Below are 144,179 nucleotides of genomic sequence, written 5' to 3'. Positions count from 1 at the left end.
GGCCTGCTGAGTTCCTCCAGTATTTTGTGTGTGTTACTCAGATATCCAGCATCTGCAGATCTTCTCTTGTTTGTAAATAAGCATTTGATGGTCGGCATGGATTTGGTAGACTAAATGGCCTATTTCTGTCATGTGTGACTCTGTGATTTTAAGACCTTCAAGACTACATCTGAACTGATCTCTCTTTGTGAACGTACAGGAATGTATATATGAAAATATTCATGATTGAAAATGTATGTGGAATTTTATGCATAAAAACTTACCACATCCTCATTTTCTGTCTTCTGTTCTTGATGCAGATTGACCTCTGAAGCTGATGCCTATCAAGCAAAACATCCTGCACATTACTTTAGACAACTTTTCAGAGTTTCTTCATTGGCTTTGGAACTCCATGAGGATTTTGATACTGAACTGCAAAGCTACGTTTAGTGTTTTCCAGTAACTCAAGAACTTCTGCAAAATGTAACCAGCTAGCTTCTTCCATGATCCACAGATAATTGGATGTTTGGGGAAAATAATGGACGTGGGGTTGTGCTGGAATGAGGTGTCAATATAAGTGATCAATCATGATCTTTTTGAATGGTGATGCAGACACGAAGGTAGCATGTTAGTTCCTCATGATACCAAAATCTGGATTTAATCCTCACCTCTGATGTACATTTTTCCCTCTGTGACCACTGGAGATTTCGTTTTCCTTCCACATTCCAAAGATATACGAGTTAGTAGGTTTATAGCCAATGTAAATAGTTCCTAGTCTGTGGGTGAGTCATAGAATATAGGAGGAGTTGATTAGAATATAGGGAGAATTAAATAGAATTAGCATAGGACTAGTGCAGATGGGTCCTTGATGAATGACATGGTCTTTTGGGGCCTGTTCTGTGCATATTACTCCATTAATCTAAGGAACCAGTCAATTCCTGTCTCTAGTTCTTATCCTCTGATGATTGAATAGTGAGCAAATACCCACTGCCTAGGCTTCGTTCTGGCCATTTTGCAAGCAGCATCAGTGAGTATTTGAGGACCAGAATTCATTAAGGAGCCAGCAGTCTTCAGAGAAAATGAAGGAAGTGCATGTAAAAGAAATCAACTTAATAATACTGAGATATTTAATGCAACTGGGATCGGGCAGTTTCACTTTCAATACTTGTTTTAAGGAAAGGAGATGATTGGTAATTTTATTGTAAATTTACTGCATATTGCATTCTTTCAGCATTGGTGCTTATACCACACTTAAAATAATTATCATTATTTCACGCATCCCTTATGCTATTAAACCAGTGATAATACAAAGCTGGATGTTGACTAAACACCAATTTACTGAACTATTGGAGGGTGGATTGCATTAAAGTAAAGACAACCCATCTTTTGCGCATTGGGGGCCACACACTATATGTTTGGAACAACATTTAGAGTTTCAACTCTGTAACTCTTATACCTTGTAGATTAATCTCACATCTCCTAACTGAGAAGCAGTCCTGGTGGCAGGGCATGTACATTGTCAGGTCTCAAGAACAACCACATTTAAGTTGCACTTTCAATATTAAGATGATCTTGAATGGCTTTGCAGAGATATATTAAAAAATATGTGAGAGATTAATCCAAGGGAAAGTATACAGTTACTGCAGGACATTTCAATGGTGTTGATATGTAGAGAGATCCTGGGGTCCAAGACAGAAGCTGAATCTGAATCAGAATCAGGTTTATTATCACAGACATACGCTATAATATTTGTTCCTTTTTTGTAGGAGTACAATGCAAGACATAAAAAAATTGCTGTAATCTACAGAACATAAATAGTGCAAAAGAGGGATAACAAGAAAGTGGTTATTGGTTATGGATGGTTCAGAAACCTGATTGATGAACGAATGAAGATGTTCCTACAATGTTGAATGTGAATTTTCAGGCTCCCTAAAAGTTGATGCATACATTGATAGGGTGTTAAAGAAGATCTATGACATGCTTCCCTCTATTTGCTGAGACACAGAGTTCAAAAGTCTAACTATCATGTTGTAACTTTTAAAAATCTCTGGTTCGGCCATATCTGGAGTATGGCATTCAGTTCTGGTCACCCCATTATAGGAAGTATGTGGAGGCTTTGGAGAGAGTACAGAACAGCTTTACCAGAATGCTGCCTAGAGGTTTTGAACTCTGGTCTGATGCAAATTATTTTTTTAACTGCTCTTGGCCTTTCCAGGTTAATGCTATTTATGGTTCATGAAAAATCAAGCATTTCTCATTGTCCACTGCAAGAATGTCCGCTTCTGTCCTCTGAGTGACAATTGTGGTCCAAACTGTGCAGCCTGTCATTCACCCATGTCATGCAGCTGCCTGCTATATCTTTCTCCTTCATACAGAACTGAGTGCTCGTCCACTCTCTGACTCCCTTATGAATGCTATTCTGTATACCAAAATTGTTTCCTTTCACTTTGTCTATGACATTTTCCTAATCACTGCCTCCTTGCCCACCCTTCAACTTGCACTAGTAACACTCAGTCTTAGTCAGCCTTTTTAAGAGGCTTCAACAGAAAGATATAAACCTAGAAATTTAATTGTGTGCTGTAGCTTTCGTTAGGATGGTTTGAGATTCAGTAGAAATGCTCAAGGTTCAGAGGAATTAATCAGCACTTCCATGTATGCCAGTGTACACTGGCTGACTCCTGAGCATGTGATGTACCTTCATACAAAGTCTGCCAGGTGAACAGCCTTGGACTTGATCAACCTGTAATTCATGTCCAGCTTTACTGATGCAGATGCAACTCAGAGGATACCTATACCAGAAATAAGCATGGACCTCCATTGGAAAAGTAGACCTTCATAGGAATAGGAAGCCCTGACCAAGTATGAATTATACTGAACTGACAGAGATTCTGCCTCTGAGTACAATCTGTTTGCACTCTAACTTGTTGTCCAGAAAAAATAACACATTTTTATCTTCATTTACATGTGCTCTGTTATATGCTGAACTATAATGCAACAGTTACACTATTGCCATTGAGTCTGGAGATTGTGTGCTAAAACACCTTCACCTCCACCTTCTTCTTATGCTGCCCCTCAGGATCAAGGATGACTTACTTCCAGTCCAACTGGTTAATGAGGCCAATGTGGGAACAGTGGACTCCACTGCAAAAGGGGAAGGTACAGGCAGAGTGGGTAGTTTGTGAGTTGACATGCCTTTGTGTAATGATGCCTGGCCTTGAGATTCTCCATTCTATCCCAAATGTTTCTTCTCCACTTTTTCAGAGGTCATGAGCCAGAGAATTCTCAGAAGCCAGTGGACACATGACGTTTCTTCAAGTATACATCAAGCACGTGCTTGAGTACTTTCTCCCATCCCGCCAGGAATCTCTGCTCATGACAGAGCTAGGAATAGAGAATCCCCAAAGTCTTGAGCACAGAAATCTTGGCCAACAATCCAGAGCCCTAAGGGAATGGAGCACCGTCGGTATAGCTGTTTTTTGGATGAGGCATTAAAATGAGGTAGAATCATAAAGTAATTATGCACATAAAATGGAGTCTTCAGTTCAATGCCCATGCTGATCAAGCTGCCCAGCTAAACTAGTTCAATTTATCCGTGCTTGGCCAATATCCATCGAAAGCACAGGTTCCCAACCATTTTTATGCCATGGACCACTAGCATTAACAGAGGGTTCTGTGGACCCCAGGTTGGGAATCTCCACTCTAAAATTTTCCTACCAATATTCTTACCTCAAGGTGTTTTAAGTATCATCGTTGTACTTGCATCATCTATTTTCTCTTGCAACTTGTTACATATGCCCACCATACTCTGCATGAAGAAATTTCTTCTCAAGTCTCTTTAAAAGATTACTCCTCTCACCTTAGATCTATGGCCACTAGTTTTTGGTTCCTTTCCACCCGCATTCACCCGCATGACTTTATACACCTCTATGAGGCCACCCCTCATTTTCCTGCGTTCCAAGGAATAAAATCCTGGCCTACTTAATCTCTCTTTATAATCTAGGACCTTGAGTCCTGGCAAAATTCTCACTACCTCTTTCAGATCCCATCCTTTTCAAGTGAGCATTAATCCCAATGTATTAGTGCGAGAAGAGAGAGGGAGTTACCCATTTTCTCCTGACCTATATTTTCCTTTCAAGCAATGCTGATGAAACACATTATTTGGTGATTATCACATTTTTGTTTGTGGGAACGTGCTGTGTGCAAATTGGAACTTTGCTTCCCACACTGCAACAGTGATAAAACTTCAGAAGTGCTTCATTGGCTGTGAAGATTTTTTGGATACCCTGAGGTTGTAAAAGATGTTATATAAATGCAAATTTGTCTATGCATCTGCTTTACCTCAGCAATTTGGGGCTTGTAGATTCTGTCTAATTTGATTAATCGTCTGTAGACAATTTCTGCATACACACACTCTGATCCACAGAATTTATCATATTAAGCTCCAGAAAAAATATTCTTCCTCACTCCGCCAAAATCTTGCTTGGTGCTTTTGCATATGATTGTTGCTCTATACTTGCTTTACAGAAACTATTATGGTTCATGCAATATTTAGTTATTCTGTGGTATAACCTCCCACTTCACATTCCCAGTCCAAAATAAGAGCCTGCTTTTACTTGATCACCTTTCCTGACCTGTGGGTGCCCTTGACTTTTCACAGACAAAGTGTTTCCATGTGCAGAGAAACACAACAGACAAAATGCACGCAGTAAGAACATGCAACATGGGATTAGTGATCTGCTAATTTGCTCTAGTGAGGCTGCTGGATATTAGGAAGGGATCTTTAGACTTAGTTCCACCTGAGATAACACTAACCTAATCTTGAATACCGCTTAACTAAAGGCTCGTTTTTCAGTTGGAGACTTACCCTTTGGAGAAGATGGTGAATTGTACTTCAAGTTAACACCATCCTGTGTAGTTCAAGGATCACAGACATCATCTTGCCATTGGGACACGAGGAAAATGTCATTAACATGACACTTTTCCATGGTCACTAAAGTAATTTTTTCTAGATAAGAATTTCAAAGTCATTCCATTGCTTTTTGTGGCACTTTGCTGCATAGACATCTGAAATTTTATGAGTTCCAGTAAGTATATTTCCCAGCTTCACTTTACACCATTGTCCTGTTCTGCTCATCCACACAAGTTTGGTCTCACTCGGTAAAACTGATTGAACTATTGCTTACCATTATAATCAGCCACTAGATGTAATTTTTTTAAATGTTGCTAACATTATCAAACCAGTGCAAGTATTATCCTCCTGTGTCCATCGAATCTTTCATTCAGAGCAGTAGAATTTTACTGTTTGATTTTCTTTGGAAATACAATATTTATCAATATGATAGTGTAGAGATCTTAGCATTAATTAATGTTCTTCAGTGCATCACAAGGGATTTTGATCTAAAACCACAACCAAAACATAACTGTGGCCTTTATGTGCATGTTACGCACTTTCAGAACTTTAGTCCTAGGTCTGTATATGTAAGATGCACGTATATAGTGAGGCTTATGCTGTAGCGGCCTATGGTCTGTGATACATATCAAGTTTTAATTGTGTACTTGATGCATATGATCAGCACAGCAACATACTCAAAATTCTGGAGGAACTCAGCAGGTCAGGTGCCATCTATGGAAAAGAGTAAACAGTTAACGTTTCGGGCTGAGACCCTTCTTCAGCACTGCACAGTGCGCTCATGATGAAGCAGAGCTTCGCCAGTGATCAAAGGCCTGGGCTGATACATCAGAAGGGTACAGACTTTCATGGAGCATAAGACACTGGCAGCCTAGCAGATTTTATTCCATAGCTCTGCCATGATGGAGCTAGTGGTGGAAAGGTCGTTGTGTATGCTGTAGCCGGTTCTATCACGCATTACACCTTGGACCTTGTTCAGGATGGAAATGTATAACTGGGACCACTCATCACCATTTTATTCCCTCTTTTAGGAAATAATGAATTTGGATTCATATAGAACACTCAAGTTAACTAACATTACAAAATGCTTCACTGAGCCATCATTGGACACATTTTGACAAATACCACACGAGGACACATTTGTACCAGTGATCGAATGCTTAGTCAAGGAGAAGAAATTTGAGCAGGACAGAAACAAGATTGTGAAACCATGAAACGAGAGAATGAGCAAGAGGCTAGAGTAAAGCAGTAAAGCATTTGGAGGATTATAAGGCTAGAGATAATTACAGAGATTGGAAGAAGAAAATCCAGGGAGGGAGTTGAAAACTAAGATAAAATTTTTAAATTTGTAGCATTGTTCAACTGGCAGCCAATAATGTCTTCAGTTTTCACATAAAGAAGGCACGGCTTGCATTCTTGCGTTTGTTACTCATTTAATTTGGTGCTCATTGCTTAACTACAATAAAATTGATGAAGGGGTTTGGGAGTTTTTTTGTTCATTATTCCATCACCAAATCAAGGGGGAGCATTAAACAGGATATCCTTTATAACAGCAACCAAGTCATAAAGAACCACATTTAATACGGCTTTACGAAAGCCCTTGGTTATTTGTTTGAACTTTTAGGTCTTAAGGCTACAATTAAAATGTTATAACGGGAGGAAATAAATAAACCAGCTTTTAACAGAACAGTTATTAATACTTTGGCAGCTGTAGTGAGCAACCATTTCATAATACCAGTTGGTTAGAGTAATAAGATGTGTTTGTTTAAGCTATACCATATTGTTTGTAGCTTTGTAATAAAACGATTGGAACAAATGTTCCTCCCCCAAGGTCTTCAGAATATGTTGTTTTTTATTAGTTTAGTAGAAGATTAACTCGAGTGTCTTCTGCTTTTCCATATGGTGAGAAGGAAGCTCCAAAAATGTCTCCTTCAGTCTGTTTTCTTTCATAATCTGGATGCTTTACACGATATAACTAACTCTCCAATAATCAATTGTCACTCAGTCCTACTTTTAGCTTCTTTCTCGCTATCATTTTTCCTTTTCTTCATTTTACCAATGCTTTGCATTATGGAAATAAGAGCTCCCCTCACTTATTTCATTCTCAATCTTGTATTAAGCACTATATTATTTATTGTAACTTCACAATATTAAAAGCAAGAGCCAGGCTCAATTTCCAACCTCAGTTCCTTGTTTCTCAGCACCATTGTCCTCCTGATCTGTTGATCACCACTTCCTCACCCAGACTCCAGATTTACAAATATTTTGATGCTTTCTGCTCTTCTGTTTAAACAAAGCCGCTTTTTAAAAAATTCCCTGCTGATAAAACCCAAGGGAAGTTCTTGTGGACTTTCCAGTGCACTTTTACCTTACTTTTGATCATTTCTCTGCTTCCACAGATGCTGCATGATTCACTGAGTTCTTCCAGCAGTTTATTTTTTGCCTCAGTTTCCAGCAGCTGCAGTTGCTTGTGCCACCTCTCTACCTGACTTTCTCTTTGACCCAGTCTTGATCATATCCATAACTATATATTTTTTAATTTGTGAGAATCAAATTGTTTGGCTGTTAATACGACAGAGTTGTTATATTACAATCCTATCCAGTTAAATAAAAACATCAAATGGATTGAAATGAGGAACTTCCAATAGCTAATGGGTGAATGAATCAAACCAGATAGTACATTCAAAGAGAAGATGCTGGGATATGGAAGAGGTCAGGTTCCATCTGTGCAGAGAGGTGCAGGTAATGTTTCAGATCACCAACCATTCATCAGAAAGCATTGACCAGAAATAGTAATGCTGTGATTTGCTGCTGCCTGACTATTTATTTTTTTAAAAATCTGAGGTAAGGCATCAATTGAATATTATATTGTAACTGATCTAAACAGACCTTCACTAAGGAGCAGACAAAGGGAATATGGTGACCACCATAGTTTGCAGTCTAACTGGTCATTGATAAGGTTGGACAACAGGGCAGTGTATCCAGGGGAGAGAGCTTGCCAGAAATGGTCAACCACTCAGAGAAGAACGGTTACTTCCAGAGTCCTTGTATCAAGAGAACTGAACAAATGTAAGGTGTCAGCATCTCTCAGATGAGGGCAGAGACAATTTGGGCACTAGTAGCAAAACACGTACCACTGCCAGATCTGAGTGAAGGTATCCCTGTAGAAGTCAAAATCTACTTCAGCTGAGGATCCACACTTGCCAAAATATCCCTCCAACACTGATTGTTCTTGCCTTGCAAGATTAGTGTTGGTTTATACTAACTCTCTCCAATTAAAGACCATTCAGACTTGCAGATTTACAAAGAAGAAGAGGAGAAAGAAGGGGCTTTTCTGAGAAACTGATGCAGAAGGCAGCCTCGTGCTAGCTGAAGACATTACCACAGATGAGAGAGGGAGAAGGAGAAGGAGAAAACGTATATGCACCATCATCCACATTGATGGCTAAGGAATGTACACAGGTTCCTGTTATGAAAAGTATGATGTTTTTAACTGTACTACAATAACACAAAAATCTCTGTTAAGCTGACTTGGCAAAGGCATAGCGGGCTGTTAATGATACTATTTATTTTAATATCATTTCAATCTGGACAACAGGAATGTGGCTGCTGAGTAGTTTTACACAGAAGAGTTAATGACAGGATTTTCAGCTGGGCTTTTGGTTCTCGGTGTAACCACTAAAGGCTTCAAACCAGAGCAAGTTTGATGTCAAATAAAGGGATAATGAAATATTTCAAAGACTTGGAGACACAAGAGAGACTACAGATGCTGGAAATCTGAAGCACCACACACAAAATGCTGGAGGAACCCTGTGTGTCAGACAGCATCTATGGAGGAAAATAAATAGTCCTGTTGAAGGGTCTCGGACCCAAACATTGACTGTTCATTTTCCTCTAAAGGTGCTGCCTGCCCCATTGAGTTCCTTTAGCATTTTGTGTGTTATTGCAAGGATTTCTTTTCTTATGCCCTTTAAAAGAAGTTCCAACAGCAGATGATACTTGGTCACAAAAAGAATTATCTGGGTTATGGAAGCGGGACAGTGGTGAAACTTGCATCAGGAGAAAGTTGCTGAGATTAGATCACCATTGAAAGCCTCTTCATACACTGATTAGTAGGAAGAGCTGAGCACTGCCATTAGAGCACGGCTTATGGTTGAATTCTCCAGCCATGACATCCTTGGTTGTGTCACGAGTCTCCAGGTAAAGAGTCCTGCTGTTGTTTCAATTACTTCTCTCTCTTCCTTGTGGGAAAAAATCCTTTTTGAGGCCATTTTTCAGATATAATCAATTTTCGCTTTCCCACAGCTGCTGACTCTCCACTAAGTGATGGTTCTGGAAGGTGTTGATTCACAGGCAACCTCTTCATAGAATGATTTCTCTCAATAGAGGGGTCGTAACTGATACCACAGAAAGAATTCTTGGGATCAAAATGAAGTTGGCAATGCAGCAGAGTCTTTCCAACTCCAGTCGGTAACAGCCTTAATGAAAAGCTTCTATACCACGTCAGCGGGGAAGAAAGAACTCCATCCATTTTGTTTTATGACCTCATATGCTTCTTAAAAGCTTTATGGCCAACAACAATTTGTCACATTTAATTTAAAAATATAATGAATTTGCTTGTGTTAAGACTATAAGACCATAAGACAAAGCAGCCCATCAAGTTTGCCCCACCATTCCATCATGGCTGACCTATCCCTCTCAAGCCCAATCTCCTGCTTTCTCCCTATAACCTTTGATGCCCCGACCAATCAAGAACTTAACAGTGTGAGTGAATGAGTGAGACCTCTGTCAGTCAGGGTCGACCATGCATATTGTACCCTCTCTGTCTAGATATGCAAGCCTGGGCAGTACGATATGAACAGCAAGCTGTTGCCCATATAGCAAGCTCCCCCTTCCACGCATCTGATGAACCCAAAGGAATGGCAGGGACTGATACAGTTCCGTACCAGCAGTGTCGCAGGAGTTACTAGTTAGCATTGAACTCAACATAAGATTGCCTTAGGGACTCCAGCTCCAGATTTTTTCCCTCAGGGTTTACTCCCAAAGCCTTCCCCACAACTGGGTTTAGCCGTAATGCAGTGGAGGCTTGAGATCAGAGTTTTCCTTCTCCTAGATGAACTCCTAACCATGGCAGATAAACACCATTTGCCCGAATGGATGAGCTTTAAGGGGCCAGTAACCCACCTCTATGCTTCCTCCTGTCAGTAGAAACTGTTCCACTGAGCTTAGTAGCTAAGCCACACATGAAGGCCAGGCACTGGACTTGGTTGTCAGTGGTAATCTGAGGTGCACATCATTGGAAGCATTTAATAGGTGGTGGGAGCTTGTCCCCATTACCACCCCCTGACTATAGCAACCTGAAGGAACCAGAACTTACCAACCTCCATTTCAAATATACCCAATGACTTGGCCTCCACTGCCATCTATGACAATGGATGCCACAGATTCCCTACCCATTGCCAAAAGAAATTCTTCCTCATCTCTGTTCTAAATGGACATCCCTATTCTGAGCTGTGCTCTCTGTTCTTAGATTCCCCAATTATAGGAAATCTCTTCTCCACGTACCCTCTCTTTGCAGACTGGGAGACCGCTTTGCTGAACATCTACGCTCTGTCCGCCAGAGAAAGCAGGATCTCCCAGTGGCCACACATTTTAATTCCACATCCCATTCCCATTCTGACATGTCTATCCACGGCCTCCTCTACTGTAAAGATGAAGCCACACTCAGGTTGGAGGAACAACACCTTATATTCCGTCTGGGTAGCCTCCAACCTGATGGCATGAACATCGACTTCTCTAACTTCCGCTAGGCCCCACCTCCCCCTCGTACCCCATCTGTTACTCATTTTTATTCATACATTCTTTCTCTCACTCTCCTTTTTCTCCCTCTGTCCCTCTGAATATACCTCTTGCCCATCCTCTGGGTCACCCCCCCCCCTTGTCTTTCTTCCCGGACCTCCTGTCCCATGATCCTCTCGTATCCCCTTTTGCCTATCACCTGTCCAGCTCTCGGCTCTATCCCTCCCCCTCCTGTCTTCTCCTATCATTTTGGATCTCCCCCTCCCCCTCCAACTTTCAAATCCCTTACTCACTCTTCCTTCAGTTAGTCCTGACGAAGGGTCTCGGTCTGAAACGTCGACTGCACCTCTTCCTACAGATGCTGCCTGGCTTGCTGCGTTCACCAGCAACTTTGATGTGTGTTGCTTGAATTTCCAGCATCTGCAGAATTCCTGTTGTTTGGATAGATTTCAATGAGATGCCTCCTCATTCTTCTAACCTCCAGCGAGCACAGGCCCAGAGCCAACAAACACTTCTTGTATGTTAACCCTTCATGGCTGGAATCATTTTCATGAACCTCCTCTCAACCGACTCCAATGCCAGCACATTTTTCATAGATAAGGGGCCCAGAACTATTCATAATACTCCACGAGGACTCCCAAGTCACTTTGTACCTCTGATTTTTGAATTTTCTTGTCATTTAGAAAATGCTCTATGCCTTTATTCATTTTTTGAAAGTGCATGACCACACACTTCCCTGCACTATATTCCATCTGCCATTTCCTTCCTATTTACCCAATCTATCTAAGTCCTTCTGCAGACTTCCTGTTCCTCAACATTACCTGCCCCAGCACTTATCTTCATATCATCTGCAAATTTGGCCATTAAACCATCAATTCCATCATTCAAATCATTTGAACGTGAAAAGAAAAGATCCCAACACTGACCCTGGTGGAACACCACTAGTTACTGATAGTAACCAGAAAAGTACCCTATATTCCCACTCTTTGCTTCCTAAAAATCAGCCAATCTTACATCCATGTTAGTACCTTTCCTGTAATACCATGGGCTCTTATCTTGTTAAGCAGCCCCATCTATGGCACCTTGTCAAAGGCCTCCTGAACATCTAAGTACACAACATTCATTGACATCCATAGATCTAACATATCTGAAAATGAGCAAATTTTATTCTAATGGAGCAATAAACCATGGTCAAGACATTGAGAGAAGTTCTCTTCAAAACTGTTCCCTGTAAATTCATGTATTATTTCATAGAACTATTTACTTCCTCTAAAATTAGCCACTGTGGTTTCGCTAATTTTATGCTATTTAAGATTAGTGCCATGCAGCCAGTAACAGAGTAAGTGTGGTCCTCTCTCACTGTGAGAACAATATCCACAGGGTTAAATTTAGAAAAGAGAATTCCTCCACAATGGTGTTTCCATATATCAGCCGTTCAGTGCTTTTACCAAAGGCCACTTGGTACTGAGTTAGGCTAGTTTGGTGCTGTTGCCTCTGCAGTTTTCATTCAGGAATACAACTAAACTGCACCAGCTCAAGTATTATCTATCAATCCTTGTCTGTGATTCTTCTCATTAGGTCAAAGTCAAAGTAAATTTATTATCAAGGCACGCAGATGTCACCACGTACTACTTGGAGATCAAGGCACTTAGAGGAAAATAAAGAAATAAAGTAGAATTTAGGGAAAAAATATACATAAAGGCGGACAAACAACCAATGTACAAAAGAAGACTAATTGTGCAAATAAAAGAACATTAATACCAAGAATATGAGTTGTAGAGTCCTTGAAACTGAGCCTATAGGTTGTGAAATCATTTCAGAGCTGAGCTGAGTGAAGTTATCCACACTGCTAAAGGAACCTAATGGTTGTATGGTAATAACTGTTCCTGAACCTGCTGATGTGGCACCTAAGGCCTGCTGCCCAATGGAAGTAGCCAGAAGAGATCATGGCATGGATGGTGGGGGTGGGGGGGGGGCTGGTGTCAATCATGATGTCGGCAACAGTACTCCTTGTAAGTGTGCTCAATAGGTGGAGGGCTTTGCCTGTGATGCACTGGGCTGTATCCACTACTTTCTGAAAGCTCTTCTGTTTATGGGCATTGGTATTTCCATATCAGGACATGATGCAACCAGTCAGGATACTTCCACTGTTCAGCTAAGGTTTAGATGACATGCTAAGTTTACACAAACTTCTAAGAAGTTAGGGTTGCTGTTAACCCTTCTTTGTAATGGAACTTATGTGCTGGTCTCAGAACAGATCCTCCAATATGGTAACGCCAAGGAATTTAAAGTTACTGACGTCTACTGGGGATTGGCTCTTGGACATCCGGCTCCTTCCTTCTCTAGTTAATAATCAGGCCTTTGGGTTTTGCTGACATTGAGTGAGAGGGTTTTTGTTGTGGCACCTTTCAACCCGATTCTTAGTCTCTCTCCTATATGCCATTTCATCACCACCTTTGATTCGGCCACCAACGGCGGTGTTGACAGCAAGCATAAATATGGCATTGGAACTGCACTTAGCCTCACAGTTTAGGTATAAAGTGAGCAGTGCAGGGGGTTAAGCACACAGCCTGTGCAGGTGGTGATTGTGGAAGAGAAGTTGTTACCAATCCATATCAACTGGAGTCTGCAAGTCAGGAAATTGAGGATCAAGTCGTAAAGGGAGATATTGAGACCTAGGTCTTTAAGCTTAGTGATGAGTTTCAAGGAGATGATAGTGTTGAATGCTGAGCTGTATTCAACGAAGAGCATCTTGATACATATGCATTTTCATTGTACAGATGTTCCGGAGCTGAGTGAAGAACCAGTGAAATGTCATCTGCTGTTGACCTGTTGTGATGGTAGTCAAACTGGAGCAGATTCATGTCACTTCTCAGGCAGGAGTTGACATGCTTCATGACTATCCTCTCATTAGGTAAATGTCTCAAAATGGGAGGTGAAAGACAAAAGGTATGATTAACAGTTGTAGTATATGTATATGTTTTAAGGTTCCATGTTAAATGTTTCAACTGAGGTACAATATTCTAGACTGAAACAAATATGAAATATTTGTTGTCAGACTGCCAAAGCTGCACAAATTGGAATAAAATACAGCAAAGCCTCTATTGATTCCTAATCAAACATGCAACTTTAATCACTGCTCCTTCTGAAAATTCACAGTGAGGGTCACTGAAATTTCTGTCATTTCTCTACACGGCACTTTATCGCTGTCAGCGATCTGTGGCAATCAACATGGTAAGCAAAAATAGTTTCAAGAAGTGATTTTAAAAAGTTTGGCAACAGTTTGGGTTTTGCAGGAGTAGTGGCAAAAATAAATGCCCAGTTCAATTAAAACATTAATCCTGAAATAGCACTGGTGGAATTATTCATTCAGTCGTTAGAAGGGGCGTTGCAGAGTGGGGCTGATTGGATTGGCAAACCTTGCAGATTTATTTGTCTTGTGTAGGAGTGCTGGTGCTATTCTTAAATGGAGACATTTCTGATGCTCAAGGACCATGCCCAATTTTACTTTCACAACCATAATAACACTGATACAGATCACAAGATCACAATGTAACTCCTGGTCTTAACTAAACAAGATTATCACTGTTTGCTCAGCAATGGATTGACAAAGGCATTTGGTACACTTGCCTACCTCTGTCAGGATACTGAATGCCAGTGTTGGATATCATGTTCTAATTGCACCAGGTGCTGTTGAGTCCCCACTTAGAGTATTGTGTGTAGTGTTATGTGCTAGCAGGAATTTCATTAAGCTGCATAGGCTTCAGAAAAGAATCTTTTGGATGTCACTGGACTGGAAGAATCTCCATCAGGATAAATTGGATACGCTGAGGCTTTTTCTCCACAAGAAGAGGAGGTTGAGTAGTGAACTTTTAGAGGTATATAAAATCATGAGGGACATAGATGCTGCCTGACCCTCTTGAGTTCCTCCAGCATTTTGTACATGTTGCTTTGGATGATCACAGATTTTCTTCCCCCTCAGAATAGGGGAGTCTAAAACTAGAGGACATCGATTAAGGTGGAAGGGAAAATATTTTAAATGGATCTGAGAGACAACTTTTTCCATACAGAGTTGGAACAATCTGTCTGAGGAAGTGCTACTCATGGATACTGGTATATAGATAGGAAACATTAAGTGCGATATGGGTCAAACGCAAAAGAATAGCTCAGGTAGACACATTGGTTAGAATGAATGAGCTTGTTTCCCTGCTATATGGCCTTATGACTGATAGTTTCAGTTGGTCTCAGAATGTCTGGAGAAGGGAAAAGTTATTAGCAAGGCAACCGTGCTCTTGAGAAAGCTGTCATAAAGGATCATACATTCTCCATGGTGTGGGCTTCTCTCTTCCTCATGTCAGTTATTGAGAGACACCTGTTCAACAGGATCACTAGCATCTGGAAACAGAGATGTCATCTGGCTGACTGAACATCCAATCAAAATGTAGAAATGTCATCAACAGCAAAGAAGGAAAAAAAAAGAAATTTAGCCAATATTTTAGATGAATGAATACAACAGCAAGGTTAGAACTTGTACACCTGTAAGAAGGATATTGAAATATCACAAAAAATATATTTAATTATTATATCTTGAAATATTTGTTAATCCATTATAAAACACATCTTTCATGACCAATGGAGTTGTCAAGCAGTAATTATGCCATGGTACACCATTTGCGATGTTCTATCTCCTCACTTACAGACCCCAGTCAGTTCAGGTTGGCAACAACATCTCCTTCACAGTCCCCATCAGTACAAGTGCACCACAAGGTTGCATGCTTAGCCCCCTTGTTCTACTCAAGCTTTTGGACCAAATAGGATAACATCACACAATTTCATTCATCCCATCACTGAACTGTTCCCACAACTGAACTGTTCCCACAACTTATGAACTCACTTTCAAGGATTCTTCATCTCATGTTCTCAATATTTATTGCTTATTTATTGATTATTATTTTTACTTTGTCTCCTCTCAAGCTGGTAAAACCTGAGGTACAGGCATAGCCAAGCACACTCATTTCCTAATTGCTGGGAACTTTCGGACTATTCTAGTCATGTTTAGTTTTGTGGCTTTCTGAAGATATACATTAATATGGCTGTGCAGGTATAATTGTTTAATTCTATTGTGTAGTGATGTTGGGATGAAACCAGTTGTAGTTATTACTATTGGGGCAATGTATATATACCCTGTTAATATTCCATAGTCTTTCAATTTCCTCTTATTTCAGCATATTTCTGGTGCTTTTCACTTATTGATTTCTGTATGTTATGTGTGTTTTGAATGGCTATATCTATAAAGTAAGTTGTTCTTGCTTGTTTATCCTATATTGTTATTTCTGGATGACTATTATGGATTATCTGTAACTATAGATCTGTCGTAATATAATCTCTGGGATTCTGATGCTAAAGCTGGATCAGGTTTGTATTTTTAGCATGGTATGATTTCTTTTATGAATTTGTATTTTAAAGCAAGATTTTTCTGAATGATGTTTGCCACTTGATTATGCCTGTGTAAGTATTACCATTATTAATGTAACACACATCAAAGTTGCTGGTGAATGCAGCAGGCCAGGCAGCATCTCTAGGAAGAGGTACAGTTGACGTTTTGGGCTGAGACCCTTCGTCAGGACGAACTGGAAGAAGAGCTAGGAAGAGATTTGAAAGTGGGAGGGAAAGGGGGAGATCCAAAACGAGAAGAGAAGACAGGAGGAGGAGGGATGGAGTCAAGAGCTGGACAGGTGATTGGCAAAAGGGATATGAGAGGACCATGGGACAGGAGGCCTAGGGAGACAGAAAAGGGGGAGGGGGAAAACCCAGAGAATGGGCAAGGGGTATAGTGAGAGGAACAGAGGGAGAAAAATGAGAGAGAGAAAAAGAATGTGTGTATATAAATAAATAAATAACAGATGGGGTACGAGGGGGAGGTGGGGCATTAGCGGAAGTTTGAGAATTCAATGTTCATGCCATCAGGTTGGAGGCTACCCAGACGGAATATAAGGTGTTGTTCCTCCAACCTGAGTGTGGCTTCATCTTTACAGTAGAGAAGGCCATGGATAGACATATCAGAATGGGAATGGGATGTGGAATTAAAATGTGTGGCCACTGGGAGATCCTCCTTTCTCTGACAGACAGAGTGTAGGTGTTCAGTGAAATGCCATCCCCTTCTCACAATTCCTCCGTCTCCGCAGCATCTGCTCTCAGGATGAGGCTTTTCATTCCAGGACGAGGGAGATGTCCTCCTTTTTTAAAGAAAGGGGCTTCCCTTCCTCCACTATCAGCTCTGCTCTCAAACGCATCTCCCCTATTTCACGCACATCTGCTCTCACTCCATCCTCCCGCTACCCCACAAGGAATAGGGTTCCCCTTGTCCTCACCTACCACCCCACCAGCCTCCGGGTCCAATATATTATTCTCCGTAACTTCCGCCACCTCCAACGGGATCCCACCACTAAGCACATCTTTCCCTCCCCACCCTCTCTCCGCTTTCCGCAGGGATCGCTCCCTACGCGACTCCTTTGTCCATTCGTCCCCACCATCCCTCCCCATGGATCTCCCTCCTGGCACTTATCCGTGTAAGCGGAACAAGTGCTACACATGCCCTTACACTTCCTCCCTTACCACCATTCAGGGCCCCAGACAGTCCTTCCAGGTGAGGCAACACTTCACCTGTGAGTCGGCTGTGGTGATATACTGCGTCTGGTGCTCCCGATGTGGCCTTCTATATATTGGCGAGACCCAACGCAGCCTGGGAGACCGCTTTGCTGAACACCTACGCTCTGTCCGCCAGAGAAAGCAGGATCTCCCGGTGGCCACACATTTTAATTCCACGTCCCTTTCCCATTCTGATATGTCTATCCAAGGCCTCCTCTACTGTAAAGATGAAGCCCCACTCAGGTTGGAGGAACAACACCTTATATTCCATCTGGGTAGCCTCCAACCTGATGGCATGAACATTGACTTCTCAAACTTCCGCTAATGCCCCACCTCCCCCTCATACCCCATCCGTTATTTATTTATGCACACACATTCTTTTTCTCTCCCTCCTTTTCCCCCTTTACTTCTTCCCTGGGCCTCCTGTCCCATGATCCTTTCATATCCCTTTTACCAATCAACTGTCCAGCTCTTGGTTCCATCCCTCCCACTCCCGTCTTCTCCTATCATTTTGGATCTCCCCCTCCCCCTCCCACTTTCAAATCTCTTACTAGCTCTTCTTTTAGTTAGGCCTGACGAAGGGTCTCGGCCTGAAACGTCGACTGTACCTCTTCCTAGAGATGCTGCCTGGCCTGCTGCGTTCACCAGCAACTTTGATGTGTGTTGCTTGAATGTCCAGCATCTGCAAAATTCCTTGTGTTTGCACCATTATTAATGTGTTTTTTTCGTTTGCATTTGTCACCCCTGTTGGTGGGATCTTTTGTTGATTCTGTTATGGTTATTGGATTTATTGCGTATACCTACCAGAAAATGAATCCCAGGATTCTATGTGGTGACATATACAGTATGTACTTTGATAATAAATTTACTTTTGAACTTATTTGATTGCAAGACGCTTCACCTTCAGAGTATTTTGCAGTAAGAATAGTTCACAAACACATGACGTTCATGTTGTTTCATTTCTTTACTATGATGATGCTGGGGAAATCTGTAAATCAATGAGAAGGGCTGAGGTGTTGATAACAGCTTTGGAACTCCTGAGTTAAATTACACATGTGAAGAAATTTCCTTTTGCTTTCTCATCAATACACCCTAAAATCTGGACCATAACTTCTGGTATGGACTTTTATCCATAAACTCTTGGACAAGATGAGGATAGGATGCCGTCTGTGGTTGTGTAGGCTATTGACAATTATTTTTCTGAGTTACATGGAGGAAAAAATCTGGAAAAAAAAAGCTTTATAGATAATATATAATAAGGAACCCATAACGAAACTAAGATTGCTAGATGTTTAGATATTAAGGGATTTTGGGATTGCGAGGAAATGAGAACTGAAGTGCACAATTATTCATGATTTTGAATAACAGAGCAAGTTTGAAGGGTCAGATAATTATATTCTATTCCTAATTCCTGAGATAAGTAATCTTCTCCAAGAAACGGGGATGTGTCTATCACTTGATGGAAATATTATGAAGTACCTCTACAGAGACGAAGGAGACAGAATTATATAATTTGCTTCTGATACAATGCAGTGAATGTTGTTGCAGGTTGCTGGATGCTTCAAGATGGCATTATCAAAGTGATGAACTGGACTGAAGCATAGCAGATCAGGTTGAACTCCCTGACGTGTGAAACTTTAGGAGGACTACTATGGAAGGAGAGAGTGTGATAAACTCTGTACTTTGTAAACGGACAGATGCTGGTGCTCAAATACGTAAGCTCATTCAAGGGCAGAGCTCTGAGAATATTAAAAAGAGAACGAGGTTGATTTAGTTCTCAAATGGAAAATAGATTATAAAAACAAAGAATGTGTTCTTAAAAAAGATCTGATTTCCTCTAGCTCACACACATTCCCTTCTGGAATTACAGAATTGCATGTCTCCTGCCATGTATTTGGATGTGTTCTGTGACTCAGTCTCACAGAGCTAATAAGAATTATTGGTGATGCTTGTTCTTCCATGTAGGCAGTCCCTTGGGATCAACCATGACTTACTTTCATTCTGGTTCTGCAAGTCTTTTGTAGAGAATTCTTCAAACTCTTAATCAACATATTCTTTCAATAAATGGCCAGCTAAAAGATACACTTCCCATTGAAAGAAATAATCCCCAGTCTTCTGACTTCACAGATGCTATGGGAAACAACCCTCAAATGCAGCAATGCTGCCCTTACACGCATATGGAGGGCAACTTGTGCTGAAAAAAAGAACATACTCTTGAATAAATTAACTGGAAGAGATATAATCTCAATGAGAAGTGACTTTAGGTTCAGTCAAGGTCAATCTACAGAGTAAGAGCAGTGACAACAAAATGAGTAATTCCAGAAGAAGGCTAATATTGCAAGGAGTGTACTAAGGCATGCAGGCTTTGTAGAGATTTCTGAATTTGATAGCGGTGCTAAGATTGAGTTGGGTGGGTGGGGGGGAGAATATGCATGTTGAAGTAGTGGGTAATGGGCTTTCTGGCAATTTCTGGTGTCAGGGTAGGCAGATTAGCTCAGCCCATATCTTCCCAAATATTGGAAAAATATGGAATTTAATTAAGTGATCCGTATGGAACCTGGACCTATTCCTGCTAAATAGATATCAGCAGTTGCCCTTTGACCAAATAGAGTATCTGTAGAAACTGAACTGAACCATTGACTGGAGGGAAAGCTGTTGCTCATAGAAGACCAGATTAATAACTTAAAAGAAACTTTCACATACTATTTCCCAAAAAGTGGTATACTTTTGAAGAGATGCGATGGAGTTACTACAGTAGGGAGCTACATTCTGTTGCCCATTGCAAGTCCATTCTTCTTCTTCAGACTGTACCTAATTGAAGGCCCCACCTCAGAGGTAACTTTTCCTACAAAGCAGCCTTGGTGTAGTCCTGCACCTTCTTTCAACTTTCATTACAGGTCCATGTATCTCATGTGATGTCTAAAGCTGTTGGCTGACAGAACTCCTGCTGAGCCAAGACTGACCCATACAAGCACTTGCAGTGTCTAGTAGAATCTGCAAGTGAGGAGAGAATCCATGGTGACTATTGCAAACATGGCATCTTCATAAGAACCCTGGTAACAATAATACTTCCCCACAAAACACCATCAATGGAAATCCTTCTCTTAGAAGGTCCCTTGGGTAAAAAGATGACTTGCTTCCACCCCATTCTGTGGCACCTGGGTTGGTGTATGAAGCTAACACGGGACCTGCAGACTCTACCATAGGCAGGAAGCACCTGACAGGGCAGGCAGCTGGGTATTTTGCCATGTTTTGCCCTTCATCAGTCACTTGCTCTGTTTGCTCATGATGAAAGTTCTCAGTCCTTCTCAGAATCCTTTGCTTCATATACATGATCATGGGCCAAAGATTCCCACAAGGCAATGAAAATGTTTCGTTTTGCAAGGAAGGTTTGAAAACATACTCACAGTCTTTTTTCCTGTAGTGGTGGGATTTGGAGTACTCCACCTGTTTTGAGATTCTGTTATTAAGTAATGAGACATAGGTTCATACAGTATGGAAACAAGCCTTTCAGCCCAACTGGTTCATGCAAACCAAGAATCTCACTTAGACTAGTCTCATTTGTCTTTTCTGGCTAGCCACACCTATTGGAGCTGGCTGAGTGTAATTAAATCCTAAGTGCTGGTGATGCTGTTCTGGGAGAAGTCCCTGATGTTCTGTCACTCACTATGCCAATGGATGCTGAGGCTTTGCAAAAATAACTGTATTAGCTTCCCTCCAGTGCTTTGAGTTATTTGTGGTAGGGAGGACACATTTTGTGAAGGTGACTGGGATTTCATTTAGAATTCTTCACACCTAGCTTTTTTCACTTACATTTACACTCACATTTAGCTCATACTCACACTAATGCTCACACTCTCATTCACATGACCAACTCAGTTCCATCTCTGAGAATCAAAATAAAGGCTCATTGTTAGCACTTACTTTTAACAAACCACTTTACATATACAGAAAAACAGAAAAGAATTAACTGTTTCACCAAAGAATAGTTTTATATTAAAAATGAAACAAGTGCAGCATAAAGCCATAAACTAACAAAACGATTCACTCTATTAAAACAGGGAAGTGCTTCTCTGCAGCTTCTAATGTGAAACTGCTAAACACTAAACACTTCAGAAAAAAAATTAAATGACTTGTGGATAATTACCGCTATTGCCTCAAATCTCAGGGGTGTCGTTTGAAGTGCTAGGGAGCCCAGATGGCTAAAAAATGGAATTTTGTAGAAAATTACCGACATTATTCATGGCAACATTATCAATTACCTGTGTATCAATTATACTAATGTTGAATTTGAAAAGGTTGCTAAAAACTGCATTAAGAATCGGATCAAAACAATTGACAAGGGGGAAATCTCAGAGTAATTGCTATTAACAAAATAAGTGTAATTTTCTGTGCTTTATTAAAAATTACAACCTTTCATAACTGTCAGCAAAAGGACATTTCATGGGTAAACAGTCAGAGACAAAGCAGGAATGATTAGAACTGTGTGTTTAACCGTATCTCTGTAATATGAAATGATAGCTTCTTCTCTGCCTTTTTAAGTATAGCCCAGCCTACATTATACAATAATGATATCTAAGATTCTTGCCATATTTGATGATTAGGCTCTTCAAAGTATTATTTAGACTGAAAATTGACTGATGCTGGGACAGGAAGGTCCTGAGCTTGATTCCCAGATTCCTAGACTTAGCTGAAGATTATATAGCCGCAGATGGCTGCAATCCTCTGATCCAGGAAAAGGAAGGTTTATCCCTCCTGATGGTTTTCCAGTGATCTCCGCTGGACAGTTTGTGTGTGTGTGTGTACATCTTTGTAATCACCAAATTAAAAAAAAACTGGCTCATCAAACTTGATCTAAACCGAATGACTCAATATTATAACTAGACGCTTAGTCCTCATCCTCACCTCTTCCCTAGTTGTAACCTACTGCAAGCAAGAAGCAGGGAAATATCACTGAAAGCATACCCTGGCAGAGCCCCCTCTTGGGTCCTGACAAAGGGTCTCGGCCTGTAACGTTGACTGTACCTCTTCCTAGAGATGCTGCCTGGCCTGCTGCGTTCACCAGCAACTTTGATGTGTGTTGCCCCCTCTGTCTCAGTTTGATGAGACCAAGCCAGGAGATCTCACTCTAAATGAGGAGAGGATGTGGAGAGGTGCAGAATGGCATAGTGAAATGAGGCATTAGGAAGTAAATTCACAGATAGTGCGTTCTTACTCCTTTCTCTCAACGGAGTCAGGGCCTGTTTACATTAATCTGATGAAAAATACAAAACTGTGAATGCTAGAAACCTGAATTAAACAGTGAAATTACCAGAACTACTCAGCTTGCCAAGCTGCATCTGGGGGTAAGGAAACAAAGTTAAAATTTCGGAGCTTTTTAAAAGACAGCTCATCAATCTGAAACATAACTCATTTCTCTCTCTACAGAAAGTGTCTGATCTGCTAAATATTTCATGAACACGACCCTCAGATCTTAACTTTAATATCTGAGTCTTTCTACTTGGGGCCAGGACTTAAGAGCGTTAGAACAGTTTGCCTTGCACTAACTATCTATTTTCAAATACAAAATACAAAAGATACTTTACTTTTTCCCCCTCGGTAATTCACCTGGTTTCCCTTAAAATGTGTTAATGCGCTTAGCATCAATCACTTACTGAGGGAATAAGTTCTACATTTTCCCAAATACCCATTGGGTATGTTGGTGACTGTCTTATATTCATAACTCTGAGGGTTGCTTTTTCTCGTTTCCTTGGCTGAGCAAGTCTAGGGAAAACAGTCTCCGGTCCCGCCAAACTCATGAGACTGAGATGGCTCTCCCGACCCAGACCCCGGTTTGTGTGACTGCTGTGTAATTTGCTACCCTGTTACAAATTAGTGCCTTATAATATTATTATGAAACTCAGGAAAGCTCCATTTGATAAGATTAGGGTAGATTGGGAACAGGAATTGGGGCTTACCATTTCTGTGGATGATTGGGGGCAGATTTTACAATTAGTTAATACTTCCTCTATTTGTGCTAAACATTCCCTAATTCAATTTAAAGTGGTGCATAGAGCACATATGTCCAAAGATAAGTTAGCGCGTTTTTACTCGCATATTAATCCTTTCTGTGATAGATGTTCGGGGCAGATAGCCTCTTTAACTCATATGTTTTGGTCTTGCCCTACTTTGGAAACTTTTTGGAGAGATATTTTCAATATTATTTCTAAGGTATTAAATATAGATATCTCTCCTCACCCTACTACTGCTATCTTTGGACTACCTAAAATTTCTAGTAATCTTTCCCCTTCAGCCCGTAGAATGATTGCATTTCTTACTTTAATGGCGAAAAGATGTATTTTACAACATTGGAAAGAGCTTAATGCTCCAACTACCTTTTTTTGGTTTTCTCAGACGATTTTATGTTTGAATCTGGAGAAAATTAGAAGTAACCTTTATGATTCTTCATTTAAATTTGAACAGATTTGGGGACCTTTTATTCGATATTTTCATTTAATGTAATATTTACCCTTCTTGTTTTTTTTTCACTGTTTTAATGGAGGTCGGGATTGAGGACGTGATTTTAAGTTTAACTCTGTTTGGTTTCAAGTTAGCCCATTGCTTTGCTTTGCTTTTAGTTAGTTGCACGGTGGGTTTTTTTTGGGGGTTTTTTTTTTCTTTTTTTCCATTGATATATATAAAATCTAGTATACTATTATGTTATCTTGGTTTCTTATGCTTAAATTACATTGTTTGTAGTATTTTCTTTTTGGTATTGTTATCTTTTGGAATTTTATTATACTTTAACATTGTATTAATGTTTATATGGCTTACCTTTTTTGTATACTTACTCAATAAAAAGATTTAAAAAGAAAGAAAGAACAAATTAGTGCCAGGAAATAACAGACAGTACACTGCATACAATTAAAGGAATTGTATTTATGAATCTTAACTAAAGGGTTAGTCAAGAAAACCAAAAAGTAAAGGGCCTGTTTTAATTAAACAGTTGAATGTGAAAAGGGCCCATATTAATCAAGCCGTCATCTTGAACTTCTCTGTCACTCACGTGCTGGGCCCTCAGTCAGCGTGAAAGCTCATGCCACCTTCCGAACATAGCTTGCAATCCATCTCGGACAAACGGGTCTCCCACCGGATCGTATTCCATGAGCGGTTCTCCCCAGTGCCTTCTCTCTTCATCTGCCCCAGACAAAAACCCAAGACCAACCCTATTGTCCCTCACCAAGAAAACCTCCTCCTAATTGGATGGCGCATATTCCACATCATCCCTTATCTTCAACAGTAACCCAAACAGGCTGAAAGCAGAACAGACTGCTCTTTCAGAGCTGTTAAATGAAAGACCTACAGCATAACAGTAAAGATATCAACTAAGATATTACACTAACAAGTGGAAACATTCTTCCTTTCTGTAACCTATCAAAAAAAAATTCAACCAAGTCTCTGCTTTATTAGAATCAAGAACCTTCTCTGTTTTATGGATAAAATTACAATGTCATGCTCTTTATTAAAATTAAGATGACATGATAACAGCCTTACCTAGCAGGTCCGGAGCTCCAGTTCTCACAAGCACATAGCTCAAATTAAAACAACTAGAAATAACTAGCAGGTCAGGCAGCATCTATGGAAGGGCCACAGAATTAAAGTACATACATTCCTTCATCAGGATCACAGACTTGAAAAATTAATTCTGTGTCTCTCTCTATAGATGATGCCTGACCTGCTGAGGTCCTCCAGCGTTTCGTGTGTGTTACTTTGGAGTTCCAGCATCTGCAAATTTTCTCATGTTTGAAAAACTAATTCTGCTCCTCTGTCTACAGATGCTGCCTATGATGCTGAGTTACTCTCGCATTTTGTTTTAAAATTTTGAGCACCAGCAGATTTTTGCATTTAATTTGGGGTTCTCAGTTCACAGACCTAAATGTGTGTAGACCCTCGTCCAACCCACCTCTGTTGCTATCATTTTCTGCGAGGTACACCCAACTGTGAAATCTGCCAGAGGGCAACTATTCCGTTTACTTGTTGGCTGTGGCTCGTTGGTAGATCTCCTGCTGCTGAATCTCAAGTTGTGGATTCTTGTCTACCATCACAGAGAGTAAAGCAGAATATGCAATGTGGTGTAGGTGTGCTGAGAATGAAACAGTTGAAAGCCCATTCATACAGAAGTGGCCATTGTGAAAAGAAAAGCTGGGCTATCACTTCTCCCCAGAATATCATTATGTCAGGCCTTGCACACTCCTTTTCCTATACTGTAGGTAAGGAGAGGAAGGGCGATCAAAAATATTACTGATAAACATATCCTGAAAAATCCCCTCCAGGCAACTGAGACCAGCTCACAGACAGTGTTACTTGGAAAGAAAATAAGATAGAGTTAATGCACCCACAAACCGTATTCTTGCCCTGTCTCCACTAGCATAGATGTGCTCTGGTGTGATAAACAAGTACAGATTAATGGAAGACATTATACGTCGAAAGGACGATTTTAGAAAGGGGAAGGAGGTCCTGCACAGTGAGTATAGGGAGCTAGGGAAACACCTGAAGGAATGGACCTCCAAAGTAATAATCTCCGAATTACTCCCAGTGCCACATGCTAGTCAGGGCAGGAATAGGATGAAGGTACAGATGAATGAGTGGCTGCGGATGTGTTGCAAAGAGCAGGTTTCAGATTTCTGGATCATGGTATAAGTTGTACAAAAAGGATGGGTTACTGCTGAACCTGAAGGGGGCCAATGTCCTTGCAGGTAGGTTTGCTAGGGCTATTGTGGAGGGCTTAAACTAAGCTGGCAGGAGGATGGGAACTGAAGTGATAGGGCCGAGAATAAGGCAGTTGGTATACAAGTTGATATAGTGTGAAGTGAGACTGTCAGGAAGGACAGGAGGATAATGGGGCAAAATTACAATCAGCAGGATGAGGTGAAGTGTAACCTGGGGGAAAACCAATAAGGGTGATGAATACATGACTGAAGGTATTATGTGTGAATGCATTCAGTATATGGAATAAGGTAGATGATCTTGTAGCGCAGTTAGAGATTTGCAGGTAGAACATTAAGGGCATTAATGAGACGTGTCTGAAAGAAAATTATAGTTGAGAGCTTAACATCCAAGGATACACATTTTATTGAAATCACAGACAGGTAGGCAGAGCGGGTGGGGTTGCTTTGCTGGTGAAAAAAAGGAATTAAATCCTTAGAAAGAAGTGAAATAGATCAGAAGATGTAGAATCCTTGGGGTAGAGTTAAGAAACTGCAAGGGTAAAATGATCCTGATGGGAGTTATATACAGGCCCACAAACAGAAGCCAGAATGTGGAACAGAAATTTCAACGGGAAATAGAAAAGGCATGTAATAAAGAGAATGTTTCAATAGTCACAGGGGATTTCAATATGCAAGTAGATTGGAAATATCATGTTGATGCAGGATCTCAAGAGAAAAAAATTGTAGAATGCATATGAGATGGCTTTTTAGAGCTGCTTGTGTGTTTGAGGCTGCTGGGGGGAGGGCAATTCTGGATTGGGTCCAATCACAAACCAGAGAAAACCTGCAGATGCTGGAAATCCAAGCAACAGATACTAAAATTCTGGAGGATCTCAGCAGGTCAGGCAGCATCTATAGAAAAGAGTAAACAGTTGATGTTTCAGGCTGAGACCGTTCATCAGAACTGGGTTGGGTGTTGTGTAATGAACCAGACTTGATTAGGAATCTTAAGGTAAAGGAACGCTTAGGAGCCCATGATCATAATATGACAGAATTCATCCTGCTGTTTGACAGAGAGAAGGTAAAGTGAGATGTATCAGTATTACAGCGGAGTAGAGGGAATTACAGAGGCATGAGTTGATTGGAAGTTGAGACAAGCAGCATTATTGCAGAACTGCAATGGCTGGAGTTCCTGTGGGGAAATTTGGAAGGCACAGGATAGATGCACCTAAGGGAAGGAAGAGGCAATTGTGGATGACAAAGGAAATCAAAGATGACATAAAAGCAAAAGAGAGGGCATATAAAATAGCAAAAATTAGCTCGAAGATAGAGGATTAGGAAGCTTTTAGAAAACAACTGAAGGCAACCAAAAAAAACCACAAAGAGATGAAGTATGAAGATAAGCTAGTCAAAAATATCAAAGAGGATATCAAATGTTTTTTGCAGATAGATAAAGTGTACAAGTGAAGTGAGAGTGGATATCGAACTGCTGGAAAATAACACTGAAGAGGTGGTAATGGGGTACAGAGACATGATGGATCAATTTAATAAGAATTTCATGTCGGTCTTTACTGTGGAAGATACTAGGAAATTCACAGAAATGCGGGAGTATCAGGAGGAAGAAGTGAGTGTAGTTGCTGTGTCTAAGGAGAAGGTGCTTGGGAAGGCGAAAGGCCAGCAGGTATATAAGTCACCTGGCTAGATGGACTGCACCCTGTGGTTCTGAAAGAGGTAGCTGAAGAGATTGTGGAGGCATAAGTAATGATCTTTGAAGAATCACTAGATTCTGACATGGTTCCTGAGGAGGAAAATTGCAAATTTCACTCCACTCTTTAAGAAGGAAGGAAAGCAGAAGTAAGGAAATTATAGGCCAGGTAGCCTTACTTCAGAGGTTGGATCGATGTTGCAGTCTATTATTGAAGATGTGTTTTGGGGTACTTGGAGGTACATGATAAAATATGCCAAAGTTGGCATCATCTTCTAAAGAGGAAATCTTACCTCGCAAATTTGTTGGTATTCTTTGAGGAAATAACAAACAGGATAGACAAAAGAGAGTCAGTGGATGTTCTTTATTTATATTTTCAGAAGGCCTTTGACAAGGTGATGCACGTGAGGTTGCTTAACAAGAGCCCAGTGTATTACAGGAAAGATACTAGTGTGGATAGAAGATTAGCTAATTGGCAGGACACAAAAAGCCAGAATAAAGGGGCCTAATCTGGTTGGCTGCTGGTGATAAGTGAAGTTCCACAGAGCTTGTAATGGGACCATTTCTTTTAAGATTACTGTATATGCCAATGATTTGGATGACGGAATTGATTAATTTCTAGCTAACTTTGCAGACCATAGAAAGATAGGTGAAGTGGTAGGTCATGTTGAGGAATCAGGGCATCTGCAGAAGGATTTAGAGAGTTTGGGAGAATAGGCAAATAAATGGTAGATTAAATAAGACTAGGGAAGTGTATGGTCAAGTTTTTTGGTAGAAGGAATAAATGCATAGACTATTTTCTAAATGAGAAGAAAATTCAATTATCAGAAGTGCAAAGGGGCTTGGGTGTCGTTGTGCAGGATTCCCCAAAGGTTAACTTGCACGCTGAGTCAGTGGTAAGAAGGCAAATACAATATGAGCATTCATTTTAAGAGGCTGAGAATATAAGAGCAAGGATATGATGCTGAGGCTTTATAAGACATTTGACGGACCGCACTTGGAGAATTGTGAGCAGTTTTGGGCTCCTTATCTAAGAAAAGACGTGTTGGGATTGGAGAGGGTTCAGAGGAGGTTCATAAGAATGATTCTGGAACTGAAAGGATTAATGTGTGATTAACTTATGATGACTCTGAGTCTGTACTCACTGGAGTTTAGAAGAATCAGGGAGAGATCTCATTGAAACCATATCAAACATTGAAAGGCTTAGATAGAGTGGATGTGCAGAGGATGTTCTGAGAGTGGGCAAGGCTAGGACCAGAGGGCACAGCCTCAGAGTACAGGGCTGTCCATTTTGAACAGCTGTGAGAAGGAATTTCTTCAACCAGGGAGAGGTGAATATGTGGAATTCCTTGCCACGGATGGCTGTGGAGCCCAAGTCATTGAATATATTTAAAGCAGAGATTGATAGATTCTTGATTAGTCAGGGTTAAGGGGAGAAGGCAGCAGAATGGGGTTGAGAGAGATAATAAATCAACCATGATGGAACTGTGGAGCCATCTCAATGGGCCAAGTGGCCTATTTCTGCTCCTATGTCTTATGATCTAAGACAGAGTCTCTTGAGTTGGCCGCATATGTTAATGATAAACTCTTTTCAGCACAACTTACGTCATCCTGGCCTTTGCCCCTCATTTTCTACCTCTGCTGCACTTCCATTGTAACAGTAACTGTAACACAATATTCAGCATTCTGCTGTTGCCTTTAGCTTGTGCTCATGTTTTGAAATCACCTATATGGATGCTTGGTGAAACTAGATTGTTCACTGTATCGCTGTACAGGTGAAAATAATAAACTAATTTCAATATTTAACCATCTCACTCAGTTTTTATAAAATAATAATGGCTCTTTCTGGTCTGGGCTCCTGTTCTGCCTCTTGTGTACCAGACACGATGGTGCTCTGGGAAGGCTAGTAGATATTAGATTATTAGATTATGAGGACACTCAGTCCTCTTTTATTGTCATTTAGAAATGAATGCATTAAAAAATGATACAACATTCCTCCAGAATGATATCACAAGAAAACACAGGACAAACCAAGGCTAAAACTGACAAAACCACATAATTATAACATATAGTTACAACAGTGCAAAGCAATACCATAATTTGATAAACAGCAGACCACGAGCATGGTAAAAAAAGTCTCAAAGTCCCGACAGACTCATCATCTCACGCAGGCAGCAGAAGAGAGAAACTCTCCCTGCCATGAACCTCCAAGCACCACCAACTTGCCGATGCAGCACCATTGGAAGCACTGACCACAGCGGACTCTGAGTCCGTCCAAAAATTTCGAGCCTCCGACCAGCCCCTCCGATATGGCCTCTCCAAGCACCATCCTCTGCTGAGCGCTTCGACCCTGCCCTGGCCACCGAGCAACAAGCAAAGCCGAGGACTCGGGGCCTTCTGCTGTGGAGATTCTGGACCACACAGTAGCAGCAGCAGCGAAGCAGGCATTTCAGAAGTTTCACCAGATGTTCCTCCGTGCTCTCACGTCCGTCTCCATCAAATCAGGATTATGCACAGCACCCTAGTTGACAAATAACAGACATCACCACCAGAGTGGCCGCTGCGAGCTGCGTCGCGCCGTCATCTTCTCCTCCCTCCCGGTCTTTTGGTGCCAGCCAATTCCATGTGACTGCAATTTTCCACCCTCCCATTCTCAACTCCACATTTTGTTGCCATCCTTCAGACGAGATCTTAAGATGAGTGCTTGCATGGTACCTGAGGTAGGTGTGAAACATCAAGTGACACTTTTTCAGAAAGATCAAAGTCAATGCTTACCTTTCAGTCATAACCACTAAAACCAATGATCACATTGCTGATTGTAGCTTCTTGTCATGCACACATTGGCTGTAAATTTCCTGCTCTGCAAAACTGACAGCCTTTCATTAGCTCTAGAAATCTCCTGGTTGTCTGAGAGAACATAAATCCAAATTGTTCTTTATTTTCAAAAATGATGAAGTCAGATCATCCCACCTTTTGTTATTGAGATATTTTTCGATTGGATGTTTCTTTGTAAAAAAAAAACATCAATTTCTTATATAAAAAAGTGGATGTTCCCTGATAATTTGTCATTGACTCATTTTACATACATTATCCTGGGAAAATGTGACTGGTTCATTTATCCACATTATTTATCCAACAAAATGTTTAATGACAAATATGGATGGATTGCCAACTTGGGTTTAATAGCAGTGAGCTGCTCCACATTTCCCATTAGCTCCTGATCAGCAGCTATATTTACTTTCCATTATAATTATGGGATTAAATAAGATATTTTTTTCTCAAAACAAAACTTTGAAATAATTTTCAAAATAATAGCTTCTGTTGTACATTGTCATATTGTATTCAATATGGGAAAATAGTGATGGAGAAACTTGCCTCTCACAACCTCTCGACATCTCATAATGATTTTGCCATCCAGCTCTTAGTGAAAGTAATTTCCTGTCTAAACCAGAATAGGATGTAATGCACAGGGTGCCCACAGTTCAGAAAGGAGGCCCACCTGAAATATGCCGCCTGATGTGATGGTTCCAAGAATGGTGCGACACTTCTCCATGTTCCTTGGTACTTCTGTCATGCTTGCCAATGCACCATGTATAACCTTGAGCATATTCATTCACTTACCCTTTGGATTGCGCCTTCAAAATCTTAATTCATATGACCATAAGATACAGGAGCAGAATATGGTCATTCAGCCTACTGAGTTTTCTCCATCATTCAATCATGGCCACTTTTTTCAACCCCTTTCTCTGACTTTCTTACCTTAATCCTTAGCCCTCTTCCCAAGCAAGAACCTATCAACCGCTGACATTCCAATGTTAAATATATCTAATGACTTGGTTTCAACAAGCCTCTGTGGCAAAGAATTCTACAGATTCATCACCTTCTGGCTAAAGAAATTTCTTCCCATATCAGTCTTAAAGGGACCGTTTATTCTGAGTCTGTGTCCTTGGCTCCTGGACTCTGGTACTGAAGGAACCATCCTATCCAGCCCTTTCAGTAACTGGCAGGTTTCAATGAGATCTCCCCTCATCATTTAATCTACCATCAAGTGTAGATCCAGCGATATAAACACTTTTCATATGTAAACCTTGCATTCCTGGAATCATTTTTGTGAACCTCCTCTGGTCCATCACCAGGGCCAACACATCCTTCCTTATAATTAGGGGCTAGAATTGCTCACAATATTTCAAGTGCGACTAATGTCTTAAAAAGACTTAATAGTACATGCTCGTTTTTATATTACAAAGTGCATAACCCCACAATTCTGATGCTCTATTCTATTTGCCACTACTTTGCCCATTCTTCTAACCTGTCCAAGTCCTTCTGCAGATGACTTGCCTCTTTAAAGCTATCTGTCCCTCCACCTATCTAAGTATCACCAGCAAACTTGGCCATCTTTGCTGACCTCAGCCAGTGATGATCAATCCCCTCACCCACTGAGGCTTAAAGGAAATCAACAAAATGAATTAGATGTAGTGCCCACATACAGTGGAAGAGGAGTATAATGTGACAGCTGTGCATATCTTTGGGAACTGTCTATCTCTTTAAACATTCTTCTATTTTTCTGCTCTTTCTAAATTTCAGTCCACAAAATCTTCGTAAGTAGATTGCTTTGAAATTTATGTTTAATTTTACTGATTATTTGCACTCAAGATATTGACATTGTTGGCTTAGGCGGACTTTATTGTCCATTTCAAGTTGTTGAGAAGTCTTTAAGAAGTTGTTGCACTGGAGTTATATACTACAGGCACAATCAGATACTTCAGGCAAGGTACCTTTCCTGAAGGACCCAAATGAATTAATTGTTTTCCACAGTATAACAGCTGGTTATTCTATGTTCGGGCAATGCACAGATCATCAAATTTCCCCAAATATATTTCTATGTTTCAATCATAGTGCTCATTCTATAGAACCATTGTGTAAGCATTAGGCTGTTGTACCTCTGGATGCCCACTTCCAACATGCACATGCTTCGCATGTATCCAATTCCACAGCCAATGCAGGTCTCCTTATAAAGATTCTCTCAGCAGGCTCCACATCCACGTCACATCCCAGCCTTCATTACTGGGATGGAACTGGGGCTCTGATGTTATCTGCTTTCAGGTTTTCATTGGGTTTGGTCAGTTTAGTAGCCAGCCTAATGTGGAAGAACTTGCTCATCATCGCCATGTCCCTAAGCGGGACTGTGGCTCAATGCCATTGAGAAGTGGATCAGTGGTTAAGATCCAGAGATTCAAGCCTAAATTCACAGCTAATATTTCACTGCAACAAGTTTTGGTACAACAATGAACCAAGGCATTGTCTCCCTCTCAGGTAAATATCAGTTCCTGAAGAATTAATTCTGACAAAAAGGCAAAAGGTTTGATTAAAAAGTTATCCAACAGCCTGCCAAATTAATAACCCAATAATATCAATACCTTGCCAAATACAACACATAAAACATTGATTGTTTAATTGTTTGTCCTTCTGTGTCTGAATTGGTCACTACTTCCTTCCCTTTTTCATCAATGATATCTATTCCTGACAACCTTGGAAATAATGAAAACCCAGAAGCACAGCCATTCCGTATTGAAACTCTGAAGCATCTGCTAAAAAGTCGGGCTTATCACAAAGGGAGGACTTGAATCCACAGTCTCCTTGTGAGATAAGGAAGTATTACTGCTTCTTCTCGCTACTGCCATCAGAAAGCATTAGGTCCCATACCACCAGGCTCAGGAATAGTTATTACCCTTCAACCATCTGGCTCCTGAAACAGTGTGGATAACTTCACTCACCGCCACTCTGAATTGATTCCAAAGCCTATGGACTTAATTTCAAGCACTCTCTAACACATGTTCTCTGTACTATATATTCATTTTTACTTATTGCACAATTTGTTACATTGGTTGTTTATCAGTCTTTGTGTGTAGTTTTTTTTCATTGATCAATTGTACTTTTCTCTTCTACTGTCAACATCTGCATGAAAGTGAATCTCAGGGTAGTATATGATGACATATATGTATTTTGATAGTAAATTTACTTTGAGCTTTGAACTGAAATATTCAGGAAACTGACAATTCTTAGGCATGATATAAACTGCTGAAGGAACTCCGGAGAGACAGAAGTAGTCACATTTCAGTCAAGACCTTGCATCTGGACTGGCATCCAGACTTCCTGACAAATTTAAGATGGGGGGGGGGGGTGACTGTTATTTCCATCCTCAAGTTATCTTTGCTTATTCTTTGAAAAACAAAGGAGGCTGCTATGTCCATTGGGTCCATGCTAGCTCCCGGTGAAACAATCTCACTAGCTCTATTTCCCTTTCCTTCTTTCCTGTACCCCTGCAACTAATTCTTATACACGTGTTTATCAACTGACCTTTTTGTCATAGCCTACGTCTAGTGCAATTTACAGTAATGAATTAACTTAGCAACACATCCTTAGGATCTGAGATGAATTCTAGAGGAAACCCATGCAGTCAGGAAGCTGGCATGCAAATTTTACAGACAACATGCACGGAACCTGTGTCCCTAGAGATGTGAGACAGTAGTGCCAACTACAGCTTTACTCTGCTACCCTTTACTGTAATCTTGTTTCAGCTGTACAAACTAAAGTGATTCATACCTTACCTGCCGCATTATCTGAACGATCTTTAATGAAGGATACGCTCAGTAAATCATCTCACACAGCTGGACAATCTATGCAACATTTTCAGTCAAACAAATCAAATGAGGGAGACTCTTAATAGTTTTTAAGAACATGGAAGCATTGGTACTACTCAGAAGCCATTTGCTTTCATTTATACTTACAATAGCCTTAAGCAGAACCAATCAGTATATTCTTTGGAATTCCGCTTTTGGTGACACCTTTCCCAGGATAGTTGTGATCTCGATGTTAAATGAACCCACCATTGCTTGTCATCTGCATGGATTCTGCCTTGATCAGTGGACGGTGACCTGTCAGTAACCTATCCGGGCTGATAGAGATCAGAGCTGAGATTTCTAAATGGGACAAAGGAGTTAATGATTCCATGTTATCTGTTTGGAGCAGTTGCATTACTGACAGCACCAAATCTATCAAGCTCAGAAATGACTGCATCAGTTGTTTGTATAAGCACTGCCAGAGAGGCCTTGTGTGAACATTGCATGCTGATCCCTTCAGAACTGGTCCTGGCCCACCACCCTAGGCTGAACAACAGGCACCCTAGGGGCACACTGATTTCAGAAAGACCAGTGACATGTGATGACAGTGCCCAGTTCTCTTTTCTGTTCAGCTTTCACCACTATATTCCTACAAACCTTGGTGAACAAACTTCTACTCCTCGGTCCAAATCTCAGGTAGTCAGGATGTAAACTCCTCCTCCCCATCATCCTCAACATGCTCCACCCCGACCCCCCCCCCCACTGCCCAGAGTTGTGTGCTGAGCCTATTGCTATACACTCTGCCCATCCCTGAACACCATTGTGGCATCATACAATCCCTTTCTTAATGTGCATTCGGTTGACTCTCCTTTATGGGGATGTGGCATGGAACTGGTGGATTTTAGTATCTTTTAAATGCCTATTTCGTGGAATGACTGGAACAGCTGAGCCAGTGTCCAATTCCATTTAAATTAATTTGTTGTTCAGTTCTGGTGTAAGTCATGTTGCTTGTCTATAGTTAGTTTTCATATTGTAAATCTCAAGGCTATTCAGGCCAGTGTCATTTTCATTTTTTTAGATTATGAAGACACGTAGTCCTTTTTTATTGACATTTAGTAATGCACACATTAAGAAATGATACAATATTTCCTCCAGTGTGATATCACAAAACACAGGACAGACCGAGACTGAAAAAACTGACAAAACCATGTGATTATAACATATAGTTACAACAGTGCAACAATACCATAACTTGATGAAGAAGTCCATGAGCACAGTAAAGTTCAAAGTCTCTCAACTGTCCCACATCTCACGCAGAAGGAAGAAGGAAGAAAAACTCTCCCTGCCATGTCGACCACAATCCAACTCTAAGTCATCCGAAAACTTCGAGCTCTGATCAGCTGTCCGACACCGAGTACTGAGCGCCATCTCTGTCCGAATGATTCGACCTCCTTCTCGTTCTCCAAAAGCAGGCAAGGCCGGGGATTTTGAGGCCTACCCTCCGAAAGATTCCCGACCACACAGTAACGACAGCTGCAAACAAGCGTTTCAGAAATTTCTCCAGATGTTCCTCTGTGCTTTCACGTCCATTCTCCATCAAATCAGAATTGTCCACAGCCCCTATTTAACAGATACGATATCATTTTTCACCGGAGGGCTGCGCACGCGCAGGCGCGCCGCCATCTTCTCAAATTTTATCAGATTTTTCATCAGCGGCATGTATATTAGCACTCTTTTTGAAATTGCAACTTGACATTTTAGCTTTTTCTCTTCCCTGTGCAGTCCACTTATTTTTGTCTGCACAACATGCTCTTTGTACATGTCCTACTTTTTTACATTTTCTGTAAGTTTCAATTTTAAATCTGCATTGGTCTGGTGAAGGTGAGCCCCTGCCACAACAGTAACAACATTAGTTTGGCCAAGCCAGTTTCTGTGTGGATTTTGTAATTTTGTTCGTGGTTACTTTTATTCTTACCTGCAACTGAATTGTGTCACTGTCTGCTATTTCCATTGACACAGCTATGTCAACTGTTCTTTTAAATGTATGTTATACTTCAGTTAGGAGCCATTTTTGAATACTTTCTTGTAAGATTGCACAAACTAAATGATATCTCAGTGCATCATTAAACTCATTATCAAACTGACAGCTCAGACAATTTCTTCAATCCAGCCATGTCAGCTGTGATAGATTTCCCTTCCTTTTGATTCTGCTTATGAAACCTAAAGCATTTTTCAATTAACATTGGTTTTGGTTCTAAATGCTCCTGCATTACATTCATGATATCAGCAAAACTCATTTTGGCTGGTTTGGTTGGAGCAGTCAAACTTCTAAGCAAATTGTATGCCTTTAAATACAATGCACTCAGCAAAATTGGCGTTCACTTCTCATCAGCTATTCCATTTGCTTTAAAATATTGCTCAATTCACTCAGTACACAATATCCTGTAATCTGTTGTGTAATCACACTAGTTAATCTTGCCAATGTAGTCAGCCATTCCTACACTTCTTTTTAAAAATGTTTATTATCACCCAGTATTCATTGTGTATGAACCTGTGAATTTGTCTGTTTTCTACTTTTTTTAAAGTCACCAGTTTCTGTCTGTTCCTGAAGAAGACTTTTCTTTTTACTCAACCATTTCTCGGTGCACTTTTTTAAAACTTGAATGTCTTGCTGTGCCTCACTGGGCAAATAGTCGTCTTCAGTTTGTTTTAAAAATACCTCGTTACCATTGTTAAGTTTTGTAACTCCAAACCATAAATGAATTGAAAGCAAAAACATGGAGCCAGAATAACGTATCTTAGTTTTATTTTTACTTTAAGCAAGGTGCACATGGTGGTGTGACAATTACATACTTTTCCAAATAACCAGAAATTAACTATTTAAACAAACAAAAATGCTTAATCAACAATATATCTACAATATTACTCAAATATTAAATAAACAACAGAGTTTTTTAATTTATTGAGGTTTTTATGTGCTGCATAGGATCTGAAGTATCGATCAGTTCTCTTTTACACTTGTTTAATGAAAATGAATCTTTTACTGGTGAAAGGTCTGTGGAAATCATCTACCCTTTCTCATGTAGGGCAGAGGAACAGTAGCAGACTCACTGGGGTGTGAGGTGTGACCCAGTGTAACCCGGTGGGACACTAAGAGAAGAGTGGCCTGAATTTTCAATTCAGAGCAACAGACAGGAAGTGCTGGAGGAAATCGACAGGTTTAGTAGCAGGTGAGGCTGCATCTATGCAAATGAATAAACAGTCGACATTTCGGGCCGACACCCTTCATTAGAACTGGAATGGAAGGGAGAAGATGCCAGAATAAAAAAGGTGGGTGGAGAGGAAGGAGGACAAGCTAGAATATGATTGGAGAAACTAGGTGGATGGGGAAGAGGGGGTGAAGTAATAATCTGGAGATGATAGTTAGAAAAGGCAACTGGCTGGAAAAGAAGGAGTCTGATAGGAGAGGAAAATGGACCATGGGAGAAAGGGAAGGGGTACCAGGGTGAGAATATAGGCAGGGGAGGAGAAGAAGTGGGAGGCCAGAGTGAGGAATAGTAGAAGAGGGAAAGGGGAGGGAAAATACTGGAAGGAGAAATCGATGGCTACCTGGATGGAATATGAGGTGTTGCTCCTCCACCCTGTGAGTGGCCTCATCATGGCAGAAGATATGGACTGATATGTTGAAGAGGGAACGGGGATCCAAATTAAAATGGTTGGCCACCAGGAAATTCCACTTTTGGCGGATGATGCAGAAGTGATCAAAAAAGTAGTCGCCCAATTTACGCTGAGTGTCACCAATGCAGAGGTGGCTACACCGGGAGCACTGGAGACAGTAAAAAACCCAACAGATTCACAGTGAAGTGTTGCCTCACCTAGAAGGACTGTCTAGGGCCTTGATTGGAGGTGATGGAGGAGGTAAATGCGCAGGTATAGCATTTGTGTCATTTGCAGTGATTTGCAGAGAGATCGCTGGGGAGGGACAAATGAGCAAGGGAATCACAGAGGGAGCCATCCCTGTGGAAAACAGAGAGTGTAGGGGAGGTAATGATGTGTTTGGTTGTAGAATCCTAATGAAGATGGTAGAAGTTGCAGAGGATGATATGTTAGATTGAAGGCTCATAAAGTGATATCAGTTCGCTGCTATCTAAGGCAAGGTGCCCTCACCTCACATTACTGAGCAACACATTGACCATGACATATATGTTGGATTTAATTGCACATTGACCACAATTCAGTGCTTTCTCCTTCATCAGTGAAGAACTTGAACCGCTTTATGTTCAACCAAGTTCCATTCACCCAGTTCTTCAGTGTTCATTGACGCATATTGGCTACCTAGTCAAGGTACATCCCAATTTTATCATCCATCTTTACAAATCCCTCAGTATTCTCTTCTCACCCAAATTCTGCACCACTGCTCACCCTATCTTCCTGAGAAAGCCCTGCATTTTTCAAACTTTAGTTACTTCCCCAGTTCAAGCTGTTCAAATATGGGCAGCTCTACTTTCAACCATTGAAGTTCTATGCTCAGGAATTCCCTGCCCAAATCTCTTTGTATCTCTGCCTCGCTTTTTAATTCATACCTCAAGACCTTTTAAGCACATATTTGACACAGGTTCAAACCTTTTTGCTTGGAGAGTGGAAGGCTGAGCTATGAATTTATAGAGCTATATATAGACATAAGATAGGGTGAACGAACTCAGTCCCAAGGAAAGGGAACTGATTTTCCTAAAGTGACTTGGTAAAACTGCATTTCGACTTTAGCATACGAAGGACTTGTGTATGGGTGCTCACAGAGGCTTCAAGGTCTCAGTTACAATCAAGAGCCTTTACGAGGGTATAAAATGAGCTGGCCCATGTTATGTAATTAAACGTTGTCAAACATTACAAGCTGGGAATCCTATTGTGGAGTTACCTACTTGTAATTACAATGGTCCATCACTTGAATAGTCCCATCGCACCTCTTGTCCTTGTCTCTGTAGCCTTTAATGTCACCACCTTTAAATGAGGGGCAAATCACAGATGTGGGACAAAAACATGAATATTCAGGCATTACAGGGTAAATATAACAACTCCATAGAAATGGAAAAGAAGGTCAGGATTGAATTTGGGTAACTGGAGCTTTGAGCTACATAGCTGCTGCACTAAGAGTTACACCATCTCAGTATATTGTTAATTGCTGAACAATGGTCTTTGATTTGTTGGTTAACCTACTAAGAGTGATGGGAATTCTATGCACACTTTATTAATTAACCATGTGGTTGTTGTATGTAGAACATAATTTCCTAGGGAGACAACTGGCGATGAAGAGTGATTCCAATCATTTGGAATGATGACACTGTTAATGTGATACCGTATTGTGTGCACTTGCACAAGGAATTAATGTGATTCCAGAGTAGCAAACGGTTTTCTCTGGAGTGAACCATTAAGGAGGCTCGCATTCCTTTGATGTCACAGGTGAGCTTTTTTTCTGAGAGAGCAACAATCACATTGATGCCTTGATATGCCCTCACCCTCGTAGTGTAACATTTCATTGACTGTCAGCGCCTTCTCCCATCTCTTGTCCTCATGACAATGACGCCCTCCATTTGGTCTCACAACTAGAAGCAGCCAGAAGCTCCCACTCTTCTCGTCTTCTCTCCTTCCCTAGTTCAAGCCAGTTATTCTACCCCAGTATAAACTAAGTAGTTAGAAGAGTGATCCCGTTGCGGGCCTTTTCCCTGGGATGTTGATGGTTGGGGAATGGACAGTATTAATGTCAAGGATAAATGCTTAGACTCTCCCTTCTTGGAGATGGCAATTGCAGGCACTTTTGTGAAGTGGGTGTCCTGTACCATTTAACAGCACGTTACGTAACATGGTCCAGGACTTGCTGCATGCAGACATGGGCTGCATCATTTCCTGACGAGTTGTGAAGGGAATAGAACACTATGCAATCATCAGCAAACATTTGATGGAAATTGATGAAGCAGCTAAAGAGGATTGGATCTGGGACACTGCCCTCCGGAACATAGTGATGTTCGGTGTATGGGAAAGGTTGACCTCCAGCAATAACAATCACCTAGGTAACACACATAAAATGCTGGAGAAACTCTGCAGGTCAAGCGGTATCTATGAAGAGAAACATCATGGGCAGAATTATCAGCTATTTATTTCACTGAGTTCCTCCATTTTCTGTGCGTTACTCTGGATTTTCAGCATCTGCAAATCTCTTGTGTTAATGACAGCCACCTTACTTTTTTGCCATTTGATGTCTATTTACGTCAATTTCCCAGGAATCTTTGAAGCCACACTCAGTCTGAATGCCAAGGACATTTTCACTGGACTACTGGAATTCAGCTCTTTGGTTCATGTTTGCACCAAGGAAGTGTTGGGTAAGACTGGGCAAAGGTAATTCAGTTATTGGTGAGTAAGTGCGGTCTGAGTGTACTGACTATTCCTTGACAGCTTCAGCTTCCCCTTTTATATTTTTATGCCTTGTCTCAGAGCTTTTCTCGGGGTTATTCTAAGATTCTGCCAGCAAGGCTGTGAGTTATTTTAATTGGCTGAACTTTTAAGCTGACTCTCCCACAGCCATTGCCACAGGCACAGTGGCCGCCCATCCAGCTCAATGCGGTTTGTGGGAACGCTGAAAAAATATCTGTCACGTGTGCATGTGTAACCGCCACTATATTCCTCAGGCTCCCACTTCCTCATTCTGGATAAATCATTTCTGTTCACTTCTAAAAACTTCACACTCCACCACCAACCCCCCAGAGTCTAAATCAGTGCTCACCCTTTATTTAAAAGTACAATACGTTGTTCTACCACGGAATGCAGCATGAGACTGAGGTCTCAGGGATTATCTTCTTAGGAGACACCTTACAGTTGGGCTGAATGCTTTTACACATCATACCTATTCAGCATTTGCACAAACACACAAGCAAATGCACACAAAACAGACAGACAAAGATATACATACATGAAGTCATGAAAACACAAACATAAGTAAATAGACACACATGCAAAGGACCAGGCTGGCATGAACTAGATAAGCCAAAGGGCGTGTTTCCCTACTGTAGTGCTCGACAGGTCAACGAGCTGGATGATGGAATTGGTGGCTTTATGGCCAGGTTTGCAGACTCCAAACAGATAACACCGGAGGCACGATTGTACCCAGGTCTCTGGAGCTGTGAGTATGCTTACTCGCAATACTACTGTGTATCACCACCACACATTCTTGTATCTTGTTACTAAGGCAAGTCATATTTATATGTTTTGCTTAATAATCCACACATTTTATTCCAGAGAAACAAGTTAAAAATAGTTAGACTGAACTGACCAAATCACAGTCATAATAAGAGATGCATGTTCTAACTATACACTAGGTGACCACATTATTAAGTACAGGAGTGGAACTCGGTGTGATCCTCTGCTGCTGTACAACATCCACTTCAAAGTTCAACATGTTATGCAGTCAGAGATACACTTCTGCACACCAAAGTTCAAAGTAAAGTTTAATATCAGAGTATAAGTATGCCACCCATATCTCCCTGGAGTTAATTTTTCTTCAGGCATACTCAGCAAATCTATAGAACAGTAACTACAACAGGATCAATGGAAGATCTACCCGAAGACAACTAACTGTGCAAATGCAAATATAAATAAATAGCAATAAATAACGAGAACATGAAACAACAAGATAAAGAATCCTAAAGTGAGATCGCTGGTTGTGGGAACATGATGGGCAAGTGAGTGTAATTTTTTTGTTCAAAAGCCTGATGATTGAGGGCTAGTAACTGTTCATGAACCTAGTGGTGCAAGTCCTGAGGCTCTTGTATCTTCTACCTGATGCCAGCAATGAGAAAAGAGCACGGACTGGGTGGTGAGGATCTCTGATAATGGATGCTGCTTTCCTATGACAGCATTTCATGCAGATGTGCTCAGTGATTGGGAGGCCTTACCTGTTATGTACTGGGCCAAGCCCACTCGCTTTTGTAGGATTTTCTGTTCAAAGGCATTGGTGTTTCCATGCCAGGCCATGATGCAGCCAGTTGTAACATGTGTTTGATTTACTGTTGCCTTCCTGTCAGCTTGAACCAGTCTGGCCACTCTCCTCTGACCTCGCTCATTAACAAGGTGTTTTCACCCACAGAACTGCCACTCACTGGATTTTTTTCATATTTTTTGTACCATTCTCTTTAAACCCTAGAGACGGTTGTGTGTGAAAATCCAGGAGATCAGCAGTTTCTGAGATACTCAATCCACTCCATCTGGTACCATCAGTCATTCCACAGTCAAGGTCAATTAGATTACATCTCTTCCCCATTCTGATATTTGGTCCAAACAAATGAGCCTTTTGACCATGTCTGCGTGCTTTTCAGCACTGAGTTGCTGCCACATGATTGGCTGATTAGATATTTGGATAATGTGGTTACTGAGTGTATTTTAGTCTATGGAACATGATGGATAATTTATCCATTAGTTGTGAAATGTTTTGCAACATTTGGATCAGACAAATAATCCTTCCTCAATTTCATTCCACCTTTCTTTTCAGGAAGTTTTCCAATGAAAAAGCTGAAATAGCATTCCATTAATTTGTGATCTGTTGTCATTGTCACCATTATCATTTTTAAAAAACCCAAGCCTTTATTGAGCCAGGATGGTATCTACAACTACTGGCTGGCTCCCCTTCCATCCTCCAGACTGGAGTGATATTGTATCAGGGTTATCTGGAGAGAACATAAGAACATAAGAAATAGGAGCAGGAGTTGGCCATCTGGCCCTTCGAGCCTGCTCCGCCATTCAATAAGATCAGGGCTGGTTTGGCCATGGACTCATCTCCACCTACCTGCCTTTTCCTCACAACCCTTAATTCCCCTACAATGCAAAAATCTATCCAACTTTCTCTTAAATATATTTACTGAGTTAGCCCCCACTGCTTCATTGGGCAGAGAATTCCACAGGTTCACCACTTTTTGGGAAAAGCAGTTCCTCCTCATCTCTGTCTTAAATTTACGGCCCCAAATCTCGAGGCTATGTTCCCTAGTTCTAGTCTCACCTACCAGTGGAAACAACTTTCCTGCCCCTATTTTATCTATCCCTTTCACAATTTTATATGTTTCTGTAAGATCTGCTCTCATCCTTCTGAATTCCAGTGAGTATAGTCCCAGGTGACTCAATTTTTCCTCATAGTCTAACCTCAAAATCTCTGAAATCAACCTGGTGAACCTCCTCTGCACCACCTCCAAAGCCAGTATATCCTTCCTCAAGTAAGGAGACCAGAACTGCACGCAGTACTCCAGGTGCGGCCTCACCATTACCCGATACAGTTGCAGCAAAACATCCCTGCTTTTAACTTCAATCTCTCTAGCAATGAAGGCCAACATTCCATTTGCCTTCTTGATAGCCTGCTGCACTGGCAAGCCAATCTTTTGCGATTCATGCACAAGCACTCCCAAGTCCTTCTGCACAGCAGCATGCTGCAATTTTTACCATTTAAATCAGGTGAGAAGCATGCTCCTTCTGCCAAACGGTTCTAACTGAGGCATTGGGTAGGAATCAGCATCTTGAGTTAATTATCCCATATGTCAGCAGTATGCAGGAACCACATTAGCCCGCTGTTTTTTCATAGCAAACTAGATTCTTGATGTTAGTGCTGTGTGTCGCACTTATGAGCAGTGAAATGATTTTTACACTGGTGAAAATATGCCTAGCCAGAATGTATCTGTTTATGAGGGAGAAGAAACAAATAACCCACTGTTTTCTTAGACTTTTCTCGAAGTGCATTAAAAAGCAATGCAACATTTCTGCATTTGGCGTATCATGAGAAACCTGGACTGAAGAAATGGTGTTATTTTTGGGATCAGCCCATGAATTATTGCCGTTGACCACAATAATACAGTGTTAGCTAGTACGATTCCCATACTCTAATCATGCAGTGACACAATTCCTGTGAGTAGGCTATGGTGTTCAATGGGGTAGGATACAGAATCTGCCATTTCGAATGGTCTTAATTGTATTTCTGTAGCCCATGTCCCAACCAAGATATCGCTGCCCCACTTTACGTACATTCGAGCAGAGAGTCAGGATTTGCCTGAGCTATGATGACATCATAACTTTCTCCTTTATTGATCACAATGCTGGAGGTTGTATTCAAGTAATTGGCAACTGATTGTGATGGCTCATCCATAATGAAAATGGCAGAAGAAGAACAGTGTAGAGTGGAGTATCTGAAATATGGATTTTATACTAGAACCAAGCAACAAACAGCAGCCAATGTGTGCATTATGTGTGAAAAAGTTTTTTCAATTGAGGCAATGAAATTATGAACACTCCTTGGTTTCAGGCTTCAGTTCTTTGCAGGAATGGAACCCGTTCTCAGGGTTCCGCGACTGGCCGTTATTCGACATTCCAGGGGTGTGGTGTGTGTGATCTCACCGAAATGTGAAAATCAATGAAGTAGTGAATAGTTGAACTGCTAATGTATGCTCTAAAATTGTTGATGAAAATTGTTTTTACTGTAATTAAATATGTAAATAATTTTATTTCTAGCTTTAAATAGATTTGAATACTTCTGCAATTACTTGTACACTGCTTTGAATTTGCAGTTCCTATTTTCTTTCACTGTGCATCATAAATCAAAATTGTTTATATGATGACCGGAATGGGAGATGGGGTGCTGGGAATGTGGTCTGGAAGCCAAGTAGGTGGTAACCCAAAAATGTTTGGGAACCACTGTTCTAAAGTATACAAACTATAACCATTTGGGATGGTATGGTACCATAGTGGTTAGCGTAATGCTTTACAGTGCCAGTGACCTGCGTTCAATTCCTGCCCTCTACCTGTAAGGAATTTGTACGTTCTCTCTGTGACCGCACGGGTTTCCTCCAGATGCTCTGGTTCCTCCCACAGTCCAAAGCCATATGGGTTGGTAGGTTAATTGGTCATTGTAAATTGCCCTGTGATGAGACAGGGTTAAAATCGGGGGAATTGCTAGTGCCGTGGCACCAAGTGCCAGAAGTGCCTATTCCGCGTTGTATTTCAATAAGTAAATAAATTAAAATTAGATTTGTTCTCCACTTGAGACTATATAACCATAAGATATTGGAGCAGAACAAGGCCATTCAGTCCATCGAGTTTGCTCCACCATTCAATCATTGCTGATTTATTTTTCCTCTCAAACCCATTCTCCTGTCTTATCCCTGTAACCTTTGGTGCCTACACTAATCAAGAACCTGCCAACCACAGCTTTAAATATACCCAGAGATTTAGCCTCCACTGCCATCTGTAGCAATGAATACCACAGATGCACCACAATTTAGCTGAAGAAATTCCTCCTCATCTTTATTCCAAAGGGATAGCCATGTAATCTGAGGGTATGCCCTCCTGTTCAAGACTCCCCACCTACAGGAAACTTTCTCTCCACATCCGCTCTATTTAGTCATTTCAATGTTCGATAGGTTTCATTGAGATCCCTCTCATTCTTCTACACTCCATTAAGTACAGGCCCAGAGTCATCAAATGCTCCTCATATGTTAACCCTTTCATTCCCAGGATCATTCTCATAAACCTCCTCTGGATCCTCTCCATTGCCAGCACATCCTTTCTTTGATAAGAGGTCCAAAAATGCTCACAATACTCCAAGTGTTTGACAAATGCCTTATAAAACATCAGCATTATAGAAACATAGAAAACATACAGCACAATACAGGCCCTTCGGCCCACAAAGCTGTGCCAACCACGTCCTTACCTTAGAACAACCGAGGTTTTACCCATAGCCCTCTATTTTACTAAGCTGTATGTATCTATCCAGGAGTCTCTTAAAAGACCCTATCGTTTCTGCCGCCAGCAGCCCATTCCACGCACTCACCATTTCCTGCGTAAAAATCTTACCCCTGATATCTCATCTTTACCTACTTCCAAGCACCTTAGAACTATGCCCTCTGGTGCTAACCATTTCAGCCCTGGGGAAAAGCCTCTGACTATCCACACGATCGATGCTTCTCATTATCTTGTACACCTCTATCAAGTCACCTCTCATCCTTCGTCACTCCAAGGAGAAAAGACCGAGTTCACTCAACCTATTCTCATAAGGCATGCTCCCCAATCCAGGCAACATCCTTGTAAATCTCCTCTGCAGCCTTTCTATGGTTTCCACATCCTTCCGATAGCAAGGCGACCAGAATTGAGCACAGTACTCCAAGTGGGGTCTGACCAGGGTCCTATATAGCTGCAACACTACCTCTCCGCTCTTAAACTCAATCCCACAATTGGTGAAGGCCAATGCACCGTATGCCTTCTTAACCAAAGAGTCAACCTGTATAGCAGCTTCGAGTGTCCTATGGACTCAGACCCTAAGATCCCTCTGATCCTCCACATTGCCAAGAGTCTTACCATTAATGCTATATTCTGCCATCATATTTAACCTACCAAAATGAACCACCTCACACTTATCTGGGTTGAACTCCATCTGCCACTTCTCAGCCCAGTTTTGCTAGTTTATATACTTATTTTTATATTCCAACATTGCATTTGCTTTTCTTACTGTTGACTCAGCCTGCAAGTTAACCTTTATGGAATCTTGCATGAGGACTTCGAAGTCCCTTTTTACCTCTGATTTCTAAACTTGCTCCTTGTTTAGAGAGTAGTCTACACCTTATTCCTTCTACTAAAGTTCATGGCCATAACCTGTCTAAGTTATTTTTCTTCCACAACACCTCCTGCCCCTCCACCCATAAACTTGGCCATAAAACTTTCAGTGCCATCATTCAAGTCATTAACATACTGTATAATGTGAAAAGATGCGGCCCCAACACCTAACCCTGCAGAACACTGATAGCCACATGACTCTGCTAAATTAATTCCAGTCCTTTACTCACTCTTCAGTTCTTTTGATCCCACCCAATTCTTATAATTTTAGTCCACATTCATGCCATCTAACTCATTGTTTACAGATGGTATTTTGGTGAAGTATAATCTTTCATGAATTTACCGATGATGGCCAGAATTGAATTTTTCCGACTTAATGACGAGAAACAGCTCCAACATGTATCTTGGAGGGGAGCGATGCTCACCGCATCCCCGTGATGCAATGACCTTTCTTTAACCCTATCACTTGCTTTCATCCCCCTGTTCTGCTGTTTCCCTGTGGCCACATCTCCTTCTAATTCTAATGTACTTAATAAGGCGTCACGGGCTCAAAGATGTACGTATTGCACTGCCTTCGAGTCTGTGACTTCTTATTAAGTATTTTTTGAAATCTATTGAAACTGCATCTCCTCTATCTGCTTTCCTGCTTTTTCTTTAAATATTTCTATGAGGTTGGTCAATCACAGTCTGCCCCTTAGAAATTTGAGTTAACTATGCTGATTAGCTCTGGTCTCTGCATGGATTTTAATTTCATCCCATATTGCACACTCCAGTGACTTATGAACAATTGAGCTGACTGACTGATTTATAATTCCCCGTGTTATCACTGACTCCCAGCTCCTTTGGCATGATTTCTTTTCAGAGAATTTTTCAGAATGATGCGCCGATGGGAATCATTGTTTGGGTTTTGCAAGGATATCAATGATCTGTTGCCATTGCCTCGTCTAACTGAAACTTGTTTCTTCAGTACATTCTCTTCATCCACAATTATCTCTTTTAACTATTCTGCACTACCTCAACATATCTCCCATACAAAGGCCTTCAGTCCAAAAGGTATTATAAATGGTTCAATAAAAGGTATAAAAAAGTAATGAAAAGTATTAAAAGGTCCAATAGGAATTCCTTATTCATGACTACCTTATATTAATAGGCCACAGTTTTGGTCTTTCCCATCTATGAAAGCGCATTTTCTTGTAATGGATATTCTTTATAATCTTGAAGGACTCCACCAGGCTATCTCCTTTTGAGAGCAAGAGCACACATTGTTTAATCTTTCCCGTTAGCTGTAACCAACCAGTTCCAATAATACTTTACTAAATCGATCCTGAACATATTTCAATGCCCATATCTCCTTTGTATAATATTGACACATTATAACATAATCCACATCCCCATTGTCCACTTTCCCTATAAATGTTGAGGCAAAGCACGGAGGTCAGTTCCTTGGCTAATGCTCATCACCACTCATCATTTCATTTAGCAGACTCAATGAGCCGAAGGGTTTCGGCCCAAAACATCGACTGTACTCTTTATCTAGATGCTGCCTGGCCTGCTGAGTTCCTCCAGCATTTTGTGTGTTGTGCTCAATGGGCCAAATGACCAGATACTGCTCCTGCATCTTCTCAACTTCTGATAGATCCTCCCTAACCCAGTCTTTCCTCACCATGCCTGGAGAACATCTTTCTGTATCCTTTTGTGCTTTTGCATTAACCCTGTTCATTTGTGCTCAGTCTTTCCAGCACCCTTGTTTCCAATAGGAACCTCTGTCACTGTTTAAAATCAAAGTATTTTATTGATTTATAGAGTATTACAACATGGAAAAAGGACCTTCATTGTAACTCATCCATGCTGACCAAGATGCCCATCTACACCAATCCCAATAGCCTGCGTCTAGACAATATCTATCTCAATCTTTCCTATCTTTATAAATGCCTCTACCACTTCCTTTGGCAGCTGTTCTATAAATCCATCATCCCTCTGTGTGAAAAGCTTGCTCTCAGGTCCCCTTTAAAGATTTACCATCTCAGCTTCATCTATGTCCTTTAGTTTAGGTTCCCTTACTTTAACTTATTTATCCCCCTTGTGATTTATGGATCTCCAAAAGGTCATTGACTGGACTCTTATGCTCCAGAGAAAAAAGTCACAACTTAGCCAACTCTCTTTATAACTCAAGCCCACCAGCCTCAGCAATACTGTCATGAATCTTTTCTGCACCCCGTCCAACTTAATGACATCCTTCCTATAGTGAGCCAACCAGAATGTCACACAATACACTAAATGTCAGTCTCAGGCTCAAAATAGAAGTAAAATGTTAAGCACTCAGCAAGTCAGTCAGCATCATTCGGGAGAGAAACAGATTTAATGCTGCAGGTTAATAAGGACAGAGTATTGTTTCAGATTTGACCATGGACCAGAAGGCTAATTCACCAACCCTCTCTATGAGTGCTACCTGACCTTATTCAGCTCCACAAACAACAATACTTTTGATCTGACTTTTGATGGAAGATAGGTAATGATCAATGGAACTTATTCGGGCTGGTGGTCTGTGACTAGTAGTGTGATGGAGGGATCTGTACTGGGAGATCTGGCATTTGCAACACAGATACAGTAAATGACCTGCATAAAAATTTAGATAGGTGGGTTAGTAAGTTTGCAGACGATAAAAAGATTGGTAGTGTTGTGGATTGTGTAAAAGATTACCTAAAGATAAAGTGGGATATTTATAAATCATTTGCAGTTATAGACAGAGAATTTGTAGATGGAATTTAGTCTTGCCAAATAAGATGTGTTACACTTTGGGAGATCAAATGTACGTTTGTAAATAGGTAGTACATTGTTAATGGTAAGACCCTAAACAATGCTGAAGAGTGTGATGCATATGAGCTCAAGAAACTGCAGAGAGCTGAGGATACAGCTCAACACATCACAATGAGACACTTGAATGGGCCTCTTGTATGATAAGATGGACTCTTGACCTCACCATCGAACTCATTATGATCATGCTCTTTATTGTTTATCTGTACTGTACTTACTTTGGTAGTAGTTACACTTTATTTCTGCATTTTATATTTACCTAATTCTACTTTAATGCAATGTGTAATGATTTGATCTGTATGGACAACATGCAAGGCAAACATTTCACCGTATATTGTTATATGTGACAATAATAAACCGATCCCAATATCAATACAGAGGGACCCTGGGTTGTAGTTTAAAGCTCCTTGAAAGTGACTGCACAGCTAATAGGATGGCAAGGAAGGCACCTGCCATGCTCATCTTTATTATTCAAGGCATTGAGTTCAAGAGTTGTGTATTAATTTTGAGGATTCATCAAACTCTGATTAAGTTACATTTGGAGTGCTGCATTTAATTCTGGTTGCCCCAATATAGGAAAGATGTGAAGGCTTTAGCAAGGGTATTGAAGAGGGTTATCAGGATGTTGCCTGGATTAGAGGGCATATGTTCTAAGAACAAGCTTTTGCTGTCCTCTCTGGATTAGCAGAGTTTGAGGGGAGACCTGACAGAAGTTGGTAAGATAATGACTGGCATTGATAAAGTTGACTGCTGTTATCCTTTTCCCAGGTCAAAATGTCTAATACATTTGATGCATGGTATGGCATGCATTTAAAGTGAGAGCAGATAAGTTCAAAGGAGACGTGTAGGATGTGTATTTTACACAGAGAGTGGTGCATGCCTGGAGTGCCCTGCCAGGAGTGGTGGTGGAGTCAATTACTACAGAGGTGCTCAAGAGTCTCTTAGATGGGCTCATGAATGAGCAAAGAGCGGAGAGGTATGGCAGAAGCATCTCTAGGTCCATTGTGCTGACATCCAGCACTGCCTGACTCTCCCTGATCAGTGCGCCGGTGTGCATGCTGCTGACGCATCATTGCACTGCCAGTTCAACCTGAATCATCAAGTTCTCTGACGACACAACAGTGGCTGGCCTCATCAACAGCAACGACGAGATGGCATACAGCAAGGAGGTAGAGCATCCGGTAAAATGGTAAGAGCATAAAAACTTGAGTCTTGACAAGATCAAGACCAAAGAGATGATTGTAGACTCTAGGACGATGCAGGCTGATGACTCCTCACTGCATAGACAAGCCTCTTGCATGGAGAGAGTTAGGAACACTACATTTTTAGGAGAGCAAATAACAGAGAATTTCACCTGGTCCCTCATCACCATTTCGTTGGTCAAGAAGATACAGAAGCGTCTCCACTTCCTGAGGATTTTTAGGTGAGTGAGGCTCTCCCAACCCCTTTTCTAACCAATTTTTACAGTAGCACCATCGACAGAGGCCTGGCCTGCTGCATCACTGTCTGGTACAGGAATTGCAAGGCATCTGACCGCAAGTCTCCACAAAGGATTGCAAGGACTGCTGAGAAGATCATTGGAGTCTCCCTTTTCCACCCATCCCAGATATTTATCGGGAGTGCTATGTATGCAGAGCTCTTAGCATTGTCAATAACTCCTCCCATCCTCCACCATCAGACAGGGCATACCACAGCATTACGACAAGAACTGTTAGGATGGGAAACAGCTCCTTACCCCAGGCTGTGAGACTACTGAACTCGCTGCGACCACCCAGGTCTCATCACATATGAAGCACCAGTAGAGTTATACTGTTTACTTTTCAACTTGTGTTGTAAATGCACCTTATTATGTGCTAATTTATTTGTGGTAATATTACTTTATATGTTATGTGCGTGTGTTGTACATACTGCGTTGCGCACCTTGGTCCGGAGAAACGCTGTTTTGTTTGGCAGAACGTGTACGGTTGAATGTTTGTAATCTGAACTTGAACTTGATTGTGTAGGCATAAGGGATTAGTTTGGTTAAGCATTTAATTAACGGTTTAATTTTTCAGCACATCTTTGTAGACTCTTGGGCCTCTCCTGTGCTGTACTATTCTATGTTGTATCTTCGCTCCACTAGCCTTGCAGGTTTTCAACAGGCTTTGAGAACACAGGAAACCCAACAGCTGTACACAAATACAGACAGATTCAGGGAGGAGAACTCTGCAAAATTTATGAGCCAGAAGGAAAAGGAGACATTCATACAAGACCTATGAAGTAGCTCTCCATATATTGTTACCCCAGTTTAAAAATCCTACGGACGATAGCCTTAACTTGAAACATTGACCAGTCCTGATGCAAGGTCTCAAGCCAAAATGTCGATCATCCCTTTGCTACATAGATGCTTCTTGACTTTCTAAGCTCTTCCAGCAATTTACTTCTTTTTGCTTCATATTCCAGCATCTGCAGTCTCAAATACCTCCAAGACTTCTGGATTATTCTGTCTGAACTCTTTTCAGCCTGTGTAAACCTAGCTTTTTGCTCTACTTGTCATAGAATTCACTGTATAGAAAGAGATCAGTAGTTTCATGTTTATGCTTCATAAACATCCCCTACCTCACTTCTTGCCTCCCGTCAGCATGCACTTCTCTTCCTTCCACCTCATAGCTAAAGGATGTTTTGTTTGAATTTGGATAAGGTAGAGAGGTACAGGAAAGAAAGTGATAATAGGAATATATCAATCTGCTTATGGGGAGTTCACAGTCATGTTAGAAAATGTTTGAACAAACTCTCTCCAGTAATAAATAATAATTTAGATTCTTAAATAATTTGGGTATGTTCTATGGACTGTGTAGAATTGATATCAGTTTTATTTTATATGGTTAGTGCTAGTTCCCTGATCATTTGACAAAGTTGAATCTTACCTAGCGTTACTTGGGCTGTACGGTTTGAACTGATTCCTGGAATAACGAGACTGACATGTGAACAAGTGTGGGGTCAATGAGGCTTATATTCGCCAGAGTTTAAAAGAATGAGAGGAAGTTTCATGGAAGTCCATAAAATACTAACAGGACTTGACAGATTAGATGCAGCAAATAAGTTCTTGATAACCAAGGGGACCAAGCCCAGTGATCGATGTATAAGGATAAGGGGTAAGCCATTTAATGCTGCGATACGGAGAAATCTATTTTCACGGAGAGAGGTAAACAAATGAACTTCTCCACCACATAAAGTACTGGAAGCCAAATCACTAGATACAATTAAGATGGGATTAGATATTATTCGTCTGGCTAAAGAGATCAAGGGATATGAGGAGAAAGCAGAAAATGAATTTGGATGATCAGCCATGATCACACTGAAGGGTGGAACAGGTTTGAAGGGCCAAATGGCCTACTCCTGCTCCTATTTTCTGTGCTTCACCGAAGAGGTCAGGATCATGAGCAGAATGGAGCTGAGGCACAGTTATCGCTTCAATCATCTGTACATGACACTGTCCACATATCTGCTGATGGTGAGTGTGTGGAAGTAGAGGTCAAATATACACTGGTTCGGTCTGAGTTCTGAGTATCTGTGGGGCAAGTACAACATCAACAGGACAAGATAATTCAGCATAACATACGATAAATCAAAAATCTTGTTGGTTGCACTGTAAAACTAATTCCCTGGTTGAATGTGGAAGTGTATGTCACTACGAGAGAACCTACATAGGACCCAGTGCTTTTTCTTCCTTCTTCTCAAGGGCAATTAGGGATGGTCATTAAATGCCAGTGACACCAAATCCCATGAATCAATAAATAAAACAAATCATTTTGGGGTTCTTGCTGTTATTTTTCTGTATAAACAACTTGCACACCAGCTCTTTGACAATACTTAGAAGATCAGCCTCCTCAAGGAACAAAAGCTTAAGCACTAATCTGGACCGCAAGCTGCTCTACATTCAGTTCTATCCCATCAATTCTATAACTGGTTTTTAAATAGAGAGCCTGTTACCATATCTGAAGAGATCAAATTATAGCCATGGCTTTTGCCAGTACCATCTCTGAGGTAAATCTAAGGAGCAGGTGCACAAAAGTGGGGACAAAGCATTTTCGGTTCTTCAGCCTTTATCTAAGTGGAAGGATAAAGTTTTGGTTTAACATCTCAACTGATCAGTGATACATATACACTCAGCAACCCTCCTACTACTCTGATATGTCATCTTTTCAAATCTACTGCAATGCTTATTGAGGAGTTATATAGCATGAGAACTGGCCTTTTGTCATGTTTACACACTGTGAGCCTCCTCCTAGCTAAGGTCAATATATAATACCTGATTCCTTGAGATATAAAATCTCATTTTTCTCATTTGAGATATAAATATCATATAAAACCCATAAAATCTGTAGTAGATTATGGATGTATGAAAAATCTGTGTAATATTTGATGAGCCTTTCTTGATGAAGGGTCCTTGACCTGAACCAGTGGCTGGTTTCTCTTTCCACAGATGCTTCCTGTCTGGCTGAGTTCTACCATTATTTCTCTTTTTATTTCATATTCTAGCAACTGCAATCTGAATTATTTTCCAGTATTATTATCAGCACTTGTAGATACCATTACTCCTTTTAGAACTTTCACTTCAATGCCTCACAACGATCACAGCATTGAGATTTCATTTAGAAAAAATTTAGAAATAAATGTTGTGCTTCTTAACGGAAAGGATAATTAATGTCAATTAGAACTAGCTATGAAGTGCAGGAAGGCTGACTGCATACACAAGACACCAGTGAGGACATCTTATTTAGCCTGTTACTCTGAGGACATCTGCTAGGCCTATTGATTTAATACACTTCATCAAAAGATCTGGTTAATTGAATCTGCTTAATAAGACTTTTGATATACAAAGAATTTCTAAATGTTGTCCGCCTGATTTCCGAAGTGTAATTTATTAGTCATTAATTGTGAATATATTTAAGGCTTGGATGAAGAGTGCCTCTTCAGGATTAAACATCTCCATGATAAAACTAAGCTATGAATTCACACAAGGGCACTGGAATAACAGGAGACAAGACCTCAGAGACCTTTCAGAACCATCTTCAAACATGTAATATTGCATCAGTGACAGGGCTGCCAGATGAAGTCTGCAGTTTAAGTTGTGTTAGTTAGTCGTAACCATCAAGACATCTACTGTAGTAACATTTCATGGCCATTTACTTATAAAACTGAAGTTGGGCATCATCTATTCTCCATGGAAGCTGCAAATGAATATTTTCCTTGGATTCATTCAATATGTAAGCAGCTGCTTTTGCTGGCACAGAGCTCACCCAGCTCACCAGCTTTTTCATAAGGAGGGAATTTGAGAATGCCCTCTTCCTGTAAGCTCTGGTGTGGTAAACAACCCACTTGGACAGGTCGTTGTTGAATGCAGGATGTGAGGAGAAAATCTTTAGAAATTTTGCTTAGAAGCAAAAGGAAATCAGTTGCTCTACTTTAATATCTCAGTGCTCCCTGCCCAATACTAATGGGAGCAGGTTGGCACATGACTCATTAACATGGTGCTTGGCACGCATGATCACAAGCACAGGAGTGGTGCCCCTCCTCTTGAACAGTTCAATGTTCCCTTGTCATATGCAGATGCAATAAGAAGTGTGTTCAAAGTTCAAAGTTTGTTTATTATCAAAACACATATACAGTATGTCACCAAATATTACCCTGAGATTCATTTTCTTTCAGACATTCATAGTAGAGCAAAGAAGTACAACAGAATCACTGAAAAACCACACACAACCAAAGACTGATGAGCAATCAATGTACTAAAGAAGATAAGCTGTGCACACACCAAAAAAGAAACAAACGAATGTTACTGAATGCATGAGTTGTAGCATCCTTGAAAGTGAGACCATAGGTTGTGTTCAGTGATCAGTTCGGTGTTCTGGTGAGTGAAGATGTCCATGCTGGTTCAGGAGTCTGATGGTTGAAGGGTAATAACTGATCCTGAACCTTGTGGTGTGGGATCTTAGGCTCCTGTACCTTATTCCTGATGGTAGCAGTGAGACTGGTCACAGCAGTGAGGAACATTGTTGGCAGGGACACATGATAGAGTTTAGCAGGAGGGATCAGAAGGATGTGGATGGGTATATGAGTGACAATTGCAGGATGCCAGAGTCAGGGATGGTGGCTGGTCATGGAGGAAGCTTTTTAACTCGTCCAGTTACACAATGAGTGAAAGTAGCTGCACCACTGTGCCATCTGCAGTGAGATTGTGCTATCCTATCAAAGGTGCATGCTTTCAGGTGAGGCACTAATTGCCCTTTGAAATATATAGTATATTAAAGGGTCAGAGATGAAAAGTCCAGTTCCATTGTTTTTGATTTTCTTAGACTAAAACCTTGAACAGAGGATCACACTGCTCCTTTACTGTTTATCACAGTTCGCCTTATAAAAATTGACAGCTGTGCTCCCTTGCTATCGTGAATACACAGTAAAGATTCTTCATTGACTGCAAACCTCTGTACTGTCCTGAGACCATGAAGAGCACAGTAAGTGTTCCATTATTATCTTTAGCGGTTTTGACAATGATACTAGGATACTGAGATATTGTACTGTGCAGTTGCTAGATTACTTCTTGTGACTGTTAACTAAAGAAAAAAACTTGCATTTCATTATTTTCCTTAACTCCCCCCCCCCCCCCCACCAGGCATGGAATAATTTAAAAGCAAATAAAATTGATCCTACAGAAGTCCCTTTTCATAAAATCATTTATTTGGATAATATGTTCTGTACAGAAGCACAGAAAGTCAGCATTACGGGGCAGCAAGTAATTAGGAAAGCAAATAGAGTCTTCATTGCAAAAGGGATGAGGTTTAAACGGGAAGCCTTGCTGCATTGATGAGGCCACACCTGGAATACTGTGTACTATTCGATTTCCTTAATTAGAATAGAATAATATTGGGTTAGAGGTAGTTTACATTAGACTCACTAGAATGAAGAGATTGCATAAGAGGGAAAGTTGTAGTTGTTCAGAAGAATGATTTTTCTTAAGTATATATACTGCTTGACATTGAGTAAATATCCAGTTGATGTTTCTCCTTGAGGGAAATCTGGAACATGGGGGCATAGCTTCAGAATAAGGGTTTGCATATGTGAGTTGGAGATGAGGAGATTTTGTTTTACTCTCAGAAGGAAATAGAACATACCATGGAAAACAGAGCAGTTCCGCATTGGAACAGGCCCTTCAGCCCACAATGTCTGTGCTGGACCATGATGCCAAATGAAACTAAGCCTATCTGCCCACACATGATCAAAATCCCACCATTTTCTTCTTTATGTTCACGCATTTGACTACACGCTCCTCAAATGTGGCTGTAATGGGGTGACCAGAACTGTGGACACACTCCAACTGTAGCCTAAGCAAATTTTTATACAGCTGTAACATAACTTCCTGACCTTTGTAGTCAATAGCCTGAATCATGAAAGCAAGCATGCCACCCACGAACATGAGAAAGTCTGTAAATGCTGGAAATCCAAAGCAACACATACAAAATGCTGAAGGAACTCAGAAGGTCAAGCAGCATCTATGAAAATGAACAAGAAGTCGATGTTTCAGGCTGAGACACTTCTCCACCCACCTTCTTTGCCACCCTATCTATTGCATGGCCACTTTTAGGACATTGATGTTGCTAAGGGTACTGATATTTACTACATACATTCCCCTTGTGTTTGATCTCCCAAAGTACAACACTTCACACTTGCCCAGATTAAATTCTGGAATATATTATTGGTGTTCTCTACCTCGGATAGCTGGGTAGGATAAATCATTGAATATTGTCCAGATGGAGATGGAGAAACTTTTGATATGTAGTGGAGCCAAGATTAACATGGAAAAAACAGGATAGTAGGTCTGAGGCCAAGATCTGGTCAACTTTATAGGATAGTGGAGCAGGCAAATAGAGTCAGAGAGAGAGAGAGAGAGATAGCACGAAATCAAGATGTCTGGCACTGGCCATCAGTCAGCTGTTTGCATTAATCCTACACTAACCCCACCTTCTCATTGACTCCTCCCAGGTTCTACCATTCAGTTGCACATGAGTAGCAATATATAAGGTGCCCAATTAAGCTACCAAAGAGTAATTCATTGGGATATGGTAGGATATTGAAGCAGCCAAATTAATCTTATGAGGGAAAGTTATTGGAAGGTATTTTAAGGGGCCAAATATATAAGTATTTGGATAGATATAGACTGATTAAGGATAGTTAGCATGGCTTTGTGTGTGGTAGGTAACTAATCTTAGAGAGCTTTTTGTGGAAGGTACCAAGAAAGTTAACGAAGGCATATCTGTGGATGTTGTCTACATGGACTTTGGTCTTGCAAGGGAGCCTGGTCAAGAAGGTTCAGTCACTCAGCATTCAGGATCAGGTATCAAGCCATATTAGACTTTGGCTTTGTGGGAGAAGCCACACAGTGTTACCTCTCTGACTGGAGACCTGTGGCTAATGGTGTGCTGCAAGATAGTTGCTGTGTCCTTTGTCATTTGTCATCTATAATCAATGATCTGGATGATAATGTGTTTAACTGGATCAGCAAATTTGCAGATGACACCAAGATTGGGGTTGTAGTGGACAGTAAGGAAGGCTATCATAGCAAGGGGATCTGTATCAGCTGAATAAATGGGCTGAAAAATGGTAGATGGGATTTAATGTAGGTAAGTGTGAGGTTTTGCAATTTGATAGGACTAACCAGGGTAGGCTTTACACTGTAAATGGTCGGGCAATGAGGAGGGTGGTAGAATAAGGTGACCTGGGAATACAGATTCATAATTTGCTGAAAGTGGTGTCATAGGTAGATAAGGGTTGTAAAGAAAGCTTTTGGAATATTGGCCTTCATAAATCAATGTATTGAGAACAGAAGATGGAATGATATGTTGAAGTTGTATAAGATGTTAGTGAGGCCTAATTTGGAGTATTAAGTGTGGTTTTGGTCGCCTACCTACAGGTTGAAAGAGTGCAGAGAAAATTTTCAAGGATATTGCTGGATCTGGAGGACTGGAGTTGCAAGGAAAGATCAAATAGGTTTGGACTGTATTCTTTAGCACATAGAAGAATAAGAGGAGATTTGATACAGGTATACAAAATTATGAGGGGTATAGATAGGGTAAATGCAAGCAGGCTTTTTCTACTGAGGTTGTGTGGGACTACAATCAAAGGTCATGACCTAAAGGTGAAAGGTGAGAAGTTTAAGGGGAAATTTTTTCACTCGGGGGTTGTGAGAGTGTGGAATGAGCTGCCAACATAAGTGGCCCATCCGAGCTCGATTTCAACATTTAAGAGAAGTTTGAATAGCTACATGAATAGTAGGGATATGGAGGGCTATGGTCCCAGTGCAAGCCATTGGGAGTGGGCAGTTTAAATGGTTTCAGCATGGACTAGATGGGCCAAAGGGCCTGCTTCCCAGCTGTAATTATTTCTGACTCTATGAATCTATGTTATCACAAAAAGAATGTACAAACTCCACACAGAATCAGGTTTAATATCACCAGCGTATGTCGTGAAGTTTGTTAACTTAGTGACAGCAGTACAATGCAATACACGATAATACAGAAAAAAGTAAGTATATCAATTACAATAAGAATATATATGCATATTAACTAGTTAAATTAAAAATAGTGCAAAACCAAAATATTAAAACAAATATTAATAGTGTTCAAGGGTTCAATGTCCATTTAGAAATTGGATGGCAGAGGGGCTGAAACTGTTTCTCAGTCACTGAGTGTGTGCTTTCAGGGTTCAGTACCTCCTTCCTTCCTGACAATAACAGTGAGAAGAGGGCATGTTCTGGGTGATGAGGGTCCTTAATAATGGACGTCGCCTTTCTGAGACACCAGTCCTTGATGTTTTAGATAGTACAGGGGCTAGTACCAAAGATGGAGCTGACTAATTTTACAGTGTTTTGTAGCATCTTTCGATCCTGTGCAGCATTCCACCGCCCCCCCCCCCCACCCCATACCCAGACAGTGATGCTGCCTGTCAGAATGTTGGGACCAGCATAGATCCTCAAATTTTGGCACCCAGGAGCTTGAAATTGCTCACTCGCTCTACTTCTGATCCCTCTGAGTATTGGTTAGTGTTCCCTTATCTCATCCTTTCTGACGACCACAATCAGCTCTTCGGTCTTACTGACGTTGAGTGCAAGGTTGTTGCTGCGACACCATGCAGCTAGCGGGTATATCTCACTCCTGTACGCCCTCTCATCTCCATCTGAGATTCTGCTAACAATGGTTGCATCATCAGCAAATAAATAGATGGTATTTGAGCTATGCTTAGCCACACAGTCATGGGTATAGAGAGAGTAGAACAATGGGCTAGGCACGCATTCCTGAGGTGCTCCAGTGTTGATTGTCAGCATGGAGGAATATTAATATCAATCCACACAGATTGTTGTCTTCTGGTGAGGAAGTTAAGGATTCAGTTGCAGAGGGAGGTACAGAGACCCAGGTTCCATAGCTTACCAATCAGGACTGTAGGAATAATGGTGTTAAATGCTGAGATAGTCAACAAACAGCTGTTTGCAATGTCCAGGTAATCTAAGGCTGTGTGAAGAGTCATTAAGATTGTGTCTGCCGTAGACCTATTGCGGCGAAATGCAGATTGCAGTGAGTCCAGATCCCTGTTTAGGCAGGAGTTGATTCTGGCCATTACAACCACTCAAAGATGTGAATGCTACTGGATGACAATCATTAAGGCAGCTCACGCTGCTCTTCTTGGGCACTGATATAATTGTTGCACTTTTGAAGCAGGTGGGAACTTCCAGCCGTAGAAAAGAGACATTGAAAATTTCCTTAGATACACCTGCCAGTTGGTTGGTACCTGTTTTCAGAGCCTTACCAGGTAATCCTTTGGTGCCTGCCACTTTGAGAGGGTTCACCTTTCTGAAAGACAGCCTGACATCGGCCTCCGAGTCAGAGATCACTGGGTCACCGGGTGCAGCGGGGATCTTTGCAGCTGTAGTTATATTCTCCCTTTCAAAGTGTGCGTAAAAGGCATAACAGAGAATACCTGAAGCCAGGTTTGAACCCTAGTCTCGGATACTGTGAGGTAATGGCTCCACTAGCTACAGCACTGTGGTGTCCTTGAATGGAAATTAGTTTTTTCTTCTTCCTTTTTTTGTGTTGCATTCTTATTTCATAACAAAGAACCAAATGTAGTCACAGAAGTTTCTATTCTGCAAGGCACTAAAGCTCACCAAGTTAAGAAGAAGAAATTGCTCTAAGTAACATCTATTTGAGTTGTTTTGTAGGCATTAAGATATGTATTTAATTTCTCATCATATCGTCAGAACATACCAAAAAGCAATCATGCCCTATAAATTACTTTTTGTAAGATTGTGATAGAGACAAATACGACAACTTCAGATTCAAGCACAGCAAATGAAGAAAGGAAGACATTTACAATATGTATCTAGGCACATTGCGACCTCAGATGCCCATAGCTGTTTATAGTCAATGGAATTGTGCAAAGAACTGTCATTCACCTCTCCCGTCTCCTCTCACATTCAATGGTTTGTTGTTGAAGTGTAGGTACTCTTTAAGAATAGCAATCCGTATTGAAGTGAGAGAAGAGAAGGGGAATGGTGAGACAGGAGCCTGAGATGATGGTTAGACTAAGAGGGGCAGCTTGCGCCAGGTAGGAGAGGGGAGCTGGGGTAGTGTTGGGTGCCAGTAGCAGGTGGGTGATAGACAGAGGCAGACAAAGGGAAAAAAAGAATGAAGAGAGACTGATAGGAGTGAGGTAAGAGGAGGGCAAAGTGAAGATTCTCAATTACTGGCCATCTCCCATCTCCACTTTCAATCCTGATGCAGGATTTTAGCCTGAAATACTGATAACTCTGTCTGTCTCGCAGATGCTGCTAGACCCATTGAGTTCCTCCAGTAGATTGTGTGTTGCTCCAGATCCCAGCATCTGCTGTCACAGAGTCTGCATAAAATGGCAGCAGGTTGACCTTTAACAAAATCGACTACAAAGATCTCGTGATGACTGGCTTCGCCTTGTCAAAGATTTTTTGTTGTCAACCATCAGTTAAAGGGAATTGCTGATGCTCACCAAAAACAATATCGAGAAGCACAGAGTCACAGAGGGATACAACACGGAAGCAAGTCACTCAGCTCATCGAGTCTACACTGGCCTTGACCACTTACTGACACCAGACCTACATTAATCCCAATCAGAAACAGGAAGAGCAAACAAATCACACTGAAGGATTTTAGTAGATAGGAAGAAAGAGAAATAATACTCAGTTTTCAAAATCAAAATCAAGGTGGAGCTTATTGTCATATGCACAAGTATGTCTATGCAAAGGAGTAATGAAATATGGTGACACATAGCATCAGATAAGCATCATCCACTGGAAAAACATAAATTGAACATTATTTAAATGCAATTTTTAGAGGAAACAACACAGTTGCAACACAAAACACAGTCTAATTTCGTTTACAGTTGTCACAGTGTTGCTAAACTGTAATGATTAAGGTTGTGCTGGCTGTTTCAAAAACCAAATTGTAGAAGGGAAGTAGCTGCTCTTGAACCTGGTAGATATATCTCCCTCCTGATGGTAGCTGTGAGAAGATGGCTTGTGAGGATTGTGGAGATCTTCGTTGATGGATGTGGTTTTCTTGAGACAGTATCTCCAGTAGATAATACTGGTGGGCAGAGAGGGATGTGCGCGCAATATACTGGGCAGAGTCCAGGACTCTCAGCTTCTTACAGTCCCGCACATTTGAAGTATTGAAGCCAACCATGGCGCAACCAGTCAAAATTCTTTCAACAGTCCATGTGTCAGTGTGTTCAATCAATAGTTTAAGCAGTTTATATCTTCCAAATTGAAAATCAGCGCTAATACGTAAGATTAAAATAGAAATTGAAGTAAGTAAATAAATAACCACTTTAAAAACGAAAGTTACATTTGAAGTTTTTTGAAATACTAATCTGGTTGAATTATAATTAACACACCTAACATTATCTCCTACCAACGGGGTTGGAGAATATTTTAAGGTTATTAATATTTACTTACTCGCTTAACCTTATGAAACATTGCGTAATATTTATATGACAATTTGCAGAAGGGAAAAGAATAGAAGAACTGGGAGACGCAAACATGAGGAAATCTACAGATGCTGGAATTTCAAGCAACACACATAAAAATTGCTGGTGAAGGCAGCAGGCCAGGCAGCATCTATAGGAAGAGTTACAGGCGATGTTTCGGGCCGAGACCCTTCGTCAAGACTAACTGAGAGAAGAGATAGTAAGAGATTTGAAAGTGGGAGGGGGAGGGGGAGATCTGAAGTGATAGGAGAAGACAGGAGGGGGAGGGATGGCAACAAGCGCTACACATGCCCTTACACTTCCTCCCTCACCACTATTCAGGGCCCCAGACAGTCCTTCCAGGTGAGGTGACACTTCACCTGTGAGTCGGCTGGGGTGATATACTGTGTCCGGTGCTCCTGATGCGGCCTTCTATATATTGGTGAGACCCGACGCAGGCTGGGAGACCGTTTCACTGAACATCTATGCTCTGTCCGCCAGAGAAAGCAGGATCTCCCAGTGGCCACATATTTTAATTCCACATCCCATTCCCATTCTGATATGTCTGTCCACGGCCTCCTCTACTGTCAAGATGAAGCCACACTCAGGTTGGAGGAACAACACTTTACATTCCGTCTGGGTAGCCCCCAACCTGATGGCATGAACATCGACTTCACTAACTTCCGTTAATGCCCCACCTCCCCTTCGTACACCATCCGTTATTTATTTATAATTATTATTAATTTTTTTTCTCTCTCTCTTTTTTTTCCCTCTGTCCCTCTCACTATACTCCTTGCCCATCCTCTGGGATTCCCCCCTCCCCCTTTCTTTCTCCTTAGGCCTCCTGTCCCATGATCCTCTCATATCCCTTTTGCCAATCACCTGTCCAGCTCTTGACTCCATCCCTCCCCCTTCTGTTTTCTCCTATCATTTTGGATCTCCCCTTCCCCCTCCCACTTTCAAATCTCTTACTATCTCTTCTTTCAGTTAGTCCTGACGAAGGGTCTCGGCCCGAAACATTGACTGTACCTTTTCCTATAGATGCCGCCTGGCCTGCTGCATTCAGCAGCAATTTTTATGTGTGTTGAAGAACTAGGAGAAGGTGTTTGCACAGCGAGCCAGCTCCACCATTCTTTGAGATTATGGCTGATCCAGGCGGCATCTATAGGAAAAGGTACAGTCAATGTTTCGGGCCGAGACCCTTCGTCAGGACTAACTGAAAGAAGAGATAGTAAGAGATTTGAAAGTGGGAGGGGGAAGGGGAGATCCGAAATGATAGGAGAAAACAGAAGGGGGAGGGATGGAGTCAAGAGCTGGAGGTGATTGGCAAAAGGGATATGAGAGGATCATGGACAGGAGGCCTAAGGAGAAAGAAAGGGGGAGGGGGGAATCCCAGAGGATGGGCAAGGAGTATAGTGAGAGGGACAGAGGGAAAAAAAAGAGAGAGAAAAAAAATTAATAATAATTATACAACCTAGTCTACAAATAAACAAACACTTTGGTTACAATGCAGAACCTACAGAAATGTATAGATGATAGAGGAGTATGAATGACTGGCAGGAATTACTATGCATTAAAATATGCATACACCATAACCCCAAGTCTGCTGTTAGTTTATATAAAATGTTGTAAATACTCAATAGGTCAAGCAGCACCTGCAGAGTGAAAACTAGAGTTAACATTTCAGGATTTTATTTTCATCCAAACTGCTGTTTAGTTTTGATGAAGGTCCACCAGCCTGAAAAGTTAACTCTGTTCCTTTCATCACAGATGCTGCCTGATCTGTTGAGTGCTTACAGCATTTTGTGCTTTTGTTTCAGATTTTCTGCATCTGTGATATTTTATTTTACATTGTTATAATTTTTTGATGCAAAGCTTGCAGACAAAGACAACTTTTTATTATTACAACTGTGAAATCGATACAAAGCTATTTTATTATGACTCTGATTGTAAAATGAATACATATCAGGACTGGACTGTCGTCCTCTGTCAAAATTGTACCATGGATTTTATATGTCCACTTTGGAGGTTCTCAGATGAAATTTTCTTTAACCTTAGGGCATGTCCAATTGATGCAGAGATCCATAAGTACTACACTTGCATATCAGCCGAGATCTTTCTGCTCAAGCTTCTGTAGTGGAATTTGAATTCATAACCTTTTGACACAGAGACAAGGACGTCCTTAACTCAGCCAAAGCCAATATTGAATTTATGAGTGAGCAATTTTTCTGAGAGTTATTCTTTTGAAGTATGGATGACATGGCCTTCATTTGGTGAAATTCATTGTCCTGTTATTTCCACCTGTGTTGGTATTATGTAACACAGCAACTTATTTTTGAGAGAGAGCTGCCTAAGGGTCTATCACAAGAAACAATATCATTCCATTCTATATCACACGAATAGATAAAAGGGCAGATAACTAAAAGCAGATCAGTCTTAAAGCAGCAACATTATGGTTGGGACTCCATAGCTTGGCACACTAGCTTTGTGATCCCTCAGACTGAGACCATTGGTCAAACATGCGGAAATGGCTTTGGATGGCTGTTTCATTCTGTGACATTATAATTCCAGGAAAGGAAGGTGGAAAGCTTTGGGGAAGGAAAGAGTTAAATGTGATAATTCTGAACTTTCTCCACTTCTGTTTATTGTGATTGACAAGCGCTATTATGATTTGCAGAATGTTCTGAGAAGAAATAGAGAAGAACTGCTCCATGCTGTGAAAGGGGGAGTTTATTAATCTATCCTTTAGTTTGTAAGCATGTCATGGGCTCCAAGAATAGTAATGAAGATTAAAAAGAACATCATTCATTAAACAGTATGCAAACAACTGTTGTGATTAAGGAGCCTATATCCATTCCGTTGGCCTATTTGTGCAATTATTTTAACCTGTCAGAATGTAGATGAGTACAAAATAGTCTCATCAGACTGTCTTCAAATACTTGGGTTTTCTCAATGAGAAAGGCTTTTCCTTGCATGTTTTTTTTTCACTTAAATGGTTACAAGGCCTGACAAATTATTGTAGCTAATTGTCTTACCCTGTGTTCATCTATTTATGGGTACATTTACTTCAGATTATGAAGGATACAGTGAGGTGATCCAATTTTCCACAGAGCACAGATGTTTGATTCTTTATCGGGGTCAGACAGCTTGGACGATGTTATCCCTGAAAAAGAATGGCTCTCCTTTAATAGATGTGAAAATGTACAAGAGTCTTGAATTTTGATCAGTAATCTTTGGTTTTGGTTGTAGTCTAGCAAAATATTTTCCCATGTAGTAAAATCTATGTTCCCTCAAATAGTAATGTTCACAGGATGGCGCCTTTGAAAGGCTAAATCTTTGCCACAATGTAATCGATGGCATCTATGATGCATAAGTAAAATTGAACAAGGCTAAGTATCCTGCGTGATGGGGTCTGTGATAGTGTATGTTATCATAGCATAAGGCTTTGTGTGGCTCATTGAATCTATCGTAGGATAGCAGAATTTTAATTTGTATATTGATGAATCTATAATACTGTGGAGTCTGTGGTAAGAAAAGTCTTTGTAAGAAAGAAAGAATTTTATATCTTATATAACTCCAGGATGTCCTAATGTCTTGCAATCAATTAAATATTTCATATGTTAATTATTTCTATAAGATAGGAAATGCAGCCACAAACTTGCCAATGCAAGATTACACAAAAAACATATAAGCTGTTTAGTTAAGGGACGAATTTGTTCAGGATAAAAATATCAGATATAGAGACAGGCTCAGTCTTTTGCCCCTTGATGTCTGCCCCATTCTTGAAAAAGATCATGGCTGATCTTTTACCTCAGTCCCACTTTCCCACAGTAAACTCAATCCCTCAATTACCTCAATATTTAAAAAGCTATTGATCCCTGAGCCTGCACATTCTCAAGGGTATAGAATTACTAAAATTCAGCACCTATTGGATGAAGATATTTGACTGTAGCATTGTCCTGAATCGCCAACTCCTTATTTTTGAGCCCTTAATCCATGGTTCTAGACATCCCAGCTATCAACAAGCCACATTTAGATTTAACCTGTTTCAATGCTATCACATTGAAGTTTGCTAAACTCAGTAAGAATAAACCCAGTTTGCTTAACCTCTCTTCATATGGATAGCCTACAAACCCTGGAATTAAATAGGTAAGCCTTTTCTGAACTCCCTCTCTGTTACAGAAGACTCCATCTGTAAGCAACAGAAGGCAAGACTGAGAAATGGTTTTAAGTCAGTGGACAACACAGGAAGAAGTTTAATAGAGGAAGATTTATCAAGCACTTCTCAAAAATCCTAACACATCACATTAGCTGATCCCCTATCTCCCCATCACCACCACCACCACATCTACTCAGCTCATTGCAATTCAAAGGGTTGCAGCAGAACTGTCAAATATCATTTTACTTTCATGAAGTCATGTTGAATCTAAACATTATATTCATAATTTTCATGTGTTTTGTCAATATTACCCTAATAATAGATTCTACCTTTTCCTTATGATGTTTGTTTAACTGATCTAAGGTTGTTTATTCTTCCTCTCTGTTGACCTTTTCTTCGATACAGGAAATATATTAGCTATCTTCAAATCTGTGGAAACCATTCGGAAATCTATGGAAATTAGGAAAATGAGATTCAATATCTTTATAGCTATTTCCATCAAAACCCTTGGATTTCTCCAACATTAATTCTTTATTAATGATAATTTCTTTGAGCTCATCATTTACTCTCAAAGTCCTCCAGTGTTCCTATGAACTTTTCTGTATCCATCTCTGTGAAAATACAACACTACATATAGTTACTTTGCTAGTTCCTTATCCCCAATATAATTTCCCCAGTCTTAGCCTCTAACTCTAAACTGGTCACAAAACAAAAGAAACACTGCAGCTGTTTGAAATCCAAACAACACACACAAAATGCTGGAGGAACTCAACAGGCTAGGCAGCATCTATGGAAAAGAGTACAGTTGACGTTTCAGGCCGAGACCCTTCATCTGGATTGGAGAAACTGTGATTTTCCTCATCTTTTTTTCTCCAGTCCTGATGAAGGGTTTCAGCCTGAAACATTGACTGTACTCTTTTTCATAGATGCTGCCTGACCTGTTGAGTTTCTCCAGCATTTTGTGTGTGTTAACTCTAAACTAGTGTTCACCACGTTGTCTTAGGTTGGCATAAGGTGGTTTAGGTTTGGCTTCCCTTGTTGGCTGAGGCAAGGAACACAAATGTTAGAGCTGGAAATACTGTTTGTATTTCCTCTCCCTAAACTACTGTTAGGGCCTGATCACACAGAAGGGAATGCAAAGGGGGAATTATAAGGATGTAATCAGAGTTGAGAATTATGGTTGTGCACAATACATGACTAGAAAGGACTTGTTTTCTATATTACAAAAGAAAGAGATTTGAATGAGATGTGAATGATTAGGAAAGACCGAGATGGGTAAGCAGAATTAACCTATATCTCTTGGCAAAGAGGTTGATAACTAAGGGAGAGAGATATATACTATTTGGTAAAAATATATGAGAAAGGGTGTTGAAGGAATATGTTTTCACCAAATAAAGGAAGAGAATCTGGAGCTTACCACAACAGAATGTGATGGAGGCAAAATCCCTTAGCTAAGAATTGGTGAAAAAGTACTGGGATAAACACATGAACAGTCATAAATTACAAGGTGAAGGATTGAGAAGAGGAAAGTAGGAGCAACTAAACAGATGACATTTTGGCTGACGTGGTCAACGTAGACTTGATAGCCTCACTGCTGGCTGTAATTTCTATGATTTTATATGAAGCCATGTTTCAAAGATGGTGTTTCTCTCTTCTGCTTGTTATACAATATTGGTTACAATCCAGTCACTTCTATTCAAGGTGGCATTGCCAAAATTTTCTCATACTATTCCCAAACCAGAAGCATGAGTCTCAAGTTCCCAACCTTAAATTGATGTCCAGCAGCTTCATCACAAATGAGAAAATCTGCAGATACTGGAATTCCGAGCAACACAAACAAACTGCTGGAAGAACTCAGCAGGGCAAGCAGCATCTATGCAAAGAAAATACAGTCGATGTATCGGGATGAAACCCTTCGGCAGGAATGGAGAAAAAAAAAGCTGAGGAGTAGATTTAAAAGGTGGAGGGAGGGGAGAGAGAACCACCAGCTGATAGGTGAAACCTGGGGAGTGGGGGATGAAATAAAGAGCTTGAAAGTTGATTGGTGAAAGAGACAAAAGGCCATGGAAGAAAGAAAGAGGGGAAGGAGCACCAGAAGGAGGCAATGGGTGTTTAAGGAGATAAGGTGAGAGAGGGAAAAGGGGATGGGAAATGGAGAAGGAGGGGTTGTGTTGGGGGAGTCATTACCAGAAGTTTGAAAAATCGATGTTCATGTCATCAAGTTGGAGGCTACCCAAATGGAATATAAGGTGTTGTTCTCCAACCTAAGTGTGGCCTCATCACGATAGTGGAGGAGGCCACGGATGGATATATTGGAATAGCAATGGGAGAACCTGCTTGTTCTGGCGGACCGAGTGTAGCTGCTCAGCAAAGTGGTCTCCCAATCCACGTCGGGCCTCACTGATTTACAAGAGGCCACACTGGAAGCACTGAACACAGTAGATGATCCCAACAGACTCACAGGTGAAGTGATGCCTCACCTGGAAGTACTGTTTCGGGATGGTAGTGAGGGAGGAAGTTAGAGGCAGGTGTAACACTCGTTCCACTTGCAAGGATAAGTGCCAGGAGGGAGATCAGTGGGGAGGGCTGAATGGAGAAAAGAGTGGCATAGGGAGAAATCCCTGCGGAAAGCAGAAAGTGGGGGGGGGGTAAACATATGCTTGGTGGTGGGATATATTCCTTCACCACCCCTTCTAATATTTTTACCAAATGGTGTATATCTCTCTCCCTTAGTTATCAACCTTTTTGCCAAGGGAAATAGGTTAATTCAGTTTACCCTATCTGGGTCTTTCCTAATTTTTCACACCTCATTCAATTTTTTTTTGAAATATAGAAAAGCAGATGTCCTCCTTTTTCAAAGAAAGGGGCTTCCCTTCCTCCACCATTAACATTGCCCTCAACTGCAACCCTTCCATTTCACGCATGTCTGCTCTTATCCCATCCTCCCACCATCCTACCAGGGATAGGGATTGTCTTGTCCTCACCTACCACTCCACCAGCCTTTGCATCCGGTAGATAATTCTCTGAAACTCCAATGCCACCTCCAATGGGATCCCACCACCAAGCACATCTATCCTTCCCACCCCACCCCCCCATTTTCTGCTTTCTGCAGGGATCACTCCCTACGTGACTCCCTTGTCCATTCGTCCCTCCCCACTGATCTCTCTCCCGGCACTTATCCTTGCAAGTGGAACAAGTGCTACACCTGCCCCTAAACCTCCTCCCTCACTACCATCCAGAGCCCTAGACAGTCCTTCCAGGTGAGGCGACACTTCACCTGTGAATCTGTTGGGATCATTTACTGTGTTCGGTGCTCCCGGTGTGAACTCCTGTACATTAGTGAGACCCAATGTAGATTGGGAGACGACTTCGTCAAACATCTACGCTCTGTCCATCAGAACAAGCAGGATCTCCCAGTGGCTACCCATTTTACTTCCACTTCTGATTCCTATTCCGATATGACAATCCAAGTCCTTCTCCACTGTTGTGATAAGGCCACACTTAGGTTGGAGGAATAATACCTTATATTCCATTTGGATAGCCTGCAATCTGATGGTATTAAACATCGATTTCTCAAACTCCTGGTAATGCCCCCCAACACCCCTTCCCCCTTTCTCCATTTCGCATCCCCTTTTCCCTCTCTCACCTTATCTCCCTGCCCGCCCATTGCCTCCTCTGGTGCTCCTCCCCCTTTTTCTTTCTTCCATAGCCATCTGTCTCTTTCACCAATCAACTTCCCAGCTCTTTACTTCATCCCTCCCCCTCCAGGTTTCACCTATCGCCTGGTGGTTCTCTCTCCCCTCCTCCCACTTTTTAAACTACTCCTCAGCGTTTTTTTCTCCAGTCCTGCCGAAGGGTCTCGACCTGAACCGTCATCCTGTACTTTTTTGCATAAATGCTGCCTGGCTTGTTGAGTTCCTCCAGCATTTTGTGTGTGTTGCTCCTACATCTTCATTCGGGGTTTCAAAATGCCACTTGCAACGAGGAAAAAGAAGGAGGACAACTGAGAGCTCGTTGTACAAGCCATGGAGCATCATTCCTAAGTCTCAGGATTGTGCACATTACTACGGTTAGGGTACTGTACCCAAGTACGGGAAGGAAAGGCAATTACCCACCAGAGCAAAAATAATCACATCTGCATCACAGAGTCAGATGAACAAAGGTGGATTAATCTTCAGCTCCGAGAAGTATACTGATTAAAAATCCAAAAATAACTAAAATATTACAAACCTAAAATAAGATCAGAAAATACTGGGAAAATATCAGATTAGGTAGCATCTGTAGAAAGAACTGAAGATAATTCATCCCCTTTGGATACCTAAGGTTTCCCTTTGGTCTTTATTGAAATTAACTGCTCATACACTGTATAAGGTGTTGGCCAGACCATATTAGTAATATTGTGACCAATTTTGTAACCCCACATGCTGCCCCTGGAGAGGGCCCAGAAGAGGTTTACAAGAATTATCCCGGAAGTGAAAAACTTAATATCTGGGGAGTGTTTGATGTCTCTGGGTCTATACTCAATGGAGTTCAGAAAGATAAGGGGTTTCTCATTGAAACATGCCAAATACTGAAAGAATGGATATGGAGAGGATGTTCCCATTAGTTAGAGAGCTTCAGAATAAATGGATATCCCTTTAAAACTGAGATGGAGAGGAACTTCTTCAGCCAGAAAGTCATGAATCTATAGAATTAGTTGCTGGAGAGGGCTGTGGAGGCCAAGACACTGGGTGCATTTAAGGCAAAGACTAACAGGTTCTTGTTTGGTAAAGGGGTTAAAAATTACAGTGCAAAGACAGGAAAATGGGGTTTAAAAATCAGCCATGATTGAATGGCACAGCAGTCCTGCTGCACTGAGTGGCCTAATATTGCTCCTCTAAAACATGGTCTTAATAGTTTAATCAGATTTCTTCCTCTTCCTCTTCCTCTTCCTGCTGTTCTTCTTCCTCTTCTTCTTCCTCTTGTTCTTCTTCTTGTTCTTCTTCTTCCTCTTCTTGTTCTTCTTCTTCCTCTTCTTCCTCTTTTTCTCCTCTTCTTTCTTCTTCTTTTTCTTCACCTTCTTCTTCTTTTCAATATGTTTGAAAATCTTGATGATGATGACTTCATGCATTGCAGAGATTGACATCATTTTGATGAGCTTGCCACGGATTAAACAATACTGGGGAACCAGGAAATTTTATTCTCTGGTGTTTGAGTCAGGCATGGAATGCACAAACAAGGTACTTCACCTCACATTAATGTAATCTGACTTCACAATGACTTTTTACAATGTTGTATGCGTGTATGTTTCTTGACTTTTCTTCCTAAGGTTAACGCAAGGACAAGTTAGATTTTATTCTATGTATGGTCCAGTGATCATTCAAACAAATGCAAGTCATAGACTTAAGCTCTCATCACTCTTTCCCTTTACTTTACTAAAATGATAAAATCTCTTAAATTCTTCCTCTGTTCCAGAAGATGTGCCTCTGCCACACCCACAGAAGTCTTGGCATCCTTAACAATCCTGATGAATATTGACTCTTGCACAGCTTCAGAAAGTGCTTAATGAATTGTGTAAAGCTTAGTTCTTTCTGTGGCTTCCCAGTTACGCTGAGTATACCGGGTGGGGTGTCAATGGATTTTTAGGTACAAGAGCATCAAGTGGTTAGAAAGTTCCCTCTTTGTCTGAAAGCAAACCCTGTGGGTCAGGCAAGCCTCTTCTTAGTACCACCTTCATTGCAAAATAAAGAACATATTAATTTGTTTCCTAGCTTCAAAAATGGGGGAAAATGTTGAACAATATCCTTTTTTCATCACCTTAAAGCATGCCAGAAACTATTCATCTAATTTTAATGCTCAGTGCTGCATTGAAACTGGACAGAATGGAAGTTAAAGTCAAGCAGTACTGTCAGTCACAATGCATAGCTTCCACCTGGCTGATTTTGTTGTTTGACGGAAGCAGAGACCTAGGTAATGCTAGTTGTGGAAGGAGTCAAACTCTCTGCTGAGCCATTCTTGCTCTCTGCTCACTGGTGAGATCCTGTTGGCCCTTGGCGCAGCATACCTCTGAAACTGAACACCTCCTTCACGCTACACTGGTTCAGCAGTGGGCGATGGGTGGAGAAAGCCAATATCATTCAGGCCTCCTCTTCTACAGCCAGGGAGTAAACTGCTCTATGTGCCTGTGTGTCTGTGGGCCTCTGTCCATCTGTAAATAGCTCTGCGTATCCGTGCATCCGTGTAACTCTGTACAAACCTTCCATCAACATGTCTATGCCTGTGCGAACATCTCTGTATGCGTATAACTATGTACTACTGCATGAGCTTCTCAATATATCTTCTAAATAGATCAGATTCACCCATGGCCAGACTTTTAACATTCACTGACCTTTGCCAAGATTGCCTTTATATCATGACCCCCGGCTAAGCACTTTCGAGGGAAGCTGGGCAGGATGAGGGGTCTGAAAGATATGCTGGCACCACATTTGGCATCCATACATACACAACATGCTTAATTATCTGGTCCATATTTAGAAGAAGATTCTAAGGACATTATAAAAACAATATATGAATGCCTCTGATTTAAAGTCACCCAACAAAACCGTTAACTCGATGTCATCATCAAATAAAATCTGAACAGAAATTGCAAAGTGTGTTAAGGTGTGCCTCCTGCAAACAAAATGATATTCTAATTATTGTACGCATCAGGTGCAGGTTTGATTGATTGTGTTAGCAACTGTGGTGTGCACTGCGGCAAATTTTGGCAGTAACCGCTCACAGAAATTTGTGTTATTAATTTAAATATTAATAGCAAACATGAAGTGACATTTTACAACATTTGTTTACATAGCATGAATTATTACTGGAGTAAGAGGGATCCCAGCATTGCTATAAATCTCTGGCTCACCAGCAAAGTTCTGAAGGAAAAGATGGGGACGGAGGGGGTGTATTTGTGCATTTAGGATGGGGTGGTGGAGAAAACAACATAACGGTTAATACTCAGATGATGGAAATTTGAAGATGCTTTAAAGGACAGACTGCACAAACACAGACGCATACACACACACAGAGGCACAAATATGCTACAGAAACAGTACACACATAGGCACATATACACCACACACACACACACACACACACACACACACACACACATCAGCCCAGAATTTTTTGATTGAGCTAATGCTAGGTGCTATCAATAATGAATACTGCTGACATATCTATTAATCACCCAGCCCAGTTTCTCTTTCCCACAGACAACGTGACTATCCTCACACAAAATGAGATCATTCCAGCCACAACAAAAAAAATCCTCACATTTTCTTGCTTTGTACCAAGCTTGCTCCCAATGTGAAAAAAAAAATCAGTTCATTCTCAAGAAACAGCCAAAATTGGTTTGGAACCAGTAGATATGCCAAGAATTTGTACCTTGTTCTGTGACCTAAAACAAAAATGACATGAACATTGACAAATTTGACAAGGAAATTTGTGCAAAAAACAACTTCTATTTGGCTAGCCAAGCAGCAAATATGTCGGATGATATGCTTTATTAAGCAATCCATTTTTCAGCAATAGCTACACCATCTGCAAAGGTTAGTGTACATCAGACTTTTACAGAATTTCATCTGCTTCTCCAAGTTGGTGCAGTACACTACCACATTTTTCATGTACATACAATTTTAGATGCAAATAGAATACTTGATGAAAATTCTGACCTTCCTGACTGACTCTACTACAGAGAGTCACTGTGTAGAAATCAACCACATTACTGGTAGGCTGCTCCATTACTGTCTAATCCGTTGCCTGTGGAAAGAAAGACAGGCATAGAACTTTTTTGGGGGGACAGTTTTTTTTATTTGGTCAGTGAGAATGATCCTAAAGGGGATGATGTTCCAAACAAGGCCTGTGGGAAGACTTATTACAGTTAAACTGAATCATAACATCAAGGGATATATATTATTGAGGCAACCCAATCAAACATGCACTATACAAGGAAAAATATAATTTGAATCATGCTAGGTTTTCCAGGAATGCTGTGCTGGGGACACCAGAGAGGAATTTATAAGATAAATGATTTTTTGTAATGTAGGTGTGATGTGCACTTATAGGAGAATGAAGGATTAGAATTGGCTGCTCTGTTATTTCTAGCTATCTGCTTTGTTACTGAGCACTGCACTTTTCCATTAACTTGTCTCAACTTCCCTTTGCTCATTCTATGATGTACAAATACACTAAAGGGAAATATGCCTTTTAGGCTTTTTAGTTCATTTACTTCAAGCAATCTAGCCAATCAGGAGAGTTATGGATGAGTTTAAATCTGAGAATCAGCATATATATATATATATTTATAACACACACACATATAGTGCTGTGCAAGAGTCTTAAACACGTGTATATATATATATATATATATATTAGCTAAGACTTTTACACAGTACTGTATTTGTCAATGTGGAATGGAGAGAAAGTTTGTAAATCTGGTGGGGGCAGAAGAAATTGGGAATGGTAAGGGTGGAGTGCCACAGGATGGTTGTGGGACAGGTGTCAGAGAAGGAGTTCCATGGGCTGGGTTTTGAGGGGGTAGCACACCCAGATACCAGGCAAGGTCATTTGAATCCAAACAATTGGTTTATGATCATTACAGAATTTCTTGCTCAACCATGATTCTTCTCTCCCTGACCCTTTCCACTCTCAGTCCACAAAAGAGACCCATATCAGAATCAGGTATATCATCACTCACATATGTCATGAAACTTGTTTTTGTTTTGCAGCAGCAGTTCAGTGCTATACATAAACTTACCACAGTACTGTGCAAACGTCTTAGACACCCTAGCTATATATGTGGCAAGAGTTTTGCACAGTATTGTATATACAGAATACAAACTCTCTCTCTCACACACACACACACACACACACACACACACACTAGTGCATAAAACTTCTGGTTCTGTTATTTAGTGCTCCACACAACAGAACTAATAATGTTACAGACAGGCCCATTAATAGTTAAAGAGAACTTCTACTCCATATGGTGACCTCACTGAAGCCCGGAACTGGTGTGACTTCATGGTGAGTTCCTTATTAGAAATCCACGCCAACTCTCCATGACAAAATTATTCACAAATTTACCAATAAAGAGGTAAATCTACTACTGTGGACTGGTCGATTTTTGTGCAGAAACATATCAGATTTTACAATTATCATACAAAGCTCATAAACAGATTGTGTAGGAATGTCTGTTGATGCTTCCCCAAAATTACTTCAGAATATCCTTTTTGAGTTTTGCTCTTCATATAATTTTTGTCCTCTTTGATGAAAACATGTTGTTCACCAGAACATATCAATGCATCAGCCATAGCTTCTATCGGAATCATGACGCATTTGATACTCCAAATCCAAACAGACATCTTCTTGACCTTTCTGTGAGTTAGCCAATATTATGCTGACTAAGTTAGTCAGGATGGTATAACTGGCCATGTCCTCTCAAACAGAGATGCCTCGGAGCCATTCAGCATTTCAATCAGAGTGAAGCAAACATGTGAGAAGGCTCTTGTGCTATGTGACCTGCTCTCTACCTGGGTGCAGAACTACACTGTCAGAGACCTTAAATGTGGTATGCACATGCATAGTCTGTGGTTAATCCTTAGCATCCATTGGCAGGACCAAGGCACAAGCTTAAAGGTCCTTGACAGTGCAGGGACCATGATCATTGACAGCATGTTCGTAGGACAAAGCACCTCATAAGCATGACGGATTCCTGGATCCATGAACAGCTATTGCATGATGAGATTTCATGAGGCAAGTGAAATCGATGCAGGCCCTGTAAAACTTTTAAAGATTGCATGAAAGCTAATATTGCACATGCTATACTTGTTCCCAAATGGTTAGAGCAGAATGCACAAGACCAGTGTGGCTAGTGTGCCTTGCTTACAATCACTCAGAACAACCTCGAGGGGAGGCATTGAGCAAAACTAGTCACTGCCTGACAAAGAAGGAAAGTTATAGCAATGGCTCCACTACCAGAATCAGGAAAATATTCATGTCCTCTTTATGGACATCCATGTTGCTCACAACTTGGACTCAACAGCCACCTTCAAATACACAACAGAAGAACTAAACAAATCTGTCATCATTGGATACGATGAACAGCCAAACAATCAATCAATCAATCAAATTCATCATGAATATATTATATTCTGAACTAATGCTGACCAAACTCAATCTTCATAATGTAACTTAATCTACTTAAATTATAGAGACATAGGCATAGAACATTGATTTTAAGTGAAAGAATAGTTTGCCAATCTAATCTGTGATGCAACTATTGAACTGGTTGTATTAATTAATTGTTCTCCTTGTCCCTGACTTCCAGCAACATCAACCCAAATCATTGTATCTTTCAATGCTTTTTAATATTCATCACACAACCTCTCACATGCTTCTTCCATTGCAATTGGCCTCAAGTTCACGTTAATATTTTCCACTATCTGCAAAGCAATCTTATAAAGTTCACTGTTGAGTGCAGAGAAAGATCCCTTCTTCATCCTATTCAACCTAGGTTTCTCCTTTGACTCGGTGGCCCTTCATTAGGTACACTTGTACACCTGCTCATTAATGCAAATATGTCAATTATGTAGCATCAACTCAATGCATAAAGGTGTGCAGTCATGGTCAAGAGGTTCAGTTGTTCAGACCAAATGTCAGAATGGGGAAGAAATGTGATCTAAGTGACTTTGCCCACGGAATGATTGCTGGTGCCAGATGGGAAGGTTTGAGTATCTCAGAAACTGGTGAACTCCTGGGATTTTCACACACAGTAGCCTCCAGAGTTTACAGAGAAAGATGTGAGAAATAAAAACATCCAGTGAGTGGCAGTTTTGAGGGTGAAAATTCCTTGTTAATGAGAGAAGCCAGACAAGTTTGAGCTGACAAGAAAGCAACAGTAATTCCAGTAACAGGTGTTACAACAGTGGCCCATCTCTAGATGCACAGCATGTTGAACCTTGAAGTGGATGGGATGGGTTACAGCAGCAGAAGGCAGTGAACATACACTCAGTGGCTACTTTACTAGGTACAGGAGGTACCTACTAAAGTGGTTACAGAGTGCATGTTCTCATTGATGTTTGTGTCAGTGCTGACTATCTGTCTCTGATGGAGTTACTAAATGAGTCAAGAGCAGAGCAATCAGGAACCAAGTAAATGCAACAAACTACAAACACCCAGAAAGCTTGAAATTTAAGTCTGGAGTAATTAAAAATGAAGAAGCCTGGTGAGATGTTCCATTATAGTTAGGCTTGGGTTGTGTAACAAACAGGTGGGTGAGGTTAATGCATTGCTCAATGGTAGCTGCTCTGTGTGGCCACTTGCTGAGAGATGCTATAAGTTACCAAACCCTTCCTTGAGCTCCTTAAGGATTAGCTGGCCAACATAAGGATCCCAAATATTCCAGCATGCCAACCGGATCTCAGGCACTCATCAAAACAGCTCAAATATTTTAAAAAAAATTACCTGGAGGAGATGCTGTTTATTTTCACTGCCAACTAAATATTGCATTGGAGATCAACTATACTCTCCTGCCTGTTTTTGGTACCGTTTTTGTCACAGAAACAGAAACATCAGTGGTTTCTACAACCAGTGTTCTGTGGATGGTACCAGTGAAGAATTAATTTTTTGATGGAATTCGCAGCCTAGATCCAGCTTCTTGGTTTGCGATGGTGCCAATCTCAGACAAGTCTTCTGCTGCATCATCTCCAAAATGTGCATAGCCTTAAAAGAAGTTAAAAATTTTCACAATATTCTTCTGTGTGATAGAATAGCACACTGAGAATACAACATATGTAGATCTATTCTCTGTCCTTCAAAACACATTATTTCTTTTCTACCAATCGTATTGGCATGCAGGGCTTAGCCTCACACATATCTCTATTCTCTACATTAACAGTCTGGGGACCATCAAACATTGATTACCTACCTCTACGCACATACCACTCACAGGTGCTGGCTCAGAGTCAGGGTAGTGGTACTCAGTTGAACTTCCAACCTGATTTGCATAATCTGCTAGCAAATCAAACAGAAACCAAAGGATTGATATCACTGGATTGCATGGTTTAGGACCATAAGTGGCAATACCAAAAATATCAGTTTTATGTTCAATTGAGCGGTAACTGAAATGAAATATGACCTCAATATCTTCTTCCACCGATGCTGCCTGACTCGCTGAATGCCTCCAACGTTTTCTATTTGTATTTCCATATCAAAAATCTACAGCGATGTAGTTAACTTAAATCTACAGTCAAACTACTCAGCTCAACATCACTAAATGTTGACCTTACCAGCAAATCCCACATCCCATGAATAAATTTTAAAATAAAGTGAACCCTGGGCTCCTGGGAAACATAGAGAACTAAGAGACAAGTACTAGAAAATTAAGGATATTTTTTACATTGGGTTGTATGGAGGGTAGGGTGAATATTTCTCTTTTGGTTTGAAAATAGAAAGGTTGTAGGCTGGGACTATTAATTCTCTGTTAAAGATCTCCCCTCTGTCCTTTACTCTGGTGGACATGTAGAGTGCCATGACCTGGAATAAGCTGGATGGAGCTTTCAATGTTCAGACATAGCTTTTCTACAGCTAAGAACCAGATGTGTTCATTCACAAATCCCAACTGGTCTAAGTAGCTCATGGGTTCAATCGGAGATTAATTGCCTTTAAGGAAGGAAAATGTGTAGATAGGTAGGTGCTTGTAAATTCAGGTATTTGATAATTTTGCCATTAGTAGCGACACAACATCAACACAGAAAGGCAAACAGGAAGTGTGGAAAAGCTGACTTTGTGATTATGGGTAAAATCTATGATTTTGGTGATTTCATTGTGTTTGAGTTGTCTGGTGCTCATTGTTGTAACTGCTCTCAGTACCTTAATAAATTAGTGAGAGTCAATGCGATTAGTATTTTGTGACGTTACTGGATATGGAAATATTTCAGCTGGAAACAGGATCAGTTTAGATGCAGTGCTCTTCATGATCAACCTCCCAGGATCAACAGTAACTCACAAAACAAAATTCCAACAGAATGTGCTGTTACCCAGACGTTTCCCTCCTCTTTGCACTTTGAAATGTTTACTTAAGCAGGACAAGAATGGATACTACATGATGTAAATAATGTTCTTCGTTTTCACATCACTTGGTGAATTCTTAATGGATAACACCACACTGAGCAATACTGTGATTAGCACTTCCACAGAGCAGACAACCCCATATCACAAAGTTAATAAATGTTGGGTGATGTTGAGAGTTGAGGGATTGGGGTTTGGGGTAAGGGGGAAGGGGACACAGTGAGTGATGTGCTAGAAAAGGTGAGGCTCCATGGTGGGCGTCACATTTGCATTAAGATTGAACTTTACTGGCATTCCCTGTTGGAATGGTCAATTGACAGTCACAGTAACTCCCTGTGAGTACAGTCACAATTCTGTGTGACCACCAATGCAACAGTCATCCTTTCTTCACCCTGATTATCTTTTTTTGTGTGAATGTGAGTCACAAACCAAAACAGCACAAAATATATGAACTTAGAAAACCGCATATTTGCACAAAGCGTGCATGCATACAAAAATATACTAGGCACAAGAGGTACTGCAGATGCTGGAAATCTGTGCTGGAGGAACTCAGCAGGTCAGGCAGCATCTATGGTTGGGCATAAACAGTCGAGGTTTTAGGCCGAGACCCTTCATTAGTTCTGAAGGAGGTTCTTGACCCAAAAAGTCAACCGTTTATTCCCATCCATAGATGCTGCCTGACCTGCTGAGCTCCTGTGGCAGGTTGTGTGAATTGCCACACAAATATACTGCCATCCATCACCTGTATGCGTAATGTGTGCGTGCCTATTGCTTGGGTGTGGATGTATGTGTTTGTGTGTGCGTATGTGCATGGGCCTGTGTGTGTGAGTGTAAATTTAGAAGATTTCTAGGTCATACATCATCAACTAAACCAACAAGGAAAAGTACCCTGGTGTCGACAACTGTAAACTGCACCCAATGTACATGGTAGGATAACCAAGAATATGTAGTTCTGTAGATGATTAAATCAATAAAATCTTGACAAGACTTGTTGGTACATGCTTCTTCATTCCACACAATTCCTTTCCATCGCGAGAGGCATTTATCACACTGCCTGTCGGCTAATGGAGATTGTTGTTTAGCCCACACTTGATAGAAGGCCACGATTATGATGCATGTCAATAATTTAGTGAGATATGACAAAGGAACAAAGAGCACAGCCCACGGCTGCTGGCCCTTTCAACACCAGGCGCTTGCTGTACATAGCTTACAGAGAAAGCAACCTCCCCATCCGATGGCCCTCTCGGAAGTGTGACATCCAAGGGTTAACACACTCCGGTACCGCAGACAATAGAATGAGCATGACTATTGCGAAGAAGGTGTGATGCATGAAAAAAAGAGGAAAACTAATGACAGGTGTAGCTGTAAATTCTTCATTCTGCATAGGCTGATTGCATGGCTCCACTTGTGCACTCGCCTGTGACTTTACAACTAATCCTGTTTGTAAGTTATTATTTATCTTCACGAAAGTTTGTCAAACTCGGGCTTTGATTTTTTTTCCCCCTGATTTCCCTCTTGCAGCTCGCTCTCACACATGCTCCCCATATAATTTATGACTGCCTCTGGTCCTGATGACAGATTATTAAAAGTAGAATTAGTTTTTTGCGCAGAATTTTTCCACTGGGAATTGGGAAGGCAGTGCTCTCTGCAGAAGGTCTCCGGCGAGGTCTCCATTACTAATAGAAGTTTTTTGATGGGGTGAAGAGACTAATGATTTGAATTTACTGTGGCAGGAATCACGTGAGTTGGAAAGCATCAGTCGAAGAGACTAGAGGTTAACCTCTTCCCTGTGGAGAGGTTTATTGGATTGTTTAGCAGCAGAAGGATAATGTTTTTTGTCATAGACTGCTGCTGCTGTGCAGAAGTAAAACAGCCAGGCTTTAGAAAGGGAGAGAGAGAGAGAGAAACTCAGAAGAGGGAGAGAAGGTGCCTGGCAGAGGAGTGGGTCCTTGTATTGTTTTATGTGGAGTAGAAGGTAGAAGAGGCAAAAGGTAAAGTGCACGACAGACACCTGTGCCAATAAGGGGAGAAAAAAAGATGCCAGTGTTCACCTAGTGGCCATTCAACTTGTTCTCCCAGCATGCCCCAGCAGCACGGGAAGCAGAGGGGAGTCACAGCACAGCTGAGAGCCTGGGCTTAATCTTATGCATCATTAAGCACTCAGCAGCAAGCCAGCGCTGTTCATATACATCATCCACGCTTAATAAACATAATGATGACATAAGATGTAATTCTAGATGAATTTTCATTTTATAGGGAAATGGAGAATTCCTGTAGAAAAAAAGTAAATTATCTGGGAAGTGCAAAATAAATGATGTTTTTTCCTTGAGATGAATGGAGTTGTTTGACGCATCACAAGAGTAAGAAAGCTGGCAATTCTTGTTTTTTAATCGCAGGGCATGATGGACAGGCAGAGAGACCCCGAGTGCTGTTCATCCATCATATAGGAAGTGGAAATCTGGTGTTTAAAAAAAAGTAAGAGTTTTACTGCTTTCAACTCACAGAGGAAATTGAATTCTGATGAAAAGTACGAGGGAAACTTGGCACTCGACATCAGAGGGGGAGAGAAGGGCAGGATAGGGCAATGAGTGCTGATGCCAAGTTCCCAGGGTCGGAGGAGTGAGAGGCGGCAGAGTTGGCCACAGGGGGAGGATGAAAGAATGGTTTTAGAGGGGTGGGGGTGGCGGTTAAGTCATTTGCCAGCTTCAAGTGGGATGGGAGAGTTATGTGGAATGTCAGTAACTGTGTATCGTTCTGCTCTTCATCTATTAATGTTTTATAAATGGTACATTTACTTCACAAACAGTCCTTGTCTCTACACCCCTCCTAAAAATAAAAATAAAATACTGGTCTAGTGCCCAAACATTTTGGAAGTGAATATTCAATTTGCAGAGCATTCAGATCGCAAGCATAGGGATAGCCTCAACATACTAAAAAACAATAAAAATATGCCAACATGGAAGAACTACAGTATATTCCATATTATTACAGCTAAGCAAAACTGACCTCATGTCACATACAATTCAAGATCTTTTATCCCGGGTTAAATCTCATTCAAATAAATAAATCTCACTATCACTGGAGTAATAATATTCTACAGCAATCTTCAGTACAAGTTTCAGTTTTCAGTAGAGATTCTAAATAACTCAACTTATTTGTACGCAGACCACAAGAGAAAGGACTGTTTGGCCGACTTTTTACTAAAATCAGAAATCACAGGACCTGCAGATCCTGGAAATCTGAAACAGAAACTGAAAGTGCCAAAGACACTCAGTAGGTCAGGCAGCATCCATGGAAAGAGAAACAGAGTTAACATTTCATGGTGAAGAACACTTCAACCTAAAATATGCAATCTGTTTGTCCTCCTGCAGATTCTGCCTAACTTGCTGAAGGTTTTCAGCATTTTCTGTTTTTCTTTGCTATGGTGTACTTTCTTGTGAGTCTAATTCTGAGAACGGAAATGTAAAGATGGAAATAGGTTACATCTCAGAAATTAAAAAGCAGGTTTTCAGTTCTGAGAAGTGCACTGGGAATCCATGAAGGCATTGTGTTGATGCACAGCCACCTTTGACCTGAATTGTGAGATTCATCAGACTTTGCAAAGTTCCAGGCTTGACTTGTGGAAAGGGGTAAAATTTTCCCTATTTCTTTGCAGATAATTCTTACACTCCAATGCACAATTGTACCCATGAGACTTGAAGGGATGGCCACCGATTAGACACAGTCAGTTCCCTCATTATCCAAAAGGAAAGCACATCTGATGATAATCAATTAAGCTATGCACAGGGTCAGAGAATAGTAACACCAACAAAGTATAATATCTAGCCCAACTCTGCCTGATATTGCAAGGATAACCAGGACTGGAGGCCTTGTGTTATAAGGAATGACTGGATAAGCAGGTATTATTTTCCACTGGAGCGTAAGGTTTCATTAAATCTTGATGGGCAAAAATAAGTTGAATTGGTACAGTCTTTTTCCAGGATAAAGGAATCTAAAGCATATGAGGAGAAAGAAAAGAGTTAAAGGGAGCTTGAAGATCAAGGTCTGTTTTTCTGTCTTGCTGAGCTCCTCCAGCATTTTGTGTGTGCTATTCCAACTAACATTGCCGTGCAAAGTCACTCACTGGAGACAGACTTGGGACAGAGATCCAAAGTAATTTCCTCAGTCCACAATGCTGAAACGCAATGAGACCCACAATCAATTGGTGACTGGTTTTACTTAGCAGAAACCCTGACAGTTGGCCCTAGTGTACTTGAGATAAAGTGGACCAATTTGGTCAAAGATGATTCAGAGTTTAATTACACATCCATACCAGAGGAGGCGCTGGTGTTGACTTGAGACATGTATAAGAGAATCATAAACAATGAATGGTACAGCACCAAATGAGTCTCAATGGCTCCTTTTGACTCTTCTTGAGCCTCTGGAATGCATTTACAAGGTAGAGCAAGTTCTTTTGTATATTTCATTTGGCATGTCCTTATCGGCTGGGATTTTCCATCAATTACTTTTACTTCCCCATTATAATGTCATTGGATGTGCAACTGAAACCCTAGAAAAGTTATGGTGACAAAGCCAAGATGGGTTTTAAGTCATTCACACCATGTTTAGGCAACACTCTTTGCCAGGGAATTGAGGTGACATCTTACAGTGACAGAGATGAAAAAAAAACAAAGGAAGAGACAGATTGTGCTTGGGATTATTCAGCCTTTCAGATCTGCTTCTTCCTTCTGTGAAACTTTGATTTATGTTACAACACTATTTTCCCTCCCTCTGCTATCCTAACCAAATAATCATAGTCTGTAAAAGTTCAAATAAGGTCATAGAACTACCTGATAAAGATGTTATATCTGAGCTTTATCAAAACATAAAGAAAAATATTTGCAAAGATTTAAATTTCATGATATGACGCCTTTGAAATTTCTGTGTTCTGTGTCGAGCTCTCCCTGTGACCACATTGGTTTCCTCCGGCTTTCTGCGACATCCCCAAGATGTACTAGTTGGTAGGTTGATTGGCCACTGTAAATTGCCACTGGAGTTAACAAGAATGTGAGAAGATGTAAAATAAAGTTAGTGTAGAACTGATGTAAATGAGTACTTGGACATTATCGTGGACTTGGTTGGCTGAGGAGCCTGTTTCTGTGCTGTATGAATCCATGACTTGATAGTTCTGTTTAATTATGCCGTTAGGAAGACTGAGCCAGAATGAGAATCACTGACATACAATACTGTGCAAAAGCCTTACGCACATATGTATAGCTAGGGCGCCTAAGTCTTTTGCACAGTTCCGTACTTATATATTGCAGCCACAAAAAAAAATCATGACTCATGTGAGTGATGATAAACCTGATTCTGACATGGGTTTCTATAGTGAACTGAGAGTGAGAAGGGAACAGGGAGAGGGGAATCATGGTTGGGAAAAGTGGAAGAGAGAGGGGAGAGTGCGGGAAGCACCAGAGAGACATTCTGTAATGATCAAATAACCTTGCTTAGTGTTCAGAATTTGGTGTGTCTGAATTCACGCCACTCCCCCGCCCCTTATACTCATTCTCTGCTATCTGTCCCACATCCTTCCCACAGCACTTCATCCACACCATTACCAACATCAGTTGCTCCTGCCAGATTTACAAACTTGCTCTACGCTCCACATTGACAAATACAGTACTGTGCAAAAGTCTTAGGCACCTGAGCTATATACACTATATGTGCCTAAGACTTTTGCACAGTACTGTACTTATGCTGTGAAAAATGTTATTTCATTGTGGTTGTACAGTGCAAGACATAAAAAATAATTATAAGTTGCAACAAATAAATGCACAAGTTTAAAAAAATAGTTCAAAAGAGTCATTGTCATAGTCATAGTCATAGTCATACTTTATTGATCCCGGGGGAAATTGGTTTTCGTTACAGTTGCACCATAAATAATAAATAGTAACAGAACCATAAGTTACTATTTATGCACAAGTTTAAAAAAATAGTTCAGAAGAGGAATAGTGAGATAGTATTCATGGGTTCATGGACCATTCAGAAATCTGCTGGTTGAGGCAATGAACTGTTCATTAAACACTGGGTGTGTATCTTCAAGCTCCTGCACTTCCTCCCTGATGGAACAAAATGTAAAGGCTGTCTACAAAGTAACAGCTTCCTGTCACATAGCTGCACTGGCTTAATTGATTACTGAATTAGGATACAATGAAAAGGTGAACAGACAAATACTTCCATTTGTTTATGTCACACATTTCATTCTTATGTTTAGTTATAGGCAAGTTAATTAAAAAGGAAAAATCAGTTGTGTATATTATAAAGACAAAAGACAACAGAAAAATATCTCAACAAAGGAGACAGAGAGTTTGTAGCCTAGATTTTAAAAATGTACATTCAACAAGTTAAAGTAGAGATTAAAATACCTCGATGAAGGGAAAGTGTCCAAATCTGCAAAATAAGATTTACTGCAATGTTTACAGAAGGACAAAGAACATGGAATAGCACTGCACAGGAGCAGGCCATTCTGTCCATCTGACAATCTGCCTACCCACAGTCCATATCCCTCCATTCTGCACCTCTTCATTTGTTTGTTGAAATGCCTATCAAAAATTGCTAACTTATCTACTTCCACAACTGATAGCACAATTTGAACACTTACTACTCTCTGTATTGAAAACTTGTCCCCCAAATCTCCATTAAATTTCCCCCCTCCTCACCTAAAACCTATGCCCTCTAGTATTTGACAGTTCAACACTGGGAAAAGACTGACAATTTACCCTATCAGGTCTTTCAGAATTTGATATAATCCTGTCAGGTCACTACTTAGCTCTTGATGCTCCAGAGAAAACATTCAAGTTCGTACAACCTCTACTTACAACTGATATTCTCCAATCCAGGAAACATCTTCTGCATCCTCTCCAAAGCCTTCCAATAGTATGGCAACCAGAACTGCCCATGAAGCTACAAGTGTGGTAAAACCAAAGTCTTACACAGCTGAAACATGCCATACCTACTTTTAAACGTAATAGCCTTATTGAAGAAGACAAGCATGCTGTAAGTCTTCTTTATGATCCTATCTACTTGTGCTACCACTTTCAGGGAGCAATGCATTCACATCTTAAAAACCCCCTTTGCTCACATTAATGCTCTTCAGGGTCCTGCCATTTGCTGCATACCGTACTCGTGCATTTGACCGGCCAAAATGCATTGCTTCACACTTGTTCATATTAAACTCCATTGTCAATTTCTGAACCCAAGTTTCCATCTGATCTTACTTTGCTGTGTCCTTTGACAACATTCCACACTATCTACAAATCTACTAATTTTTGTGCTGTCTGCAAACTTACTAATATAATCACCCATATTTTCATCCAGATTATTTTACATCTCACCAACAGAGGTCTCAACACTGATGGTTGTAGAATACCTTGTCAGAGACCTTCAGTCAGACAAACATCCTCCATCACTACACTCTGTCTTCTATGACCAAACGAATCTTGTCTCCAACTTTCCACCTCACCCTGCATCCCAAGTGACTTAAACTTCCAGATTATCCCACCGTGAGGAACTTCGTGAAATGCTTTAATAAGTTCTACATCCTACTGTCATTAATCATATGAATCAACTCCTCAAAATCTCATATCCCCCACATTTAGTCAAAATGACTAACCTTAATGATTCTGTTTACCCAAATGCACGTAGATCTTGTACTCACAGAATGTTAGGAGATTGAGGGGGGGATCTCATTGAAGTCTCTCAAATATTGAAAGGTCTAAACAGAGAGGAGATGCAGAGGATATTTCCTACAGTGGGGGAGTCTAGGACCAGAGGTTACAGCTGCAGAATAGAAGGATGTCCCTTTAGAACAGGAATGAGGAGGAATTACTTTAGCCAACTGGTGGTGAATCTGTGAAATTCATTGCTAGACAATTGTGGTGGCTAAGTGATTGGGTATATTTAAAATGGAGGTTGATAGGTTCTTGATTAGTAAAGGCATCCAAGGTTACGGGGAGAAGGCAGGAGAATAGGATTTATAGCGATAATAAATCAGCCATGATGGAATGACAGAACAAATTTAATGGGCCAATTGGCCTAATTCTGCTCCTATGTCTTATGGTCTTATAGTCTAAATCATGACCCTTGGAATTATTATCTTCTACAGTAACTTCCCCACCACTGATGCGAGGTTCCTTGACCAGTAATTTCCTGGACTATCCTTGTTGCTTTTCTTACACAAAGGAACAATATTGGCTATTCTCCAGTCTTCCAGGACCCTGCTTGTGGCTAAGGTGGATAGGAAGATCTCTGATAAGGCCTCAGCAATCTCCTCCCTTATCTCACTCAGTATTCTGGGAACATACAAACCTTAATGTTTCTCAGTACATACATCTTCTTTCTTTACCCTAGATTAGAATTATGCCCCTTCCTGATCTCACCATCATCCATGCTCTTCTTCACGGTGAATACCAATGTGAAGAATTCATTCATTTCCCCTAGCTCCCACATCTATCTTTATGCATTTGATAAAGGATGTTCACTGCTGCATTGTAGATCACAAGTTTTATGCCACCTCTCAAGTTCTGTTCTTCAAATTCCCTTTCCCTCAATTGCCTAATAGCTCTTCCTGATTAATGAAGTCATAATCATTAAGATGTTAAAAGGAAACCATGCTGGTCAGTGCATTTTTCTTGGAGCTGTTGCACAGCGAGGATCAAATCCTCTGTGTCACTAGATAGACAGTTTTCACTCTGTGATTTGGGGACTGGCACTTCTGCCACTTGGAGGTGCAACCTGAGGAAGACTCTGGTCATCAGCTCCCAAGCCTAGCTGTGTACTGATCCTTAACTCCAGCTGCACAGTGAATCACGCTTCCTGTCTCTGGTCCCTTCACACAGTAAACCGCACCACTCGCTGACTCAGTCCACACACCATACCGTACCACTCTGAATCAGTCCACTCCAGTCTCTGAACAAGTCCACCCGCCAAATCACATCACACTGAATCTTTACCCACAACAAGTCACACCATTCTGACTCAGGCCACACACTAAACCACACCAGTCTTTGAATGAGTCTGCACACCAAGCCACACTACTCTCTGACTCAGCCCACACACCATAGCACATCACTCTCTGACTTAGGCCGCAGACCAAACCACACCAGTCCTTCACTCCATCCTCACACCTAACCACCGACATCCTTGGTTTCTGCATACAGACCTTCAGCCATCTTCTCCAGATACATCAAGGAGAATTTGGAAGGATGATTTGCTACTCTGGATATGGAGGGATGGGTGGGCTGACACCCTACATCCGGTGGTGACACAGTGGCCTTTAAGGCTTATTATTTCCACCCAACACCCAGATCACTGACCGTCAGATGCATTTTAAATCTATACAAATTAAATAATTCAGAAAAATCAATATCACCAAATAAATTAGAAATAAGTAAAGTTAAAACACATTAAAGCACTAAAAATAATTAAAGGAAACTCTAAAATCATAGGTTTAATAAACACTTACATCTCTATAAGTAAAATAATGTTTACTTGCACTTTCTAGTGTGTCAGCAATTCCACTCAAATGATTACACAACAGGCTTCCCTGGCGTAAAGTCGAGGACCAGGGAGAGTATACAGGGACTCTCTCTTCAGGAGGTCACCAATGTGCGTCCTGTGATTCCCATGGTGGGGCAGCCACCTGAAGCACGATCAGGTGTGAATGGATGATCGCCTTTGGAACCATCAGCTCTCAGTCCACATGATTCAGTCCAGTGTTCTGTGTTTTGAACATTCTCTCTGGCCAAAGTTGATCTGTGGAAACTGTTCAGCAGGCAAGTGGCTTGGCTGCTTATCATCTGAAAATAATCAGGCTGAAGGCATTATGGAAAGCAGAGGCCTCAATGACAAATGAGTGAAGCTAGATTGTGTGGCTCATTCACTGTGCCACATCAAAGCAAGTGGATACTGTGTAGAGACCAGCTAATATCCCCTGATTAGCCCAGAACATGGCCCAGAAGATGTCACACCACTAAATTTGTGGGAAAAGCTGAAATAGAAAATCAGTGCAGCGAACCTGATTTAGCATCCTGGTAAAGGTGCCCAAACATAATCAGTAAAATGAGAACTTCCAAGAAAATCAGTCCTTCATATCTGCATTTCACCCAACACAGAGTTGAAATATACCTTGCAGAAAATCAAGATAAAAAGTAACTGCTGAGAATATAAAATATAGAACATATTCTATATCACAGGAACAAGCTACTCAAGAAATGATGTCAGTGCCAAACAGAAAGCCAAATTAAAATACTCAAGGGCCTCTGGAAATCTAGAGCAACACACACAAAATCCTGAAGGAACTCAGGAAGTCAGGCAGCAAATATGGAGGGGAATAATGAGCCAATGTTTCAGACCAAATGCTTCAGCGCAGAATAGACCCTTTTGGCCCTTCATGGAACACCACCCAGGCATCCCCCAATTTATCCTAGCCTAATCACGGGACAATATACAATGACAAATTAACTTACTGACAGGTACATCTTTGGACTGTGGGAGGAAACCAGAGCACCCAGGAGAAGCCAACACAGTTATGGGGAGAACATATAAACTCCTTACAAGCAGTGAAGGGAATTGAACCCACCTCGCCTGCACTGTAAAGCGTTGTGCTAACCACCACACTACCGTCTCAACCCAAAATGCTACCTGTTTATTCCCCTCCATAGATGCTGCCTGACTTGTTGTGTTCCTTCAGTATTTTGTGTATATTGCCAAGTTAAACTAAATCTCTTCTGCCTGCATGTTACCCATTCCTTGCATTTTCATGTGTCTACTTACAGACCTTTTAAATGATGCCTTGTGTGTGATTCCACTAATGTCCTTGGCAGTCTATTCCTGGCATCTAACCTACTGCACCCCGTGTAAAAAACATGCTGTGAACATCTCCTTTAAATTTTCCCCTCTGCCCTTAATTGGATGTCCCCTCATATTTGACATTTCATCTAGAAAAAAGATTCTGGCTGTCTACCCTATCTGGGCTCTCATAATTGGGAAACTTCCATCAGGTCTGCCCTCCAAAGAAAACAACCCAAATTTGTCCAACCTCTTCTTATCTTGATAAACTTTTCCTACATCCTTTCCAAAGCCTCCTTCCTGTAATGTGGCAATCAGGATTTTACACAATACTCCAAGTTACAGTCTCATTCTCAAAATAGAAGCAAAGTGTTAAGCACTCAGCAGGTCAGTCAGCATCAGTGGGGAGAGAAACAGATTCAATGCTTCAGGTTAATGAGGACAGAGAATTTTTTCAGATGGAAGGTTATGGGCAAAAAGTTAACTCGCCATGTCTTTCTATGAGTCTTATTCCAATTTCCACTAACAGCAATACTTTTGATCCAATTTTTGAGAGAAGACTGGGGAGAGTGGTCAATGTCAATCAGATCTTTCCTCAGCCTCTGACGCTCCAGAGGAAGAAAACCCTCTATAACAGAGGGAAAGAGTTGAATGCTATGAATGAATGAACACATGGTTTGAGAAAGGTATGTAATAGTGATGTATAACTTGATGACAAAATCATGGAGAATTACAGAACATTCGTGTAAAGTATGTGTGTCTTACACCATGTAATATGTTGATCGTTGTGTTTATGGAGGTTCATCGAGTATGGTGACATAAAAAACAATGGTGGTCCACAGAATTTATCATCTTTTGGCTGCCTATTTCCCCAGATGACATTGGACAAGAAATATTTTTGGAATTGTTGCTTCTTCAGAATTATTCTGTGATTTTGCTAGACTATATGAAGATAAATACTTATATAATTTTAGACTACTGTATCACGTAGAAATTTTGAGAAACAAGAAATTAACTTTTATTAAATATTATGCATTTAATTGCATTAACAGTACGGACACTTTGCAATAGTTCAACTAAGCTAAAAATGTTTTGTTGATGATTTTCATTTGTACTCAGTGTCTGAGGCTTCTCACTTAAGTGTCCAACAATAATCAGCTGGCATTGACGGATTCCATTTGCCGTGATACCGGTTCTCCATGATCGCAATGTCCTAGTGAAACCTTTCACTACACTCTTCACTGACAGCACTAAGGTTTGAAGGGATGAAGTGTAGATGGGAATGCAACAAATATGAGGAGCCCAGGCTTTGTCCTGGTCGCCAACCTTACACCCAAAGTAGACTCATAGGTTTTCTGAATAAGAGGAGTCATACTCACTACAAATATAACAGGAAGTATCACAGCTTTTGCAGCATTGGCAAGACAGTTTGCTATCACAAGTACTCCTGAAAACACAATTAGTTTATTATAATGAGTATGCCCAATATGCTATGTGCATAGGGCATGACTATCAATGTGATCACAAGTTGATATACATGTAAACGTAATGAACAGAACAGTGTGTGCATGATGCTTTCATAGTCCTCTAAAACCTATCCTGCCATGCAGCGCCCAGTTTACCTAAGCTTGCGAGACATGCCTGGGGAAGATACAAAAACTTTACAGCGTACCTTGTGGGCAATGTTTTAATTGACGGATTATGAATTGAAATCTATATACTACTAAAACTCTCATGCTCTGTCTGTCTGTTTGTGATCTCCAATTAGTGCAAACGGTGCATTACAGCGGCACTTTTTTTGGCTCAATCAAATTAAAATGCGTTAACTTACAGAATGCAGGCAAAATTCAGGGTTATGTATTCGTATAAAATTGCTCATTTGCAACAATCAACAGACTCCCTTTTAACCCGAGAGCCGATACCTCATCATGGAAATCAGGACGCGACAGCCTGACGCATGCACACGGCCAGCCTCAGCAGCGACACCTACCGGAGCAAAAGGGCAGGGCAGCTCTATTTCGAGGGGTCACATTCTGCCAATCACCATCAGCATGTGCAGGATTGGGACAGATCTAACTGCCACCCATCGATAAGAGATAATTAAATCTTATTGTAATGATGTATTTCGAGACACCCATAAAACCCTTTGCTGCAGTCAAAGGACAGCGGTGACTATCATGCCCATTTAGGAGAGCGCCAACCACATCATCGAGAATAATCAGCATCCTTTGATGTTAGTGCTTCGTATCTTCTATCCAGCATTAGGGTAAAAGAAATGGTCAGCCTAATTATGCCGCGTGGAAAGGGAAGGGGGACATTATGGTCAAGAGATAACGCCAAATGCCGTCGGAAAGCGGCAAGGAGAAGGTGAGAACAAGAATCGGATGAGGCCAGGGACGCACGACTCCAGGATCAAAGAGTCAGGACAAAAAAAAAGATGAGAGAAGAAGAGACAGAGGAGGAGAGGCATGCAGTCTCCAGAATCAGAGACAGACAACAAACAGCAGAAGAGATGAAGTGACGGGGGATGAAAGGGCTGCACATCTCCAGAATGACAACGAGAGCCACAAGGGTGGCAGATAAACCAGAAATGATGCCATCAAAAGTGTCCTTCGTTAAATGAGGAGCAGCTATATTTGCTTTGCTACGCGTTGTTCTTCTTTAATAAACTGAGGTTTTCTACTTCAGTTTCCAAAGCCAAGTGATACCAATAGCATTCAGGAAAACTTAATGTTCATTCTGACTGCACTACCCTTCTCTGAACGGGTGCCCCAACGGGTCACCCCATTGTCTAGTAATGAATATAGGCAATTACAAAACAATGGTGCAGGGTAGGGACTTCTATTGGTGATTTTCATAATCAGCAGCCCAAAATCCATGAGATACACCCAAAAGTATTCAGAAAATAAAATTTTTAATGTGATTATCAAGTCCATGAATGCGTTGTTGCAGTGTTAGACAGGACGTCCCGAGGTACATGTAGTTACCACTGCAATACTGTTGGAGTAGAATTAAAGTCAAGCAATGCAGAATTCATGTTAAAGCATACTGTTCCTTGTTACCTTGTTGGCTTCTTAAAGCAACACATAATAAGCTCACCTTGAATCTAACAGTCACCCACTGCACTCACAGCTGCCTCTGCAATCCACAACAAAATCGCAACATACTTCCTATTGACTGCATGAGTGGTTACTGATGGTACAACAACAAACAAAGCCAAGAATGTTCTTCAAAGAGACTGAAAGTCTTCTCGTGGAAGACCTTCCACTCCCACATAGCTTGGAAGGGAGATTCTTATCATTCATTTATGTTACTCTACTGTCAATTTAGAGGGGTTGTAGCAGAGCTAAGGAGAGCAGAGTCCTGATGTTCTATTGCCCTCGTCTCCAGTGACAAATAATAACTTTAGCCTGAAGGAGATAGCGATAATATATAAAGAAAAGTGATGCTGGGTTTGGAATTTTTCAGCAATGAAGCAAAATGTCTTTTGAAATTCTTTGAAGAAATAATAAGCAGGATAGACAAAGGTGAGTCAATGGATGTTGTTTATTTGGATTTTCAGAAGACAGTTGTCAAGATGCCGCACATGAGGCTGCTAAACAAGATGAGAGCCCTTGGTATTACACGAAAGATACTAGCATGGATAGTAGGTTGGCAGACTGGCAGGAAGAAAAGAGTGTGAATAGAGGAGGCCTTCTCTGGTTGGTTGCTGGAGACTTGTCACGTTCTGTAGAGGTTGGTTTTGGGATCATATCTTTTCACATTATATGTCAATGATTTGGATGACAGAACTGATGGCTTTATGACCAGGTTTGTGGATGATGCAAGGATAGCTGGAGGGGCTGGTGGTGTTGAGGAAACATGACATTGCAGAACAACTTAATCAGATTAGGAGAATGGGTAAAGAAATGGCAGATGGAATGCAATGTTGGGAAGTGCAAGAACATGTACTTAGGTAGAAGGAATGAAGGTATAGAATATTTTCTGAACATGATGAAAATTCTGAAATCAGAGGTACAAAGGGACTTATGAGTCCTTGAGCAGGATTCCCTAGAGGTTAACTTGTAGGTTCAGTTGGAGGAATGAAAGCAAATGTAAACATAGCATTTATTTTGAGAGAACTGGAATATAAAAGCAAGGATCTAATGCTGAGTCTTTGTAAGGCATTGGTCAGACTGCACTTGGAGCATTGTGAGCAATTTTGGGCCCTTTATCTAAGAAAGATGTACTGGCGTTGAAGAGGGTCCAGAGGAAGTTCAGGAGAATGATGCTGGGAATGAAAGGGTTAACATATGAGAAGTGTTTGATGGTTCTGAGTTTGTACTTGCTAGAGTTTAATAGAATGAAGGGATATCTCACTGAAACCTATTGAATACTGAAAGCTCTAGATAGAGTGGATGTGGAGAGAATGTTTCCTATAATGAGTGAGCTTAGGCCCAGAGGGCACAGCCTCAGAGTTGAGGTATACTCATTTACAACAAAGATGAGGAGGAATTTCTTTAGCAAGAGGGTAGTGAACCTGTGGAATTCATTGCCATAGATGTCTGTGGAGGCCAAGTCATGGGGTACATTTAAAGCGAAGGTTGATATTTTCTTAATTACTAAGGGCATAAAAGGTTATAGGGAGAAGGTAGAAGAATGGGGTTGAGAGGGATAATAAATCAGCCACAATGGAATGGCAGAGCAGACTCAATGGACTAAATGGCTTAATTCTGCTCCTATGTCATATGGCCGTATAGAAACAGACAATGGTAGATTTGCATCCTGACCAACTCTCTTTGCTGGCAGTGAAACAATCCTTCCATTCTCTTTCTGGTTATGTTGCACTCTTCTGAGACATGTGGTCTAAATGGTCCCTCTCCATGCTGCAATATATCAAAGCCTCTATTGTTACTTTTACTGTTGCAGATTGGCTTTTACCTTTCACATCTTCTGCAACCTGTTCAGTTATAACAGATTAATGACATGAGAATATATGCATAAGTTAACACTGCTTCTGAAATTCAAAGTTCAAATTTAAAAGTACGTTTATTATCGAAGTATATATAATGTACACAATGGTGAGATTCACCTTCTTGCAGTAAACCACAAAACAAAGAAGCACGATAGAACCCTTTAAAACACACACACACACACACACATACACACACACACACACACACACAGACCATCAAACACACAATACATGAAAAAAAGAAGAAATCGTGCAAACAATAAAAAAGTAAGCAAATATCACACAGACTATTAGCTGCAGAGTCCCTGAAAGTGAGTCCCCAGCCCTGGAGCCTATTCAGTGCTGAGTCAAGTGAAGCTGGTCCAGGAGCCCAGTGGCTGCAGACCACAACCATGGACCCAATTCAGTGCTGAGCTAAGTGCCAATTGTTGCAGGCCATAGCTGCAGATTCAGTTCATTACTGAGGCGCCTTGATCGAATCACAAAAATAGTGAAAAAAAGTCAACCAAAGCACAGGGAACATGAACTGCAGTGTCCCCGAAAGTAAGCCCACGGCTGTGGAACCCGTTCACCGCTGAGGCAAGCGAAGCCCGTCCAGGAGCCCAGTGGCAGCAAGGCAACAACTGCTCCCAAACATGGTGGTGTGTGACCCAAGACTCCTGCACCAGCCACTCAACAGTAGTAGCGAGAAGAGACGGAGACCGGTCAAACTCAGGCAGATGGCGCTGAACATCTGTTCATTTTCCGCTCTCATCCTCGACAATTTTAGCTCGCCGCTTTAATCAGCGCGGAGTAATGGAGCCGATTTAATTTAACAAGACCATGATCAATCCTTTAAAGTCCATTTCACCACTTGTTTCCAAATCCCTTGATGTCCATGGTGTCTGTTAATGCTCTAATCTTAGAGGGAGATAAAAAGAGATATTAGACATTTGCTGGGACTTTTAAACATTAACATTTTTCTCAGATAATAAGTTTTCATCTCAGTCCTATCTTCCCATATCCAAACCAAATTCCTCTAGTTCTTGATACTCCAACCAGAGGAACAAATTCTCAGCACTTATTTTGTCAATTCCTTGCAGCAGTGTATCTGGGAATGATGCTCATATGATTGAGCTGCTGGATTGATACTGAACAAAGACCTAATATAGAGCTTTGGCTAGAAATAAAACCCTACAGTTACTGCAAAATACAAATTCAAATAATTGAATAAATTTGGATTGGGGAGCTGGTATTCCCAACACTGAGCATAACATGGAGCATAACAGTAGGGAAATATGCCATGCAGGCCATGGATTCCAACCAACAGGGCTGCCAACCATGTTAATCCTATCTTCCAACACTTGGCCCATAACCTTTCTACAGCTTGTTCACTAATGTCCCTCAGGGAAAGAAGCCTGCCTTTTTTAACCCAGGCTGGCCCTTATGTGACTCCAGGCCAAATTTAGTGATTCCTCTGAAATGGCCCAGCAAGCAACTTTTTCGGTAAAATTAAGGAATGTGCATGAGTTCAACTGAAGTAGAAAAAAAGCAACTCAGGAATCACTACTCATTCTCTAAACCTCAGAGTGTATAGCCAAATCCCATTTAACCTCTCTTGTTAGAGCAGGAATTCACCTGAGAAGTTGGAACATACGAATGGGAAATGGGAGACAGCAACAGCAGACATTCAGCAATGGGCCTATCAGAACCAAAATGCATCCCTGCCAAGGCAAGTGTGTTCTTCTGGGGTAGAGACAAAACTGCATACACTTCAAGTGTTGATATTCCAATATCCTGTACTGATGCACTAAGAATAACTTATTCTTTTAATCCACCACTGCCATAATGGAGATGAGCATTCTACTTGTCTTTCTAATTGCTTGCCATATTTACTTTTTTACTTCCTGCATAATATCAACCAATGAACCCATCATGTGCCCAACTCTAGTTTCTCATCAGTTAAACAATATTTGTCCTTCTAGAGTCAATTTCATTTTTCAATGTTACACTCTATCCATCAACTACTTGCCCACTCAGATAAACTTTACCTCTTCCCTCAGCTCAAGTCTTAACCCAACTTCGTACGGTCAATGAACTTGGATACGTCGCATCGTTACCTCCCACTGTTGAGTGTTGGTAGTTGTGATCTCATCAAATCTGGTTCGGTTTGACTGTGTGTAGTTTGCATTCGGTCTGTTACTGAGTAAACTTTTAGTGTATGCTCCAGTTTCCTCCTACATCTCAAAGACATGCCTGTCAATTAATAAGGGAGAATTGACAGGGAACTAAATAATAGGACTGATGGGATCGACTGAGATGTTATAGGCCAAGTGATTTCCTTCCATGCCATAATACAATAAAGTATGAGTCATGTGATTCCTGTAGCACTCCTCTGCTTCTTTCTGTTCTGTAATAACATTAGAAGGACTTTGTTCTTCATTTCAAAATGCTACAAACCAACATGTTTAAACTTGGATCATAATTGCCTCTTAGTTTAAAGCAAATCCTGATGTAATGTTATTGTCTGAATGTTATGGTTCTTACAAAGGAAAACTTGCTCTGTTCCTCAAACTTAATAAAAATAACTTACTTGTCCTGAGGTGGCAGAAAGAGGGTCAGGTGCTCAGCCAGTTACATTTACTTCCACTCTTCCTCTGTTTCCTCGTAAAACTACGACCATGTTATTCAGTTTTCTAGTACATGTAAATATCTACTGTATGGTGAACAAAGTTGATCCGTACTCTGTGGCAAAGCTGAGTGCATTTGTCAGTCCAGTAAACCACACGGATAGTTCGCAATCAAAGCAAAGAACAAAACTGTGTTTTGAGCAAATATATTGATCTTCTAGTGTATAATTACATATAACTCACTATTCACTGTGTGATGCATGTGATATATCTAGTTGTAAATAAGTAAATAAATCACCATTAGTGTGTTGTTGCTAATTTACAGTAAAATTAACTGATGTGGTGTTTCTGTTGGTTCCTCGAGCTTATTTTATGCAATTCTATTATAAGGACATAGTAACCACCATTCAGCAAACCTCATCATATAGTCATTCTTCATGCTATCTGTATTTGTTATCATGTACATTTGTGTTCATTGTTCAATGCATCGCTACTTTTATGCATTGTTGTAGTTGTGGTTCCATGGTAGTAGAATTGGGATCATAATCAGATTTATTATGATTGACTTACGTGACAAGAAGCCTATTTTGCAGCAGCAGTACAGTGCCAAGACATAAAAATAATATAACTGACACAAGTAATTAAATAGTGCAAAAAAAGAAATAAGTAGATAGTGTTCATGGGTTCATGGACCGTTCAGAAATCTGGTGGAGGGGAAGAAGCTGTTTCATCTCACAGTGTATGCTGGCAAAGACTGAACCCAAATCCAGAGGAAAGACAGACTCCCATGTAAAGATGGCCGGGGGGGGGGGGTCGTTTATTGAGAAGAGTTCCAACAAAACAACAGTGGCTCGGTCGAGCGACACTGCGAGATGTAACATTCTCAAAACTGGGACCCCGGGATAAGCGCTAATCAGGTATCTGCTTAAATAATACCAGAATATGGAATCCCTGTACCAGTCAGAATAAACTTAACAAGATCAAATGGAAAGCACCAGGGATAAACGATACTCGTTAAACATCAATTAACCAATTCAGGTGCTCTAAAAACCTCAGAGCCCAATACTCTCTGGCTCCCTGCACAGGCCAGGAGAGGTCACTGCAGTTTCTAAGTCGCTGGGTGTGTGTCTTCAGGCTCTAGTAGCTCATTTTTGATGAGAGTGATGAGAACGAAGCATGTCCCCGATGGTGAGGGACTTGAGTGATGGGTGCCACCTTCTTGAGGCCCCGCCTCTTTAAGATAACCTCAATGATGGGGAGGGTTGTGCCCACGATGGAGCTGGTTGAGACTACAACCCTCTGCAGCCTCTTAAGATCCTGTGAGGATGGACTGTAAGAGCGTATAGAAAAGGAGTTGAGTAGATTTATTACTCAATTAACAATTAGAAATTCTACATTTGAAAATTACTATGGCAAGTTAGGAAACTCAACCCAATAATTTCTGATAAAAGCCCTCACTTTTGAATTTAGAACCTGACTTAGATTACACTGCACTCAGGATACCTAAGCATGATGTCCAGGTTACAATTTCATTGTAGTTATATCAGATAAATTATTAAATAGTGGTCCATCTGCTCACTCATCATACTGTTTACTGAAGAGTCAGGGAGTTTTCCCTGGGTCACTATTCCTCTCCCAACTAATGTCAATCAACAAGGTCAACTCAATTTTATCTGCTAGGTTTGGGCAAACATTGTTCCTAGATGACAACAGTGTCTGCATAATGCAGTAAAATGAAAGTCCTGCATTCTCTTTGCTTTTACTGCTGATATAGTTACCAATAGCTTGCGCACAGGAAGGAAATAAAAATGTTGATGTACTGTTCGCTTTTGTCTGAAATTATTGGATTGAATTTCCTAACTTGCCATGGTGCATTTCAAATGTAGAATTTCTAATTGTTAATTGAGTAAAAAATCTATTCAACTCCTTTTCTCTATGCTGTTATAGTCCATCCTTCGGTTTTATGTATTTTTATCCCTGATAATTAAAACTCTAAACAGATGGAAGTTACAGATTGTTACATTTTATTTCTTTTCAAATGAATTATTATTTGTTTCATTCAAAATTGTATTTAGAGCCGCGATCATTGAAGTTTAAAGCAAGGCATTCATATTTGTGCTGAATATTGATAATGAGAAATGGATCGGAAATGGTAACTGGCAGGTGATTGATAAGGAGAACATTTTGGGTTGCAAACCAAGCCCAAACAAAGCAGCATGGCCTGAATATGAAGCACCACCACCACCTTAATTTGTTGAAGTTAGCAACAGGTACAAGACTGGGGAAGCGTGTAATATTTATAACAAATTATTGAATGAAGAAGCATATTCTATTAATTAGCTATGAAGGTCTGGCAAAGCTTGAATAATCCAAAGTCTATAGTCATACATTCATATTGAAATGAATTAATATGAAGATAATGATAATGCCTTTCAGAATTGAAACTTAGTTTGGTGGAATAAATAGGGATTTTGCCATAGAAGTACACAATAGTTGCCGGCACTGCCAACAGATTCATAAGCTTGATTAAATTCTACCTTGATGTCAAAGACAATTATTCTCACCTCATCTCTAGGACTCAGCTCTTTTGTTCATATTTGGATCATGACTCCATGTAACCATGGAGTCCTCATCTCTGGTGATGGTAAAATCCAAAATGAGCGTCTTTGAAGAGGTTCTTGGTCCGTAATTGCTGTGCGACACCTCTGACACTGCTGAAGTTTGGGAGATGGATGTTGAGAGCTTGGATATATGCTGCTATTGGTTTATAGGACGCACTGGAGCAATTTTCCGCAGTGTCAAGAGAGTGCTGGTATAAATACGAGAGATTTGACTAACAGTACAACCAGTTCTGGTATACAAAGCTGCAGCATTACAGCATGGGATGTTGATTGATGCCAAATCCTTTGCTATATCCAATATCCTTCCTCACTTCCTGATATCCTGTAGGGTGGAAATAGGAAGAGAGAAGATGGTTGTAATGGCATCAGCTTCAATGACTGCATTCATACACCGGCCCTTTGATATTGATGGTGGAGATGGTCCACTCTTTTCTCCTATCAGATTCCTTCTTTGACAGCTCTTTAACTTTCCAACCCACCTGGCTTCACCAATCACCTTCTAGCTATCCTCCTTCTCCTCCCTCCACCTTTTTATTCTGGCATCTTTCCCCTTCCTTTTCAGTCCTGATGAAGTGTCTTGGTTTGAAACTTCATTTCCTTAGATGCTGCCTGACCTGCTGAGTTCCACTAGCATTTTATGTGTGTCACTTTGGATTTCTAGCATCTGCAGATTTTCTCATTTTTATGTTGTCTGATTACCTCTTCTGTTGAAAAGCCCCAGACATGAAACAGTAACTGTTTCTCCTTCCAAAGATGCTGCCTGACCTGCTGAGGTTTCCCCAAAATTTCAAATCTCCAGCATCTGATTTTGAGTTCCATTTAATTGCTCACTTTTGTATATGAGTGGACTTCAAAAATTATACCAGGTCTTCTGATTGTAGATCTGCCTACAAAATTCAGCCTCATTTAGCCCTGTACTGTATTTTCACTAAGTAACACCTCATTTTTAGGCAAATCTGAGACTGCTTCTGATAAACACCTTTCAATGAGTTAGTGTTGGTTCCAGCTTTAACATTAATTGTAGAATGAGGAATAGCCAGACTACAAAATCACAGCATTTGGGAAAAAATAGTTTAGTTTTTGTTGCAACTCTGAAGAACCTCTCAGATGTTGAGTTTTGATGATGTGGTACAGCAGCGGTCCCCAACCACCAGGCCGCGGACCGGTACCAGGCCGCAGAGCATGCGCTACCGGGCCGCGAGGAAGCGATATGATTTGGCGGTATGAGTCAGCTGCACCTTTCCTCATTCCCTGTCACGCCCCCTGTTGAGCTATTATGCATGTGAGCTCATTACCCGTGCGTCATCCATTTCAGCGCGGGAAGAAGATCAACTCCTGGAGCTTGCAAATGACGGCGGGTATGAAAAGTATGTTTGACATAACATCTCTGCCGGCATTATGGATCAAAGTCAAGGCTGAATATCCTGAGATAGCCACGAAAGCACTGAAAATGTTGCTTCCATTTCCAACATATCTCTGCAATGAATGCAACGAAAACTAAATTGCGGAATAAACTGGACATCAGGATCCCCATTCGAGTATCGCTGTCTCTCGTCACCCTTGAATAGGACAGTCTTGTTGCAGGGAAACAATCCCAGGGCTCCCACTGATTCAGCGATATTGGTGTGTTGCAATGGTTTTATATGTTCATACGGGGAAAATATGTGCTGCGTGTTTAATATCCAAACGATACTTAAAATGTTATGATGCTATTGACTTATACAACCATATAACAATTACAGCATGGAAACAGGCCATCTCTACCCTTATAGTCCGTGCTGAATGCTACTCTCACCTAGTCCCAGCGACCTGCACTCAGCCCATAACCCTCCATTCCTCTCCTGTCCATATACCTATTCAATTTTTCTTTAAATGATAATATCGAACCTGCCTCTACCACTTCTACTGGAAGTTTGTTCAACATTTACTTCGTTCCCCTGTCCTCCCCTGATAATTGACTTATCACTATATTCATGCGAGGAAAATATGCACTGTGTGTTTAATATTAAATTCGTTAGATAAACCCTTTTAGAAACGAAATTGAGTGTATTAGCTAATTATCATCTGTATTCCGGTCGTGATTAACATCCCCCCCACCCCCCGAACAGAATCGCCAAAAACGGTAAGAAAAAAATTGTACACGCATGCGCAAGTTACGCATGCGCACTGGTGACCGCGCAAGGCTTCATCGTCATTGTAGTCTATCTCGGGGAAACCCAGCGTATTTGACTGCTACTCTTGTTCGTTGACAACCCTTCCCCTCCCCCCGCCCCGTTCGGCCGGTCCGCAAGAATATTGACAATATGAAACCGGTCCGCAGTGCGAAAAAGGTTGGGGACCCCTGTGGCACAGCACAGAAAAGGCCCTTCACCCATCAAGTCCAATCACCTTTTTTACTCTAATCCTGCATTCATTCCATTTCTTATTCTCTGCACATTCCCCCCAGACTGTACTACTCTGCTAAATATTCTGCAAAGTTCACAGTGGCCAATTCACCTACTAAACTTAACATCTTTGGGGTGTGGGAGGAACTCAGAGCACCTGGAGAAAATCCACAGTGTCACAGGGAGAAGCTGCAAATGCCATTCAAATAGCACTTGAGTTCAGGACTGAACATTGGTCTCTGTGCCGCTGTAGCAGGTCTGAACGTGCCTAATTTCGCAACAGATTTGTGTTACACAACATGATAGAATGAAAATGATATATCCCTGATGGTCAATTCTGTGAATACTGTTGAGATCTGCTATACCCGCATCTGCTGTGAGATAGAATAGCCCAATATGCCTTCTTCCAGAACATATCAGAGAGCCAAGTTTAGACAATGCTACCAAGACAATTAGTGATGGGAATTGAAGTCACCCACCCAGAATTAGTTCAATATGTTTACTTCTTCAAAATATTGTTCAGCCGCATTTGTGCAATGGTTGCATTAATACTTACTTTTAAAATTGAACAATGTGCAGCCTTTTGCTCAATCTCTTTGGAAGTGTTTGTGATAATTGTTAAATTCTGATGAATTGCAATTGGCTTTTTCCTACTAGATTTGCCCACCACTTTTTGCTCACACCCAGTTTTTTTAAAGCAATATTTTTAAAGATTCTCCTATCATGGTAATGTGCTTCATGCCTAAGGTCAGCCAGCAGTCATCCACCTGAGGCATTGGGACAGATTTAGCTGTTTGTATAATTCCCAACGGAAGCCAAGTAACTGAGTATTCTTCTTGATCACCAGAAGCAAGGTTGACAATGGCCCAACTCATTTCATAAGGGACTTTTGCAGCCAAAAGAGAGGGGAAACTTTCACCCCATTAACCTGGACTGGAATGTTGCCCAAGCCATTGTTTTTACGGCAATGTGCCAACTCGAGGACTGCCCAGTGAACTGTTTGCATGGTTAATGTACTACACAGGCATGACATACCAGTGCTTGAGTTACATTCTACTGTGCTTAGTCTTTATGGCCCTTGGTCTGATTTCTGAGAGTGTGCCAGGCTGAATCTATTCTCACTGAATCTTAATGCACTGGAACTTCATCAACATTGTTTACCACTAGAAATCTCAGGAATAACTTTAGTAAAGTAACAATTTGATAACTGGATCAGCCTGCAGGAAGGAAGAGATCAAATTTTTAATGTGGATAATTTTACAATGCATTGCTACCAAGGTACAGAAAGTCCTCGCCTGGCTTTTAAAAATGTTTCAGATTGCTGTATTGTTGTACTATTATGATTGTATGGACTGTACATGGATATTGAAAAGAGCACAGCACATGCTGAAAGAAACTCTGTTCATGATATTTTTCAGCTCTAAAACTGGGGTTTCCCTCACTTTGGCTACAGTTCAAAAGAGACGCTCAGTAGACCTGTCAAACAAAATGCAGTTGGTTACTCTACTGTGAATTTCACTGGCTAGGCACAGAAGATTAAGGAGCAATTACAACTGACTACATTTGCAATTTGTATTTATAGTCTGGAATGATTTTCTCCAGCATCTAACTGGTGGAGACTCTGCCCATGCTTTTTCACAATGTTGGTTTCCCACTTCCACAGTTATAAAGGCTGCTGAAATTACAATGTTCCTTTAAACTTCATTTGCCACAAATTTTTCATCGTCCAGTAATGACTGCCATTGATCCAATCGAAGGTGGTGACGAATCAGCACCTAGGAGGGAGATTGAAAATCTGTCCGAATGGTGCTACAACAACAATGTCTCAGTCAATGTCAGCAAGAACAAGGAGCTGAATATTCACAACGGAAGAAGAAACTTGAGGTCCATGTGCCAGTCCTCGTCACAGTATCAGAGGTCGAGAGGGTCAGCAACTATAAATTCCTGGGTGTTATCATTCAGATAATCTGTCCTGGGCCCAGCACCTAAGTGCCATTACAAAGAAAGCACAACAGCACATCTAGTTCTTTAGAAATTTGAGAGAAATGGCATGACATCTAAAACAAATTTCTGTAGATGGGTGGTGCAGAGTAAATTGACTGGTTGTGTCACAACCTGGTATGGAAGCACCAATGTCCTTGAATGGAAAATCATACAAAGGTAGTGGATAGGGCCCAGTCCAATCCTCCCTATTATTGAGCACATCTACAATGAGCACTGTTTGCAGAAAAGCAGCATCCATCATCATGAACCCCCACCATCCAGGCCATACTCTCTTCTCGCTGCTGCCATCAGGAAGGAGGTACTGGAGCCTCAGGGCCTACACCACCAGGTTCAGGAACAGTTATGATCCCTCAAACATCAGCTCTTGAGCCAGAGGGGATAACTTGACACAACTTCACTCACCCCATCACTGATCTGTTCCCACAAACTATGGACTCACTTTCAAGGATTCTTTATCTCATGTTCTCAATATTTATTGCTTATTTAGTTATTTTTATTTTTGAATTTGTATAATTTGTTGCCTTTCCATCCTGTTGGGTGTGGTCTGAGATTCTATTATGTTTCTTGGCTTTACTGTGTATGCCTGCAAGGAAATGAATCTAATGGTTGTATATGATGACATATATGTACTTCGAAACTAAATTTACTTTGAACTTTGAACATACTTGATCTATGGGAGTTTGTGCCTGGAGTCATTAAAACTTGCACAACCGGGCAAAGAGCAGAGAACTGTGACTGATTCACCCGCACAAGCGATTCACATAGCACAAAGTGGCTACGTAAACATAATAGGCCATGACCTGGAAATAAATTTTAAAACCTTTATCTGCAGTCTCTGGTGAAATCATGTATGGAAGCACCATTAAATCATACACTCAGTGGATGTGAGTTCATGTTCTTCTGCACCTGTATCCCATCCACTTCAAAGTTCAACATTTTGTGCATTCAGAGATGCTCCTGCACACCACTGTTGTGACACATGTTTGAGTTACTGTCACCTTCCTGTCAGCTTGAACCAGTCTGGCCATTCTCCTCTGACCTCTCTCAATTAACAAGGCATTTTGGCCCACAGAACTACCACTCACCGGATGTCATTCACACCATTCTCTGTAAACTCTAGAAAATCCCAGGAGGTCAGCAGTTTCTGAGGTACTTTAAACCACCCCATGGTCAAAGTTACTTAGTTTCGTATTTCTTCCCTATTCTCATACATGGTCTGAACAACAACTGAACCTCTGTACCATGTCTGCATCCTTTTATGCATTGACTTCCTGCCACACGATTGGTTGATTTGATATTCACATAACTGAGCAGGTATACCTAATAAAATGAGCGGTGTATAACGTATCCAGGGAGGGATAGCACCTCTGGTGAACAGGCTTGTTGAGTCCATTCTACGGCAGCTCACTCACCTTTGGTCCATACCGGGCACTCAGCTGTCACCTATGACTCCAAGTACCTGTTTGCACGCAACAGAGGCCGCATCCCAGTACACCTCTTCGACAGGCAAGCTAAACCAAGAGAGAGCAGCTGGCAGCCTCATACCCCAGTGAGTTAGCGACACGCCTGTCACAGCATGCAAAGTAGCTTTGGCAGACCAGGTGGATGAGATCTACAGTGAGATCCAACTGCCAGGCAGGTGGTATTGCCATGCCCCATGAAGAGTGACGGGCATGACAAGGCAAAGAAGGCAGCATGGTCATCCACTGAACCAAGGAAGATACCAGCTTGTGTTGCTTCTTTAAGACAGTAGAACTGCCTGACTGCGATGGCTTTTCCACTTTGAAAACTCACCCACATGGTTATCCTATCATTGGCGGACACAATGGACAAACACCAGACCTAATAAAATGGCAACTGAGTGTATGTTAGAAGAGAAAGGGCAAGTTGGTTTGTAGAAGATAAAATAAATTGTCATATTAACTTCTTCTGGATGTGCACAATTACATTGAGAAGGTGGGGGTGAGCTTTTTTGTTGAACCACTGTGGTCTTTGACGGTAGTAGGGAGGAAGTTGCAGAATATTCATCCGATATTTCACACATCATTCAACTATGCCAAGATGATAAGTGACCTGGAAAGCAACTCAAATGACTCACAGCACTATTTAGACAATTAACTGTTCTGAAATGTAGTAATAAGAAACACAGCGGTCAAGTTTATACAACATGATCCCACAAACTGCTGTGTGATGACGAATGGATAATCTACATTTTCGGCTTTGATTCAGTGCTGATTACTGGAGGAACAATATGGAGGACAAAACTAATCTTCCTGCTAGTTGTGCTTTGGATGCTCTCGCACCCATCTGTGAGGACAGTGGATGAATTGATCTCGAATGAAAGATGGCATTTTCAACAATGCAGCACATTCTAGGGGCCAAAGAACGACTGAAACTTCTGTAAATATAAATCAGCAAAGTATTTGCTGCAGTAGAAATACTAGGCTCAGCAGATTGAAGCAAGTAAGTGATAGAATATGGACAATGGTCGAATTGTTTCCTCAAGATTACCTCAGCGGATGGGAGTTCATGAGTCTGGGAGCGATCAACACATAGCACAACATCAAAAGAAATTCTTGTCAGCAAATTCAATGTTTGTAAAAATTATTTTAGTAATTAAAAAAAAAGCAGGGTCCCAGACTGTGAATGATTTAGTGTCCGTCCTTTGGAATCTCTTTGATACCAAAACTACAAAAAGTTTTAAATTCAGATTCTAATAACCCTAAAGAGGCAATATCAAAAGATTTAGTCATCCTTTATGTGATGGAAGGCAATAACTAATCAAATATCCAGCTAAATATATATGTATGATGTTTAACGTCCAGGGATTCTTTATATTGTTGATTGACATTCCAATTCTAGATTAAAGGCACACACACTTGTATGTGAGTGACCTTGTGAGCCGAACTCTAAATGGGTCTGCTTTGAACTTTCTCAGAGGACGGTGAGTTGATAAAAACAAGGTCATCTAACAGATACTACTTAAAGAGATAATAGATTCTGCTGGCATACAGGGTATCCTTTTCTCCCATGGTCCACTCTCCTCTCTTAATAGATTCCTTCTTCTCCAGCCCTTCACCTTTCCCACCCACCCTGGCTTCACCTTCTAGCTTGTCCTCCTTCCCCTCTCCCCCATCTTTTCATTCTAGCATATTCCCCTTTCCTTTCCAATCCTGATGAAGGGCCTCGGCTTGAAATGTCAACTGTTCATTCATTTCACACCGTACCTCGCACATATTTCTTAGGCACATATATCTAACCGGGGTGTCTAAGAATTTTGCACAGTGCTGTGGTAATTTTATGTATTGCACTGTACTGCTACCATAAAATGTCACATGTGAGTGATGATGATCCTGATTCTGATATGGGTCTCTATTGTGGACTGAGAGTGGGAAGGGGCAGGGAGAGGGGAGGGAGCGGGAAGCACCAGAGAGACATTCTGTAATGATCAATGCAACCATTGTTTGGAATCACATGACCTTGCCTGGTGTCTCAGGGCAGGGTGTGTCTGCACCTGCACCAACCCCCACCCTGGCTCTCTTTCTCTGCCACCTGTCCCACACCCCTTCCACAGTGCTCCACACTAGCCATTCACAACATCCTTTGCTCCTGCCAGATTTACACACTTGCTGTCTGCTCCACATTGACAATAGAGTACAATGCAGAAGTCTTAAGCACCCTAGCTATGTATGTATACGTATATGTGCCTCAGAATTTTGCACAGTACTATAGATGCTGCTTGACTTGTTGAGTTCCTCCAGCATTTTGTGTGTGTTGTTCTGGATTTCCAGCAACTGCATAATCTCTTGCATCAATATGCACTTGTCAAGTCTACAGAGCAGAGCATCCAGTCTGAGTCGCTGCCTACTCATCTGACCACAGCCAAGGATGATGTATGTGCTACGACTAGCTCCAGCTCCATCAGTCAGGTCCTGGAGGCATTATGACATTTTTGTATAAAACCAAGCCTGGGTATTTATTCACTAATATGCATTGAAATATGTGATCTTTGGTTGGAAACAGAATGTGACTTTGGTGGATTACTCATCATGAGCCATTAATCAGCTGGTATGCTCTGAGTATGCTGGCAAATGGAAGTTGGCTGCTTGGGTGAGATGCATGAGGGGAACCAGGTAGGGGGAGGCACAGGCTAATAAGGGGCAAAGCTGCAGCTAAAGGACAAATTCGAAGAGATTTCATCTCTAAAGTCTAGGTTTGCATTGAGAAAATGTTTTTCAGCATCAGCATGACAACGGTGGGGAAGAGTGGGAGGGGACAACTATCACTGTCCAGTGAGCTCCCCAGCTCATTAGTTACCATTCTTTGAAGGCCATTCCTTCAAAAACAGGTCAACACAGACTAGATGGGCTGAACAGCCTGCATCTGTGCTGCAATGCTGTATGAGTCTATGACAGTATTAAAACAGACACCGGGCACAACCTTCCACCAGGTAACTGACTTTTTGTTAACTGTTCAGAAACTGAAAAAATAGAATGCTATTAAAATAGCTGATGTTATTGGAAGGAGTTATTTTAAAGTTTAAACACTAAAAGACATCAGTAGTAGTGTAACTGCTCTGTTATATTTCATATCTAGAGTCATTTTGATACAGTATGGTGGTTATGTCACTTGAGTATTAAACAAGATCATGATGGCAGATTGAATTCTGTTTAACAATCCTGATTAGAAAATGCAGTAGTAAAAGTGATCATGAAGCCGTACTAAAGTCAAAAATGGTTTATTAATCTCCTATCCTTACACTTCCTCTCTACATTTGTAACTCCCACCCTAGAGTAATATGGTTAAATGTTGGTTGCCCTCTGACATAGCCTAATGAACCACTCAACTGAATCAAACCCAATTCCACTAACCAGCAGTACTAGTGGAGCCTTGTCAACATGCCTCAGGAACAGCAAAGATACATAATCATAGAGTCATTGGAAAGTACAGCACAGAAACAGGCCCTACAGCCCATCTAGTCCATGCTAAACTATTTAAACTTCCTACCCCCATTGATCTGCACCCAGACCATAGCCCTCCACACCCCAACATCTATTTACCTATCCAAATTTCTCTTAAATGTTGAAATTGACCTTGCATTCTCCACCTGCAAAGGCAACTCGTTCCACACTCTCACAACCCGCTGATTGAAGACATTTCTCCTCATAATCCTCTTAAAAATTTTTACCTTAAAAATTAATCCGTGACTTTTTATAGCCCCACCCAACCTCGACTGAAAAAGCCTGCCTTGGGTTTGCGCTATCTATACCCCTCATGATTTTGTATACCTCTGTCAAATCTCCCCTCAATCTTCTACGTTCCAAGGAATGAAGCTGGAAATTGCCATTTACTTTCTGAAGTACCATCACCATTACTCGCCCATATCCAAGCTGCAGTTATTTAGTAAAATATTACAGTCGATTTTAGATTAGATATCGGAAGCCAAGAATCCATTGGCCAAGGGTAAATGATTCCAAAGCACTGTTTAAGGGTGAGTTGATAAGTTCCCTATTACGTATGTCAGTCAATGTTCCACACAACGATTCATTATTAATTGGCTTTTCATCTCATTGGCTATTGAGCACAAATTGACATCATGTTCAACTAATTAAGTCTACTTTAAAATAAATTGTAGGTTGAAAGGCATTTTTAATTACAGTGAGCATGCAATAAGTGCCATTCAAGTTTTTTAGAACAATCAAATCCACAGATCATTTACTTTATAGTTACCTCAAACACCTTGTTTATCATTGTGAACAATCACCAAACACTCACTGCAGATCCTGGCATCTCCAACCGGAGGTGCACCAGGCACACTCTCCCCTCCCTTCTTCACTTTCCAGAGGGATCACTCTCTCTGTGACTCCCTTGTCCACTTGTCCCTTCCCATCATCCCCTTCCACTAAGCCCTTTGTCACCTCCACTTATCACCACTGAGCTTCTTACATTGTTCCCACTCTTCTCCTTCCTTACTTGCCTATCACCCTCCTTTCACCTGGATCCACTATCAACTGCTTTTACCCTGTCTGTCTCTTCCTTTCAATTCCTTTTATTCATTATCTCCTCACTTTCTTTCTAGTCCTGATGAAGGGTCCTGACCTGAAATGTCAACAGTCCAATTCCCTCCATGTCCAATGCCAATCATATTGAGTTTGTCTGCATTTTTTGGTGTGTTGCTCCAATTTACCAGAATCTGCAGTCTCTCTTGTGTCACCTTTGTTTTAACTACTGTGCTCTTAGGCTCTAGGCATGTGCAGGTCATCCTGTGTCACAGATGTGATATGGGACATGGGACTTGTTGGTTACAGTCACTGCTATCCTGCATAAGAAGAAGTTATTAGACAATAATGAGATTAAAAATAAATCCCATATTTTAAAATAAGGAATGCATTCCATTCTCAGAAAAATGATAGAAAAATACTTAATGTGAAAGGACCACTTACACAGATGTGTTTACAAGCTTTGGAAGTTCCGAAGTAAAACAATGATCAAAATGCAGTAAAAAATTTGATTATAGCCAGCTTTCTGTTGAATATTCAAACCTCTGCCTGTCTTTAGGTTTGGTTGCCAATGCTGGCAGTTCCAGGTGGCATTATGAACAGAGGGCAGGTACTCTGCAAAGCATATGCCTCGTCTATGCTTGGACTTACTGATGTAGACTGCAACCCATTTTTATTCCCCTCCCCATCCCCACACCGACATGTCTATCAACTGCCAGGTTGAGGCCAAGTGTAAACATAGAACATAGAACATAGAATAGTACAGCACAGTACAGGCCCTTTGGCCCACAATGTTGTGCCGACCCTCAAACCCTGCCTCCCATATAAGCCCCACCTTAGATTCCTCCATATACCTGTCTAGTAGTCTCTTAAACTTCACTAGTGTATCTGCCTCCACCATTGACTCAGGCAGTGCATTCTACGCACCAACCACTCTCTGAGTAAAAAACCTTCCTCTAATATCCCCCTTGAACTTCCCACCCCTTACCTTAAAGCCATGTCCTCTTGTATTGAGCAGTGGTGCCCTGGGGAAGAGGCGCTGGCTATCCACTCTATCTATTCCTCTTATTATCTTGTACACCTCTATCATGTCTCCTCTCATCCTCCTTCTCTCCAAAGAGTAAAGCCCTAGCTCCCTTAATCTCTGATCATACTGCATACTTTCTAAACCAGGCAGCATGCTGGTAAATCTCCTCTGTACCCTTTCCAATGTTTCCACATCCTTCCTATAGTGAGGTGACCAGAATTGGACACAGTACTCCAAGTGTGGCCTAACCAGAACTGCATCATTACATCGCAACTCTTAAACTCTATCCCTCGACTTATGAAAGCTAACACCCCATAAGCTTTCTTAACTACCCTATCCACCTGTGAGGCAACTTTCAGGGATCTGTGGACATGTACCCCGAGATTCCTCTGCTTCTCCACACTACCAAGTATCCTGCCATTTACTTTGTACTCTGCCTTGGAGTTTGTCCTTCCAAAGTGTACCACCGCACACTTCTCCGGGTTGAACTCCATCTGCCACTTCTCAGCCCACCTCTGCATCCTATCAATGTCTCTCTGCAATCTTTGACAATCCTCTACACTATCCACAACACCACCAACCTTTGTGTCGTCTGCAAACTTGCCAACTCACCCTTCTACCCCCACATCCAGGTCGTTAATAAAAATCACGAAAAGTAGAGGTCCCAGAACAGATCCTTGTGGGACACCACTAGTCACAACCCTCCAATCCGAATGTACTCCCTCCACCACCACCCTCTGCCTTCTGCAGGCAAGCCAATTCTGAATCCACCTGGCCAAACATCCCACCTGGTAAACTGGATGAACTGGATGACCTCGCCCCGAAACGTTGACTGTACTTTTTCCATTAATGCTGCCTGGCCTGCTGAGTTCCTCCAGCATTTTGTGTGTGTTGCTCGGATTTCCAGCAGCTGCAGATATTCTCTTGTTTCTTAGATGACCAGCGTCTCATATTTCACCTGGGAGTCTGCAATCTGATGGCCAATTAAACATTGAATTCTCCATCTGTCCCTTTCCCCCTTCTTCTGATCTACCCAGATTCTCCCACAAACACTCTTTTTACCACCACCCTCCCACCGAATGTAGCTCTCCATAATCCAGTTTCTTTTCCCTTCCTCACTCAATCAGTCTGCCCAATGTTGGCACACTCTTTCTGGTCTCTTTCCCCCCTGTTCTTGTATGCTCTCCATTGCTCCATTATTTGTTTTCACTCCCCACCTTCCTCTCACTATCAGATTCCATCATCTGCAGTTCTTCCTTGCTTTTTTCCTATCATTTCCCGGCCTCTGTTGCTATCTCACCCTTCCTCCTCTCACAAGCCATCAATCAACTGTTCCTCGCCTGGATCCACCTATACCTTACCATCTCTTGCCCCACCTTGCCTCTTCACCTCTTTATGCTGCCTACCTCCCCTCTACTCTCTCAGTCCAGATAAAGGGTCTCAAACCAACACATCAACATTGTTTAAGAGTCATTTAGACAGATACTTAAATAGGCAAGACATGAAAGGATACGGTCCTAATGTGGGCAAATGGGTAAAATGGTTATCACGGAGATGATGGGCCAAGGGGCCTGTTCCTGTGCTTTATGACTTTATAACGCTGTGACTTCATTTGAAGGAAAGGATTATAAAGTTGCCAGAGGCACTCATAAGCTTAAGGACAGAGAAATTACTAGAATTCAACAGATAATGACAAAATTATAAAATATAATATTGAATAAGTTAACAAGAAACTTACACCAAATGGAACTTAATTCTCTATTTTTAAAAACTGGGCAGAGGACCAAACCTCCCTGCTGTCAGGCCAGTTACATTGAACCATCCGAGTGTATGTTATAATATCAATGGCAAAATCCATTTAAAAATATTTTTATTGTGAAGTCTCTCAGGACACTCCCAAACTTAGGGCGTTTTAGAGAAAGATTTATGGAAATTAATGACTGCTAGCCCAAACATTGGAGTGCGAGGCAATGCAAGATTTAAAGGTCAGTGGCCTGAATTGTGTGCGGTCTTGAGGAACATCTCAGAGAAGCAACAAAGGTTGCAAAACTGAGGTGAAGTTTGGAATATTAGGGGAAGGTTGGTTGGAAGGCAAGTTCTCTCCATTCGGATTATTGTTTATGTTCAGAATTCTCCTGATGAACACTATAAATCCACACTGTATGCAGCACAATGCAATTTCTAAGCTTTTTAACCTTTGTGAATAGCAATACAAGTGGCACAAAAAAGAAATGGACATCTTGAGGCGTGATAGGTGGAGACAGGCTATTTGGTGCCACAAGATCACTTGGTGAAATTTCCAAAAATGGAGCCAATTAATATTTCTAACCTTTGTGGCCCAAATGAGCAAATTGGTAAACTGGTAATTTGGTTTATTATTTTCTTATGTACCGAAATACAGTAAAAACTTCTGTTTTGCATGACATCCATACAGATCTTTTCATCACATCACAGCACTGAGCTAGTACAAGGGAAACCAATAACAGGATGCCGAAGTGTTACAGTTACGGAGAAAGTGCACTGTAGTGCAAGGCCATAACAAAGTAGATTGTGAGGTCAAGAGTCCATTTTATTTTACATAGGTACATCTTTTTTTAGAGCACAGACTACTGAATGTCAGATTATTCAATAGTCTGTATAACAGCTGGGTAAAATCTGTCCTGGGAATTCTTACTACGTGCTTTCAGACTTTTGTATCTTTTACCCAATGGGAGAGGAGAGAAGAGAGAATGTCTGTGGTGGGTCGGGTTGGCTGCTTTACTCAGGCAGTGAGAAATGTATTCAGAATCTATGGAGGCAGGCTGGATTCCATGATGTGCTAAGCAGTTTCTACAATCCTCTGCAGTCATGGGCAGAGCGTTTGTCATACCTACCATTATGCATCCAGATAGGATGCTTTCAATGGCGCATCCATAAAAATTAGGGTGCGTCAGTGGGGATTTGCTGAAGTTATATAGCTACCTGAGGAAATATAGGTGCAGGTGTGCTTTCTTGGTCATGGTATTCACGTAGTTAAACCAGGATAGGTGATGTTCACTCCTGGGCACACGAAGCTCTCCATCCTCTGTACATCAGCAGCGTTGCATGTGCATCACTGCATTTCCATCTCTTTTGTTTTGTTGACGTTGAAGGAAAGGTTGTTGCCATGACATCATGCCAGGAGTAGAACTGCTTGAGTCTTCACTCAACTTGAATAATATTTATTCTGCGTAGGAATCTGAATGTTTTCTTGGCACGAGACGGCCTGCTCCAGTGCAGTGTGTGGTAGGTCTGTTTTCAGTGTGATGTTTGAAGTTAGGAGATCTGAGGTGGTGAATGTAATGGGGGAGGAAGGAAAGAAAGATATAAAGGAATGAGGGACACGGTGCAATGATAATATCTAATATATTTTAATTAAGTTGTGACATAACATTGAGACTGAAGATATCCACAATATACTCCTTTACAGATAAGCAAAATCATGTTACAGTGGAAAGAAAATAAATAAGCCTAATTAGAAGAAAAATGATTCGGATCAAAGTACTGATGTTATTTAAATGCTTCACTTTCCTCTCTTGGAGGTCAGGATCTCATATACGGAATGTGGGCTATCCTGAGAAGATTTTCAATTTTTAAAAAATCCCATGCCAAGGCTCTGAAATATCACACAACTGACAGTGACCTTGCTTGCAAGGAGGAGGTAATGACTAATGATCAAGAGAATGTTAGACATGTCTATTGTGCTTTATGCAAAAGAAGAAGAGTAGAAATTACCTCATGGTATTATTTCTTTGAAATAGTATTTATCTTTAAATGTTAACATTTTGATACAGCAGTTACTATTCTGAAGACAGATGAACGTGCAATCCTGAGACCTTGAAGATAGATCCGCTAAATGTGCCAGATGTGAGAAACTGATTGTTTTCAGGAGAAATTTCTGAAGGATAAGCCTATAACATTTTAGATTGGCTGATGTCACCTCTTTCTAAAGAAATCAAATATTTAGAAAGAGGCAACATAGGGTCGGAAGGGGTTGAATCATTGTAGATAGAGCTAACGAACTTCAAGGGTAAAAATAGATGATCTGAGTTGGAAACCAATCGCAAAACGGTAGTAAGAATATAGTCTACAAATGACAATGGCAGGTAGAAAATGCATGCCAAAAGGGCAATGTTAGAATATTCACAGGGGGATTTCAATATGCAATACTCATTGCATATTTCAATATTCATTGGGAAAATCAGGTTAGCGCTGGATTCCAAGAGGGGGAATTTCTAGAATGCCTACAAGATGGCTTTTCAGAGCAGCTCATGGTTGAGCCCACTAGGGGATCAGCTATTCTGGATTGGGCGCTATGCAAAGAACCAGAATGGATTAGAGAGATTAAGGTAAAAGAACCCTAAGGTGTGGGGATCATAACATGATCGAATTCACCCTTAAATTTGAGAAGGAGAAGCTAAAGTCAGAAGTATCGGCATAACAGTGGAATAAAGGGAATTAAAGAGGCATGAGAGAGGAGTTGGCCAGAATTGATTGGAAAAGAACACTAGCAGGGATGATGGCAGAGCAGCAATGGCTGGAATTTCTGGATGCAATTCAGATGGCACAGGATATATACATTCCAAAGAGGAAGAAGTATTCCAAAGAGAAGATGACACAACTGTCAATAAAAAGAGAAGTCAAAGCCGACCTAAAAGCCAAAGAGAGGGCATATAATGGATCAAAAATTAATGGGAAGTTAGAGGATTGGGAAGCTTTTAAAAGTCAACAGAAGGCAACTAAAAAGTCATTAAGAAGCTAAAGATGGATTATGAAAGTAAGTTAGCTGATAATATTAAAGAGGATACCAAAAGTTTCTTCAGATACATAAAGAGTAAAAGAGAGGTGACAGTGGATATTGGACCATTGGAAAACAATGCCAGAGAAGTAGTGAAGGGAGACAAGGAAAAGGCAGATGAACTGAATAAGTATTTTGCATCAGTCTTCACTGAGGAAACACGAGCAGTATAGTGGAAGTTGCAGGTGTCAGGGGTCATGAAGTGTGTGAAATTACCATTTCTAGACAGAAAGTTCTTTAGAAAATGAAAAGTTTGAAGGCAGATAAGTCACGTAGACCAGATGGTGTGCACCACAGAGTTCTGAAAGAGATGGTTGGAGAGATTGTGGAGGCATTAATAATGATCTTTCAAGAATCACTAGATTCTGGAATGGTTCTAGACAACTGGAAAATTGGAAATATCACTCCACTCTTCAAGAATGGAGAGCGGCAGAAGGAAACTGTAGGTCAGTTAGTCTGACCTCAGTGATTGGAAAAACGTTGGAGTTGATTATTAACGATGAGATCTCAGAGAACTTGAAGGCACATGATAAAAGAAGCTGTGGTCAGCATGGTTTCCTCAAAGAAAAATCTTGCCTGAAAAATCTGTGAGAATTCTTTGAAGAAATAATAAGCAGGATAGACAAAGGAGAATCAGTTGATGTGGTGTACTTGGATTTTCAGAAGGCCTTTGACAAGGTGCCTCACATGAGACTGCTTAACGAGCCATGAGCCCATGGTATTACAGGAAAGATAGTAGCGTGGATAAAGCAGTGGCTGCTTGGAAGGTAGCAAATTGTGAGAATAAAGGAAGCCTTATCTGGTTGACTGCCAGTGACTAGTGATGTTCCACTGAGGTCTGTGTTGGGACCGATCCTTTTAACGTTATATGTCAATGATTTGGATGATGGAAAAGATGGCTTTGTTGCAAAATTTGCAGACAATATGAAGATAATCGGAGGGACAGGTAGTTTTGAGGAAGCAGAGAGGCTAGAGAAGGACTTAGGCAAATCAGGAGAATGGGCAAAAAATGCAGTTGGAATACAATGTTGGGAAGTATATGTAACGCACACAAAATGCTGGAAGAACTCATCAGGCCAGGCAGCATCAATGGAAAAGTGTACAGTTGACGTTTCAGGCTGAGACCCTTCAGAAGGACTGGAGAATAAAAGATGAAGAGTAGAGTTAAAAGGTAGGTGAGGAGAGAGAGAAACACAAGGTGATAGGTGAAACCAGGAAGAGGAATGGTGAAGTAAAGAGCTGGGAAGTTGATTGGTGAAAGAAATACAGTACTGGAGAAGGGAGTGTCTGATAGAAGAGGACAGAAAGCCATGGAAGAATGAAAAGCGGGGAGGAGCACCAGAGGGAGCTGATGGGCAGGCATGGAGATAAGGTGAGAGAGGGAAAAGGAGATGGAGAATGATGAAGGGGGTGGGGCTGGGGTGTGACCATTACCGGAAGTTCGAAAAATCGATGCTCCTTGCATCATATAAGGTGTTGTTCCTCCAACCTGGGAGTGGCTTCATCATGACAGTGGAGGAAGCGATGGATAGACACATCGGAATGGGATTGGGCAGTGGAATTAAAATGGGTAGCCACTAGGAGATACCGCTCTTTCTGGCAGATGGAGTGTAGGTGCTCAGCGAAACCATCTCCCAATCTATGTCAGATCTCACTGATACACAGGAGACCAGACCAGGAGCACACGACACAGTATATGATCCCAACAGACTCACAGGTGAAGTGTCACCTCACCTGCAAGGACTGTTTTGTGCCCTGAATGGTAGTGAGGGAAGAGGTGTAGGGAAGTGTACGTTCCTCGGGAAGTATATGTTCATGCACTTTGGTAGAAGAAATGAAAGGGGTGACTATTTTCTAAATGGAGATAAAATACAAAAAACTGAGGTGCAAAGGCATTTGGGAGTTCTTGTACAGGATTCCCTCACAGGTTAATTTGCAGGTTGAGTCTATGATGAGGAAGGCAAATGCAATGTAAGCATTCATTTTAAAAGGACTAGAATATAAAAGCGGGGATGTAATGTTGAGATTTTGTAAAGCACTAGTGAGGCCTCACTTGGAGTATTGTGAGCAGTTTTGGGACCCTTATCTTAGAAAGAATGTGCTGAAACTGGAGAAGCTTCAAACAAGGATACATGAAAATGAAACCAGGATTGAATGGCTTTTCATATGAAGAGCATTTGATGGCTCTGGGCCTGTATTCACTAGCATTCATAAGAATGAGGGGTGACCTCATTGAAACCTATAGAATGATGAAAGGCCTTGAAAGAGTGTATGAGCAGAAGATGCAAACAACAGGAATCCTGCAGATGCTGGAAATTCAAGCAACACACATCAAAGTTGCTGGTGAACGCAGCAGGCCAGGCAGCATCTGCAGGAAGAGGTGCAGTCGACGTTTCAGGCCGAGACCCTTCGTCAGGACTAACTGAAGGAAGAGTGAGTAAGGGATTTGAAAGTTGGAGGGGGAGGGGGAGATCCAAAATGATAGGAGAAGACAGGAGGGGGAGGGATGGAGCCAAGAGCTGGACAGGTGATAGGCGAAAGGGGATACGAGAGGATCATGGGACAGGAGGTCCGGGAAGAAAGACGGGGGGGGGGGACACAGAGGATGGGCAAGAGGTATATACAGAGGGACAGAGGGAGAAAAAAGAGAGTGAGAGAAAGAATGTGTGCATAAAAATAAGTAACAGATGGGGTACAAGGGGGAGGTGGGGCCTTAGCGGAAGTTAGAGAAGTCGATGTTCATGCCATCAGGTTGGAGGCTACCCAGACGGAATATAAGGTGTTGTTCCTCCAACCTGAGTGTGGCTTCATCTTTACAGTAGAGGAGGCCGTGGATAGACATGTCAGAATGGGAATGGGATGTGGAATTAAAATGTGTGGCCACTGGGAGATCCTGCTTTCTCTGGCGGACAGAGTGTAGATGTTCAGCAAAGCGGTCTCCCAGTCTGCGTCGGGTCTTGCCAATATATAAAAGGCCACATCGGGAGCACCGGACGCAGTATATCACCCCAGTCGACTCACAGGTGAGGTGTTGCCTCACCTGGAAGGACTGTTTGGGGCCCTGAATGGTGGTAAGGGAGGAAGTGTAAGGGCATGTGTAGCACTTGTTCCGCTTACACGGATAAGTGCCAGGAGGGAGATCAGTGGGGAGGGATGGGGGGGACAAATGGACAAGGGAGTTGTGTAGGAAGCGATCTCTGCGGAATGCAGAGAGAGGGGGGGAGGGAAAGATGTGCTTAGTGGTGGGATTCCGTTGGAGGTGGCGGAAGTTACGGAGAATAATATGTTGGACCTGGAGGCTGGTGGGGTGGTAGGTGAGGACCAGGGGAACCCTATTCCTAGTGGGGTGGCAGGAGGATGGAGTGAGAGCAGATGTACATGAAATGGGGGAGATGCGTTTAAGAGCAGAGTTGATGGTGGAGGAAGGGAAGTCCCTTTCTTTAAAAAAGGAGGACATCTCCCTCGTCCTAGAATGAAAAGCCTCATCCTGAGAGCAGATGCGGCGGAGACGGAGAAATGAGGAGAAGATGTTTCCTATGGTGGGAAAGATCAGAGACACAGCCTCAGAATAGAGGGGTGTCATTTTAGAACTAAGATGAGGAGCAATTTCTTTAGCCAGAGAGTAGTGAATCTGTGGAATTCTTTGCTCCAGGCAGCTGTGGAGGCCAAGTATTCATGTATACTTAAGGCAGATTGGTCAGGGCATGAAGGGATACTGGAAGAAGGTAGAAGATTGGGGCTGTGAGGAAAATTGGATCAGTCATGATGATACGTCAGAGCAGACTTGATGGGCCAAATAGCCTAATTCTGCTCCTATCTCTTGAGGTCTTATGTGCCTTAATCGTTCACTGGCAATCTATGAACATGTGAAAAATCAGGATGTGGTTGCACTGGAGAGATTCACTAGGATTGAAGGACTGTATTTTATTTATTTTATTTAAAGATACAGCATGGAATAGGCCTTTGAGCCATGCTGCCTGGCAACCCTTCATTCAAACTTAGCCTGATCATTGGACAATTTACAATGACCAACTAACCTGCCAACTGATATGCCTTTGGAGCTTGGAAGGAAACTGGAACACCCAGAGAAAAGTCACGCTTTCTACGGGGACGACGTACTGACTCCTTACAGATGTCAGAATTGAACTCTGAACTCCGACGCCTTGAACTGTAATAGTGTCATGCAAACTGATATGCCATCGTAGCATCCAAAGCTGTTGGCAAAGATTGTATAGGCTGGATATTTTCTCCTTGGAACAAGGGGTGGGTGCCACGGCTGTGTGCCCAGTTAGAATAATATATAATTATGAAAATAATAGATAGCATGTACTGTCAAAAACTTTTACCATTTATAGGGGTATCAAGACAAGAAAATATAGTGAGAGGGAAGAGTTTGAAAGGCGAGTCTATTGATAAGTTTTTTAACACAAGGAGTGTTTGATATCTGAAACTTCCTACAGAGGACATGATGGAAGAAAATAGAATTACTACATTTAAGATGCACATATGCAAGGTAAAGAAAGGTCAGGATCTAATTCAGGCAAATGGGATTAGTGTAAATGGGCAAAAAGGTCAGCATGGACACAGTGGGCTGAAAGGCCCATTTCTGTGCTGAACAACTCCTATACAAAGAATAGGCATTTTTAATGTGTTTATTCATCTGTGGAATTATTTAATTTTTAAATCACTAAGACCTTTTAAACACAGCTCTTTGCCATTGACAGACACATTTAGCATTTATAAAATAAGTTAAATATTTTCTAAAGAACTAAAATAATTCATGCTTGCATCAATTACTCTTGCGCACCAATAAGATGGAACAACAGCAAAACTTTTTTTCAAAATGCTCAGAAATTATTATGTGACAGTGTACAGAGAGATTGGAGTGTGAATGTTGATGAGACGTTAAAAGTTATGTACTATAGATATAGTAAAGAGCTTAAAAGTAAATGAAAAGTTACTCCTTATTGCAATGTGCTTGGAGTATTGGGCAAGCAGTTCTTGACTATGGAGTGTCTGTGGAGATCCCATATGGATTATAAACTGTAAAATCGCAAAACCGTAAATTAAATTAAGTGGAAGTCCATGATACTGAAAGTAGCTATTGGGTCAAAATGTCTGCACCAGCTGGTAAATGCTACCTTGTCCTATTACGTCCAAGTAGTTTACATGAAAGCTCACTGAGTTGTTTTTCAAATATAATTAGCTTTACCACTAATTGAGGCAGTGAGCTCCAGAACCCACTTCACTCTGGAGGCAATTTGTTTCCTTCAACCTTCACCAATCTTTGCATTAAATCTGATAAATCTTTGTATTAAATGCTGAAGCAGTCTTAGATTGTATCTTGGTATAAAGCAGCTTTATTTTGCAGATGGACCATTCAGTGAGTGGGATTGTCCTCCTCACTGGAGTGTATTTGCTTCTGTGGTGTTAACAGTGCAGAGGCTAAGAGTCTGCTCCTGCTCCCAAATCTAGAACATGAGACATAATCCCAGTAAAATGTGCCAGCTAATTGGATTATGAAAGAGAGAAACCTCTCTGTTAGAGGAATACTTCTGCAATTTCAAACATCAAAGTAAATTTATTATCAAAGTACATATATGTCACCATATACAACCCTGAGAGTCAAAGTTATTTTCTTGTGGGCATACTTAATAAATCTATAGATTAACAACCATAACAGAATCAATGCACCAATTTGAGTTTTCATCCTGTTTGCAAAAGACAACAAACCGTGAAAATGCAAAAAGAAAAATATAATAATAAATATCAAGAACAATAAATAAAGGAAATAAATAAATATCAAGAACATGAGGTGTAGAGGCCTTAAAAGTGAGTCCACTGGTTATGGGAATATTTCAATGATGGGGCAAGTGAAGAGTGACGTTTTCCCCTTTGGCTCAAGAGCCTGATGGTTGAGGGGTAGTAACTGTTCCTGAACCTGAGGGCATGAGTCCTGAGGCTCCAGAACTTTCTTCCTGATGGCAGCAATGAGAAGAGAGCATGTCCTGGGCGGTGGGGGTCCCAGATGATGGGCGATGCTTTCCTGCGACAGCATTTCATGTAGATTTCTTACCTCATTAACTAGGCCATGGAGTCACATGAGTCATGCAGCACAAAAATAGGTCCTTCAGCCCACCATACCTCTGCTGACCATCACATACCTATCTATACTCATTCCACTTCATCCTTTGCAATTCTTCCCATGTTTATTCAGATCAAGATTGATAGATTCTTGACCACCAAGGGAATCAAATGGGATGGAGATTGAAGGGAACATGGGTGTGAGATAAGGCCATGATATTGAATGATGGAGCAACCTCAAGGAGTCATGAGGTCTCCTCACATCTATTTTACTTAGGTACAGTTTAATTTGTGTAGCCCATTTGATTGGTGTTTATCATTAGATCTCCCTGAAAGTTTACCTCGGTAGGCAGTGTTCCCATCATCACCATGTGCCCTGTAGCACTGGCAGAGCTTCCAGTGAGGTCTGCATGTGATCACATTAATCAGTTGGATTTTTAACACCATTAAATGTATGCAGCCCATTAAAACAAGAAAATATCTAAATTAAAGTCTGCTGCAAAGGCTATGATCATCTTCAGTATTAAGTCTCCATTAAAATGATGAAGTGCACTGTAATATTTCTAAGTGTCAGATTAAAATATTAATTTAATTTCTACTAAGTTATTTCAAACAGTACTTACATTTTTGTTAATTCCACCCCTCTCCCCTCTCTTCAATGATTTGTGTGACACTCTCAGACTCACTGTGATGTAAAAATGACACTCACATTGATTGTCAATGAAGTCTTTTAGACATTGGAGATTTGTCATGGATTTTTTTTCCACTTTATATTCATGCAGCATATCAAGGAACCATGAGCCAGGGTTTAAGGAAGCCTGCACAAGCTGCAATGTGTCAGGTGCAGCCTACTGTTCTGCTCGCATATTCAGGCCAGAGGATGCCGGATTTATTTACTGGACTCCCATTGCCACTAACTTTGGTCCGTGAATGACTGGATGTTAGCCCCCTTAATGTCAATATCATTAAATACAAAATTTTATCCAACTCTAATTTTCCAAAATTTAGTAGAGAGGTCATTTATGTAACAGGTGTCGTACTGTCTTTTCATAAGTCATCACACATCAGCAATGTGTTCAGAATTAGAACCAGTGAAGGTAGTGGTTGACAAAGTTGTGCCTTTCTTATTGCAGATTTTTATGATGTGAAATTTAGTATTTTGTGGCAGCATTACTATAAATTAGTAATTAATTTACTAGAAATAGATAAATAATACAAAAAAGGAACCATGAGATGATGTTCATGGACATTCAGTAGTCTGATAGTGAAAGGGAAGAAGCTGTCTCTGAATCATTGATTGTGGGTCTTCAGGCTCCTGGACTTTTAATCGATGCTAGTAATGAGAAGATGACATGGTTCAGATAGTGATGGTCCTTAGTAGTGGGTGCTACCTTCTTGAGGTATCGCCTCTTGAAAATGTTCTCGATGATGGGGAGGTGTGTGCCCATGATGGAACTGGCCAAGTCTACAACCAGAGGAGGACTTTTGCGATTCTGTACTTTGAATCCTCCCTCTCAGGCCCTTTTACCATACCATTTGTGGAAGGGTATCAATAAACTGGTTGGGATTTTATAATTCAAGTGTTATTATCCTTGTTATTTCCTTAACGGTACAAACTCTTTAACTACCACATGCTTAGAATTTATGTCTCAGAATTCATGTCTTCCTAGTTTTTAGCCTGGTATCAAAAAGGGAAAACAGGCTCTGTATCTCAAGAGCACTTTTCACAATGTCACAGTTATTGAGTCGTAAAACTGTACAGCAGAGAAGCAGTACCGTCGGCACACAGTCTGTATGGTGACCACCATGTCATTCTATACTAATACCATTTTCCTGCATTAGTTGCAACTTTATCTATGCCCAGCTTATACAACTGCTTGTCTAGATGATTCTTAATTGTTTCTGCCACCACACCTCCTCATTATAGACAGCAGCTCCTCTTTGCATGAAAAATATATACCTCAATTCCCTTTAAGCCTTCTCTCTCTCACCATAAACATATGTTCTCTAGTCTTAGATAGCCCTACAATGAAAAACAGACAACCATTATCTCACCTATCTATGCTTGTCATAATGTTGTATACTGCTATTGTCATCTCTCAGTCTCCTTCACTCCAGGGAAAACAGACCTAGCCTGTCCTATGCCTCCTGACAGCTCAGTGTCTCCAATCCAGACAACATCCTTGTGAATCATTTTTGCACTCTTTATGTGGGTGCTGGGTGCAGATAAATCTCTACCAGAGGAAGTGTAAGGTGCTCCTTCCCTCTGCTAACCTGCAGGTTAAGCTTGGGCAAGGTGTAATGCCTGCTTATCCCCCCTCCTCCACCCAATCAGGGTCACATTAAGCCATGAGAGCGGGTGGTGGATGGTTATATGAACAGCTGATGCATATCACAAGTCCTGGTTATGTGACCACTGACGCCACATAACTCCGAAGAGTATTGATAATGGCTGGGGTCATCCACCTTGTAAAGACACTGCCCAGAAGAAGGCAATGGCAAATCACTTCTGGAGAAAAATTTGCCAAGTACAATCATGGTCAAGGGAAGACCATGATGGCCCACATCATACAACATGGCACACAATGAGCTAATGAAGTATTTCTTGCTTAATTTGATCCCTTCTAGGGTGTTGTAACCAGAACTGAACACAATGCTCTAAATTTGACCTAACCAATGTTTTGCTCAGCTGTAACATGATGTGCTGACTCTTATACTCTGTGCCTCAGCCAATGAAGACAAACATGCCATACTCCTTGCTTGCCACTATGTCTGTCTATGTTCCCATTTTGGGGAACTATGTACTTGGAGACCATGATCTTTGTTCAACGGCACTTTCTAAGGCCCTGTTACTCATTGTGAATGTCCTGGCATAAAGGAAGGCTTTCAGCTCATACATTCTTTTTCCAGCTCCTGGGAGAACAGTCTCATCAATCCTATCAATCTCTTCGATCATGTACCTACAATTTCTGTGGAATGTTTATTGAAATCTCCTTTATTGCTGGAGTGATTGTTTGCTTTATACTTGCACCCAGTGAGGTCAACATCATAATTGACTTGGAAAAAAAAACTTTCTTCTGTGTCTATTGCTCAAAATTTCTAATCTGTTGCTCTGGTTGCTTGAACTGTCCTCGATTGGCCACATCTTCCCTTTATTTACCCTCTCTGAAACCGCTATGATCATTCAATGTCCTGTTAAATCTCCTTTCAACCTGCTTTGCCCAAGGAGAGCAACCCCAGTTTCTCCAGCCTATTCATGCAGCTCCATCTGGAACCATCCTACAAGATTTTTCTGTACCTCCTCCAGGAACCCCTTATTCTTCCTAAAGTGTGGTGATCAGAATTCAACATATTGCCCCAGATGTGCCCCACCCAGTGTTATGTAATGTTCTAATATGTTTGAGTTATAAAAGTGCCTTTATCTCACTCCATCATAGAAAAACCACCAGGGTCATGTGCAAGCTTCTTGAGAGATGTTGAAATAAGGTTACAGGATGTCCACTCCGTAGCGTACACTCAGTGTCCACTTTGTGGTCTTCTCTGTAGCCCATCTTCTTCAAGGTTCAACATGTTGTGCATTCAACGATTTTCTTCTGCACACCACTGTCATAACACATGGTTATTTGAGTTACTGTCACCTCCCTGTCATCTTGTGCCAGTCTGACCGTTCTCCTCTGACCTCTCTCATTAACAAGGAAGGCATTTTTGCCCGCAGAATTGCCACTTACTGATTTTTTTTTTTTTGTTTTTGTTTCTCACCATTTTCTGTAAACTCTAGAGTCTGCTGTGCAGAAAAATCTCAGGACATTAGCAGTTTCTGAGATACTCAGTCTACCCTGTCGGGAACCAACAATCATTCCACAGTCAAAGTCACTTAGATCACATTTCTTCCCCATTCTGATGTTTGATCTGAACAGCAACTGAACCTCTTGACTGCGTCTGCATGCTTTTATGCATTGAGTTGCTGCCACATGATTAGTTGATTAGATATTTGCATTAATAAGCAAGTGTACAGGTGTATCTAATAAAGTGGCCACAAAGTTACTCCAGCACTGGACAATCCACAGTAGAATCACTATGTATTTGAAAGGAGGACGATTGTACAAGATGTGAAGCCCCTTCCCTTATCGTCCCACAGCTCCTCCAGCAGCTGATTTTCTCAAGATACAGTGTATTTTAGTCTTGAAATATTGTGAGCTGGGAAATAGGGGGGTATAGAAGGTGAAACTGGTGTTGGGAAGGATTCAAAGTTGGGTTTTCTGTAGGAGAGTGGATATGTAGGAGGGATGCATTTACTTACCCAGAGGAAAAAAGCAAGAGAATGGAAACTATTGTATTGTCTTCGAGTAATGAGAATACATTTGATGGGCTCAGATGCCCAGGTTGTGCTGTTATGATTCTGTAACACTACAATCTATTGGATTAAGAGATTGGTCACCAGTATATCTTATATGTTGTGACTGGATGGGAAGAGGGTTGATCCAATGGAATTCTCAACAATGGAAGCAAATGGAAGCACTTTCCTTTCGATGAATGCATGTTATAGACACAAAATTGGGAGGTACTAACTATCTTCAACAAGAGTGAGACCGATAACCTAGCCTTGAAACTTAATTGGGACCCTCACCGCCACCTCACATTCAGCTTCCTGGGTTACCATTGTTCAGAAACTCGACTGGACCAGACACATGATTACCATAGCTACAAGACCAGATCAGGCAGGGTATACTGGATGAGTAACGTATCAGTTAATGCCCAGGGCCTTTCAACTATCTATATACACAAGGCAGGAACATGATGAAATATCCTCCTTGCAGCACCAACAATTCTCAATTAGCTCAGCATCATCCAGGACAAAACAACCCACTCATTCACCATTACTGGTGCACAGTGATGCGATATGTACCACCTACAAAATGCACAACTCCTCTGGTAGCACTCCCGACCTGCAGCCTCTGCCAACAAACAGGTCAAGATCAGTGGGCAAATGGGAATACCATTCTCTGCTGGGTCCGCTCCCAGATGCACAATGTGTTCACTTGGAAATACCACTGGTTCTTTTTTTCTCAAAACTCTCTTCTCGACAGCACTCTGAGAGCACCTTCACCTGAAGGACTGCAGCTGTTCAAGAAGAAGACTCAACACCAAATTCTCAAGGACAATTTTGAAAGAGCAATAAACTCAACAAACATTTTGCAACCTACTAAATAATTACACATGCTCCTAACACAGGAAGCGCATAAATAAAATCCTAGCTAAAAATAACTAGTTGATAATTATTTTGCTCCATATATGTATCCCTATGGTATTCATGCTTGTATAGTTCCATCAAGCATGATGTACCAAGGGTATGGGATTAGGGGAGAAAGTGTTAGTCACCCCTGGCAAAGCTCAGCTATACTACCTAAAAATTTGAATCAGACATTATTAATTCTGAAATGTCTCATTTTCTGAGCTGAGACCAGGAACAGAAAAAAATAGAAAAGGCCTAAGGTGATGACATAATGTCCTCATCAAAGGCAAGAAGAATTTTCCTTAGTTTCCAATTAAAGCAGTAGGGGAGTGATGACTGTCTCAGAACTCAGCAAGACTAAAAGTACGTTAACAGGAAATAATGCGCATGGCACATTGTATATGATGCTAGGCATCATCCCAACAAGTTTAAAGGCTGTAATTTGGCCAGGGATCATCCATGCAAACTGCAAATACTGCAGCAAATGTTTCAAGCATGCAATGACAACAATAGAGAGATTATTCATTTTGTGTCATTTATGCTGGAGCCATTCACCTGATGACCCCAGTGCAGTCTGAGATTTCCTTTACACCATTTTACTGGCTTCTGAGAGCAGACTGAATCTTTTTCTGAGCTAACATTATCTAGTTTTAATAAACGACCTTTATCAAAATTTACTGAGGAGTGTGCAGTTTAGATACTACCTCATATATCAGAAAATATACATGACACTCCACCATTCTATACAAATTCAAATACTGGCCAGGTTTATTTGCAATTTAAAAACATCATAATCTATAGGAGTTGGACAGCTAGTTAGTAATTTACAGATCAGCTAACCAGGATGACTGGCTAAAAAGAGCTGTTATGGTATCATGGAGTTATTGAATCATATAGGACAAAGGTAGGCTCTTCAGACCAGCATGTTAAATACCAAAATGACCAAAGTAATCCCACAGCCTCCATGGCTAATATTTGATAGAACTGTACAGACACTGCTGCCACAGCTTTACAAGAACCAATCTATATTAATCCCATTTGCCGCACTTAGTTTGTCCAGATTATTATAAAATATTGTGGGAATACTTGTCTCCACCACCTTGTCAGGCAGTGTATTCCAGACGGCAACCACTCTCCAAATGTATAAAGATTTGTCAGAGCCCCTTGAAACCTCTTACTCCTTACCTTGAACCTATGTGCTCTGGGTTTAGACATCTCCATTGTGAGGGAATTTGTCTCATTCTACATCTTACCATAGATGCAGATCATCCTGGAGAATTCCCAGTGAGAACACAGGCATGGAAATTGGTCCTTGCCACATCTGCTTTTAAGCCCTGTTCAGAAGATTTAAGGCGTGAAATGACAGTCAGGAGGTGTGTATTCCCCATCCCCTAGTGATCAATGAAGAGTGGTCAATAAATCACCAAGGGACAGCTCTGCTTCAGGGAAACAAACAGGCTCCACTCCCTCAGCCCTATTCATCACACCTCCTGTGACTCCTGCACATTTAAAAATGATGCTGAAGTGAAGCAGTAAAGTTACAATGAGTCAAAAAAGGTGTCTGTTAGTTTGGATTCAAATGGCCTTGCACAGAGCAAGGCAGTTGCACTCATCCCAGAACGCAATATAGTACAGCCAAGGTATCACCTAGATATAGCATGGTAGTGTAGCAGTTAGCAGTCAGCATCAGTGATCACAGATCAAGGTTTAATTCCCGTCATTCTCTGTAAGGAATTGGTAAGTTTTCCCCATGACCCAGAGGGTTTCCTCTGGGTGCTCTAGGTTCCTTGCACGTTCCAAAGATGTGCGGTTAAGGTTAGTAAATTACGGGCGTGATATGTTGGCGCCCAAAGTATGGCGACAGTTGTGGGCTGCTTAGCACAACCCTCAGTGAGTTGATTTGATGCAAACAATGCATTTCATCGGCATGTTTTGATGTTGATGTGACAAATAAAGCTAAGGATTTCTGGGGGAAAATACCAATTGCTTTTTTCACTTGTTTCCCCCCTCCCCACCCCCATCAAATTGCTTCAGGGTGGCCAAAACTTTTATTTTAGCAAACTGTTGTTAAATTCCACAAATTTTCCTATTTTTATTTTACTCCCCCGAACAGCTGAATACTTTCACCAGAAGGAGTGCAGCAGCCCAAGAACTTGTTTTCTAATCACCCCCATGCCCACTGCTCAGGGAGGGGCAATACGTGCTGGGATTTGTTGGTAATGTTCACATTATACAAGTATCCCAATAAAATCAACAAGCCTCTGTTCAACACACTTGGTCCAGATGAAGGGTCTTAACCCAGAACATGGATGATGCATTTCCCTTCCTGCTTTGTCTGCTGCTCCATATTTCAGCATTTGCGCTCTCTTGAATCTCCAGGCCACTGTTTCACCTGAGTGACTGAAAACTCTTACACAGTGCTGTTCTCACACAGCCTATATAATATCCTCAATTTGTTGCATGCATGCAGTGTGAATCTCCTGACTTGGTGTCGTGAAATGCTATAGACCACCCGCCGGAAAATTGTGGGCTAAATGCGGAGAAGTTTAGTTCCAACCATTAAGTTAATCTGTATAAGTTAAAGGTACAGAGTAAAGCTATCTTTTAGGGGAATGATTTAGAAAGGATCTGAAGGGTAAGTTTTTCTTACAGAGGTTGGTGGGTAGATGGGAGGAGCTGCCAGAGGAGGTGGCAGGGAGAAGTAAAAGACATGTGGGTTACTACATGGATAGAAAAGAGTTAGAGAAACATGGACCAAATGTGGGCAAATGGGATTAACTTAGACTGGCCTCATTTGTAAGGCCAGTGATGTTGTGGGGATGGAACTGGACTCTCTGACGGTGGTGTCTGAAAAGAGGATGCTGTCCAAGTTGCATGCCATCTTGGACAATGTCTCCCATCCACTACATATTGTACTGGTTGGGCACAGGAGTACATTCAGCCAGGGACTCACTCCACCGAGATGCAACACTGAGCGTCATAAGAAGTCATTCCTGCCTGTGGCTATCAAACTTTACAACTCCTGCCTTGGAAGGTCAGACACCCTGAGCCAATAGGCTGGTCCTGGACTTATTTCCATCTGGCATAATTTACATATTATTATTTAATTATTTATGGTTTTATATTACTATATTTATACTCTTTTCTTAGTTGGTGCAACTGTAACGAAACCCAATTTCCCTCAGGATCAATAAAGTATGTCTACCTATCTACCTATCTATCTATCTATATTGGTTGGCATGGATGAGTTGGGCTGAAAGATCTATTTCCATGTTATGTAATTATGAATTTTTATGAATCATTGCCTCCCTTTACTTAGCTCTCTGTTTCAGAAGCTCATCCCAATAATCAGTGTCAACTTCTGTACTGACCTCAGCTCTCAGACACAAAGACAGCACCAAACAATACTGGTACAGCAGCATTGTGTCATGCAATTGTCCTTACCCAAAACTTTCCTGGGGTTAACTGCACTCAGCCCATGTGGGGCTGCCCAAAGACAGCAGCAACAGCAGACAATATTAGCTTACATCCCACCTCTCTTTGTCCTCCATGTTACCACTACACAGGCCCGCCAATAATTTACTACATTGCAAAAGTGGCTGGACTTCAAAAGTACTTCAGCAGTTAAGAGATATCCTGAGACACTGCAAAGTCTTGTATCAGTGCCAGGTTTTCTTTTCCATCCGGAATCTCAGTCTGGAGTTGATGTGTGTGTCCTCATCCCTCAACCGGGGCTGTGAGATGTATAATTACACTGAATGTTCAGGGAAAAAAAGGGCAATTAAATGAACATAAGTCATTTTGTTACAATCAGTATTCTCTAAATAGATTGGAAAATGTTATCCTTATGGTGTAAAGGAGAGTCATATAAAAATTCTGCTGCATGGGTCTCAGAAGGCTAATTAGCTGACAACGCCTGATATTTTCAATTATTCTGATTTCTAAAAGGAGAAGTGAAACTAAGAGTGAGCGGATGTGAATCAGCTATTAGTATTTGCAACAAATTTATTATTTTTTTTTAAATTCTAGGAATCCAGGAAGTCACTTTTGCAATCTCCTTTGATGCTTGGAATTAGTTGGTAACGGATGGGGACTGGATTTCTGCAGAGGCTTTCCCATGTGATGTTTGTAAGAGAAATTCCAATGCTTTGGAAAAAGGAGTCAGAAGTGGTCCATGATGGCAAATTGTAATGTTGATGAAGGGTTTTGATGGAACGTTTTAATCAATGGGAAGGAACTTCCACATCAAGTCGTCATGTAGAAACCCAGCAAGGAGGGCAAAAGAAATGGATTTACTTAAAGAGTAATGGTATTCATTCTCTTGGAGAGTGGTTGATGGGCGATGGCATTGATAGATTTTGGTTAGGAGGAAATCAAGTAAAACATAAATTCTGGCATAGACTAGTTCGTTGAATGGATTGTATCTGTGCTGTTTGTCTATGTGATCTCACATAATTCTGTGCATCAGGCTAAATCATGGCGTTAAGTCGAAGCCTGTCTTCACCGGATTTTCTCTTCCTTATTTTCACTTCCTTGTACTGTCTTCCTGCAGTCCCAAGTCCTGCTGAGTTTTGAGCATCCTTGTTATCCCATTTCCCAAGTTTGCCTTTCAGACTGAGGAGTGGTGGAATATTTCACCAGAACAGGCATCACAGTCAAACCCGGTTCTTGACATCCCATGGCCACACCTAAAAGTTGAATAGTTATCCTAAATTGTATGTTTTTCTTTTCTCTCTGGTCCTAAGTTATATGATTGCACCATTTAGCTGCTGCCCCTATTCAGCATAAAATGTAATGGATCTGAAATTCTTCCAGGGAAAGGTGGACCTGATCTACATCAACAGCACATTGATGATAGAAAAATGGAGAGCTATGTAGAAGAAAAGGGTTATATTGATCTTAGAGTGAGTTGAAGGGTTGGCATAGCATTTTGGGCCAAAGAGCCTGTACTGTGCTGTAATATTCTATGTTTTATGTTCATATCGAAGGGAGGTTCCCCAGTGAAAGGGAATGAAGAGGGAATAAACAGGATGTGAGGTCATTATTCCAGATAAAATCATAAACCAAAATGTGGATGAACAGTCAGTTCACAAAGTCACTAAGCTTTTGTTAAATCACCATGCATGGTACTGGTCACAGGCACAACAGTTCCTATTCATCTTCCCAAATGGCATGCATCAAGATTCAAGATTCAAGGTGCAAGATTGTTTAATGCCATTTCCAGTACACAAGTGCAAAGGAGAATGAAATAATTGTTGCTCCAGGTTCAATGTCAGACAAAAAAAAACAGAATAAGATAAAGAGCACAATAATAATAAAAGTATCAACTGTCTGTTCCATACTGCTACAGGAAGTCAGGACTTGTGTATCACAAGTGACATCAGAACTTAATGTGCAATTAACAAAAGTCAATGAGGAAAGAAATTGGCTGGCGAGAACAGATAGACTAGACTGGAAGGATTGAATGGCCTCTTTGTGTTTTGTTTCTATGCCAAAAGTGTTCTTTAGACCTATTATCCACTGAGTACCTTGTTGGATGAAAGTAGGAAGAGAATTACCATCTTTATAATATTGCAAACCATCGCAGTAAGGAAACAATGTGTTCGACAATCTTTCTTGTTAATCAATGGATGGGAAAACCAGACAGACAGTACATCAAGCCAGGCATGCAACCCACATGCAGCTTTTGGTCCATATAATTCTGTGTTGAGTTGGTGTTACACTTTATACCTGGGTCTTGTAATCCTTCCTCAAGCTTACCTATTGTTTTTTTGTGATAAGGGAAGATGAGAGGTGCATACATTGTATCTCCATAAATAAAAATACATAAAATATATAATAAAATAAATGTTTTAAAACACGTGTGAGAGGCTTCTGAAAGCAAGCCACTGACTTTACCACATTGCACTTCCCTGTTTAAAACCAGGTAAACCTGAAACGAGCTAAACACAATCCAATTACAAGCACATTCAGTCGTTAATGTTTCCTAAAGAACTGAAAATGAGAACACTTGCTTTTCACATGCTGGATGTTCTAATTATTTGTTTATTTATGCAATCCTTAACTTTGAATATAAAATTCATTTCAGGGTTAATTCAGCAGTTTGTAGATGGTTCCAGGCACAAAGACATCTGTTCATAATTTCTGTATGTATATGTTCACAGAGTCCACAGAATCCCAAGTAGAGGAAGCTTCTTTGAGCTGCCAAAATTAGGGCGAATCAAGACATTTCCGAGCACAATATAAACTCTACCTATGTATTTTCCAGTACCTCTGCAATCTATTCGTTTTCATGCATCTCCATCAGCTACTGCAAGTTTCCTCCAGTCACTTAGAAATCCGAGGTTCTTTATAGCGACCAAGTCACCTACATTTCTTTGGAATGTCGCTGGAAACAATTACATTCCGAGGAAATCCATGTGTTTACAAGAAGAACATGCAGACAGTAATCTACGTTCAGGAACAAACCTGGATTACTGGCATCATGAAGCCACAGCATTGCTGCAGCATCACCTAGCTAACCTGTGGTTCAGGGATAAATCTTGGTCAGAATATTGCCTTGTAATTTATTGCTCTTCAGAAAAGTCTTATTAATCCTTTTACAATCATCTGAATGCACAAACAGAGCCTCAGCTTAAACTCTAGCATCAAAGCTCTTCTTGAAGAGATTGTCTATATTTATCAGAATCAGAATCAGGTTTAATGCATCAGCATTTGCCATGAAATTTGTTGTTTTGTGACAGCAGTACATTGCAATACATACTAATAAAAATTATAAATTGCAAAAAGTACAGTATAAACAAAACTAAATTAAATAAGTACAACAAAAGGAGAGGGAAAATACTGAGCTAGTGATCATGGGTTTATTGTCCATTCTGAAATCTGATGGCGCAGAGGAAGAAATTGCCCCTCAAGCATTGTGTATATGTCTTCAGGCTCCTGCACCTCCTCCCTGAAAGTAGCAATGAGAAGAGGGCATTGCCCGAGTAATGGGGGCCCTTATTGACAAATGCTGCGTATTTGAAACATCACCTTTTGAATATATTCTGAATTCTGGGAACGGCTAGTGCCCATGAAGGAGCTGGCTAGCTTTACAACTCTCTGCAGCTTTTTTTGATCCTGTGCAGTGGCCCCTCCATACCAGACAGTGATGTCACCAGTTAGAATGCTCTCCAAGGTAGAAATTTGCTAGTGCCTTTGGTGACATAGCAATTCTCCTCAAACTCCTGATGAAATATAGCCGCTGCCGTGCATTTTTTTTGTAACTGCATCAGTATGTTGGGTCCAGGATAGATCCTCAGAGCTGTTGACACCCGGGAACTTGAAACTGCTCACCTTTTCAACTTCTGATGCCTCAGTGAGGCCTGGTGTGTGTTCCATTGACTTCCCCTTCCTGATGTTCACAATCAGTTCCTGGTTTTACTGATGTTGATTGCAAGGTTGTTGCTGTTTCATCACTCAACCAGCTAATCTATCTCGATTCTGTATGTCTCCTCATCACCATCTGAAGTTCTGCCATCAGTGTCCATTTTGTATCATTAGCAAATTTATAGATGGTGTTTGAGTCGTGGGCATAGAGAAAGTAGAACAGGAGGCTGAGAACACATTCTTGGGGTGCGCCAGTGTCGATAGTCAATGGTGAGAGGATGTTACCTCTGATCCACACAGACTATAATCTCCCAGCAAGGAAGTCAAGGATCCAGTTGTAGAGGGAGGTACAGAGGCCAAGGTTAGTGCTCAATTTATCATGAATGGAAAAGTTATGGATGTTTGAAGACTCTGCGTATATATGGACTATGGCGTGTGCTCATGGAGAAGGGCACAAATAGCTCTAAAGAATAAGCAGGCATGGATTTGGACAAATCAAAGCAGAAAATGTTTGAGATACTGAATACAGAAAATAGCAATTCCGGAGTGCAAAACAGAGCTCATGTTTTAGTTTGGGGGCCTTTTCTTATCTCTTCATGGATACTAATTTCAATACTTTCTGCTTTTATTCAGATTTCCAACAACTGGTTTTCGATGAATTCGAAAAATTCTCGAGAATCATCGGCTGGAAGATATAGAAAGTCCCCGATCTAATGTTAGGAAGAAAAGTGTGGACAGGAGGCATGTTGCTCATGTTCCCCACTGTTGAATACCAGACAATGGAAAGCAGGATTGGACTGCTGCTGATTAACAGCACAGTGGTGAAGCTGGTAGCACTGCTTCCTTGCATCTCCGGTGATGTAAGATTGATCCTGACTTTCAGATCTGTCAGTGCGGTGTTTGTATATTCTCATTGTGACCATGTGGGGTTCCTCTGGGTGATTGGATTTCCTCCCATATCCCGAAGATGTTTAATTGACTTGTAGATTACTCTTTGGTGTAAGTAGTTACTAGGAAACTGATAAGCAGTTAATGTGTGTGTGTGAGTGAAGATAGGTGGCAGGAAAGTAACTGGAAAATGGAATTGATTTGAAAGCTGGAGTAGAGTCGATAGGAAAAATAATCTCTTTTTATATTGTCATGAATTGCAAAATAAGCTAACCAACCACGACTTTGTGGAGAGCATTCTGACTGGCTGCGTCATTGTCTGCTATGGAGGGGCTACTCCACAGGATTGAAGTTGCAGAAAGTTGTAAAATTGGCCAGACCGATCATGGGTACCAGCGTCCCTAGTATCTGAGACATTTTCAAAGAGTGGTGCCTCAGGAAGGCAGTGTCCAACATTAAGGACCCCCAAAACCCAGGACGTGTCCTCTTCTCATTGTTACAGTCGGGAAGGAGGTACAGAAGCCTGAAGGCACACTCTCAACGGTTCAGGAACAGCTTCTTCCTCTCTGCCATACGATTTCTAAGTGGACATTGAACCCATGAACACTACCTCATGATTTTTCTTTATTTATTACTGTTTTTGCACATATATCTACTTACTGTATTTCAGCTTTTTTTTCCTATATTTATCATATATTGCACTGTACTGCTGCTGCAAAGTTAACAAATTTCACAGCATGTGCTGGTGAGAATAAACCTGATTCTGATGCTGATTCTCCGTTGAGTGGCGTTGGATCGCCTGGTGCCTGTGGAGCTGGAACCATGCAAGTATCAGGAGAAGGAAGGAGGCAGCAGAAGGAAACAAAGCAACTGAATGCTTTATGAGTGAGAAAAGCCACTGAAAACTAAAAACTTACTGAATCTCCAATCAACATTGAGTTATTGCTCATCATATAGAGATAATTTCTGCGTGCTGTTGCTCTTGCAACACTCCCACTAAATCCAGCACTTTCTCTCTAATTAAGAGGCCTTTTAGCACAGCACAACCTTTATTGCATATACATAGATCTTGGAAATTTCTGCATAGACAGCGCAAGTAATGTTTTCCATGTTTAAAAGTCATTTCCATAAGTAAGTGCAATTTCTCTACAGTTTGTTCCTGTTTAATGAAGTGAGGTCGTGTTTGCATTCCTCCCAATATCGCAAACTGAAACCAGCCAAGCATCAGCTAAAAATTAAGGGGCAAAATTAAAACCTACAATCCAAGTAGAAGATGGTAAAACACTGCAGGAATCATGGTCTGGCTCTGTCAAATGCATCTCGATTTGTTTAAGATATTTTTTATATATTTTGTGGAATTAATGACTTTAATGATAATAAGTGCAAATGACATTGAAGGGAAAATGGTTAACATTTATTTATTCTTGCTGTTATCTTATCTGTTGATGTCATTACAATAGCTCGTTCCAACCCATTCTCTCCCATTAGCTTTACTATCAGGGGCAGCCCAGCAAGATTCCAACAGGGCTATAAATAGTTTCCAGAGACCACATAGAGCTCACATCATCTCGCTGGAGCTAATGGCAGGGGAAAAAAATCTCTTTTTTTTGCATTCCCTTCACAGAATTTTGCTCTGGCTTCTTGTTTCTTGGAAATCCAGCCGAAACTCAGAACATACTTCCTTTGCTGCCCCTTTGTTTCATTTCCTCTAGAGGATTGTGTGGATTTGAGTCACGGACATCTACCCTGAAAGGCTAAGAAATAGCCTCGCAGATTTTCCACGCCACTGAACAAATGTTACTTTTAGCCCTATGCTTTTGCCTATCGTTCGTGCTGTTTCCTGCAAAGGGGGCACAATGTTTTCATATCTCCCTTATTTGTCAGTACTTTTGAAATTAAATTGTTTGTTAGCAAAAACGCAGTTCCCTGGCATGATGAGTCATATAGTTGAATGTGATAAAACAGAGATCATCATGTTTGATATTATACTATTCCAGAGTTTGATATGATATATAATATTTATAATTCATATCCAAACATTTTAAATATTAGATTCCTGATAGTTTAATGTGATGGAAACCTTACAGGCAAATTAAAATAATATATATCGGAGTATTCACATTATACATAATTTCATAAAATATATACTGATTTAATATTTTGTTGCTGTTTAAATGATTAATTTTTTGTAATTTAAGATTATATGTTATTTGTTGATTAATATTTGAATTAGTATTGTACATAACTTAGAATTGAATGTAACATATTACATAAAAGACCAGCTTATCATTAATATACCCTCTCATTTTAAAAACATATATTATGATATAAAGATTTCATACCTCGTAATTTGATATGGTCATATATCCTACAAACAAATATAATACATGTGTTGAAACATGTGTCAGTAGTGCAGCTAACTGATCTGCTGTCACTTGGCTTCAGTAACCCATGTTTAATCCTGTCTGTGGCGTTGTGTGGAGTCTGCATGTTCTCCCTGTGACTGGATGTTTTTCCCCTGAAAGCTCTGTTTTCCTCCCTTATCCCAATATATGTAGGTTGGCTGGTTAATAAGCCACTGTAAGTTGCCCACAGTGTGTAGATGAGCAACAGAATCCTGCAGTGGGGGTGTGGGTGGAGTTGTTAGGAACGTGCGTGGGGAGAATAAATGGGTTAAGAGGGGCTTGCGTAAAAACAGATGTTTGGTGGCTGGTATGGACTTGATGGACTGAAAAACCTGTTTTTGTGCAGTATCTCTCTGTTTCTACAATATGTGACTTACAGTTCAGTATAATAAATAGCCCTTTGACCAAAATTCTTGCCTTGTATTTTGTGGAGTTTAATGACGAAAAGTAGGCAAAGAAAAAAAGGTGAAAGAAGTTAAAATGGTGTAAAGAACAATAAATGCATTGAAGGCTCTTATCCATACCACTGTGGCCTCACGGCAGTAACACAGTGGTTAATGCAATGCTATTACAGCTCAAGGCATTGGAGTTCGGAGTTCAATTCTGGTGTCCTCTGTAAGGCGTTTGTGTGCCTTTCCCAGGAGTACATGGATTTCCTCCAGGTGCTCTACTTTCCTCCCACCTTCCAAAAACATACCGGGTGGTAGGTTAATTGGTTATTGTAAATTGTCCTGTGATTAGGGAAGGGTTAAATAGCTGGGATGATGAGTAGTGTGGCTCGTTGGGCCAAATGGGACTGTTTCATGCTGTATCTCTGAATGAATACAAAGAAAACACCTTGTAGTTTTGAGCCATACTTATCTTCAGGCATAAGTGGAACTTCAGATACCTGATACACAAAAATTACTCTGTGTCTTGAAATAAGTTTGTTTTGAGGTTTTTCAAATACTGAATGAGACGAGCAGACAAAACGTCAGTTTCAGAATGATGTCGGACTTGATATCTCGGTCACTCTTGTGCTTCCTTTAGATGCTACATGTAGATAGCCACCTCTACAACCCACTCCAACCAAGAACTAATTACTTTATGACCCTATGTTTGTCTAGAGACAGGCTGGAGGAACTTAGCTTTGGATTTTTGTAGCAATAACAGATATGCTACTTTGTCTCATGCTGCGAGGAGCCACTTTATTGCCTTGATGTCAATTGTACAGCAAATGTAGGAGCCATTGTTTTCTTTAAGGTCCCCATTAACTCTGGCTAAGTTTCAAGCAATCACTCAGTGATGAAGTTAAATTGGGAAGCTCAGCTCATGATTCTTTCTTATGCATATAAAGGAAAAACAGGATACAGCTTTCTCACTGCTTTTTGCACAGATGATAAGTGGTTGACTTGAGTTGGATTCTGAAGTAAGCCTGCCACATTAATTGATGAGGCTGACTTGTAATGAGCTAATAGATCTACTTGTAATGAGCTAATAGATCTACATCTAACGTCACAGGGTCAGAGAACATTACAGCACAGAAGCTGGTCCTCCAACCAATGCAGTTCATGCCAGAGCATTAGTCTGCCTAATCCCGACAACCTGCCCTCTACACTCGTCTCATCCATTTACCTTTCCAAATTTCTCTTAAGTGTTGAAATCGAACCCACACCCACCATTTGCTCTTCTCCCACACTCTCACCACCCTCGGAGTGAAGGAGTTCCCCCTCATGTTCCCCTTAAACATTTCACCTTTCAGCTTTAACCCACAACCTCTGGTTGTAGTCTCACCCAATCTCAGTGCAAAAAGCCTGCTTGCATTTGTCCTATTTATACCCCTCATAATTTTGTATACCTCTATCACCCACCCCCAATCTTCTTCGTTCTAGGGAATAAAGTTGTAATCCATTCAAACTTTCCCCATAACTCAGGTTCTCATATCCCACACATATTTGTAAATTTTCTCTGCACTCTGTCAATCTTATTTACATCTTTCCTGTAGGTAAGTAGGTGACCAAAGCTATACACAATACTCCAAATTGGGCTTCACCAACGTCTTATACAGTTTCAACATAACATCGTACTCCTGTACTCAGTATATAGATTTATGAAGGCCAATGTGCCAAAAGCTTTTTTTATGACCCTATCTACCTGTGACTCCTCTTTCAAGGAATTATGGACCTGCATTCCCAGATTCTTCTGTTCTACTGTACTCCTCAGTGCCTACCACTCAGTGTGTAAGACCTACCCTGGTTGGTCCTTCCAAAAGGCACACCTCACTCTTGTCCGCATTAAATTGCATCTGCCATTTTTCAGCCCATTTTTTGCATCTGGTCTAGATTCCTTTGCAAGCTTTGATAGACTTCCTTGCTGTCCACTACACCCCCAGTCTTGGTGTCATCCACAAATTTGCTGATCCAGTTAACAACATTATCATCAAGATGATGCACGACAACAGAACCGGAACTAATCCATGTGACACACCACTAGTCACAAGACTCCAGTCAAGGAAATCACCATTACTATTACTTTCTGACTTCTTCCTCGAAGCCAATGTCTAATCCAATTGACTCTCTCATCCTGAATGCCAAACAACAGAACTTTCCTGACCAATCTCCCTTATGGCACCTTGTCAAAGGCCTTGCTAAACTCCATGTAGAAAACATCCATTGCCTTGCCTTCATTAACTTATCTAGTAACTTCCTTGAAAAGCTCTCTAAGATTGATTAGGCATGAGGAGCATAGCAGGTATTGCCAAGTAGGAACAAATGATGTACTTGAGGAGTATAAGAAATGCAAGAGAACACTTAAGAAGGAAATCAGGAGGGCTAAAGGAAGACATGAAGTTGCTCTAGCAGACAGGGTAAAAGGGAATCCTAAAGACTTCTACTAATAAATTAAGAGCAAGAGGATAACAAAGGACAAAGCTGGTCCTCTGGAAGATTAGAGTGGTGACCTATGCGTGGAGCTGGAAGAGATGGGGGAGATCTTAAATGGATTTTTTTGCATCTGTAGTTACTCGGGAGATTAGATTAGATTAGATTATGAAGACATGCAGTTCTCTTTTATTGTCATTTAGTAATGCATGCATTAAGAAATGATACAATGTTTCTCCAGAATGATATCACAGAAACACATGACAAACCAACTGAAAAACTGACAAAAGCCACATAGTTATAACATATAGTTACAACAGTGCAAAGCAATACCGTAATTTGATAACGAACAGACCATGGGCATGATAAAAAGTCTCAAAGACTCTCAAAAGCCATTATCTCACACAGGCGGTGAACCTCCAGCGCCGCAAGCTTGCCGATGCAGCATCCTGGAGGCATCCGACCACAGTCCGACTCTGAGTCTGTCCGAAAACTCCGAGCCTCCGACCAGCTCTCCGGCACTGAGCACCGAGCACCATCTCTGCCGAGCGCTTCGACCCTGGCCCCGGCAACAGGCAATAGGCAAAACCAAGGATTTGGGGCCTTAATCTCCGGAGATTCTCGATCGCACAGTAGCAGCGGCAGCGAAGCGAGCATTTCAGAAGTTTCTCCAGGTGTTCCTCCATGCTTCTCACAGTTGTCTCCATCAAATCAGGATTGTGCATGGCCCCTAGTTAACACATACGATATCATTCGGAGCGGCCATGCAGGCTGCATCGTGTCGTCATCTTCTCCTCCCTCCTCAGCAGATGGACACAGAGTCTATAGATGTGAGGCGATGCAATAGCGAGTTCATGGAGCCGATAGAGTTTATAGAGGAGGAGTGGTTTGCTGTCTTGAGGCAAATTCGAGTGGATAAGGGCTATAAAGACAATGGCAATTATCGATGTAATCTTCTTACTACTGAGGGAATTCTTTTGATAGAGAATGTATTACTTCTACAGTGATGTCTGGATTCCAGGGTGACTGATGAGGCCACTGTGGGAACAGCAGGCAGGAGAAGGGCTGGTGCTGGAAGATGTGTAGTACTCATTCCCTTATGCGGGGCTTCTGTATGTTCCACGCATGGCTGCAAGATTTCCAATATTGTCCTCAATGCTCCTTCCCCCATGTCATGTGGCCGGAGAATTCTAATAGTCAGTGGATGTGTTCTGTGCTTGCAAGGTGGCTTTGAACACAGCCTTGTATATTTTCTTTTGATAGCTTCAAGGTCTCTGCCCATGACAGAGCCTGACACAGAGTGTCTGTTTCGGGAATTTGATGTTAGACATGCGAACAACTGGCCTGCCCAAAATGATGTGGATATTGGCTTGAGGGTTGACACTAAAGTCGTATTTACTGGCTGGGTTAATCAATGGCTACAAGATACAATGGCACTTACAAAGGTCATGAAATGTACTTTGTAAATGTAGGTTTTTTGTGTTGAGAAATTCCTGTCACCGTATCCCCCAGTTCCCTCAAAATGTATATGTTATACCTATTCCTATATCCCTATTCACACCTTTTTCCATTCTTTGTTTTAATACTTATATATCTGTATCTGTCTGTGTATCTCTAAGTAATGCACCCTTATAGCCCAGTGATTAATCCTCATCCTTTCCCATATCTCTATTACAGCTAACCATGAATTTTGCTTGTACCTATCCACTGATCTCTATTAATATCTGTCACATCCTTTTACCACTATAAATCTATTGTTACAACATTTCTAATAATTTCTGTTCTCATATTTCCATTAATCTGATTTGAGTAAGCCTGCATGAATATTATTATCTTTTCTCTTAGCTATATTAGCTCTTGTCACCGTATTTCTTTTAATATGTCTTAATTAATAGCTATCCCTGTACCAGTATTAATAGCTGTCTTTTTATCTATAAACATTGTTCTTACTAACATCAATAGATCTTCCTCTATCATTAGTAACACCTGTTATATACCTCGTCAAATATCTATCCCCTCATTTCTACA

The sequence above is a fragment of the Mobula hypostoma genome, chromosome 18 (assembly GCF_963921235.1).
Source record: "Mobula hypostoma chromosome 18, sMobHyp1.1, whole genome shotgun sequence".
NCBI classification, from domain to species: Eukaryota; Metazoa; Chordata; class Chondrichthyes; order Myliobatiformes; family Myliobatidae; genus Mobula; species Mobula hypostoma.
Note: the sequence above shows the minus strand (reverse complement) of the source record.